Source organism: Salmo salar, chromosome ssa13, assembly GCF_905237065.1.
Source record: "Salmo salar chromosome ssa13, Ssal_v3.1, whole genome shotgun sequence".
Lineage (NCBI taxonomy): Eukaryota > Metazoa > Chordata > Actinopteri > Salmoniformes > Salmonidae > Salmo > Salmo salar.
Window position 1 is genome coordinate 34,177,022 of NC_059454.1, and position 121,412 is coordinate 34,298,433.

At 42.5% G+C, this 121,412-nt stretch overlaps 8 protein-coding genes across 23 annotated transcripts in view; 4 read left to right on the plus strand and 4 right to left on the minus strand.

The window, feature by feature from the left end:
- Positions 1–630, minus strand: part of oard1 (O-acyl-ADP-ribose deacylase 1) — a 2,398-nt gene extending 1,768 nt beyond the window's left edge. Inside the window, exons 1-2 of one of the 3 annotated variants that reach the window (XM_014136490.2) lie at positions 492–630; positions 239–301 (exon numbers count right to left, since the gene is read on the minus strand). In XM_014136490.2, coding sequence (XP_013991965.1) covers positions 239–286 — 48 coding nt within the window. In that variant the 5' untranslated portion in view covers positions 287–301; positions 492–630. Of the gene's footprint in view, positions 1–238; positions 302–491 lie in introns of those variants that run through there. The other 2 variants (XM_045693165.1, XM_045693164.1) reach the window with 2 other exon arrangements.
- A 1,934-nt stretch (positions 631–2,564) lies between these two features.
- Positions 2,565–5,843, minus strand: LOC106567350 (guanylyl cyclase-activating protein 2). Its single transcript, XM_014136489.2, has 4 exons — positions 4,149–5,843; positions 3,835–3,984; positions 3,599–3,713; positions 2,565–3,305 (listed from the first exon to the last, which is right to left on the minus strand). The coding sequence occupies exons 1-4, from the start codon at positions 4,350–4,352 to the stop codon at positions 3,154–3,156; spliced, it is 621 nt and encodes a 206-aa protein (XP_013991964.1). The 5' UTR covers positions 4,353–5,843; the 3' UTR covers positions 2,565–3,153.
- Positions 5,844–12,239: 6,396 nt separating this feature from the next.
- Positions 12,240–21,360, minus strand: LOC106567283 (serine/threonine-protein phosphatase 4 regulatory subunit 2-A). Its single transcript, XM_014136408.2, has 9 exons — positions 21,180–21,360; positions 20,510–20,591; positions 18,522–18,692; positions 18,291–18,384; positions 16,696–16,733; positions 16,473–16,547; positions 14,628–14,765; positions 14,264–14,526; positions 12,240–13,943 (listed from the first exon to the last, which is right to left on the minus strand). Exons 1-9 carry the CDS (start codon positions 21,211–21,213, stop codon positions 13,600–13,602), a joined length of 1,239 nt encoding a protein of 412 aa, XP_013991883.2. The 5' UTR covers positions 21,214–21,360; the 3' UTR covers positions 12,240–13,599.
- Positions 21,361–21,505: 145 nt separating this feature from the next.
- Positions 21,506–33,948, plus strand: LOC106567282 (eukaryotic translation initiation factor 4E type 3). Its single transcript, XM_014136407.2, has 9 exons — positions 21,506–21,705; positions 21,867–21,980; positions 22,062–22,228; positions 30,036–30,108; positions 30,272–30,366; positions 30,483–30,543; positions 30,650–30,716; positions 32,257–32,412; positions 32,587–33,948. The coding sequence occupies exons 3-9, from the start codon at positions 22,065–22,067 to the stop codon at positions 32,631–32,633; spliced, it is 663 nt and encodes a 220-aa protein (XP_013991882.1). The 5' UTR covers positions 21,506–21,705; positions 21,867–21,980; positions 22,062–22,064; the 3' UTR covers positions 32,634–33,948.
- A 70-nt stretch (positions 33,949–34,018) lies between these two features.
- On the plus strand, positions 34,019–57,541 carry LOC106567280 (forkhead box protein P1-B). Of its 11 annotated transcripts, none has more exons than XM_014136399.2 (16): positions 34,019–34,166; positions 50,735–50,895; positions 52,662–52,787; positions 53,008–53,097; positions 53,599–53,722; positions 53,890–54,031; positions 54,121–54,228; positions 54,482–54,569; positions 54,662–54,745; positions 54,911–55,115; positions 55,231–55,307; positions 55,450–55,551; positions 55,916–56,043; positions 56,251–56,308; positions 56,401–56,570; positions 56,667–57,540. In XM_014136399.2, the coding sequence occupies exons 2-16, from the start codon at positions 50,749–50,751 to the stop codon at positions 56,827–56,829; spliced, it is 1,812 nt and encodes a 603-aa protein (XP_013991874.2). In that variant the 5' UTR covers positions 34,019–34,166; positions 50,735–50,748; the 3' UTR covers positions 56,830–57,540. The 11 variants fall into 11 exon arrangements, with proteins under 11 accessions (XP_013991874.2, XP_045549123.1, XP_045549122.1 ...); XM_045693167.1 differs by having other exon boundaries at positions 53,896–54,031; XM_045693166.1 differs by having other exon boundaries at positions 53,596–53,722; positions 56,667–57,539.
- Positions 57,542–59,267: 1,726 nt separating this feature from the next.
- Positions 59,268–62,588, plus strand: LOC123726139 (myoD family inhibitor domain-containing protein 2). The gene is made up of 4 exons (XM_045692733.1): positions 59,268–59,372; positions 59,511–59,589; positions 61,087–61,332; positions 62,021–62,588. Exons 2-4 carry the CDS (start codon positions 59,511–59,513, stop codon positions 62,278–62,280), a joined length of 585 nt encoding a protein of 194 aa, XP_045548689.1. The 5' UTR covers positions 59,268–59,372; the 3' UTR covers positions 62,281–62,588.
- Positions 62,589–62,707: 119 nt separating this feature from the next.
- LOC106567279 (2-epi-5-epi-valiolone synthase) lies at positions 62,708–74,744 on the plus strand. The gene is made up of 5 exons (XM_014136396.2): positions 62,708–62,940; positions 72,439–73,072; positions 73,502–73,744; positions 73,940–74,192; positions 74,344–74,744. Exons 1-5 carry the CDS (start codon positions 62,765–62,767, stop codon positions 74,418–74,420), a joined length of 1,383 nt encoding a protein of 460 aa, XP_013991871.1. The 5' UTR covers positions 62,708–62,764; the 3' UTR covers positions 74,421–74,744.
- A 6,353-nt stretch (positions 74,745–81,097) lies between these two features.
- LOC106567278 (melanocyte inducing transcription factor) lies at positions 81,098–116,471 on the minus strand. 4 transcript variants are annotated; one of them, XM_014136390.2, is made up of 10 exons: positions 116,224–116,471; positions 98,469–98,739; positions 87,943–88,146; positions 86,317–86,412; positions 85,985–86,099; positions 85,682–85,771; positions 85,423–85,473; positions 85,100–85,175; positions 84,710–84,857; positions 81,098–84,182 (listed from the first exon to the last, which is right to left on the minus strand). In XM_014136390.2, exons 1-10 carry the CDS (start codon positions 116,328–116,330, stop codon positions 83,802–83,804), a joined length of 1,539 nt encoding a protein of 512 aa, XP_013991865.1. In that variant the 5' UTR covers positions 116,331–116,471; the 3' UTR covers positions 81,098–83,801. The 4 variants fall into 4 exon arrangements, with proteins under 4 accessions (XP_013991865.1, XP_013991864.1, XP_013991863.1 ...); XM_014136389.2 differs by having other exon boundaries at positions 85,423–85,476; XM_014136388.2 differs by having other exon boundaries at positions 85,423–85,479.
- Positions 116,472–121,412: the final 4,941 nt, after the last annotated feature.

Below are 121,412 nucleotides of genomic sequence, written 5' to 3' on the forward strand. Positions count from 1 at the left end.
CTTCTAAAACACTAGAAGTCGTTAAATTTTCTTGGTGTAACAGATGGGATAATAGGCCAATTCAGAGTACAACGCATTTCTCATTCCTGGATTGAGGTACATTTTCGGAGCCATATCTCGCGCTGGCTCTGTGGTTTCAATCTAAACAAGAAACCGGTCAGACCCAGTGCCGCTGTAAGAAAGCGTAGGCTCGAAGTCTATTCAGTCTAATTTAGGTATTTTTATGTTGGCCACTTACCTTATATTTGTCAATAGAGCTCACTGGCTCTTCAGATACAGTTGACATTATACGACAGGTAAACTGTAATCAACCAGGTAGAGGGAGAGATAGGCAATTGTTGTTTAAATGCAAGGTAAATGAAAGTGCAAGCTATATGAAAGTACATTTGATTATTTGAACCGGCAGTATTAGCTAGCACTACAACAAGCACATGTGGCTGACTATTGCATAAAGCTGGCTTTGATGTATTTTTCTTAATTTAGCAACTTACTGAGCTATCGTCAAAGTCGTTCAGTTTCTCTTTCAATTTAACCAAAATGTGGACATTGACAGCTAGCAATCGACTTCCTCTTTGTGTCACAGATTGGAATTCGTCCCAGCATATCCAAGGCCAGGCGAAACTGCTTAAACCTATCCAATCATTTCATATCAAAGGTAGGAGGCGCTAGAGGTACATTATGCTCGTGCTCCAGTACCTCCACCATCAATGCTGAAAGTGAATACTTACTTAAAAAGTCGGATATTTCTGAGTTTCATAGATTCGACTAGTACGTGAACGCGGCATAAGATTTTAATATTATTAGGTTATTTTATGATATAGTGATGTTGTAGCTTCGAGCTACGCTGATACCGCGTTCAAAAGAACTGGGAACTCGGAAAAAAACGAGCTCCGACTGGAGAAAATCAACTTGGAATTCGGGCCTCTTTCAAGAACTCCGACTTTCCGACCTGAAGATCACTGACGTCATGATTTTTCCGAGTTTCCTGTTGTTTTGAAAGAGGCATTAAATGGATAGTGCATTTAGTCAGGGGCCAGGGCTATATAATAGGCTTACATTCCATACAATAGGTCAACATGGGTGTTTATTTAAGCAGTAAGTCCCGAGGGGTGTGGTATATGGCCAATATACCATGGCTAAGGGCTGTCTGGGGGTATCATCAGACGGGGCCACAGTGTCTCCTGTCTCAGCCTCCAGTATTGATGCTGCAGTAGTTTATGTGTCGGGGGGCTAGGGTCAGTCTGTTATATCTGGAGTATTTCTCCTGTCTTATCCGGTGTCCTGTGTGAATTTAAGCATGCTCTCTCTAATTCTCTCTTTCTTTCTCTCTCAGAGGACCTGAATCCTAGGACCATGCCTCAGGACTACCTGGCATGATAACTCCTTGTTGTCCCTAGTCCACCTGGCCATGCTGCTGCTCCAGTTTCAACTGTGCTGCCTGCGGCTATGGAAGCCTGACCTGTTCACTGTGATTACTATTACATGACCATGCTGGTCATTTATGAACATTTTAACATCTTGGCCATGTTCTGTTATAATCTCCACCCGGCACAGCCATTAGAGGACTGGCCACCCCTCATAGCCTGGTTCCTCTAGGTTTTTTCCTAGGTTTTGGCCTTTCTATGGAGTTTTTCCTAGCCACCGTGCTTCTACACTTGCATTGCTTGCTGTTTGGAGTTTTCTGTACAGCACTTTGATATATCAGCTGATGTAAGAAGGGCTATATAAATACATTTGATTTGATTCTTATGCACAATGCAGTGTGCCTGGATATAGCCCTTAGCTGTGGTATATTTGCCAAACACCGCAAACCCCCGGAGGTTACCTTATTGCTATTATAAACTGGTTACCAATGTAATTAGAGAAGTAAAAATAAATATTTTGTCATAACAATGGTTTACGGTATGATATACCACAGCTGTCAGCCAATCAGCATTCAAAGCTCGAACCACCCAGTTTATAATTAGCCCTTGATCATCAGTCAGTTACATTACATTAGGCCTACACATAAGTTGTTGGATGAAGGCGTCTTCTGTATGGGGAAGTTTTGTTAATAGCTGCAACGCTCGGTCTGAACATTAACACACATCACTTGTGGTATGGTTTTGGAAGCATAAAGACCATATTTTTCATATTAGCGAGAAATAATGAAAAAGTTAAATTGATACACACCTTTAATTATAGGGTTAGGGTTCCCACACAGCCATATTGCCATGTTACAGCGCTTGTTTATGGAAAACTGATAGAAGACAGTGTGGACTACCTGTGCCAATTAGCTGTCTGCATCTCTGAACACCTGTGTGGGAGCCCACAAACGTGTTGTCACTGAAATATTGTTGGCTGTAACTGTTAAAAAAGTTTACAGTAAGTGCATGTGTATTTTGCATTTGTTTAATGTGATATGAAAGTGAGGGTTATGTTTCTAGAACCCTACCGCAATTGAGAATCGATTCACTTTAAGATGGTGTATTTGGCTGTTTTGGTTTCCAGAGCCAATTCGCCCTTTAAACAGAACATGTAAGGTCCTTGGACTAAGGAGTAACGTTAAACTTCTTTTAGTCCAATATTGGGCAAGGTGTTTATTATGCAACTTCATACACATTTACTGTTCAATGAATATGGATTTCAAGTTCAACACACAAAAAGAGAGGTGGTGCCCTAAAGTTCTAAAAATGCAAAAATGGTGCCAGAAATGTAATAAGACTGCTACCGGTGAACTATATTGTCAGCTCTATTGAAACCTCATGAAGTATAAGCCCCCAAATCGGATGGATGCTTTGTTAACCAGCAAAACATAATTGCAAAATAAACTCTACGATCTGCCTCTGCATGATGTCTTTCAATCATAATGAGATGGAGAAAACTGGTCCCTTTCACTGTAGCCTGCACATACAAAATGCAATCCTGAGTAGTGGAACACACACAACCATCTGGGCAAACAGAAACACATTGGTATGTACACATTAGGGATTTCAAAAGAGAATGGTGCGTTTGCTGTTTATGGGGAGAGAGGAAGAGTTATTAGAGCAGTGATTTCCCCCTCTGGACAAGAGTCCACAGTCTACGTGGGCATAGTGGTAGTGTCTGCCGGCATAGGATAGCTGAAGCTGCTGGTAGATGGATTCAACTTTTGATTGAAAGTCGTCCAGAAACTTATTGCAGAGGTCCAGCTTCAGAGCTCACTCCAGAGCTCTTACGTCGCCGTTCACTGATCCAGTCCCCAGGGTTGACGTCCATTTGCAGCATCTTCATCACCCACTTGTCTCTCCTGGCCCCGTCAATGAACTCATCCAGAGACAGCTCCCCTGACAGAGGAGAGATAGTTAGCATTACCCATTAACTAGTGAAACCAAAACACATACACCGAAGGAAAAACATTACTCACCCATGGTCCAATTTTCTAAATACTCTGGAATGTGTTACACCAATTAATGACTAAGTCGCTTTGGATAGAAGAGCCTGCTAAATGGCATATACTGTATATGTCTGTGTGTTACAGTCATAATGGTATGGAAATCACAGTGAGAACCTGCTAAATCATTAAAAGCACAGATCAAGCTGTCAGAGAACAGTAAGGGGGTAAAGAAAACGTCCTCACCATCTCCGTTTTCATCCACCAGTTCGAATATTCTGTCGACCACTTGATCTGGGGTCAGGAGGTTACACTCTGCATCCAGTTCTCCATGACAGGCTTTCTTCAGTCGGTAGATGGACTGAGAGAAGATAACATTTTGGAATTATATCCCATATGTATACTGTACATGTCTATAGAAATACTATATTTTATTTCATCAAACACTAATCTTTCAACGACTGGAAAATGTTGGTTGTTACCTCTACAATCTCCAGCAGCTCTGTCTTGTCAATGCAACCACTTCCATCTTTGTCATACATTTTAAAAGTCCATTTCAGTTTATGTTCCAACTTGCCCCTCAAGACCAGGTTAAGGGCTGCAACATACTCTAGAAAATCAATTGTGTTGTCCTGCAAAGGGGGAAAAAGAATCATAAAAGATTGAAATGATACTCATCAGTAAATACTGAAATGAAGAGAAAAGGTGTTCAACAGTTATCACTTGAAAGACAACATGTGGACACTGTGGCCCTCAAAGGCCCCCATCAGATTACTGTAATCTGTATGCTACTCACTCCGTTCTTGTCGAAGGCACGGAACATATTCTCAATATAATCCGCTGCCTCCTTGTTGTTAGTAACGCCGAAGAAGCTCTTGAACTCGTGCATATAGAGTGTTCCACTTGGGCACTCCACCACAAACTTCTTATACCACTCCTGCAGCTCTGCAACATCAATTTCCTGGTCTGAGTCGCTCTCCTCACTTAGTCGCTGACCCATCACGGAAATAGTACTCAAATACTTTGAAGAGCCTCTTTAGTTGAAGGTGTTGTCTCATTTTTTATTGGACTCCTTAGTTGAAGAGGTTGTCACTCATGATTTAAAGTTGTCTGTCAGTCAGTGGTGTAGCTCTACTCTTTGGACGCTCCACAAAAAAAATATATATATTCCAACTATGTCCCCATTACCATCACAACTGCACCTTTTGAATCCATCCACTGTGTCTGTACTATTACTAAAGAAAAATGCTATATTTCCATACATAAACAAAAATAGTGCAACAGAAACAGTGAGTTAGTATTACCCCTGGTCTGCCAATGCTGCACTGAGGGTAGAGACTGGGCAAGGACTGTTGTGGATCACATGACACAAGGGATTAGGAATACATACCTACTGTCTGGATCAATTAGTTCATAGTGAGATCATCAGAAGATTTGCCTTTGTCCATTTCCAAAATATTGCTCAAGGGTCAGTATGGGAAATCCTGTCAGTCCAAGGCAAGTGAGCTGCTAGAACTACTGCAACAGACAGGTGCTGAACAAAATAATAGGTATAAAGATGTTTCAAACTGAACTGGTAATGTAGACTACTATAAACCTAAAAGGAAGAGCCGTTGACTTGACATCAGGGTAACAGTGTGACATGAGGAAATTGATCAACCGAAAGAAAAGGTAAAGGACCAGTTTCCCAGACCCAGATTAAGTTTTGTCCTGGACTAAAAGGCACTTTCAATGGAAACTATCAATTGAGATTTTTTTCTCCCTCCATGGTGAGGTTTAATCTGGGTCCAGGAAACTGGCCCATTATGTCACCTCTGATTCAGAGGGATTGGGTTAAATGCAGAAGACACATTTCAGTTGAATGCATTCAGTTGTGCAACTGATTACATATCCTCTTTCCCTTCCCTATTCTAGCCATCGTAGCCAAAATAATGTACAACTGGGAAATTTTACACATGCCCATAAGCATGATGAGACGTTAATTACTTAACTCAGGAACCACACCTGTGTGGAAGCACCTGCTTTCATTATACTTTGTATCCCTGATTTACTCAAGTGTTTCCTTTATTTTGGCAGTTACCTGTACATTGAGTCATATACAGGTAAGACCCAGTAAATTCCCTGGTGAAATATGAAGTCCATGAGCATCTTTGAGCAGATCACTTTTGTCAAGTAGGTCAAGGTTTCCCAAAGTCGGTCCTGTGGCCCCCCCGGATGCACGTTTTGTTTTTTTGACCTAGCACTACACACAGTGTTGGGTAGGTTACTTTCTAAATGTAATCTGTTACAATTACCTGTCCAAAATTGTAATCCGTAATGTAACTTTTGGATAAACCAAACTCAGTAACGTAATCTGATTACATGCAGTTACTTTGATTACCTTCCCCTTACGATGCATTAAAAGAAGACAAGCATGTATGTTACCAATTGAACCAGATCTATTGCAGGATAAATCAATGTTAAAGTTTACATAGCTGGCCATATGGATGTTACATTTTACTTTATGGGTTGGTTATGTAGGCTTCTTCTAACTCATCGCTTTCTACTACATATAATAATACAATTAAATTATATCTTTACATTAAAAAACAAAGTCTATCAGAATTCCAGTCATGTTATACCCCTTGATCTTCAAGAATAGGACTTGGAAATATGGAAGTATAGACTAGCCAAATTGTTTTACCTGAGCATAACCCCAAAACAAAGGACTTATTAGCCAGCCCTACACTGTTGTTTATGATTTTGTTGTCATGCAGGACTGATTGGGCTCATTGATTAGAGTTGACAAATAAATGCTGCGCTCATGCTTTGAGCACTACTGAAAAGTACTATTTACATGTGAAAAATGAATGCCACATGCTGCATTTGCTATAGGCCAATTGTTTAACTTTTTGTTGGTGACTCATTGATATCTTGATAATGTGCAGCTGTTTAAAGGGCAAATCCACAGATGAAACAATAGTAAAACGGTCACCCCGCCTCTTTTGGTAAAACGCTGAGGGATGAGCCTGGAGAAATGTAACCACTCTCAGATTAATAGACAGAGCTATGGATGCAAGGACTGACCATCCATGATATCAACATTATTGTTTTAACATGTTATGAGGCTATACAGTGTTTGTTTACATGTATAATGTTTACAAACATTGGCGGAAAACCAGCTTATATTTTGGGTTCTCGTGGAGAATGATAGTTGAACTAAGCTCATGACGCATTTATAAGTTTATAAATGAAGAATCAATGGATATATGTATCCAAAATTGGATGTAGCAACTACAGATTGCCCCTTTAAGTCTATCAAAAGCGTGCGAGTTTGAATATGTCCATTAAGCCTATGAATTCAAAAAAATGTATTAGCATGAATTAAATTGAGCAATAAAAGCCCCACTTCTATTGGATAGGCTGGGATCCGCACTGTGCAGCTGTTACAAGAGCGCATTGTTCACTAGCTGTCCACTGGTTTCAAAAACAATGATTGATAGGCAGCTTAAAATAGTTTAATTCAAACATTATTGGGTTCAAATACACATTTAGATTTGTGAACAGCCATCCACAACCACCACAATCCGTAAGGCGTAAATAGCTAAATGAGAGAGCAGCAGTGTGATTCACATCAATGTGCTATGTAGATAACAATAAGTAATATACGTATCGCCGTAGACTACACCACTGCTGTCATCCTTACCTCCAAGTGTTAATTCAAGTTGGATCATCTTTGGATGCCGACAGCAGTCATACCATTGAAAGACATAGCTTGTACGGTTAGCCTACAAGACTATTCCTGTTTTTTTCTCACGATCCATCAAACCCATTTGGTGTGTCATCATAGTGGTCTCTGACTTCTGGTCAGACTCTCAGTTCGAACAAATTCGCACCTTTTTTCAATGCTTATTTGAATGACATCGAGAAACCAGAGAAGTGTCCCCCCCCCAAAATCCTCCTTTCTGAATTTAAAAGTAATCCTCGAATGAATCATGTCGTTTTTCAAAAGTATTTGTAATCTGCTTACAATATTTTTCCTTGTAACATATTACAGTTACCGTTTTGTTGGAATCCCTTACTCCCCAACCCTGACTACACTGTTGACTAAAATAATAAAAACTTGATGAGTTGGTTATTTGAGTCAGCTGTGTAGTGCTAGAGCACATTAAGGGGACCATTTTTTTTTCGTTTTGCGCCTACATGTCGACTGTATGAATTTTACTGTTTACAGGCTTTGGTTCTTCCATTTATATTTCGAGATTGAACGTTCGCGCGTTGGATGCACCGATTGGTGTCACCTCGTTAGGCAATATAGTTTACACCTAATACTGGCTTGTCATCCAGTGTTGCCAATTTAGCGACTTTGTCACTATATTTAGCGAGTATTCAGACCCCTCTAGTGACACATTTTCAAAAAAATCTAGCGACTTTTTCTGGTGTTACTGGAGACTGACGTGAAATCACGTATCGTTCTTACTCTTCTCAACCAGCAGCGGGTGCTGCCGTGGGCCCCATCCCCGTCCCACCCCCGTCCCAAAGCGCTCACAGGTGGCCCAGTCCTCGCGCTGCATTCCCTCCCAGCTGCAGACAAAGCAAGAGATATTCACCCCTCTGCATCCAGACTGCAAATGAATCGCGCATGCGGGAAGCCGCCGCTGGTTGATCCCGCCCTGACTTACATTCAGGGCGGGATGTAAATGTAAAATGTTCTTTGTCTAAAATAAATCACTGCACAAAAATAAAATCACTGCATTTGACTCACACAGCCTCAGTCACTTACTCACCTTGTCCACTGTGTGTGTGCCTCTCTATGACATAAGCTAAACATCTAGCTGGCTAGCTCATCATGTCTCAGTCTAATCTGTACACTCAAAAATACAGAAAGGAGTGGGAAATCAAACCCTGAATTCAAAGGCTTGTTGAAGCCGTTTATTGATGATACACGGGCATACTGCCTGTATTGTAAGGCTGATTTCTACGCCAAACTTAGTGATGTAAAAAAAACATGAAAACATATCCAAAAGGCAAAGCCTTGTAACAGTTCCACCCAAAACAAGCTGCCATTTATGGTTAAAAAAAATGACGCTGCAAAAAAGGCTGAGGCCACCATGACATTAGCTATCGCTGAACACTGTTCCATGCTGGCATGTGATCACATTGGAGAAGCATGTTGAGCTGCTTTCTCAGACTCCACTGCTGCTACCCACTTCAAAATGCACAGAAATGATTAATGGTGTTCTAGCACCATACGTTCTGAAAAAGTTGGTCGCAGATGTGGGTGACCAGCGTTTCAGCCTCCTCCTCGAGGAGTCCACAGATGTAAGTGTTTCTAAGTGTAACAGTATAGCTTCCGTCCCTCTCCTCGCCCCAACCTGGGCTCGAACCAGGGACCCTCTGCACACATCAACAACAGTTACCCTCAAAGCATTGTTACACATCGCGCCACAAAAGCCACGGCCCTTGCAGAGCAAGGGAAACAACTACTTCAGGGTCTCAGAGCGAGTGACGTCACCGATTGAAAGGCTATTAGCGCGCACCACCGCTAACTAGCTAGCGATTTCACATCGGTTACATAAGTACCCGGGGGTTGTGATAAGGTACTTTAGTGACACCAAGCAGACAATTGTATCAACATTTCTGGGGCTTGTTGAGTTGGAGGGAGGAGATGCCAAATCTATAGCCCGTGCTGTTGTGGCTTTCCTCGAGAAGTGTTGTCTTAAAAAGAGAAACTCCTGGGGATAGGGACTGACAATGCCTCTGTTATGACGAGGATTAACAATGGGGTCCATAAAGTGCTGAAGGAGGAGTATGGCCTCAAATATCTGGTTCTTATTCGCTGTGTGTGCCACTCTGCAGCTTGCTGTAAGTCATGCTTCCAATGACACCATCCCCCGTAGTGTGGAGTACTTGGTATGAGAGACTTATAACTGCTTTTCAGTGTTTCCAAAGCGCAGGGAGGCCTACAAGGCCATATATGAGACCATCAACTGTGGGGAGAAACCTTTACAGATAACCAAGGTGTGTGCCACACGTTGGCTCTCCATTGAAAACACAGTTTCGTGCATTTTGGACCAGTGGGAGGAGCTTAGGCTACATTTCGCAGTCACCAAGTCCAGTGAACACCCCTACATGGCTGAGGTTTTATACTCCATGTACAGTGATCCTCAAAACATTGTATCTGACTTTTTTGAAGTCAGTGCTGGGTGAGGTACAGTTGGCCATCAAGGCTTTTGAGGGAGAGCAAGTAGATCCTCTTAAGCTACTTGACAGCTTGGTTAGCCTGATCAAGTCTGTGAGCATCAGGGTGCTGAATCCACTGGCAAATGTTGATGTACTCAAAGGGCCAATAGATGGATACATCAGTCCCAAACCGTACCTTGGTTACCTTTTTGAGTCAAAGGCAGCTGAGCTCCACCTTGCGCCTGAGGATGAAAACAATATTCGAAAGCGGTGTGTAGCCTTCACCATCTCCCTCACTAATGAGTTGAGGGTGAGACTGCCAGACAACATCGAAGCGTCGCAGTACATGTCAGTTTTCAATGCGGAGGAAACTCTAAAGCACAATAAGAGCCCAGGAGAAATAGAAAAAAATAGCCAAGCTCCTTGGCTACTCCCCTGCAGAGATAGACAAGCTTGTCCAGCAATGGTGTGCCATCCATCTTAGTAAATGGAATGAGACAAAAAACACACTGGGCTTCTGGAGTGAGATTTGGAAGTTCAGGGATGCAGCTGATATCAACCCGTTTCAAGAACTTGCCATTGCTGCTGTGTCTGTGTTGTCCTTGCCATACTCGAATGCTGAAGTCGAGAGAGTATTCAGCCAGACGAGTGTGGTAAAAAGCAAACTTAGAAATCGGATGTCCTTGCATACCCTTAACTCCATCCTGTACATTCAATGTGGACTGAAGCTGTCTGGTGAGGCTTGCTATGAGCACCAGCTGCCTGATAATGTTTTGCAGCTTTTTGGCACATTAGCTGCTTACTCATTTAAGTCAGCTCCTTCAGTTGCTGAACCTGCCATAGAGAGCCTTGACCAAAATGACGATGACCCACTCTTTCTGTGAGCTAGCACAGCCTGTGTGTGTGTGGAGGGGGATCTGGGGCAAAAAAAACAATTAATCTGAATTAGGGCCAGACTAGTTACCATAATTTTCTCACATTGACAGGTTTTTCTATTGTCTCTTTTTGGTCCATTTAGATTGTTAATGTAGACTGTATACAACAACAAAAAATTTTAAAAAAATGTTATGGTTAAAAATGTTCATGTTTTACTGTGACTTGTTGTAGGCTCCTAGGTGGACCATAAGGTTAAAAACCAAACCAAATTAAGAAAACTAAACTAAAAAAATAATAATAATAAACTAGGTAACTCCGCCAGAGTGTCTCTTTTGGGTCACTTTTGCCGGTCCCAAACCCGGATAAAGGAGGAGGGTTGGAATTGTGACGTTTTTTACTCACTTTTTGTCTCTCCCACGACGTTATTCCTCTCTCCTACAGCGTCCATCACAATTACAAGCGCATGGCCAATTATGCAAATTGTGCGATGACGTCATTTAGCGACTTTTAGGACAGTCAATAGCTACTTTCCTTACTGAGGAGTTGGCAACACTATGTCATCTCGTTAGTTAGGTGTTTCACCTGTGCTGGAGATGTGGCTGGCCCAGTGCTCTAGTTGGCTCCCCCAGTTTTTTTATTTAACTATCCTTTATTGGTTCTTACCTGTTTTTTATTTTGTTCCACTTTTTGGTTTGCCTCCTGTCAAATTTTGATGTGCGATTTATTTGGTTTGCCTCTTGGGCAAATTTAGTGGGTGTCTTTTAGGGCCCAGTTGTTGCTAGTCAACTTTCAGTGGACAACACCATGCGTGTCTTTCATAACGCCTTACTAGAACACCACCTGTTTCATTGTGGTTGTTATTAAATCTGTGTTAGTTCCGACCTACATGAATGTGACCAACAAAGTGACTGAAACAGCAACCAACTTTGTTGCCTTTCATGTATAGGCTAGAGTGGACAAATTAATGTGACGTTTGAGACGCTCTCACTAATTGATTGTACTCATTTGATTTCAGTTTGTGTGTGAGGTTGGAGGCATGTTTATTTCGACAAAGAAACTTTTATAAACAATGACAACACTGCCGTGTTGATCTGAGCCTTGCTTTTGGAAAACCACAGTGCCAAACTTTCGGCTGTCACATATGCACCTCTGACTTCACTCACTTTTTTTTTGTGGGTTGCTTCAGCCTTACCACTCAAACGAGCCCTAGGTCTACCTAAAGGTTAGTTACAATGTCCCCTACATGGGATCCTCCTTTTTGTTTGCAAATCCGATTAGTCATAGAGGGCAGGCATTTGGTAATCCCTCTAATTAGGTGATGCTATTTATAGGACCTTCCATGATAACCTGTGTACACATCAGCTCTGCTCGAGCCAAAATTAGCTCACAAGTACATCAATAGAAAAACATATTTTCGCATTCCATGGCTCAGTAGTAGGCCTAACATATTTCACCAGTTGACTGTCTCCAAATACCCTTTGTTACATCTTTGTAAAGATGAGTAATAGGAATATAAGAAACTATCAAAATTATAGATGTCGGAAGGTGAGGTAGAAAACCCCCTGTAGGACTGACTGTCCTTGTTCCCTATAGTAGAACAATGTGATGACAGAACACCTACCCCTGCCAAGCTCTTCCTGGCTCATGTAATGTGCTGACTGTTTCATAGGGACAGGGATAAGCGTCATTAGCCTACTATGCATGAGTGTCAAGGCCATTTGGAGATACTGTCATAAGATGAAATGATTTCTCTGAAAATGTACAAATAAGGATGTGATGTATTCAAAATATGTATCCATAGTTGGCAAAAGGTATAACTTCCTTGATACAAATGAAGCATACCTCACACTTAATGTTAGCATTTATTGCTTCATATGAATACGGTGTTGAAAGACCAATCTACAGAGACTTTCACAAAGGCAGTGAACATGTATTACAATCTACAAAATCTTCTTTACAGAAATGTTAAAATCCTAATATATAAAAAGGACAGTTGCAGAAACAAGATATGGAAGCCAGTAAACGCTCCAAATCAAAACAAGCTTCCTGTTATTCCATGTGACAGCAGTACCGATCATTTTGTGATGAGATTTAAAGTTGAATTTAGTTGATACGGATGTCTGAAGTTGAAGAAAGATGCCATTCAATTAGAAAGATTGTGATAATTAAAATACCATGTTTCCACATCTTTTGATTAAAGATGCCGTCCCGAATCTTAAGCACAACAAATGAGTAACATATTGTACGATTTGGATTAGTAACATATCATACGAATACAAAAATTAAAAGCAGGATGTAGCATATCATACTAAATGGAAGACAGTACACAAAAAGCAGGGATCAAGTTTGGCTCATGAGCACTGCTTCCAAAACAAATTATACAAAAGATCTGGACCTTCACTTTAAATCTGACAGAAAAATTCCATCTCAGCCAAAACGGAAATGGCAAGCGTTTTTGAAGTGTTTCTCTTAATTTCTGCTTTGGCCACAAATACAAGAATAGGACAAGTTAACAGATTAGCTTTTCAAAGTGAAATTTTCACTGGACAGTTTAAAGCATTTGGATCACAGCTATATCTGTATTGTTCAATCATAGTACATGAGGTGGATTGGTTGCAATCCATGGTTTCTGTATGTTTACTTTGCAAAACTTGCAAACTTGCAGGGCTTCCAGTGGTTTTATGCTACAGATGTCATGGCCCGTTTTCTATACTTTACATTTCAAAGTGCGAAAAACTACCACACTAAAAACAAAACATAGCTGTAAACGGTCACTTTACCCAGGGAAAACAAAAGGCATCCCACAGATCCAGAGAACCTAACTGGGCCGGCCAACATGAAACATTCACCACAGATGAAGATCACAAACACTGAATAATGACTGATCCTTCTACATCACAATGTTAACCAAGCAGCTTTGGAATTGGCATGTAAAATAGCAGTTCATATTAAAATAACAGTGATAAAGGCATTTAATGTGTAAATGAATGCCACAGGCTTGAAAAAAACCTAGCTGGAGGGGAACTTAAATTACGTTTTTAAAATCAGACTGGCCGTCAGGAGGTGGGTGGGTCATAAGGCGTGAGGAGACCCAAGGCCTCATAAAAGGCCCCCCTGTCCTGGGAGACTACAGGTCCACATTGGTACAGAGATCTCCTGGGTGTGTTACAGTATCATACAGTGTAAAATAATGTTGGGTGGCCCTCAGGTTAGTCCTGTTCCATGGGCTCATCTGTGGTCTCTGGGCTTTCGAAACTGTTTTCTGCAGCAGCGCCTTCTGCCGACGACTCAACTTTACTTCTGGGAGAGGAAGATGGGACAGGCTCTTCACTGGGTGCTCCCTCCCCATTGCTGCTACTGACTGGGTCACTGCAATCTCCTTCCCCCTGTTCCTCTAAACGTAGATCCTTCCCTGACTGAGCAAGCTGCCCCTCTGACTGGTCCATGGTGCTGTCACTTTTTAGACTGTTGGTAGGGCCAGACTCAGCCTCTCTCTCTGATGTCTCCGCTGTCTCTTCCTCAAAGGGCTCTTCTGTCTGAGTGCTAGAGGGCTCTGGGGGACAGAAGGCAAGAACACCATTACATCCTTCCATAAATCAATTAATCCAGTTTAACAATGTTATTCTTGGACCCATGTCAAATTTTCCCTTTCACAAGCGTAGGCTGTGTTTAGACAGGCAGCCCAATTATGATATTATTTTCCCACTAAATTTGTCTTTTGGCCAAATCAGACCAGCGCTGAAAAATATCTGATGTGAAAATATGTGATTGGCCAAAATACTAATTAGTGGAAAGAAGATCAGAATTGGGCTGCCTGTGTAAATGCAGCCATATAGTGTTATTTGAAAATGCCCCATTGTTCAAAAAAAGTACCATGATCGTCTGTGGTGAGCATATCAGCAGACTTGTCTTTTTCTTCCTCAACAATGTCTGTTGACGATTCTGGCTTGTCTGATGAGCTTTGGGCAGGTTCAGGACAGGACATCTCCTTGTCTTCCTCCTCATCTTCATCCATGTCTTTGTCAAACTTCAGCCTTTTCACTTCATGGCTCTCTGCCTCCGTTGCATCCTCTTCTGGATGCTTGGTCTTCATCAGACTGCTTTTTGTGGTATTACTTTCCGATACAGAGGAATCACTAAAGAAAGCATCAAAACATCATAACTAGTTGCTAAGTCTTAACATTTATTGCGTTATATTTTGGCTGACAGTCACCTGGCTTCACACAATGCTAGTTACCTGATAGCATGCTCCTCTTGTTCTGTGAGTGGCTCCTTATCGTCTGTGCTGTCAGGGAGACCGTTTGTAGCCAGAGTGGTGGATAGCAATAGCTTTGGTCTGTTCAGTGGCCTTGGGGTGCCTGGTCCATTTATATTCCTACCATAAGGAGAAAATAAATAATCTCTATATGCAAAATCCAATACGCTTTCATTCAATCATATTGTTGCAATTGAATCCAATTATACTGAACAAAAATATAAACGTAACATGTAAAGTGTTGGTCTTATGTGCTGAAATAAAAGTAGCCAGTAATTTTCCATACGCACAGAAAGCTTTTCTGAAAAGTGTTGTGCACAAATGTGTTTACATCCCTGTTAGTGAGCATTTCTCCTTTGCCAAGAAAATCCATCCACTTGACAGGTGTGGCATATCAAGAAGCTGATTAAACAGCATGATCATTACACAGGTGCACCTTGTGCTGGGGACAATAAAAGGCCAAATGTGCAGTTGTCACAACACAATGCCACAGCGGTTTCAAGTTGAGGGAGTGTGCAATTGGCATGCTGACTGTATAAATGTCCACCAGAGCTGTTGCCAGAGAATTGAATGTTAATTTGTCTACCACAAGCCACCTCCAATGTCATTTTAGAGACTTTGGAGGCAGACCACGTGTAACGACACAGGCCCAGGGCGTCCACATCAAGCTTCTTAACCTGCAGGATCGAGTGAGACCAGCCACCCAGACAGCTGATGAAACTGTGGGTTTGCACAACCAAAGAATTTCTGCACAAACTGTCAGGAACAGAGTCAGGGAAGCTCATGTGCGTGCTTGTCATCCCACCAGGATCTGACACCTGACTGCAGTTCAGTGTCGTAACTGACTTCAGTGGGAAAATGCTCACCTTCGATGGCCACTGACAGGCTGGAGAAGTGTGCTCTTCACGGATGAATCCCGGTTTCAACTGTACCGGGCAGATGGCGTCGTGTGGGCGAGCGGTTTGCTGATGTTAACTTTGTGAACAGAGTGCCCCATGGTGGCGGTGGGGTTATGGTATGGGCAGGCATAAGCTATGGACAATGAACACAATTGCATTTTACCGATGGCAATTTGAATGCACAGAGATACCGTGAAGAGATCCTGAGGCCCACTGCCGCAATCACCTCATGTTTCAGCATGATAATGCACAGCCCCATGTCACTAGGATCTGTACACAATTCCTGGAAGCTGAAAATGTCCCAGTTCTTCCATGGCCTGCATACTCACCAGACATGTCACCCATTGAGCATGTTTAGGATGCTCTGGATCGACAGCGTGTTCCAGTTCCCGCCAATATCCAGCAACTTCGCACAGCTACTGAAGAGGAGAAAGACAACATTCCACAGGCCACAATGAACAGCCTGATCAACTCTATGCGAAGGAGATGTGTCGCGCTGCATGAGGCAAATGGTGATCACACCAGATACTGACTGGTTTTCTGATCCACGCCCCTACCTTTTTTTTAAGGCATCTGTGACGAACAGATGCATATCTGTATTCCCAGTCATATGAAATCCATAGATTAGGGTCTAATGAATGCATTTCAATTGACTGATTTACTTGTATGAACTGTAACGGAGTCAAATATTTGAAATCGATGCACGTTGCATTTATATTTTTGTTCAGTGTAATAACAAGGAGATTAACTACACTGTCACCCAGCATATTTGGTATGAGTAAATTACTAAACCTTTTCCCCCTATGTTCAGGGATGCCTGGAATGAAAGACTGCTGGGTTTTATTGGGGTTCCCCACCCATTTTATGTTATAAATGTAGATAAATTGCATAACTGAACATCAACCATTGACAAGTAGGTAGCGCTCACCTTTCTGAATAAATAGAGGTATTGCCAGGGAACATCACTCCATTCATTTTGTTTACACTGGTTGCACCATTTTTCCTTTGAAAGAGGCAGAGTGAGTCAGCAAATCCAGATGACTGTAAGCCTACCCAAATTGATTTGATAGACAGCTTTGAAGCTGACCCCAACTTTAAAGTATGTTTTGCTATAAAAAGTGGTAGGTAGAGAAACATGATATAATACTTACTCTGAGGTAGGATATACACAGCTGACCACCATCACATTCTGCAAAATATAAACAATACCATCAAACTCTAAGCATGTATATTGTTTACAAATACAAGGAATTATAAACTTGTTAAAAATAAGCCATGCGAGAATGCATTATTTATTCAAATTAATACAAGGACATATCTGTGACATTCAACTTTTGACTGGTATTGTCACACTCATTCAAGGGTTTTTCTTTATTTTTATTTGTAGAATAATAGTGAAGACATCAAAACTACGAACACATATGGAATAATGTAGTAACAAAAAAACCAAAAAAAAATGTTCAACAAATCAAAATATATTTTATATTTGACATTCTTCAAAGTAGCCACCCTTTGCCTTGACAGCTTTGCACACTCTTGGCATTCTCAACCAGCTTCATGAGGTAGTCACCTGGAATGCATTTCAATTAACAGGTGTGCCTTCTTAAAAGGAAATTTATGGAATTTCTTTCCTTCTTAATGCTTTTGAGCCAATCAATTGTGTTGTGACAAGGTAGGGGTGGTATACAGAAGATGTTCTTTTATCAAATAGGGCTAAGTCCATATTATGGCAATAACAGCTCAAATAAGCAAAGAGAAAATGACAGTCCATCATTACGTTAAGACATGAAAGTTAGTCAATATGGAAAATTACAAGAACTTGAAAGTTTCTTCAAGTGCAGTCGCAAAAACCATCAAGTGCTATGATGAAACTGGCTCTCATGAGGACCGCGACAGGAAAGGAAGACCCAGAGTTACCTCTGCTGCAGAGGATAAGTTCATTAGAGTTACCAGCCTCAGAAATTGCAGCCCAGATAAATGCTTCAGAGTTCAAGTAAGAGACACATCAACATCAACTGTTCAGAGGACACTGCGAAAAATCGGGCCTTATTGGTCAAATTACTGCAAAGAAACCACTACTAAAAGGAGCAATGGACATTAGACCGGTCGAAATATGTCCTTTGGTCTGATGCGTCCAAATTGGAGATTTTTGGTTCCAACCGCCGTGTCTTTGTGAGACGCAGAATAGGTGGAACGGATGATCTCCGCATTTGTGGTTCCCACTGTGAAGCATGGAGGTGGTATGATGGTGCTTTGCTGGTGACACTGATTTATTTTCCAAGACTGTTGGAAAAGCATTCCTAAAAGAAGCTGGTTGAGAGAATGCCAAGAGTGTGTAAAGCTGTCATCAAGGCAAAGGGTGGCTACTTTGAAGAATCTCAAATATTGTTTAACATTTTTTAAGTTACTACATGATTACATATGTTATTTCATAGTTTTGATGTCTTCACAATTATTCTACAATGTAGATAATAGTTAAAATAAAGAAAAACATTTGAATGAATAGGTGTGTCCAAACTTTTGACTGGTACTGTAGGTATCCTTAATAGGGTGAGTACCCTGGGGGCGTATTCATCGCGCCGATTCAGTTGCAAAAAGTTTATTAAAACAGAAGCAAACTGAACGAAAAGTGGGAAGGACGTACCTGAATTTGTCCAATAGAAACTCCCATCTTGGCTAAAGATCACACCTCATATTTAAAAAACCCATTATGATAAACAATCTCAGAAACAGTGATGATACTTACCTTCTCCACTCCCCTGAGGAACTTGTCTGTTCCAGTGTAGTTCCTCTTAGGGTCAGTAAGTAACTCACAGAGACGCTGGATGGTGAACGGAATACTGGAAAAGATAGTCAAAAAGGTATACTTTCCTCACGAGGCTGTACACAAGGCTACACAAAGGCATACTGGTAAAACAGGCATTAAAGGGAGACTTTTTATTAAATGTTTCAGCACTGGACAGTGGAGGACACTCACCCGTTGTACCCATCTACAATTTTGAGAATCCTTTCCTTCATCTCCTCAAAAGGAATGTACTCCACATTAGGATTGGATGGACCTCGCTGGTCTGGCGACGAGGTTCTGAAGTCATCCATTACTTTCTCAAGTTTAAACAGGAAATAACTTTTGAACTGTGACCATGAAATCCTGTAAGAGGAGAGACCAAAAAGTTATCCTCTCTTGGTCCGACACCTGAGGGGTTTCCTACGAAGCAGGTTTGAGGAGTTAGCGAGGTAACTTTGGTCAACAAAGTTCAACTCGGGATAACCGGTCATACGAAAGTGGCTCACCTTTTAGCCAGGCACATTCAAATGGCGCAACGAATCCTTCTCTGGGGCAGGCTAATTCCACTTACTCTGAATGAAATGACTGAGCTGTGAGTTGAGGACCAATGAAATCAGATTCCCTCCCTCTTGCAAAGATTGCATCATCCCCTTCATTTGAGGAAGACGACTGATTTAAGAAAATATTTAAGAAAATGTTTGTATATAAAAAAAAATATATATCACAGTAATGACAGAATGCATTTTAAACTTCACGCAATGTAACACCAAAGACAGCATTAACTATGAGTCATAAAATAAAGATGGCATTTCTAAAAGCCTATTTCACACCACAGCCTGCTGAATTTGCAAGATATCCTAGTTAATTTTCATTTTGGCACACATGAAAATGTAGGACCTGACTCGCCCATGGATTGAGGCTTCATCATTGTCTCAATTAAGAGTTTGGTGTTCGACTAGCCATGTACGACATACACGCGCAGTTACAAGACTGCTAGAGTTAGCAGCAGGCGGACAAGCAATATCCACCGTCATAGTATGGATGAAGCCGAGGACTTGTCATAGACCAGCACCACTACCACTCTTGTCAAGAGGGTGCAACAGTATCTACTTCCTAAGGCGGTTGAAGAAATTCTGCATGCCGCCCGGTTGCATCACAGCCTGGTAAGGGAATTGCTCTGTACATGACTGCAAGGCCCTCCAGTATATCACTGGGACCGTGTCTCCACCCATCCAGGACATCACTCGAAATGGTGCCTGAGGAAGACACACAGCATCAAGGACCTCCCCACCCACAAGCTGTTCTCTCCTTTACTGTCAGGCAGACCGTTTCTATCAGACCTCATGCTCTGATACTGTCTCTGAGCCTGTTGGTATCTACAAGCCATCAGAGTGCTGAACACTTGAACTGACCACCTGCTCTGATTCTGTGCACATCATAACTGCTGCTACCAGACTTACTATACTGCTTAATTTCTACATCCCCAATACACATGTAAATATTGTATTATAAATTGTGCATTCCTGTATTATACTTATGCTAAAAAAAATGTATTCTATTCTACTGCCATTTACTTTGTTTGTATTTACTTGCAAGAACCTGCAAGTAAAAATTTCGATGGGCGATGCAAACCATGCGTATCAAATACATACGACTAATAAAACTTGAAACATGGCAGTAATGTGAAGCTAACTGAAGCTGGTTAGCTTTAGAAAACCCAGAGTAGATCTAGCTTGCTTCGTGGGATTCCTCTCTGGTTGCCTAGCCCATTCATAGAGGCCAAAGAGGCCAAGTACCTTTAGCGCCTATTGATGAAGGTCTCTTCTTCCAAGGGGACCTTTGTTAAGAACCCCGACGCTTGCTCTAAATGTTAACATGTATCGCTTGCGGTACGGTTTTGGAACAAATCTTTCATATTTGCGAGAATTTTATTTTTAAACAAAAATGTAAAAATTACTGCACACCTTCATAGCATAAGGCTGCTTTGGTCCAATATTGGGTTAACTTCAGTCTCCTCCAACAAGACCTTGGTTTTGGTAGCATATCCAGAAATACATTTCAGCAATAAGACTAGCCATGAGTTGTAATTTACCCGCCTGTGTATTTCTATACTGAATTGACACATTGTCCATTCAATAGAAAATCGACTGGCACTTGAGGCTTATTTCTTAGACACTCACATCGTTTCTCCCGTTTTGGCGACATGAGACAGAAGTTGATCCAGGGCAGGACAGGCATCTTTCTTCCCTTTCTTCTCAAAGTCTTAACGTAGATATAACAAAATAGAAAACACTTATTCAAGTATGTACAGCGTTGTAGTCCAGGGCACCGTCAGGAAGAATTAGCTGCACGGCAACCACAGGCTTTAAATAGCTAGCAAGCTACAACCATAGAATTAGGATAGCTACTAATTTCATAGGATCACCATGGCTGCAACTACCACAGTCGCCACTAAATAACGCTAACTAACTACAGTAGTTAACGCTAGTAGCAAATAAACGAGCTAACTAAACTAGAACACTTAACGTTAGCTATCAAACTGTGGTCAACATAAACTATAGCGACCTGCTAACGTTAACTAGACTAGGTACAAAATGTAACTAAGTGGGTGAAATAGCTTCAAGTCAACACACACATCAATATTGAATTATACATGTAGTTACGCTATCAAAATAAAATAGGCCTAGAGAGCTAAGTTAGTCAGCTAACAATTTCGACTGCTAGCCACAACTAGCCAAGTTATCCATCCAATGAGATAGCAAGCTAACTGGAATATATGCGGTTACAGTAAACTTGTCAATTCCAATAACGTTACAGATACGGAAAAACAGCTAAAGTAAGTTGACTTACCCGTGAAAGCCTCCAAAAGTGTGCCAATTTCCATGGTTGTAACGTAAAGTAGCCTATGGCAACTGATATCCCTTACAACAGCAACAGGAAACAGAAGAAAATAGCATTAGCTTCCTTAGCTAGCAACAACACATCCAGGTAACACACTTGCTAGCTACCCACTCAAGTGCACATGTCCGGGGGGGGGTGGTGGTGGTGGTGGTCTTCTACTTCTTCTTCGGCGGTCCGCAAACAATCGTTAGAGGTGTATGCCGCCATCTACAGTACGGGTGGTAGACTACAGAAAAAATATCCACTCTACGCGCGCGGCACCTAATCTGAAAATGTAAGGATCAACAAAAACAATCTAAAGCAATGTATAATGAAGGGCATGCTCCGTATGTACCTTGACCTATCCTTAAACCCCCAAAACAAGGGAGCTATCAAACATTCTGTAGTAAGATATTATTAAGGATACGTTTCTTGATATCCTTCATATGCACTTAAATAGAAAAATAAAGGGTACTGACCAACAATTGAAATTAAGGTATGTATAATGGGTCTCCTTTTGCATTTGAAAATTAAGGGAGACTTAAGAGGTAATTTGTTTAATTTAAGGACGATTTCATTCCTATTAAGGGGTCTTGGTATGTTTTAGGGGAAATTTGAGGTACATGTAATACTAATTTAAGGCAGTCCTGTTCCTAGTGTGAATCTCGCCTGCCGTTTATGACAAGAACGTTTGGCCTGCAGACAGCTAGACGTCATCGTTTTACTGTTGTTGTGGCGCCAGACCGGTGAAGCTACGAATGAGTCAGCGAAGTAGGCACTTTACACCTATTTAATCAAAAGGTGAAACGAGATATTTTAAAAACAATCAAATCGATTATTTTTACTACCCAGGAAATGGCCGTTCCTGCTGTCCCAACCTTGCAACTGAACAACACAGTAAGTCAAAACTCCGCAGAACGTAACATCCATATTGACGAAAGAGAATTGGGGAACATCACGAACAACGATGGAAACGGCACCCTCCCATTACATTCTCCGTGGACTTTTTGGCTTGATAGGTAAGTTCACAATTTTATCATTACATGGACTTGATGGTGATTATTTCTATGATTTGTTTTCATGGGATGAGTTTGTATGAATTCAACTGCATTTGTGATAGCTAGCTAGCAAGCCTTGCCAAAACAAAGGAGTCTTTTTCAAGTTGCAGACAGTGCATGGGTATAACGCCACAATAGTAACGTATATTATTATTACACTATAACCTGTGTTTTCGCAATCATTGTTTCTTATTCCTCGGTGATATGGTACCATGCAATGTACCATTAGTTAGAAAATGTTCTCAAAATCTCAGTCTTAGGCAGGCTATCGGCAATTTTATTAATTGTAAAACTTCAGCTCACTGCTTCACTGACTATTAGCAAATATTCTATTATGGGAAGTGTACACATGACCTGCTGAAATTGAACTTTGTCTATTTTTATCAACACTGTGAGTACTTGTATATGGGGCAAAGTTTGTTTACCTCTGCTATGTAACCGGTGTTAAGACCTTGGGTTGGGGAAAGCCTGAGGCCCTCAATACTGATTTGTTCTAAAAAATAAAATAAAAAACAGTTTTTCCTGAATATAGGCCTAGGGGTGAAAGTATTTATTTTCAATCTCAAGACTAAAAGTTAAATCATAGGCAAGTCTGTTTTTGTTTAGGTTTCCGCCTTACATTGACTCTGTAATGTGGATACCTTTTCTCTGTCTTGGTTTTCATTTAGACTTTGCTTCTTTTTTTTACAGTTTAATAAAACACTATGATGGATGTCACAATAATGGACATAGGTTTTGCTTATACAGATCTTTCTTTTCATTGTGTTCTTATTGAAATTATGTATATCAATGTACACTATACAGTACCAGTCAAAAGTTTGGACACACCTACTCATTCAAGTGTTTTTTTTCTTCTATATTTTTACTATTTTCTACATTGTAGAATAATAGTGAAGACATCAAAACTATGAAATAACACATATGGAATCATGTAGTAACCAAAAAAAAGCTTGAAGCAATATGAGATTCTTCAAAGTAGCCACCCTTTGCCTTGATGACAGCTTTGCACACACTTGGCATTCTTTCCACCAGCTTCACCTAGAATGCTATTCCAACAGTCTTGAAGTAGTTCCCACGTATGCTGAGCACTTGTTGGCTGCTTTTCCTTCACTCTGCGGTCCAACTCATCCCAAACCATCTCAATTGGTTTGAGTTTGGGCGATTGTGGAGGCCAGGTCATCTGATGCAGCACTCCATCACTCTCCTTGTTGGTCAAATAGCCTTTATCAAATTCAAATCAAATGTATTTATATAGCCCTTCTTACATCAGCTGATATCTCAAAGTGCTGCACAGAAACCCAGCCTAAAACCCCAAACAGCAAGCAATGCAGGTGTAGAAGCATGATGGCTAGGAAAAACTCTCTAGAAAGGCCAAAACCTAGGAAGAAACCTAGAGAGGAACCAGGCTATGAGGGGTGGCCAGTCCTCTTCTGGCTGTGCCGGGTGGAGATTATAACAGAACATGGCCAAGATGTTCAAATGTTCATAAATGACCAGCATGGTCAAATAATAATAATCACAGTAGTTGTCGAGGGTGCAACAAGTCAGCACCTCAAGAGTAAATGTCAGTTGGCTTTTCATAGCTGATCATTGAGAGTATCTCTACCGCTCCTGCTGTCTCTAGAGAGTTGCAAACAGCAGGTCTGGGACAGGTAGCACCTCCGGTGAACAGGTCAGGGTTCGGGAGCCACAGGCAGAACAGTTGAAACTGGAGCAGCAGCACGGCCAGGTGGACTGGGGACAGCAAGGAGTCATCATGCCAGGTAGTCCTGAGGCATGGTCCTAGGGCTCAGGTCCTACGAGAGAGAATTAGAGAGAGCATACTTAAATTCACACAGGACACCGGATAAGACAGGAGAAATACTCCAGATATAACAGACTGACTCTAGCCCCCCGACACAAACTACTGCAGCATAAATACTGGAGACTGAGACAGGAGGGGTCAGGAGACACTGTGGCCCCATCTGATGATACCCCCGGACAGGGCCAAACAGGCAGGATATAACCCCACCCACTTTACCAAAGCACAGCCCCCACACCACTAGAGGGATATCTTCAAACACCAACTTACCATCCTGAGACAAGGCCGAGTATAGCCCACAAAGATCTCCGCCACGGCACAACCCAAGGGGGTTTACACAGCCTAGAGGAGTGTTGGATCGTTGTCCTGTTGAAAACAAATGATAGTTCCACTAAGGGCAAACCAGATGGGATGGCGTATCAATGCAGAATGCTGTGGTAGCCATGCTGGTTAAGTGTGCCTTGAATTGTAAATAAATCACAGACAGTGTCACCAGCAAAGCACCATCACACCTCCTCCTCCATGCTTCACGGTGGAAACCACAAATGGGGAGATCATCCGTTCACCTACTCTGCATCTCACAAAGACACTGCAGTTGGAACCAAAATCTCAAATTTGGACTCCTCAGACCAAAGGACAGATTTCCACTGGTCTAATGTCCATTGCTTGTGTTTCTTTCCCCAAGCAAGTCTCTTCTTCTTATTGGTGTTCCTAAGTAGTGGTTTCTTTGCAGCAATTCGACCATGAAGGCCTGCTTCACGCAGTCTCCTCTGAACAGTTGATGTTGAGATGTGTCTGTTACTTGAACTCTGTGAAGCATTTACTTGGGCTGCAATTTCTGAGGCTGGTAACTCTAATGAACTTATCCTCTACAGCAGAGGTAACTCTGGGTCTTCCTTTCCTGTGGCGGTCCTCATGGGAGCCAGTTTCATCATAGCGCTTGATGTTTTTTGTGACTGCACTTGAATAAACTTTTGAAGTGATTGACTGACCTTCATGTCTTAAAGCAGGGGTGGTTAATTCCAGTCCTCGCGTGCCTGATTGGTCTCACAGTTTTGCTCCAGCTAACACACATGACTTCAATAATCACCTAATCATGATCTTCAGTTTAGAATGCAATTTGATTAATCAGCTGTGTTTGCTAGGGATGGAGAAAAAGTGTGAAACCAATCAGGCCCTTGAGGACTGGAGTTGCCCACCCCTGTCTTAAAGTAATGATGGACTGTCATTTATCGTAGCTTATTTGAGCTGTTCTTGCCATAATATGGACTTGGTCTTTTACCAAATAGTGCTATCGTCTGTATACCACCTCTACCTTGTGACAACACAACTGATTGGCTTAAACGTATTAAGAAGGAAATACACTTTTTAAAAGGCACACCTGTTAATTGAAATGCATTCCAAGTGACTACCTCATGAAGCTGGTTGAGAGAATTCCAAGAGTGTGCAAAGCTGTCCTCAAGGCAAAGGGTGGCTACTTTGAAGAATCTAAAATATATTTTGGTTTATTTAACACTTTTTTTGGTTACTACATGATTCCATATGTGTTATTTCATAGTTTTGATGTCTTAACTATTATTCTACAATGTAGACAATAGTAAAAAATACATAAATAGAGAAAACCCTGGAATGAGTAGGTGTGTCCAAACTTTTGACTGGTACTGTGCTGTGCTGTGCAAAAGTATTTGCCCCTTTTCTGATTTTCTCTTTTTTTCATATTTTTCATACTGAAAGTTATCAGATCTTCAACCAAAACCTGATTTAAGATAAAGGGAACCTGAGTTTACAAATACTATGTCTGGCGAAAACCAAAAAACAAACTCTGCATTCCACAGTAAGAACCTCATACCAACAGTCAAGCATGTTGGTGGTAGTGTGATGATTTGGGGATGTTTTGCTACCTCAGAACCTGGTTGACTTGCCTTAGACGGAACCATGAATTCTGCTCTGTATCAGAGATTTCTACAGGAGAATGTCAGGCCATCCGTCTGTGAGCTGAAGCTGAAATGCAACTGGGTCATGCAGCAAGACAATGATCCAAAACACACAATCAAGTCCACATGAAAGTGGCTAGAAAGCAACACATTTTTGGAATGGCCTAGTAAAAGTCCAGACCTAATCCTAATTGAGATGATGTGGCAGGACTTGAAACGAGTAGTTCATGCATGAAAACCCACAAATGTTGCTGAGTTAAAGCAGTTCTGCATGGAAGAGTGGACCAAACTTCCTCCACAGAGACTGATCAACAACTACATGAAGCTTTTGGTTGGCGTCATTGTAGCTAAAGGTGGCAAAACCAGTTATTGAATGTTAGGGAGTAATTACATTGGCATTGGGTGCTACATAACTTTGTTTATGAAATAAATGAAATAACTAGGTAATTGTTGTGTAATTTGTTCACTCAGGTTCCCTTTATCTAATGTTAGGATTTGGTTGAAGATCTGATAACATTCAGTATAAAAAAAAATATGCAAAAGTAGAGATTATTAGAAAGGGGGCAAATAAGTTTTTACAGCATAGTATGTGGACACCCCTTCAAATGAGAAGATTTGGCTATTTCAGCCACACCCGTTGCTGACAGGTGTATAAAATTGAGCACGCTAGCATGCAATCTCCATAGACAAACATTGGAAGTAGAATGGTCTTACTGAAGAGCTCAGTGACTTTCAACGTGGCACCGTCATAGAATGCCACCTTTCCAACAAGTCAGTTTGTCAAATTTCTGCCCTGCTAGAGCTGCCCCGGTCAACTGTAAGTGCTGTTATTGTGGAAACATCTAGGAGCAACAACAGCTCAGCTGCGAAGTGGTAGGCCACACAAGCTCACAGAACGTCACACAATCAACGTTGAAATTCACTGTCCGTGTTGGCGCCCCCTCGGGCTCGTGCGGTGGTGGAGAATTTTGTGGGCTATACTCAGCCTTGTCTCAGTGTAGTAGGTTGGTGGTCTGCGGTTATCCCTTTAGTGGTGTGGGGGCTGTGCTTTGGCAAAGTGGGTGGGGTTATATCCTGCCAGATTGGCCCTGTCCAGGGGTATCGTCGGACGGGGCCACAGTGTCTCCTGACCCCTCCTGTCTCAGCCTCCAGTATCTATGCTGCAATATTTTGTGTCAGGGGTCTAAGGTCAGTCTGTTATATCTAGTGTAATTCTCCTGTCTTATCCGATGTCCTGTGTGAATTTTAAGTATGCTCCCCCCCTCCCCTCCCGGAGGACCTGAGCCCTAGGACCATGCCTCAGGACTACCTGGCCTGATGACTACTTGCTGTGTCCAGTCCACCTGGTCGTGCTGCTGCTCCAGTTTCAACTGTTCTGCCAGTGGCTATGGAACCCTGACCTCTTCACCGGACGTGCTACCTTGTCCCAGACCTACTATTTTCTACTCTCTCTCTCTACTGCACCTGTTATCTCGATCTCTGAATGCTCGGCTATGATAAGCCAACTGACATTTACTCCTGAGGTGCTAACCTGTTGCACCCTCTACAACCACTGTGATTATTATTATTTGACCCTGCTGGTCATCTATGAACGTTTGAACATCTTGACCATGTACAGTTGCAAGAAAAGTATGTGAACCCTTTTTAAATACCTGGATTTCTGCATAAATTGGTCATAAAATTTGATATGATCTTCATCTAGGGAACAACAATAGAATAGACAAACACAGTTTGCTTAAACTAATAACACACAAACAATTATACATTTTCATGTCTTTATTGAACACATCGTGTAAAGATTCGCAGTGCAGGGTGGGAAAAGTATGTGAACCCTTGGATTTAATAACTGGTTGACCTTCCTTCGGCAGCAAAAACCGCAACCAAACGTTTTCTGTAGTTGCGGATCAGACCTGAAGGGTCAGGAGGAATTTTGGACCATTCCTCTTTACAAAGCTGTTTCAGTTCAGCAATATTCTTGATGTCTGGTGTGAACTGCTCTCTTGAGGTCATGCTCCACATCTCAATCGGGTCGAAGTCAGGACTCTGACTGGGCCACTCCAAAAGCCGTATTTTCTTCTGTTGAAGTAATTCTGTTGTTGATTTACTTCTGTGTTTTGGGTTGTTGTCCTGTTGCGTCACCCCAACTTCTGTTGAGCTTCAATTGGCGGACACATAGCCTAACATTCTCCTGCAAAATGTCTTGATAAACTTGGGAATTCATTTTTCCATCGACGATAGCAAGCTGTCCAGGCCCTGAGGCAGCAAAGCAGCCCCAAACCATGATGCTCCCTCCACCATACTTTACAGTTGGGATGAAGTTTTGATGTTGGTGTGCTGTGCCTTTTTTTTCTTCACACATAGTGTTGTGTGTTCCTTCCAAACAACTCAACTGTAGTTTCATCTGTCCACAGAATATTTTGCAAGTAGCGCTGTGGAGCATTCAAGTGCACCTTTGCAAACTTCAGACGTGCAGCAATGTTTTTTTTGGACAGCAGTGGCTTCTTCCGTGGTGTCCTCCCATGAACACCATTCTGTTTAGTGTTTTGCATATCGTAGACTCGTCAACAGAGATGTTAGCATGTTCCACTGATTTCTGTAAGTCTTTAGCTGACTATCTAGGATTCTTCTTAAACTCAATTTTTGTGAGTGTTTTTCATAGCGCAAGACAGCTCTAATCAACGTCTCCAATCTCGTCTCATTGATAGGACTCCAGGTTACCTGACTCCAATTAGCTTTTGGAGAAGTTATTAGCCTAGGGGTTCACATACTTTTTCCAACCTACATTGTGAATGTTTAAATGATGTATTCAATAAAGACAAGAAAAATACAATAATTTGTGCGTTATTAGTTTAAGCACGCTATGTTTGTCTATTGTTGTGACTTAGATGAAGATCAGATCAAATTTGATGACCAATTTATGCAGAAATCCAGGTAATTCTAAAGGGTTCACATACTTTTTCTTGCCACTGTACTGTTATAATCTCCACCCGGCACATCCAGAAGAGGACTGACCACCCCTCAGAACCTGGTTCCTCTCTAGGTTTCTTCCTAGGTTCCTGCCTTTCGAGTTTTTTCCAGCCACTGTGCTCCTACATCTGCATTGCTTGCTGTTTGGGGTTTTAGGCTGGGTTTCTGTATAGCACTTTGTGACATCTGCTGATGTAAAAGGGGCTTTATAAATACATTTCATTGATTGTGAGCGTCGAGTGCTCCTGTCCAACACTTACTACCGAGTTCCAAACTGCCCCTGGAAGCAACGTCAGTGCAAGAACTGTTCGTCGGTAGCTTCATGAAATGGGTTTCTATTTCAGTGGAAAACACTTCACCATCTGGCAGTTTGATGAACGAATCGGGGTTTGGCGGATGCCAGGAGAACGCTACCTGCTCGAATGCATAGTGCCAACTGTACATTTTGAAGGAGGAATAATGGTCTGGGGCTGTTCATGGTTCGGGCTACACCCCATAGTTCCAGTGAAGGGAAATCTTAACACTGCAGCATACAATGACATTCTATACGATTCTGTGCTTCAAACTTTGTGGCAAGAGTTTAGGTAAAGCCCTTTCCTGTTTCAGCATGACAATGGAAGCAAGTCCCTGCAGCTATGTTCCAACATCTGGTGGAAAGGAAAGCCTTCCCAGAAGAGTGGAGGCTGTTGAGGCATCAAAGGGGGGACAAACTCTATATTAATGCCAGTGATTTTTGGAATGAGATGTTTGACGAGCAGGTGTCCACATACTTTTGGTCATGTAGTGTACGTCTCTGGCCAAGAGAGAAGGCAGTCAACTTTAAAGGGGTCAGTCAGTCTTGTTTACTGCTGGGCTAGAGTCCTGTGGAAAGGGAGTTGACACCTGATCTTCTCTGACCTGATCTTCTCCGATATCTAGTAAAGCCTGTTCACAGAGTGGGGGAACCAAGGCTTGCTATAGATACAAAAACAAAACAGGTTATTTTAAGACTGCTAGATCATGCCAGATGCAGAGTTATATATAGATTCAATTAGATATTGATGTTTTGTTTGGATCTTTCCTCCAGATCTTTACCAGGAACAACCGCAGCAGAATGTGAATCCGGTCTGAAAAAAATCTACACTGTGCAAACAGTTCAGGTAAGCTCTCTGTGTTAGTTGAGAGGTTTAAGATAATTGCCACATCATGATAAATGCACATGTTATGTATTTGTGTTTCTCATAATAATGCAGTAATAAAGGCAACACTATGATTTTGATAATCATGGTAAAGATTGCATTTTTTCCTCATATTTTTTCATAGAGCTTTTGGAGCGTGTACAACAATATACCTGGAGTTTCCAGTTTACCACTGAGATGTAGCTATCACTTAATGAGAGGAGAGAGAAGACCACTCTGGTAAGACTAAATAATCAAATGAATGCAAACACATAGGTCTATGCATAATTATATGTGTAAATGGTATTACCTTTCATTTACTCTCTGTCTTGCTATGCATTTTCCATTTCATCCAGGGAAGAAGAGAGTAATGCAAAGGGGGGAGTTTGGAAAATGAAAGTACCCAAAGAAAGCACTGTAAGTACAATATGTTATGTTATGTTTTAATCATTCATACCATATTTATGTTTGTTGTGTAAATGTGTGTACTGGTAACATACTCAATGTGTCTTCATTTCCCCAGCCTGCTGTATGGAAGGAGTTACTGTTAGCCACTATTGGGGAGCAATTCACTGATTACTGTGCTTCAGGTAAGTGTGAAGAGAGAGTGCATCGTGTGCAGTGTCTTTCAGACTCCAACTGTGGGTTTTGGTCTACATGGTCTTTTGTCAGCTTGTACAGTCATGAAGAATTAGTCAGTGATCACCAACGACGATGAGCCAGCCTATAGGGAGGAGGTCCAAGACCTAGCAGTGTGGTGCCAGGACAACAACCTCTCCCTAAATGTCAGCAAGACAAAGGAGCTGATCGTGGACTACAGGAAACAGAAAAGCGAGTACGCCCCCATCCACATCAATAGAGCTGTAGTGGAGCACGTCGAGAGCTTCAAGTTACTCTGTGTCGACATCACTAAGGAATTAACATGGTCCACACAGCTATGAAGAGGATACGACAGCGCCTCTTCCCCCCTCAGGACATAGGGGTGCTGCAGCACCCCCTGAAAAAAAATATATATATATATATATATTTTTTTTTTTCTCACAAAAGTAGTGCACTGGGACTTTACTAGTCCTGTATTAGCAGACCGATATAGCCGTCTGCAGGCTATTTTTTGTTGTTTCTGCCACATAGGACCTCTATACCCCAGGCGGTAGAGAGGTCCTGGCCACGCCACGCCACCTAAGCCATAGACTGTTCTCTCTGCTACCGCATGACAAGTGGTACCAGTGCACCACGAGTCTGGAACCAACAGGACCCTGAACAGCTTCTACCCCCAAGCCATAAGACTGCTAAACCACAGCTAACCAAATGGCTACCAAGACTACTTTCATTGCCCCTTCTTTGCCCCAAATCTTTTGCATTGACTCCATGCACACACACTGGACTCTACCCACACATTCACACATACTTACACTGACACCCCAACACACACACACTACATACACCCACACACCAGTGGAGGCTGCTGAGGGGAGGACGGCTCATAATAATGTCTGGAACGGAGCCAATGGAATGGCATCAAACACATGGAAACCATGTGGCTGATGCATTTGATACCATTCCACTAATTCCTCTCTGGCCATTACCACGAGCCCGTCCTCCCCAATTAAGGTGCCACCAACCTCCTGTGCCATACACACACAACACATACATACTGACGTCATACACACTCACACACACTTTCACACTCACCACATACGCTGCTGCTACTGTCTTATCTATCCTGTTGCCTAGTCACTTTACCACTACCTATATGTACACAGCTACCTCAATTTCCTCGTACCCCTGCACATCGACTCGGTACTAGTACTCCCTGTATATAGCCATGCTATTTTAGTCATTATTGTTATTCAATGTGTATATATTCCTTGTCTCTATTTCCCCCCCCAAATTGGTATCTTTAACTCTGCATTGTTGGAAAAGGACCTGTAAGTAAGCATTTCACTGTTAGTCTACATGTGACAAATACAATTGGATTTGAGTCAACCATACAGAAGAAGTCTGAAATGCCATGAACATCCTGTCATAAAGAAAAACATACAATGTTCTGTCCCTTGTAAAGTTGTACCTCAAAATTGAAGGGTATTGATGTATTTATCTGAAATATTTTATTCTCTGGTTGTATTTCAGAGGATGAGGTGGTTGGTGTTAGTGTCAGCATACGAGACAGAGAAGATGTTGTTCAAATCTGGAATGGAATTGCCTCTTTTGCTAACGAAGCAAACGTCCTTGGACGGATCTATGAACTTCTTCCACAGATAACTTTTAAGGCAGTATTTTATAAGCGTGAGTACTTTCTACCGTGTATGACATTCACATGTCATGATAAAAACAAGTAGACTAGAGTACATGCTCATTCACTCCATCAAAACAACTTTACTCTTTACATACTGTTGTCATGTGTCTGATGAACGAGCCTATTGATAACTCATGAGATGAATATGTTTATTTCTATTTTAGCACATGAGGAGCATCATGCCTTCGAAGGAGGTCGCCCAAGACATTAGCACGCTTTGCACATTTTACACTTTGTTATTTTTGGTCTTCGAAATGGACTGAATTGTCCCCTAATCTGAGCTCTACTGTCTTTTGTAAATGTGTTATACAATTACTTCTGTTTGGGCAGACAGAAAATATAATAGCTGGGGCTTCATTTTAGGATGACTAATAAACATGTTCTTTAGTGTTTGTTTTTTATACTAAGATATTTAGCTAAAACTGAAGAGGACAATAGTTGATCATGTATACATATTTCTTTTTACCACATTTGATCTCAACAGTGCAATTTTACCAGAGCCTTTTATTTGTTATCACGGTTTCCAGATCTCAGAATATATTTTCAGTATGTAAGGGATTTTACATTGTTACCTTATTCTAGAATGAATGAATGAAGAGTATTTTCCTCAAGACAGTAATATTCATATGGTTTTATGCAAAAATGTTGCACATTCTCAATGTTTATTTGTTTGGTATTTTTTGTTGTTTTTTGGGGTTAGGGGAAAGAAAGCTGTTAACTGTTACTTGTTGTTAGATTTGTAAAGTGACACCAACTTTTGTACAAAATCAGAAAATGGTACTGGGAAAAAATAATGCAGTAGTTTACCCAGAGTGTTTTTGTAATAGCGGTGGATCATTGAACAAACGCACTCAATATTGTTTTTTCCGAAATGCACAAGCCTTTTCATTTTTACTATAATAAACAGCATCTCTATTACTGTTTCTTCAGTTCACTGATGCTGATTTCTAAGTTGTGCACGTGTTTATTATAAGCTCCACGAAAGGGATTTAATCAAGAAATATTACATTTCTATCATGAATATTATTCTCATTAAAGTCCTACAAACTTTAAAAGAAACCCTTCTTAAAATAAAAAAACTGTATGCTGTATAAACCGTGCTTTGAGTTGAATGAGTACTTCTCTTTACCAAAGACCTTTCTAACCCTTAGTTGTGTGAGAGTGCATGTTCCCTGCCGAGCTTTTTCGTTTTGTAATCTTGTAATTGTTATCAGATGCCATCTCTGTAGTTGATCAATGTCCTTCACTGTGACTCAGGTCATCCATGTTCAAACACTATGATTGATTAGTCTCCTAGAGAGAAACAAATAATCTTACAGACTGTATGGCTGGGTATTGTTGCTGTTTTTAATGAAAGTATTTGTTTTAGTAAGATGAGATCTCAACTGAGTCTCTGGAATGGTGCCTTGTGTTCCCCTAGTTTTTTTTAAATGTTGTTTATTTTCAACATATTGAACCAGTCAAAATGTAAAATAAATATTTTTGCTGATTTTGAAATATGAAGAAATAAAAATGCAAAACATGTATTTATGGTCTCTTGTGCTGTTTTTGTTGTTTTTTAATCAGGGGACTGTGATGTCATCATGGTCTCGTCATAAACAAACTGCACTGTCCCCTGACAGTGTCCACTCCTGTTGATCAGAGTTGGCTAACGTTAGCTTGTTGCTGAGGGAGTGTCAATCGCTTCTTATCTTGTTCAACGAGTCGTGCCAAATAGTAGCACATGCTACAAATTGATGCCCTGGTAAGTTAAATGTATGCTTGCTACCCTAATTACATTTATTTGGTTTTGGATAGCTTATTACATTTGTTTATCTCGTTAGTTAACGTTAGCCTAGCTAGCCAACATTAGCGGTAAACAACAACAAACCCATTGTTGTTTAGGTACCTACTGTAACTAGCTGGCTAATGACTGTCTAGCTAAATAACAACGATGGGGTTTCTTTTATCAGCTAACTAACCACTATTTCTCAAGTGCAGTGCTCTTGAGTAGTTAACTAATTCCAATGTTGTTCGAGAATAGGCTGGACACATGACATTTTTAACAACGCTTTTTAAAAGCGAGTTCATTGCATCCGCCGTGAAGCCCAGTTTCTTAATATTACCACCTGTTCCAACTGCTTGCCGTAGTTTTGAAGTAATCGCGAAAAACAGGCCTTATTTTAGTTCTATTGAGCACGGTGGCACCAAATCGTCTTCCGAACGTTACATTCCCAGCCCATTCTTCTACGTCACAAGGCCTGCTTCTCTATTGTTAATTATGAGACATGCTCACGTTAAACTCTTAGGCATACCTCAAGTAATGTATTATTAACAAGGTTACGGCTACTTTGTGAGCAAACCCACTGTTCGCCTCGTCACACTTTGTTGTATGACCTACAGTGAGTGCTAAACGATGGCTGGCCCAGAGCCGTTAAACATTTTCTGGTCATGGTTAACCATATTTTCTTTCAGAAAAAGGTGTAAACCTAAACAAAACGCATGCCCCTGGCCTCTTTTTCAAGATGTAGCCGATTTAAACAGCCAGAAGACATTTTTAATTAAGAAATAATATATTTTTTGACGATTTGTTGTTTCTAAATGGCTGCTGGGTAATTTGTTATGCGTCGAAATCTGTTTGTTAATAGGCATCGAATGCTGCTCAGGTTCACGGAGTTGCAAACTAAATGGATAGGTATAGCTATTTGTTTTGTAGAGCTGATGCAGTTGCTACCTCAGATTGAGCCTAGCAAGTGTCACGAAGGAGTTATGTAGTACCACGGAAGGCCACAGGGAGGCGCAAGAGAGCTACAACCCCATACTGTTTTTTGCTTTAAAAACCCTAACCCTAGGTATAACCTATTTTAGCCCTAACAATAGGTTTAACCTATTTTGGCTTTAACCCTAATTCTTGGGTAGGGAAGCCTAGAACACTTTTAAAAACTATTTTTGTAATTATATTATGTTAGTAAATACCATTAAAGTTCTAAATATCATTTTGATTGTTATTTATTATTGCAAGGCAGAACACTTGATAAACAAGCCACATTTTATTTTTCAAATGTGGTTTGAACTGGATGTGACCTAGTAACCTATATGTGAAAGTCCAGCAATTGGCTGGGATAGGTGGGGCAGATTTGAGACTGATATTAGGAATGAATAAGAAAAATACACCTCATTTCTCAGCTGCTTCACCAATGTACTTTATGTGAATTAATACATTTTAATTGCAAAATTATTTCCAATAGATGGCAGCATAAGACCACAAAGCTTCAATTATAGGCTATAGCAGCAATATGATTGACATAAAATAGCATGCAACCAAAGACTATATGTCCCATGATTTTCTAAAATGGTCACTCATTACTTTACAGGTAGCTAATTATCTTGTATTAGGCCTGTGTTGCTTTTGGGAGAGCAAAACAATAGTGACTGTAGCAGGCATTGAACCCCAGCCGAATAATCATTACACAGGTGCGCTAACCTCAACCTTAGTAGACATACATTAACAGAGGTTTTTTTTATAATGTATCATATTATGAGTAAACAGCCTCGGATAGAAAAGATGAGCGCTTCTTCCAGCCCGCCAATTAATTACATCATGCAACGCTCACAGTGAGCAAATTTACCTCAACATGCCCCTCGCTTGCGTGAGAAGACAGAGTGCTCGCTGCCACTGACAGCACAAGCTTTTGGCGGGGCTTGTTGAGTTTGCTACTTTTGCCAGAAGGCAGAGCGGGTCGATGCTGGTTGACGAATTTGACAATGAATGTACTAGGAAAATATGTTTTTGTCGACCAGAGGCGACTGAATTCATGTTCAGGCTTATTGATAATTGTTACAGTAATGAAGTATAATTTCATAACATGAGCATAAAAACACGTAATAATAAACATGAACCATCATATTACTTCACAGTAATCTGTTAAATGCCTTATCAGCCCTTCCTCTTGAGTTTGTAGTGGGGAAAGGGACGGATGGGTGACATTATCTGCGAAAGTAACACCCCCTTAACATATAAACACAGACACTGGACACAGACACTAAAAAGTAGCTTTTTTACATTAACATTTTAGTCATTTAGCAGACGCTCTTATCCAGAGCGACTTACAGTAGTGAATGCATACATTTCATACATTTTTTTTCTTCTCCTTACTGGTCCCCCGTGGGAATCGAACCCACAACCCTGGCGTTGCAACACCATGCTCTACCAACTGAGCCACATGGGACTATGAACCATAAACATAGTCCCGTTTAATTAATGAACATGCACCTGTGGAATGGTCATTAAGACACTAACAGCTTACAGACGGTAGGCAATTAAGGTCACAGTTATGAAAACTTAGGACACTAAAGAGGCCTTTCTACTGACTCTGAAAAACACCAAAAGAAAGATGCCCAGGGTCTCTGCTCATCTGCGTGAATGTGCCTTACACGGAACCCAAACCGGCTGCGCGCGTGCGCTATCATGCATCCATTTATTTTGTCCCCCTACACCAACGCGATCACGACACTCAGGTTAAAATATCAAAACAAACTCTGAACCAATGACATTAATTTGAGGACAGGTCGAAAAGCACTAAACGTGTATGGCAATTTAGCTAGTTAGCTTGCACTTGCTAGCTAATTTGTCCTATTTAGCTAGCTTGCTGTTGCTAGCTAATTTGTCCTGGGATAGAAACATTGAGTTGTTATTTTACCTGAAATGCACAAGGTCCTCTACTCCGACAATTAATCCACACATAAAACGGTCAACCGAATCGTTTCTAGTCATCTCTCCACCTTCCAGGCTTTTTCATCTTTGAACTTACAGTGGGGAGAACAAGTATTTGATACACTGACGATTTTGCAGGTTTTCCTACTTACAAAGCATGTAGAGGTCTGTAATTTTTATCATAGGTACACTTCAACTGTGAGAGACGGAATCTAAAACAAAAATCCAGAAAATCACATTGTATGATTTTTAAGTAAATAATTTGCATTTTATTGCATGACATAAGTATTTGATACATCAGATAAGCAGAACTTAATATTTGGTCCAGAGATCATACGTTTCCTGTAGTTCTTGACCAGGTTTGCACACACTGCAGCAGGGATTTTGGCCCACTCCTCCATACAGACCTTCTCCAAATCCTTCAGGTTTCGGGGCTGTCGCTGGGCAATACGGACTTTCAGCTCCCTCCAAAGATTTTCTATTGGGTTCAGGTCTGGAGACTGGCTAGGCCACTCCAGGACCTTGAGATGCTTCTTACAGAGCCACTCCTTAGTTGCCCTAGCTGTATGTTTTAGGTCGTTGTCATGCTGGAAGACCCAACCACGACCCATCTTCAATGCTCTTACTGAGGGAAGGAGGTTGTTGGCCAAGATCTCGCAATACATGGCCCCATCCATCCTCCCCTCAATATGGTGCAGTCGTCCTGTCCCCTTTGCAGAAAAGTATCCCCAAAGAATGATGTTTCCACCTCCATGCTTCACAGTTGGGATGGTGTTCTTGGGGTTGTACTCATCCTTCTTCCTCCAAACACAGCGAGTGGAGTTTAGACCAAAAAGCTCTATTTTTGTTTCATCAGACCACATGACCTTCTCCCATTCCTCCTCTGGATCATTCAGATGGTCATTGGCAAACTTCAGACAGGCCTGGACATGCACTGGCTTGAGCAGGGGGACCTTGTGTGCGCTGCAGGATTTTAATCCATGACCGCGTAGTGTGCTACTAATGGTTTTCTTTGAGACTGTGGTCCCAGCTCTCTTCAGGTCATTGACCAGGTCCTGCCGTGTAGTTCTGGGCTGATCCCTCACCTTCCTCATGATCATTGATGCCCCACGAGGTGAGATCTTGCATGGAGCCCCAGACCGAGGGTGATTGACCGTCATCTTGAACTTCTTCCATTTTCTAATAATTGCGCCAACAGTTGTTGCCTTCTCACCAAGCTGCTTGCCTATTGTCCTGTAGCCCATCCCAGCCTTGTGCAGGTCTACAATTTTATCCCTGATGTCCTTACGCAGCTCTCTGGTCTTGGCCATTGTGGAGAGGTTGGAGTCTGTTTGATTGAGTGTGTGGACAGGTGTCTTTTATACAGGTAACGAGTTCAAACAGGTGCAGTTAATACAGGTAATGAGTGGAGAACAGGAGGGCTTCTTAAAGAAAAACTAACAGGTCTGTGAGAGCCGGAATTCTTACTGGTTGGTAGGTGATCAAATACTTATGTCATGCAATAAAATGCAAATTAATTACTTAAAAATCATACAATGTGATTTTCGGGATTTTTGTTTTAGATTCCGTATCTCACAGTTGAAGTGTACCTATGATAAAAATTACAGACCTCTACATGCTTTGTAAGTAGGAAACACTGACGATTTTGCAGGTTATCAAATACTTGTTCTCCCCACTGTATATGGTGATTTGTATCTACACTTTCATAGTATTACCACGACAACCGGCAAAACAGTTAGTCTTTCAATCACCCACGTGGGTATAACCAATGAGGAGATGGCACGTGGGTACCTGCTTCTATAAACCAATGAGGAGATGGGAGAGGCAGGACTTGCAGCGCGTCTGCGTCAGAAATAGGAATGACTTCTATTTTAGCCCTTGGCAACACAGACGCTCGTTGGCGCGCGCAATAATTGAATAACATATATTCCTAAATTTTATTTTGCGACGCGAGCGTTGTGGTCAGCCAATTAGGCATGCTGCAAGGAGGCATGAGGACCGCAGATGTGGCCAGGGCAATAAATTGCAATGTCCGTACTGTGAGACGCCTAAGACAGCGCTACAGGGAGACAGGACGGACAACTGATCGTCTTCGCAGTGGCAGACCACGTGTAACAACACCTGCACAGGATCGGTACATCCGAACATCACACCTGCGGGACAGGTACAGGATGGCAACAACAACTGTCCGAGTTACACCAGGAACGCACAATCCCTCCATCAGTGCTCAGACTGTCCACAATAGGCTGAGAGAGGCTGGACTGAGGGCTTGTAGGCCTGTTGTAAGGCAGGTCCTCACCAGACATCACTGACAACAACGTAGCCTATGGGCACAAACCCACCGTCGCTGGACCAGACAGGACTGGCAAAAGTGCTCTTCACTGACGAGTCGCGGTTTTGTCTCACCAGGGGGGATGGTCAGATTCGCGTTTATCGTCAAATGAATGAGCGTTACACCGAGGCCTATACTCTGGAGCGGGATCGATTTGAAGGTGGAGGGTCCGTCTTGGTCTGGGGCGGTGTGTCACAGCATCATCGGACTGAGCTTGTTGTCATTGCAGGCAATCTCAACGCTGTGCGTTACAGAGAAGACATCCTCCTACCTCATGTGGTACCCTTCCTGCAGGCTCATCCTGACATGACCCTCCAGCATGACAATGCCACCAGCCATGCTGCTCATTCTGTGTGTAATTACCTGCAAGACAGGAATGTCAGTGTTCTGCCATGGCCAGCGAAGAGCCCGGATCTCAATCCCATTGAGCATGTCTGGGACCTGTTGTTCAGGGACACATTATTCAATTTCTGTTAGTCACGTCTGTGGAACTTGTTCAGTTTATGTCTCAGTTGTTGAATCTTGTTACGTTCATACAAATATTTACACATGTTAAGTTTGCTTAAAATAAACGCAGTTGACAGTGAGAGGACGTTTCTTTTTTTGCTGAGTTTAAGTTTGGAAGCTCTCAAAAGAGCCTTTGCTTTGCTGAGCAGTTTGTTTTCGTGAGTGTTCATGTAGCAGATGCTGAAAAACAGTACATCGACAGGTTTTTCACCTAGTCCGTTCGGGAATTCGAACGGTTACTGCCCAACGCTCTTAACCACTAGATTACAAACCACAAAATGTTAAACACAAAAAGGCAAATGGTAGTAGATAAACGGTAAACTGGTTAAATAAAAGACTGTTCTTAGAACTTTGACTGCCATTGTTTTGGGGAAGTAGGGGTATGTATGTCTATTTTGCCAAATATCTCTCAATGTGTATATTTTGTTTCTTTCAAGTAGGACACCATTTTATTCAGGATAATCTCTTCTTTCTAATTATGTAAGGCTGGGCAGTGTATCTCGTTGTCATCGATCGCTAGCCCCGAGATACTTTTTGCCCTTGGAACGCTGAGCTCCCCCTATTGTTTTCCTAAGGAGAGGCATGCCGGTATATTTCGCAATGTGTATATTTAGATATTTTCAAGTAGGACACCATTTTATTCAGGATAATCTCTTCTTTCTAATTATGTAAGGCTGGGCAGTGTATCTCATTGTCATCGATCGCTAGACCAAAAATAGTCCTTAGCTGCAATTTGTTTCCTACTTCCTCGTAATGCAGATATAGCGCAGTTGACACCATCGAGGTGCATATGTTTACTTTCTACAAGAGTTGTTTTGTTTTTTTTCAGTTTCGTCCTAATAACAAATTGTAGTGGTAATATGAGAAGGGATACATTTTTTTGTGCCATTTAGGAAAATTTTTATTCTAAGACTAATTCCAGTCAAAATAGGCCCTGCTAATGTTCGGTTAAATTCATTTGCTATGGGCTCGTGCTAGTGTTCCAGCTTAGCCAACATTCTATTGCCGTTTTTCAGCCTTGGGTGAGTTTTGACTCGTTCCATTGTCCCGCCTATCGATAACTTACCTAGCTACGACTGCAACTAGCCGTTCACTACATTAACGTTACTAGCTGGTTAACGTTAGCTTCAGCATTTGGAGTTAGAATAACTTTAATAACTAGTTAGCAAGGTAAATCACCATGGTCCATATGTTGTTGTAGATAGCTATCTAACTAACAAAGCAAAAAGCTACAACTATTTATTTATTGTTCTTTCGCTGTGAAAGGCCCCACTTCAACGACACTAAGAATATGTATGTAGCTTCTTTAGACCAATGGACTGTCCCTGTTCTGTTCCAATGTGTTCGGCAATCTGATTCATGGATATGTGGCCTCGTACAGTGGAATGATGTGGCTCCCACACATACAGTGGGGGAAAAAAGTATTTGATCCCCTGCTGATTTTGTACGTTTGCCCACTGATAAAGAAAGGATCAGTCTATAATTTTAATGGTAGGTTTATTTGAACAGTGAGAGACAGAATAACAATAAAAATATCAAGAAAAACACGTCAACAATTTTATAAACTGATTTGCATTTTAATGAGGGAAATAAGTATTTGACTCCCTCTCAATCAGAAAGATTTCTGGCTCCCAGGTGTCTTTTATACAGGTAACGAGCTGAGATTAGGAGCACACTCTTAAAGGGTGTGCTCCTAACCGCAGCTTGTTACCTGTAAAAAAGACACCTGTCCACAGAAGCAATCAATCAATCAGATTCCAAACTCTCCACCATGGCCAAGACCAAAGAGCTCTCCAAGGATGTCAGGGACAAGATTGTAGACCTACACAAGGCTGGAATGGGCTACAAGACCATCGCCAAGCAGCTTGGTGAGAAGGTGACAACATTTGGTGTGATTATTCACAAATGGAAGAAACACAAAAGAACTGTCAATATCCCTCGGCCTGGGGCTCCATGGAAGGTCTCACCTCGTGGGGTTGCAATGATCATGAGAACGGTGAGGAATCAGCCCAGAACTACACGGGAGGATCTTGTCAATGATCTCAAGGCAGCTGGGACCATAGTCACCAAGAAAACAATTGTTAACACACTACGCCGTGAAGGACTGAAATCCTGCAGCGCCCGCAAGGTCCTGCAGCGCCCGCAAGATCCCCCTGCTCAAGAATACATATACATGCCCGTCTGAAGTTTGCCAGTGAACATCTGAATGACTCAGAGGACAACTGGTGAAAGTGTTGTGGTCAGATGAGACCAAAATGGAGCTCTTTGGCATCAACTCAACTCGCCCTGTTTGGAGGAGGAGGAATGCTGCCTATGACCCCCAAGAACACCATCTCCACCGTCAAACATGGAGGTGGAAACATTATGCTTTGGGGGTGTTTATCTGCTAAGGGGACAGGACAACTTCACCGCATCATTTGACGGGGCCATGTACTGTCAAATCTTGGGTGAGAACCTCCTTCCCTCAGCCAGGGCATTGAAAATGGGTCGTGGATGGGTATTCCAGCATGACAATGACCCAAAACACACGGCCAAGGCAACAAAGGGGTGGCTCAAGAAGAAGCACATTAAGGTCCTGGAGTGGCCTAGCCAGTCTCCAGACCTTAATCCCATAGAAAATCTGTGGAGGGAGCTGAAGGCTCGAGTTGCCAAACGTCAGCCTCAAAACCTTAATGACTTGGAGAAGATCTGCAAAGAGGAGTGGGACAAAATCCCTCCTGAGATGTGTGCAAACCTGGCGGCCAACTACAAGAAACGTCTGACCTCTGTGATTGCCAACAAGGGTTTTGCCACCAAGTACTAAGTCATGTTTTGCAGAGGGGTCAAATACTTATTTCCCTCATTAAAATGCAAATCATTTTATAACATTTTTGACATGCGTTTTTCAAGATTTTTTGTTGTTGTTATTCTGTCTCTCACTGTTCAAATAAACCTACCATTAAAATTATAGACTGATCATTTCTTTGTCAGTGGGCAAACGTACAAAATCAGCAGGGGATCAAATACTTTTTTCCCCCCACTGTACTATGCCCATTGCTTTATATGCCACACCTTGAGTTCATTGCTAACTTCTGCACAGAGTTTCCAGTAGGGCAGGTGTATATCTGGCAGGTGTACACTCAGAAAAACATGAAAGGAATAGTTCACCCAAATTACACATAGGTTTTCTTACCCTGTAAGCAGTCTATGGACAAGGTATTACAGCAAGCCATGCTTTGGTTTAGTTTCCCTGGCACTGTTTCCAGGTACCAGGGAAAGGTTGGTTCACACACAGGTTGCTAACTATTTCTCACTCAACAGCCAATTTACAGCTATCAACGCGGTTTTAGGAAGATACACAGCACATCTATAGGGGGATCAGTATGGGAAAAAATGTATGAAATGTATGCATTCACTACTGTAAGTCGCTCTGGATAAGAGCATCTGCTAAATGACTAAAATGTAAAAATGTAAATGTTGTAGAGGACATAAAGTCTGCTTGTAACAGCCAGGAGGTCACAGCAGCACTCTTCATGGATCCGGAGAATGCTTTTGACACTGTTCACCACCACACACTCCTGAGGAAGCTTGAGAAACTAGGCTTTGACAGCATTGCAATCAAGTGGTTCACATCATACTTACAGGGGCGGAGTCAGTACACCAAACTGCAAAACATGCAGTCAGGCCAGGTACCTGTGGTGAATGGAGTACCACAAAAGAGTGTGCTTGTACCCTGCTGTTCTGTATTTATATAAATAACCTTCCATCAGTGCTGGTTAAATGGTGTATACATATACACTACTGGTCAAAGTTTTAGAACACCTACTCATTCAAGGGTTTTTATTTTATTTTTTACATTGTAGAATTATAGCGAAGACATCAAAACAATGAAATTTACATTTACATTTAAGTCATTTAGCAGACGCTCTTAACCAGAGCGACTTACAAATTGGTGCATTCACCTTATGATATCCGGTGGAACAACCACTTTACAATAGTGCATCTAAATCTTTTAAGGGGGGGGGTTAGAAGGATTACTTTATCCTATCCTAGGTATTCCTTAAAGAGGTGGGGTTTCAGGTGTCTCCGGAAGGTGGTGATTGACTCCGCTGTCCTGGCGTCGTGAGGGAGCATGTTCCACCATTGGGGTGCCAGAGCAGCGAACAGTTTTGACTGGGCTGAGCGGGAACTGTGCTTCCTCAGAGGTAGGGGGGCCAGCAGGCCAGAGGTGGATGAACGCAGTGCCCTTGTTTGGGTGTAGGGCCTGATCAGAGCCTGAAGGTATGGAGGTGCCGTTCCCTTTACAGCTCCGTAGGCAATCACACATTTGGAATCATGTAGTAACCAAAAAAGTGTTAAACAAATCAAAATAGATTTTATATTTCAGGTTCTTCAAATAGACACCCTTTGCCTTGATGACAGCTTTGCACACTCTTGGAATTCTCTCAACCAGCTTCATGAGGTAGTCACCTGGAATGCATTTCAATTAACAGGTGTTCATTCTTAAAAGTACATTTGTGGAATTTCTTTCCTTCTTAATGTGTTTGAGCCAATCAGTTGTGTTGTGACAAGGTAGGGGTGTATACAGAAGTTAGCCCTATTTGGTAAAAGACCAAGTCCATATTATGGCAAGAACAGCTCAAATAAGCAAAAAGAAACGACAGTCCATCATTACTTTAAGTCAGGAAGGTCTGTCTATACAGAACATTTCAAGAACTTTGAAAGTTTCTTCCAAGTGCAGTCGCAAAAACCATCAAGTGCTATGATGAAACTGGCTCTCATGAGGACCGCCACAGAAAAGGAAGACCCAGAGTGACCTCTGCTGCAGAGGATAAGTTCATTAGAGTTACCAGCCTCAGAAATTGCAGCCCACATAAATGCCTCACAGAGTTCAAGTAACAGACACATCTCAACATCAACTATTCAGTGGAGACTGTGTGAATCAGGTCTTCATGGTCGAATTGCTGCAAAGAAACCACTACTAAAGGACACCAATAAGAAGACTTGCTTGGGCCAAGAAACACGAGTAATGGACATTAGACCGGTGGACCTGATTCCAACTGCAGTGTCTTTGTGAGACGCGGTGTGGGTGAACAGATCTCCGTATGTCTATTTCCCAACGTAAAGCATGGAGGAGGAGGTGTTATGGTGTGGGGTACATTTCTGGTGACACTGTCTGTGATTTATTTAGAATTCAAGGCACACTTAACTAGCATGGCTACCACAGCATTCTGCAGCAATATGCCATCCCATCTGGTTTGTGCTTAGTGGGACTATCATTTGTTTTTCAACAGGACAATGACACAACACACCTCGAGGCTGTGTAAGGGCTATTTTACCAAGCTGGAGAGTGATGGAGTGCTGCATCAGATGACCTGGCCTCCACAATCCCCCGACCTCAACCAAATTGAGATGGTTTGGGATAAGTCGGACGGCAGAGTGAAGGAAAAGCAGCCAACAAGTGCTCAGCACATGTGGGAACTCCTTCAAGACTGTTGGAAAAGCATTCCTCATTAAGCTGGTTGAGAGAGTGCCAAGAATGTGCAAAGCTGTCATCAAGGCAAAGGGTGGCTATTTGAAGAATCTCAAATATAAAATATATTTTGATTTGTTTAACACTTTTTTGGGTTACTACATGATTCCATATGTGTTATTTCATAGGTTTGATGTCTTCACTATTATTCTACAATGTAGAAAATTGTACAAACAAAGAAAAACCCTTGAATGAATAGGTGTTCTAAAACGTTTGACCAGTAGTGTATATGCAGATGACACAGTCCTGTATTACTCAGCTAATACCACCAGGGAGTGTGAGGAGTCAGTGCCAAATGACATCAAGAGGGCAGCAGCTTGGTTCGCTTACAACAAGCTCTACCTACACCCTCAGAAGATCAAGGCAATGCTGTTTGGCAACCCACAAAAGTTGAGATACACAGGCAAAAGTACCACAATAACAGATGGACAAAACATGTATGAACAAGTAAACACTATAAAGTACCTGGGGTTGAAATTGGATCCACAGCTACACTGGACTGAACATGTCATCCTGGTCACAGGGAAACTACTGTCTGGGCTTGGCGCTCTAAAAAGGGCAAGGGACTTCGTCTCCAAGGACATCATCCTGACATTTTACCACACCATGATAACAACTCACCTGGACTAATGTGCCACAGTATGTCTTCCCACCTTACATCAGGGCAATAAGACAGGTCTTAACCAGCTACAGCGTATCATCAATGTGACCGGACAGAGGGGACACATAAAGACAGAGTTTCTTCTGCAAAAAGCTGGAATCGAACCACTGACGGTCAGGATCCGTTACAATACCCTAGTGACAATTTTCAAGGCGACACAGTACAAACTGCCTGAATGCATGTCAGACCTATTCAGGTGGGAGTCTCCACCCATCCTCTGGAGCAGCAGTCAAAGCATATGACCAATGGGACCTGCACCTACTGGCACAACCATCAGTTTTAAAACATGGCCTTTCAAGGCAGTCTGCAGGTCTTTGCCCCATTGCTCAGGAACAAGCTGGATTTATCCACACGATAGCTAGCTTCCATGTCCGCCTTCAAAAGAGCAGTACATATAGCTGTAATTCAAGTGAGGTTTTGTATTCTGCTGCATATGATGTATGCTGGGATTTTATATGTATGCCAATGGGTATGCTGTATATGTTTTTATTGATTCTATGGAACCCAGGACTCCCTGGAAAATAGTGGCAATTGTTACTGAGTGGACTATCTTGGCTAAATAAATGCTGTCATACCTTGTCTATAGACTGCTTACAGGGTAAGGGAACCAATATGTGATTTGGGTGAACTATCCCTTTAACATATGTAATGTGCTGAAACTCACCCCAGGCTGTTTTGTATGTTTGTTTTTTGCATGGTTTCCGTAAGGGTGGCAATGTATTTTTTTAGGCTAGATGATGTAGGCCTACAGCATATTATGATAATTTAGGGACCAGTCAACCTGGCTGATAGAACCTATGCTTAATCTTACACTGCTGCTCAAGCTAATCTATAATAGAGTTTAGATGGAGTGTGTTGGCTTTGTGTCAATCATTTTTTAAGGGACCCCTCCTGGTAGAGAATCACTATCCTTGTCTCTTCCACGGAAACAAAGATGATATAGTCTAGCATCATCCACCAGCATGGTTTATGAAAATGGCAATTAACCAAAACTTACTGTGGGTCAGCTATGCAAATGTTAACTGAATACCATCTATTGAATTTCACATTTGCTTGTTTCTATTTGCATTATCCCGTAATTGTTCCCCAGAGTGGTAAACTTGGCATGCAAGTGGATGGTTAATACATTTCTCTTTGTAAAGATAGCCTAATGCAGGGATCATCAACCAGAAACATAATTACAAATAACTTGTAGACCGAAAATTGACCGCAAGATATGTTTGAGTAAAACATAATTTCAAAGCTTGCTTACATTTGTATTCGACCACGTGTCTGGGGAATACTTGGGAACGTGGGAATACTTGAACGGATTTGTTAAATGAATATCACTTGGAGCTGATTTCCTGGTGTTTTTACAGTATTTTTATGTCCAACAATGAAAATTCCACACAGAAAAATGTTATATAAATGTTTTATTGCAAAATAAAACCACCCGCGGGCCGCCAGTTTGGGAACAATGGCCAATGCCTTGGTGCAGTCACACAACGCCTTTTCTTTGTAACTCTGAAAGATAGTTCTCATTAAAAAAGTTGACTCCCAAAGGAAATCCAGGGGGAAAATGTTGATCCCCAAAAAGTAAAAAAGAGCTTAACATTAGACAGTGCAATGTGCATTCAATAAAATTAACAGAATGTAGATATTCCTTGTGTTTATGGTTTGCCCTTGTTCTATTTGCCGAGTGTTTGTTTATGCAAACAGGCATGTTAAAACACAGCACCTGTTCATGTGTGCACAGTCCACACACACATTTTTCGCTACTGCCTTGAACTCATTGAACTCAGCTGAACACCTACAGCGCTGTGCCTTTTCTGCCAAGGTAAGGATAGTGTATTGTAAAGACGTGCAGATTAGTTGTATGGATATTTTGGCTAGAACCCATTCTCGTTTGTGATTGTTATAATTTGACATTTCTATAACTCGTGTTCTGTAATACAGATGAATGAGAGAAATAAAGAACTATGGTAGGCTGCATCTAGGAATCAGAGTTGAAATGCATCGTTTCATTGGTGTATCTAGGCCTGTGTTTTCTGTACTGAAAGTTGAAGTAGGTATTCAGAGGATTCACGTCTACCCTAAAAAACCTAGTTTGTGTTGCTGTCTGCTGTACTGGACCCGACAGATCGGGTATGCTGACGGACACAACAGGATGAAACACGTGCGCAAATACACCCATGGCTGCCGTAGCCTAAAATAATCAGAAATCAGCCTTGCTGTGGAATGAAAAGGCTAATAGGTACAGAAGTCCGACTTAATACACAATACAAGACGTAGGGATAGTCAATGAGGGGCTATCCGTTCCATGGAAAATAATGAACGACGTAGAAGGTGTGTTCCAATCCAGGCACAACGCGCTAGCGGAGTGGATCTGACCTTTCACGGAGTTGCATTATTTTTCAGAGAACGCATAGAGCCCAGTTGATTATCCATTTTATACCATGGCTATAATTTAACACATTTGTCAATAGAAATGTGTTCATTTGCCGGTAAAAATGTGTTCAACATCCACTGAAGTAGCTAGCAAGTTTACTAGATAGCTACAGTAGTTGCCGTGGTAACGAAACAGATTTGCTAGTTTAGCTAACCAAACCATACATCCTAGCTTGCTATTATGAACATCTAATTCAACGATACCAATACTGTTTTAAGTTCGACTTTTGCTTTCAATAGCAGCACAAATAAAACGTAAAAAATGAACTGTAGCCATTTGAATTCTACCATGCAATGGAGTATTAAACAATGCCATGGTGTAATTAAGCATGAAGGCAGGAGGGATGTGGTATATATGGCCTTATGCACGATGGACACAACCGTAGACTTGGGTATACGGTCTGATAGACCACGGCTGTCAGCCAATCAGCATTCAAGGCTCGAACCACCCAGTTTATAATGTATCTTACAGTTGGGTAGCCTATAGTACCCTATATATACAAACGTATGTGGACACCCCTTCAAATTAGTGGAATAGGCTATTTCAGTCACACCCATTGCTGACGGGTGTATAAAATCGAGCACACAGCAATGCAATCCCCATAGACAAACATTGGCAATAGAAGGGCCTTATGAAAAGCTCAGTAACTTTCAATGTGGCACCGTCATAGGATGCCACCCATCCAACAAGTCAGTTCGTCAAATTTCTGCCCTGCTAGAGCCACCCCGGTCAACTGTAAGTCCTGTCGTTGTGAAGTGGAAGTGGAAACCTCTAAGAGCAACAACGGCTCAGCCAACAAGTGGTAGGCCACACAAGCTCACAGAACGGAACCGCATAGAGTGTAAAAATAATCACGTCAAGCCACGTCAGCACAAGAACTGTTTGTTGGAAGCTTCATGAAATGGGTTTCCATGGCTGAGCAGCTGCACACAAACCTAAGATCACCATGCGCAATACCAAGCGTCGGCTGGAGTGGTGTAAAGCTCGCCACCATTGGACTCTGGAGCAGTGGAAACACATTCCCTGAAGTGATAAATTGCTCTTCACCATCTGGCAGTCCGCCAAACCCGATGAGTCCGGGTTTGGCGGATGCCAGGAGAACGCTACCTGCCCCAATGCATAGTGCCAACTGTAAAGTTTGATGGAGGAGGAATAATGAATGGTCTGAGGCTGTTTTTCATAGTTCGGGTATGGCCCCTTAGTTCCAGTGAAGGGAAATCCTAATGCTACAGCATACAGTGAAATTCTAGACAATTCCATGCTTCCAACTTTGTGGTAACAGTTTGGGGAAGGCCCTTTCCTGTTTCAGCATGACAATGCCCCCGTGCACACAGCGAGGTCCAAACAGAAATCGTTTGTTGAGATCGGTGTAGAAGAACTTAACCTCACTAATGCTCTTGTGGCTGAATGGAAGCAAGTCCCCGCAGTAATATTACAACATCTAGTGGAAAGCCTTCCCAGAAGAGTGGAGGCTGTCATAGCAGCAAAGGGGGGGAACCAACTCCAAATGAATGCCCAGGATTTTGGTATGAAATGTTCGACAAGCAGGTGTCCACATACTTTTGGTCATGTAGTGTATGTAGATGAGCCTAAATATATTCAGGAAATGTATTTCAGTTTTTAGCAGTTGTGGACATTTGAATCTTCCCAGTTCAAAGAGCTTGTTTGTCTTCAGATTGTCTGTTGGTGTTCACTGTGTTGCTTTTGAGTCGAACGCTCCCCCAGCTGTATACACATGGCCCTCCCTTTAATGCAGTATTGTACTACCTGCCAGATCTGTTTATCGCACCTCCTGGTTAATGTTAAATTGCTCCAGAAGGACAACGTGTTTGCTCATAAACACCAACCCATGGCCCCTTTATTTACTGTAGCCATGGTAGCAATCAGCTACTTAACAAATATCTCCTACTCCTTCTGGCAGGGTAGATGGTTTATCTTGGCAAGAGGGAAACTGTTGTCTTGTAACCTTGTCTCTCTCTGCTCACCTGCAACCTTAGTGAATGTTAGTTGGATAAGATCAGTAAGAAATTGTACCGTGTGCATATGGAATTGTTCAAAATAAATGTAGCATAAAATCAGTGTTGTGGAGAGACATTGTGAATTTGCATGAAGTAGCCCGTTTTTCATCCTATATCCGGCTTCTGATTTTAGAGCTCTGTTGTTCTTGTTCTTTTCTCAGGTCAGTGAGTCCAGATGCATGAGTCTGGGTCAGAGCAGACAACCTGCACCAGTCCAGCCAATCAGACAGAGAATGGGGACAGTGCTGAAAGGGACGATTGGCTGAGCACTCATACTCCAACTCCAGAGGGTTCCGGGGCTGACAGCCAGCAGCAAAACCAGGTTACCAAACTTATTTTATAAGGTGTGGCACATGCTTACTTTCCACGACTAAAGGATGTGTGTTCTCAAATTAGCACATTTAGCATATTTCTTTGTTTGTATGGTGGGTAGGCTAGCTAAACTGAGTTCTGAGCCAACGGCAGTGCAGATTGACTGCAGAGGCACTTTGTGATTGGTGAAGGAGGAAGGATCTCTGTTATTGGCTAGTTTTGTTTATGCACACAAGCACTCTGTCAGATTGCCAGACAGCCTAACGTTGTGCACGGCTTGCTTCTCTCTGTCTCTTTCCATCCTGCGTCTCTCTGATTGCAAAAGACAACCACTGTAAATGGAGTTGATCAGGTTTGTCAGCTTGATTGTCATTTCAGCAACTAGCCTATTTCTACATTTAGATAGATAATACTTGTTTCTTTGTTTACTGGTAGGTACATTGGTTGAATTTGCTTGATGGAAATGGCTATGTTAAAATGCAACACTCTTTGTCACTTATATATATGTTGCTAACTAAGGACCTAGCTAGTAATTGTGACTGTGTTAGTCAGAATGATTGTGCATGTGTTACTACTCAGTGACCTAACATATTTATAATGTAATTGTGCCATATAATCCGAGGTTATTTGCTTAAATCATATGAACATTTCCTTGGCTCTTTATTGCCTCTTTCAAGCATTTTCCCTACTCTGGTGTTGTAGTTTATATTCCATTTGTGCATTGGTGGTTGGGGTTTGGGTGTGTTGTCTGTTGCCTTTGGTTACTTACGGTTTGTTACATCTCAGCTCAGAGAAAGATTAAGTATAAGGGTCTGTTATATGAAAAGTATGATCATATTTTCCGGGTTTCAGAAAGGCATGTATCTTGTGTTTGGCAACAGTAGTCTTAGAACACAGACCTCAATATGAAGACTAGCCCAGTGTTTATACTGTCCTTCATGGGTATGTGGGTTTCTGTCCTCGACAATAACAATAACAAAAGATGTTTGTCATCGACAATAACAAAAGATGTTTGTCATCGACAATAACAAAAGATGTTTGGACTTGTCTGCCCTGCCGTCATGGAAACAAGGGTTAGGCTAGGCGCAGGGTTTTGTTTTGTTGATGGTGTGCATACAAACGAAGATGGCCCATTCCCATGCCATATATACAGCGACTAACTGGCACTATCTGGCTCTCTAAAGGTTTTTTTCTGTAATGCAGATGTTTAAGTTCAAGTCCAGCTGATGCAATTAGTTTACCTTCTGCTTTCAGTCATGTAAAGCCATAGGTCTAATATATAGTATAGATCTATAAGGACCTTAGTGAACACTGAGCACCTGTGCCAGAGCACGTTTAGTCAGTGTGGGAAAGGGCGTTCTCCACTGTAATCCATCCACTGTTAGTCTAGAGCCTCTGTGACATCCTCCAGCCGTTTGTTTACTGGATCCCAAACAGGCCAGTCTTAGTGGGAACTGTTTGTTTGTGGTTCAGACCTTAATTAAAATGCAATGCAGAGTTCTGTTTTTGCAGAACTTGCCCTGCATCCCTGGCTTTGTATTCATTATTTATATATCGATTCAGCTTTAATTATTCTGTTTATGTTTACTGTAAACATCCCCAGAGCTGTGAGTGTAAGGCGGAGAGGGAGTGGTAATTGCTGGATGCCTAGCGGAGGCTGTTTCTATATTTTTTTGGTCTTCCAAAAACACTTTTTAATGGTGTTGTTGGCATTGTTTTTCTGTTATTTTCAGGCTAGACTAGGTCTAATCTGTGCTCAACTTGTGTTGTTGGCAGGTTCCAGTCTCAGTGTCTATGATGACACCTCCGGTGGAGACTCTTCAGCAGACACTGCAGCAGGTCCTCAATCCACAGCAAATCCAGGCCCTGCTCCAGCAGCAGAAAGCACTCATGTTACACCAGGTAATCACATCATTCTCACCACACTGTCTCAATCTACATTTATATGCTTTAGTGTGTAATTCTTTAATTGTAATATTATCAGCAGCACTTTTAAGTTTGTTTCTCTGTATTGTTACTTATTTATTTTTTTCCCATGAGGATCTTAGTAAGATACTGATGGCATGAAAGTGAGAGCTGCATTTCCTCATGACCTTCCATTAACTCAACATTTCTTCTACAGCAACACATACAGGATCTCTGCAAGAAACAGCAGGACCAGTTCAACGCCCAGCTCCTACAGCAGAAGCATGCTGAGAAGTCAGAGCAAGAGGTAGGCTGGCCTACATATCTTTTGTCAAATGTCTGTATTTTGCCTTCAACCAAATGTTCCAAAGCACTATATCAAATCCATGTATTATTATTATTATTATTAGTATATTATTTGGGGCTGGGAATGGCCAGGGACCTCATGATATGATATTATCACGATACTTGGGTGCCGATACGATATGTATTGCAAATCAATACTGTGATTTGCGATTTAATATGGTGATTAAATTACCATTCCAGGGTCCAAACATATTGCTCACCATGTTTGTGCTGCAGAGGGGGAAGAGAGAGACGTGATAACTAGTGTTGATCAGTCATGTAAATAAAAGGGCTGAAAACAAATTGGCTCCCTATTAAAAAGATGGAAAAATACTGTAGTTTTGATGCAGGTACGGCCAACTAGCGCAAAATAATATTGCGATATTGTCAACGATACAACATATCGTCAAATTATATCTGGATACGTAACTGTATCGATCCCCCCCCTCCCTTATCACAGCAGCTAACAGCTCAGCACATGGTCATCCAGCAGCAGTTCTTGCAAGTCCAACAGCAGCACCTCCTCAGCCTCCAGAGACAGGGTCTCCTGTCTGTCCTGCCCTCCATGAGCCCCTCTACAGCTCAGGGTAAGTGTCTACCACCAAGCCCCAACTTTTTAATCTATTCTTAGCTTGTTGTTGTTCTCCTCCACCATGGCTGCTTGCAGCTATACTTGTTGTTGTTGTTGGGCTAACATATTTAATTTATTCTGCTGAATGAATTAATATGATATGTACTTGTGTATTTCTCCGAGGTTTAGTGAAAGGGTGTGAGTATAGTACTAGCCTGCCCTCTGGTGGTGAGTATCCAGCCACTTTTCAGAAGAACCTGCTCCACAGCCAGCAGTCCACCACGAATGGGAATCATAAATCACAGCCCCTAAAGAAGAAAGACGGGTGATTAGCCATTCTAGAACAGTGTTTATTCATTATCATCTGACCAACCTCTTCCTGAAGGCTAACATTGAAGATGTGTCTCTCTGCAGTGGTCCTGTGGATGATCACACACAAAACACTCACCCTCTCTATGGACACGGCATGTGCAAATGGTCTGGCTGTGAGGCTGTCTTTGGAGACTTTCAGGCTTTTCTCGAGTGAGTTTCTCCTCATCTATTAATTTTCTCAGAGAGACCAATGAAAGTCTGTCTCTTAATGTAATAACAACACTGCGTTGTAGTGGTTTTGATCTAAGGCAGCTTTCCGCACCTTTTTTGATTCAGAGGGGTTGGGTTAAATGTGGAAGACACATTTCAGTTGAATGTATTCTGTTGTACAACTGACTAGGTATCCCCCTTTCCCTTTCTGAATGTTATCTTGACTTATCATGGGAATGTGTTTTTCTCCCAGACATCTGAACAGTGAACATACACTGGATGACAAGAGTACAGCACAGTGTCGAGTGCAGATGCAGGTTGTTCAGCAGCTAGAGCTGCAGGTACAGTTGACGTTTGCTTAAATAAAGCTATTCATTATACAGGATCGCCTTTACATTACATCTTTGTTTTTTTAATCTTCTCCTCAATGCAGTTGAAAAAAGACAGAGAACGTCTGCAAGCCATGATGTCTCACCTCAAATCCTCTGAGCAAATGTCAAAACCAGCAACACCAACGGTAAGTCTGTGGAGTATTAGTGGCCATGTATTTAATTCAAATCAGGTTACCAACAGTCAGACAAGTATTAGCCACAATGGTAGAACAATCACTTTCAATTTTGCATTCCCTACAGCTGTGTTCTCTGTACTGAGTTTAAATTAATCATTACTTTTGATTTTTCAGGTGGATCTTATGCCCAACGTTGCCTTCTCCCAGGTGACATTTCCCAAGGTGCTTCCTCCCATGAGCTTGTCTCAAAGTGCCACTGCTCCTTCCACACCCCTGACACCTCCCCCGACCTCCTCTATCATCACTCCCAACACCCTGCCTACTGTGAGCCCTGGGAGGAGACGGTACTCAGACAAGTTCAGCAAGAACATGAATCAAGGTGAGTTAGCAGTGGGATGCTGAATCTAATGAGGGTGGTGGGCTACTGTTATATCTATTTGTTTGGCTTTAAGCATTGATTTTATTCAAATACGTTTTCTAATTCCTTTTAACAGATATTGTTCAGAATAAAGAGTTCTACGTCAGTACGGAAGTTAGACCTCCATTTACATATGCAGCCCTAATAAGACAGGTAAGGAATACATGAATTTTATTTCACCCTGGTTTACCCTCTGACTAAATGTTAGCTATACCAGTTGTTTTGTTCCTCAAATACCGTAAGTAGTGATGTTTATCATTTGCTAATTGTATTTCTTTGTGTTTGCATTATTCAGGCAGTATTTGAATCACCCTATAAGCAGCTGACACTAAATGAAATCTACAATTGGTTCACACAAACGTTTGCATATTTCAGACGCAATGCAGCAACATGGAAGGTATTTGGCTATGCCAATTTATGGGGTTATTTACATGTGTATGAATATCCTTGTGCTATGTTTAGTTGCTATGCCATCAATGGAGGCTGCTGAAGGGAGGACGACTCATAAGAATGGCTGGAATGGAGTCAATGAAATGGTATCAAACGCATCAAAGATGTGGTTTCCATGTGGTTGATACCACTCCATTGACTCCATGACAGCCATTATTATGAGCTGTCCTCCCCTCAGCTGTATGCCATATTCATGAGTCTTTAGAAATGTTCAATGGTATTAGAACAACTCTTATGGAAGAATGTTCTTGTCCTTACCTTGAAGCTGTGTGTGGTGTTAATACTGTATGTTCTTCTTCGTGACTCTGCAGAACGCAGTGAGACACAACCTCAGCCTCCACAAGTGTTTTGTGCGAGTGGAGAATGTAAAAGGAGCTGTGTGGACAGTTGATGAGATGGAGTTCCAGAGGAGAAGGCCCCAGAAGCCTGCTGGTGAAGGGTACATTTAACATGCTCGGTCTCTTCAGTATAGCTCCCTGTATGTCTCTGTTTCTTAACATGTTAAACCTGCATTCCTGTTGGTGCTATACTTGTAGAAACCATGTAATTAATATAACAATGTCTTGTGAGGATATTATGTTTTTCCTCTATTTCCCAGTCAGTGTTTTTGTTAAATTAAATAAAGTGTGTTTATGTGTAACTGCAGATCATTCAGAAGAGAGAACACTGGCCATGGTCACAGCTCAGCTTCCCTTACTCCTAAGGTAAGTACACGCATTACTCTTCAGATTACTTTGAGTGCTAAACCTTTTATTTTTGTCATTATGCTATAAACCTATGGCGTGTGTCTTTTCAGGCTGAATGGCTAGATAGTAGTATACCTCCATTCAACCCAGCTTCCATAGGCGCTCCCTCTCTGAGCTCTCTGCCCTATATGTTCCAGCAGGAGGAGATGAATGCAACTCTCTGGTATGGGAATGGGTCCTACAGTGACAGCAGTGAAGAGCAGTACCCTATGCACCCCCTGTAAGTGTTTCATCACCATTTAAAAACTAGATCTGGTTCTCAGTTTCACAAGTCACCATAAGTGTCTTTTTTCCTCATCATGACTTTTCTTCTCAGCGTAAAAGAAGAGCTAATGGACGAGGAGGCATATGAGAATGTGCCCCATGACTGTTCTGAGACTGAGAGCTCTGATGAACACAGCTCAGATGTGGACCAAGACGAAGATGGCGGTAGCCCAGAAAGACCCAACCTGCAGCTGGCTCATGTGCCTTCGCAATGAAAGAGAGAATGCATTCCAAAATGTCAATCTTCACTGCACTCCCACATTGGAAAACTATGAAATATACCAAATGACTTGGTAGAACTATTTCATATCAAGTGACTATTTATTGAGGATATTTTATGCTCTGTTGTACTGACATTGTTTGTACTGGGTATTATCCACCCAAGCTCACACTGAAGACAACAGAACCTATTATTGTAACACCGCTTGTCCTCAAATAATGTATTCGTATTGGCTTATTGTGAGGCAGTACAACCAATGATGAAGCCCAATGGGGAGCTGGTTCAGTGATGCAGAATTATGTTCTTTCTTCAATGTCTTTTGTTTCACTCTTTCATGAATGTGTATATTTAATAACCAGAGCATTGGCAATATTTATGGACAGCACTTCATGAAGATGAATGTTTGTTTTCTCCCACAAACGCGTTTATTTTTTACCTATGTGAGTACCAGACAACCACCAGATAGTAATCCTCTGTTCCGTTTGTGACATGACATCATTGATAATTGGTTACTTTTACACTGCCAAAAATATGATTTACACTACTGTTCAAAAGTTTTGGGTCACTTAGAAATGTCCTTGTTTTTGAAAGAAAATAAGAAAAATTGTCCATTTGAAATAACATCAAATTGATCAGAAATACAGTGTAGACCTTGTTAATGTTGTAAATGACTGTTGGGCTGGCAACGGCAGATTTTTTATGGAATATCTACATGGGTGTACAGAGGCCCATTTATCAGCAACCATCACTCCTGTGTTCCAATGGCACGTTGTGTTAGCTAATCCAAGTTTTTCATTTCAAGGCTAATTGATCACTAGAAAACCCTTTTGCAATTATGTTAGCACAGCTGAAAACTTTTAGACTAGTTGAGTATCTGGAGCATCAGCATTTGTGTGTTCGATTACAGGCCCAAAATGGCTAGAAACAAAGAACTTTCTTCTGAAACTCGTCAGTCTATTCTTGTTCTGAGAAATGAAGGCTAGTCCATGCGAGAAATTGCCAAGAAACTGAAGATCTTGTACAACGCTGTGTACTACTCCCTTCACAGAACAGTGCAAACTGGCTCTATCCAGAATAGAAAGAGGAGTGGGAGTCCCCAGTGCACAACTGAGCAAGAGGACAAGTACATTAGAGTCTAGTTTGAGAAACATACGCCTCACAAGTCCTCAACTGGCAGCTTCATTAAATAGTACCGGCAAAACACCAGTCTCAACGTCAACAGTGAAGTGGCGACACCGGGATGTTGGCCTTCTAGGCAGAGTTGCAAAGAAAAAGCCATACCGCAGACTGGCCAATAAAAAGGAAAGCATCCCGGAGTCGCCTCTTCACTGTTGACGTTGAGACTGGTGTTTTGCGGGTACTATTTAATGAAGCTGCCAGTTGAGGACTTGTGAGGCGTCTGTTTCTCAAACTAGACACTAATGTACTTGTCCTCTTGAGAAATGATAAACTTGAATTAGTTAACACAACGTGCCATTGGAACACAGGAGTGATGGTTGCTGATAATGGGCATCTGTACGCCTATGTAGATATTCCATTACAAATCAGCCATTTCTAGCTATAATAGTCATTTACAACATTGACAATGTCTACACTGTATTTATGATCAATTTGATGTTATTTTAATAGACAAAAACAAGGACATTTCTAAGTGGCCCCAAACTTTTAAACGGTAGTGTATGTATAACCTCTGTTGGGATATAATTATTTGTGTAGCCTACTAATCTTGTTTTTTCCCCACTGGCCCAAACATTGCTTTTTGGTCTTATTTACCATTGTATTGTACATTGCCAGATTTGTGCACTAAAAGCTGTCTGCAATAAATGCTGTATATAAAGTGTGTGTGGTGAATATACAGTTTGTAGTTTTCACCATCGTGTTTATGTGCAGGTTTGAGATATGACCTGAGTTTGTTTTAACAGTGTGGTAATGGCCATACTTCAGTGGTCAATATGTGTATATCTAATGGATGACAGGCAATTTGAAGAAGAAGCCAACTCTGTCAGGAGAAGCATCTACTGTATAAATGAATACATTTTATTTTTCGTGTCAAATTGTCAGTTGGCAACCCATCCCTTACTGGATTAATTGACACAAACGTTACAATAATTCACAATGATAATTCTTTCAGCGTTCTGTACAGTCTGCACCGCATACAGACATAAATACATAATAGTAATAAGGTTATCCAAGCAATAATAACCCTAGAGAAGTAAAAAATACAGATACAACCAGAGAAATTAATCTGAAGGGCGTTTGAGCCCGGTCTGGCACAAAGAGAAGATTCAAGTGTGAGACTATATTAGATTATACTTGACCAAAGATCATCCTGTCAAATGTTTTTGCGCTGCCTGATTGGCTATGGCCCGGATCAATATGGGGTGTGTCTTGTCCTGCAAGTTTACAGAGCCCTGAAATGCAAGCTGCGCTTCATCCACACAGGAGGGTCCAGAGGCTTTACAAGTATTGGATGGTTCTTTCTATTTATGAACAAAGGGAAATACATTTTTTTGTCAGCCTTCCAGAAGTTTGTTTCAGGTAAAGTTTATAATTTAGAATAAGTATTATCTTAAGGAATGGAATATGGAATGGAATATGATTAGCAAATATTATTTAGGCGTATGGGTTATATCATTAGGTTGCATAGGCATGTGGTAATTTTATTCAACTCTTCAGATGACCACACAACCAAGGACCTCTAAAAATGAACCAGATCATGTCAAGACGGGGAGGGACCAGAGTCCTTTTCTGGAGGGTAAGTTGTTTCAACAGTTGTGTTTGTTTATGGGCTGACTAATCTATTTGTGAAAGCTTGTGTATAGAAAAAGAGCAGAGGTTTTAAAGATCTATTTGTCTGGTGAGGATCATCTTTGTATTTGCTGGGTAATGGTAGTGCCGGGTATCATAGAGTGGAATACACTGAGTGTACAAAACATTAGGAACACCTGCTCTTTACATGACATAGATTGACCAGGTGAATCCAGGTGAAAGCTATGATCCCTATTAAATCCACTTCAGTCAGTGTAGATGAAGGGGAGGAGAGGTTGAAGAAGGATTTTTAAACCTTGAGACAATTGAGACATGAATTATGTATGTGTGCCATTTAGAGAGTGAATGGGCAAGAAAAAAGATTTAAGTGCCTTTGAACTGGGTATGTTAGTAGGTGCCAAGTGCACCGGTTTGAGTGTGTCAAGAACTGCACCGCTGCTGGGTTTTTCACGCTCTACAGTTTCCTGTGTTTTTATATATATATTTTTTTTTTTTTCTTCGAACCCTTATTTTACCAGGTAAGTTGACTGAGAACACATTCTCATTTATACCAACGACATGGGGAATAATCACAGGGAAGAGGAGGGGGATGAATGAGCCAATTGTAAACTGAGGATGATTAGGTGGCCATGATGGTATGAGGGCCAGATTGGGAATTTAGCCAGGACACCGGGGTTAACACCCCTACTCTAACGATAAGGGACCTGTGATCTTTAGTGACCACAGAGAGTCAGGACACCCGTTTACCGTCCCATCCGAAAGACGGTCCCATCCGAAAGACTGTGTATCAAGAATGGTCGACCACCCAAAGGACATCCAGCCAACTTGACACAACTGTGGGAAGCATTGGGGTCAACATGGGCCAGCATCCATGTGGAACACTTTCGACACCTTGTAGAGCCCATGCCCCTGACAAATTGAGGCTGTTCTGAGGACAAAAGGGGGTGCAACTCAATATTAGGAAGGTGTTCCTAATGTTTTATACACTCAGTGTATATCCCAATTGCAAGAGTGCTAAAGCTAAGAAAACGTGGTCCCATTCTACCTTGACTGCTGCAGACTTGTATTATTTAAAGGTCTATCTGTACATTTCGTTATGGTCATGGAGGAAAGTGGATCCCAATAAAAGCTAAAAATCAATAGTTTCCCCTCATTAAACTGGGACTTTCTGCCTGTATACACGCCCTGCTTTGTGAGTCTCGCCTCTCAGAGACATGTTGAATAATTAACAAACAGAAATGTTTTGATAATGTTACCAAGTATCTCTACTGATGAGCACACATGCCAGGGTGTTACAGCTACATATCCACATCTACAATATTGGCCTACAGTAGCCAAATACATTCACCTAACATGTTTACTCACCTGGTTGCTCAGGTTTATGAGTCCCCTAATTTCAGAGTGACCTAAGGTTTTTGGAGCTATATTTGTAGGGAATCATGAAGGTGAGGTATTGACTTTATGTACTATGCTGTATTTAAAGGAGACGTGTCTCGGCCCACAAATTCTGGGGTGATGAGCAGCAACAAGGTCGTGGTGAGTGGAGTGCGGAGGCTGAGCACCATCTCAGAGCACGACCCAGACAAGGTAGATACTGACCTCAGCTCTCAGGATCCCATGGGAGGCCGGGAGTGGGGTGGATCCAGTTTCTCACTGTGTTCCAACAAGCACATCAACAACAGCAGCGATCGCTTCTCCTCCTTCGAATCCCATCAGCCTGACGCCGGGGGTATTGTTGCTCCTCCTTTCTGAAAATTAACGCTTCAGTGGTGAATTTTGTCTAGAGCGTAATTCCATTATCGTAACGATTTCATGTCTGACAAGTTGAAAAGCCAGAAATATAACAACCATTGTTGATAATGCAGTATCATCTGTATAGTCAGAAAAGCATTTGGGCTCTACTAGTACTTACATCTGCAGCCTTCCTCTAGTGTGATGTAACATCAAATCAAATTGTATTTGTCACATGCGCCGAATACAACAGGACTTTACTGTGAAATGCTTACATACAAGCACTCAACCCACAATGCAGTTCAAGAAATAGTATTTAGAAAATGTTTACTAAATAAACTAAAGTAAGAAATAAAAATGAACACAAAATAACAATAACGAGGCTATATACAGGGGGTACCGGTACCGAGTCAATGTGCAGGAGTACAGGTTAGTCACAGTAAAGTAGGTAGAGGTAAAGTGACTATGCATAGGTAATAAACAGCGAGTAGATGCAGTGTAAAAACAAATTGGGGCGGGTCAATGTAAATAGTCCGGGTGGCCATTTGATTAATTGTTCAGCAGTCTTATGGCTTGGAGGTAGAAGCTGCCAAGGAGCCTTTTGGACCTAGACTTAACTATCCGGTACCGCCTGCCGTGTGGTAGCAACCTTTTCACTGATTTAATATTTCTCTCCCTGTCCCCAGATGATTGTGCTGCCATTCTGCTGGCCTGCCTCTACTGCCGGTTCTATGACATTGTAGTCATGGTGCCAGACACATGTGAGAGAGCTGTAAGCCGCTGTTTCCCCTCGTTCAAATACCTCAACGCATCCAGGGAGCAGGAGCGGGGCAGTGGCTGGTGCAACTGCAATGTAGAACTGGACTGCAGCTGCTGCAACTCCTGTCAAGAGGGAGCCGAGTTACTGGAACTCGCCATGGAGATCTCTGAAGTCTGCTACCGATGAAAAGATCCCCTCTTTCAAATTACTCCATTTGATATGAAGGCCTAAAAGGACAAAAAATGCACCTTGTCAATGTTTGTTCTATCAAAATATCAATAACTAGAGTTGTCCCATTTCTTAGTTTCAGGGGGAACATGAATATGTTTACAAAGATGGACAGTATGGCTAAAGAGAGTGTTAACTGAGGTATAGAGTGCTTAATAATGATCCCTCCATTGAGCCCCATTAAATATTAACCACCAAAACGCTCCATTCCGCAAACGCTTCAGTTCTGTAACCATGAACAGAAATAAACAGATTGTACCTAAAAACACCTGCTTCTTTCATGATTGATTTTTCAGCCTTAAACCTGTCACATAAACAGCCAACAATATTGATGACTATATTTGGTTACATTCCCACCCCCCTAGTTACAAGGGGAGGAGTGACCGAGTGCACACTACAGGAGAAAGGTAGAGAATTGGGACGCACTGCATATCCTTCCAAAATGACAGAACCAACTGTATCCCACTCAGTAAATACTCAGGTCATGCAATCACATGAAAACTCTGATAGTGACAAGAGCCAACAAACAGAGTACAGCCTGCTGCAAGTGAACGGGGCATGGAACAGACAGATTGGTGGACAGACTCAGAAGGAGGGACGGTTATCAGCTGCTAAAATGTGAGTAGTAGGTTATATTTTGTATTTACATTTTGAATATTTTTTTGTGGAAAGATTTAACACATCTCTTAAGCATGAGAGATCATCTTGCTGAATGGCAGTGTAAAAAAAAAGGGGAGTATACTTCTGGTTCCAAATCTTAGGAATCAAATGAGTTAATACTTTGATTAATGTTGATTTTAACAATATATGTTAGTTTAGAAGAGGGAATATTTTAATCTCATAAGATTTTTTATATTTGTTGCCTCAATGTGGGTCAGCGGTCGTTTTCATAAATGACTAGGTTAACTGGAACACATGGGATATCTTTCTATTTTGGGCACAGCTGACATTTCAGCTTGTTTAACCGTCGGTGTACAGTAGATTAGTAGACCACCAGTAGAAAAGCTGTTCAACAGTTTGTAATTTTGTCTGTACACCTTTACTTTGCATCCCAACTAACCTACTGGGAGTCTATGTTCTTGTTGACAGTGTAAGTGTCATAATATTGTGTGCATTAAAGACTTTAGATGTTAAGTGTGTATTTATAGAAAAGTTTGTGGTCATACGCACATCCTTAACTTAGGTGCTGGGGTAAGGAAGGCCCGCACACTGTTTATGCCCCCAATTCACTACTTTATTAACAACAATCTTCGACCAAGGTAAAGACAGTTTCAGGTTGGATATTCAACAGATATTCGCGCTTTCAAACCTCAATAGCTTTCAAAACACTTGAGCCACAGACTCCAAATAAGTGTCATGATGTTGGAGAAATTGCACGTCTCATTTTCACGATTGGGATATTAATTTGCTTTACAAAGCTAATAAACATGTGGAAATGAGAGCAGCCTTTTGTATTCCTAGTTGAAATAGTTAGGGAGCATAAACAAAGTACAAACTTGTTTTACATTTGAATTTCAATCGCTCCTTGATCATGGGATCTACTGACTTCAAACAAGGTTCAGAATGTACACTCATTGGGCCTATACATTAAACACCCTTTTGTTTGTCCATTTTCATCTCACATGTTTTTACATGAATTTTTCCAACTTTTAACAGCTCCTTGGTCATGTGACCTACTGACTTCAAACAAGGTTCAGAATGTCCACTGACTACCCTTCTATATTGCACAGCCTTTAGTTTGTCCATTTTCATCTCACAAGTTTTTACATTAATTTTTCCAAATTTCAAATTTCAATAGCTCCTTGGTCATGTGACCTACTGGACTCAAACAAGGTTCAGAATGTACAATCAGTGGGTCTACACACTGCACACCCTATAGTTTGTCAATTTCCATCTCTCACGATTTTACATGACTTCTTCAAACTTTACATTTCAATAGCTCCTTGGTCATGTGACCTACTGACTTCAAACAAAGTTCAGAACATTCACTGACTACCCTTCTATATTGCACAGCCTTTTGTTTGTCCATTTTCATCTCACATGTTTTTACATTAATTTTTCAAACTTTCAAATTTCAATAGCTCCTTGGTCATATGACCTACTGACTTCAAACAAGGTTCAGAATATACACTCAGTGGGCCTACACATTGCACACCCTTTTGTTTGTCCATTTTCATCACAAAAAGCTTGGATCGAGGGCTGACTTTCAATAGATCGCAGCGAGTGAGCTGCTTGACTCTGACCCAGAATCAGGTCGTCTATGAGTGATTCCGTCAAGCCCGTTCCCTTGGCTGTGGTTTCGCTAGATAGTAGGTTGGGACAGTGGGAATCTCATTCATCCATTCATGCGCTACACTCATTAGATAACGAGGAATTTGGATACCGCAAGAGACTTAATTATGTCCCGCCGTTTACCCCCGCTTCATCGACTTTCCTCACTTTGACATGATGGGGTCACAGCCACCCTAAAGGTGGTTTGAGTGCGAAGGGTAGCATGCTACGGTCAGATATCATCAAATTGACATCCATTAGAGTCACGCGCTGTGGTATCATCAGAGGCTTTTTTGTCCTACAAACGGGACATCAGTTGTCGCTACTAACCTTCAGCGGACTTTAACTGGGTTTTTACACCCAATCAACATCAAGTGCCAGCGCAATATTTATAGGCTTGAGAACCAAATACCCATTGCAGTTTCTAGCGGCACCATCGACCGGGTGTCGAAAGAAGGAACAGAAAATGATCTTCCCCTTTCAATCATTTGCTTGCCCAGTCAGCCCTCCGGGACAGAGGCATAGGAACCATGCTTTACCAGCGCTTCATCAATATTCCTCACTTTGACATGAAGGGGTCACAGTCACCCCACAGGTGATTTGAGTGCGACCGCGACAGGTGGGTACGCTCCTTTGAATTTCATCAAGTTGGCATTCAGTGATCCATGCCCAGTGGGAACCTAGGCTTCTTCCATCCATTTTATGGTTCCGCAGCAAATCAATGGGCGTAGATGGTACTACCCACATCAGATGTAGGACTCCCTCCCCAGACAAGCTGAAGATACCTCTCCCCACTTCGTAAGGCATGAGCCAGATCTATGCAATACCCTATCACTGCGGGGCCAATGGGTTTAGTCTCCGCCTCAAGTCTAGTGAGCGTAGAGGAGACCTCCCCACCTACAATGCGAACGCCATAGCTGGGGAGATCCGCGAGAAGGGCCGGCGCGTGTCCAGAGTTGCCGCCGCCAACCGCCGGACCCAACCCCCCACCGGTCCGCCTTTGGCCCACCGACGGACACCACCTCGACGAATCCCTGCACGCAGCCCCTTGCGAGACCACACATGAGAGACCGCGAGATGGGCCGCACAACAAACTTCCAATGGTGGCGAGAGGAGGGCTACGGAGCGACTGCTCCCCCAGCCGTGGCTCGAGCCCAGCCCCGCTTCGCACCCCAGCCAGACCGACCCAGCCCTTAGAGCCAATCCTTATCCCGAAGTTACGGATCTTTTTTGCCAACTTCCCTTACCTTCATTGTTAGAACATGCCAGATACTGTTCACCTTGGAGACCTGCCGCGGATATGGGTACAGCCCGGCATGAGATTTACACCCTCTCCCCCAGGTTTTCAAAGGTCACGGAGAGCTCACCGGATGCCGCCGAAACCGCAATGCTTTCCAGGGCTTGGGCCCCTCTCTTGGGGAGAACCCATTCCAGGGCGCCCTGCCTTTCACAAAGAAAAGAGAACTCTCCCCAGGGCTCCCGCCAGCTTCTCCGGGATCGGCTGCGTTACCGCACTGGATGCCATACTGCGCCCGTCTCCGCCAGTCCGTGGACATTCTGAAAGTAGTTTGATTGTCACATTACCAAGGAGCAATTGAAATTAGAAAGTTTGAAAAATTCATGTAAAAATGTGTGAGATGAAAATGGACAAACTAAAGGGTGTGCAATATAGAAGGGTAGTCAGGGGACATTCTGAACCATCTTTGAGGTCAGTAGGTCACAGGAGCTATTGAAATTTGAACGTTTGAAAAAGTAATGTAAAATGTGTGAGATGAAAATTGACAAACTAAAGGGTGTGCAATGTGTAGGCCCACTGAGTGTACATTCTGAACCTTGTTTGTGTCCAGTAGGTCACATGACCAAGGAGCTATTGAAATTTGAAAATGTTAATAAATATTTTCAAATAGTGCGAGATTAAATCGACAAAAAAAAAAGCTGTGCAATGTGTGTTTATGCCATCGGGTAAGCTAGAACCAGTTTTTAAAGTTTTAGGAGTAATGGTTAAAGAGTTATTGAAATTTGAAAAACTTGATTTGTCACTATGTTGACAGTCCTTAACTGCTGTTGGTGGACGTAAGGAAAACTATCCGTCGAATATCCAACCTGAATCCGTCAATCTTCGTCAGGTCAAACATACTGAGTGCTCACATCCCAAAATATACACATTTCACCTCACATGACCATGGTGGATGTGGAAACAATAAAATGTACTTTTGAGCATAGTCAATCATAATCACAGAGGTACATATAGACATTAATGATTACATACATACAAATTGGTAGTTCAAACCTAGGCAACAGTAAAAAAAAAAAAAAAAAGTAAGATATATATTATGTTGGAAACTGTTGGATAATTCTCCCATGCAGGACGCACAGTGGCCGTAGATATAATTACAGTGACCTATTTCAAAAACAATTTATGTTTTTATTTTTCTTTATTTTTCTTTAGCCTTTATTTAACCAGGTAGGCCAGTTGAGAACAAGTTCTCATTTACAACTGCGACCTGGTCAAGATAAAACAAAGCAGTGCAACAAAAACAACAACACAGAGTTACACATGGGATAAACAAGCGTACAATCAATAACACAATAGAAAAATCTATGTACAGTGTGTGCAAATGTAGTAAGGTTAGGGAGGTAAGGCAATAAATAGGCCATAGTGGTGAAATAATTACAATTTAGCATTAACACTGGAGTGATGGATGTTTCAGATGATGATGTGCAAGTAGAGATACTGGGGTGCAAAAGAGCAACAACAAAAAATAACAATATGGGGATGAGGTAGTTGGGTGTGCTATTTACAGATGGGCTGTGTACAGGTACAGTGATCGGTAAGCTGCATGTACCTCTAATAATTTGATATCCATGAGATGGGTACATATACTGTAGTAGCTACAGAAAATATAATATATACATATGTACAAAATGACCAAGTGGAGCCCTGGATGGCAGGACAAATCCAGTGTTGTAGAGGTGCCTGGAGAAATGGGTATACTCTAATTTTGCCAAAATGTTTCCAAATGGCCCACCCACGAAGGAAAGGCGCCCTATCTGAAAAATTCTATGAGAAACAGTGACATACACTCCCCTTACAGAAAAAGTTTGCAGTTTTGAAATTGCAGTAAAAGTGCAGTAACTGCAGTCTACTGTGGTATTTTGGATGCAGTAATTGCAGAATAATTGCAGTATAACTGCAGCTATACTGCAAAATTACTGCAGTAAAAAAACACTGTTATTTTGGATGCAGTATTTGCAGCATACTGCAGATATACTGCAATCCAACTACAGTTATACTACAGTGTACTGCAGTAATCCTGCACTCTGACTGCAATATTTTTTCGTAAGGGTCAGAATGATCTAAAATGATAAATCCCATATTGATCTTTCATTCAGGCCAATCCATGCTGTGCTGTGTAGTAGGCTAACAGTAGGCCTACTATTAAAACAGATACACTGTGTCAAAAATTCACAGGTTTCAGGTTTTCAAAGGTTTTCTATTATCTTCAGAAAAACAACAACATTGTATGTTCTAAGTCCATAACAATGCTTAAACCACATCATGAGACCACTTTTGAGGTCTGGGGAAGACATTTAATTCAGGCACCTAGCACCATTGTTTGATTGGCAGTGTTTCTGTAGCACATGAGATGGAGTTTGCAAAATAAATGGCCACTGGATTGATGGAAATAATCATCATATCATTCTGATAGGTAGGCATAGGCTACTTTGTAGCTAGTTAACATTTGAGGTTTTAGTAAAGCCTTTCCATCTACCGGAAGACGCTTAGGCCTATCACTAGCATCACTATGTGTCCTGTTACTTAATTGTTTGAAACCTGGACGTTTGAATTCATAATATGAGGCAAGCTTACCTTGCTTCAAAGTAGCCTATAGCTAAAATCCAACCATAGAAACGGGGAGGCAATTATTTTATAGACTTCCTCATATGCATTCTCCTGTTCTATTGGTTTTATTTAAACTTTCTTTCATTGTCTAGCAGCCAAAGGCATTATCCTAATTATATTAGCAACCCATGATAGTTGTTGTATCTTTCAGTCCCCGCTCTTTCTTACTGGTATTTCCATTTCTGTCAATGAAACCGCTTGCATGTGCGGTGCGCATTTTACAACGGTGTTTTGATTCAGATCTTTAGGAGACATTCCGGACAAACTGTGAATCAAATACAGTTCTCGTCTCAGTAATAGATTATCGGTATCTCCCCCCCATCCTTTGTGTCTTAACATGATTGATTCCAATGTATCTCAGAGAGCTGATGTGACGAGCCTCCATGAAATGTGCAGCCACAGGGTTTATCTGGTCAAGAATCCTGATATTACTCATGTGTTCTGCTTTCCTTGTTTTGAGAGCTCGTTTCGTTTTTCCTACATAGCATAAACCACCAATACGCTTGATCAGGTATACCACATATTTTGTGGAAGACGTAATGATGCCCTTAATCTTAATGCCCTTGCCAGGGTGATTGAACATTGTGCATTTGTTCGTAAAGTTACACTGGGTAGGCCTACATCTACCACATATGTAATTACCGTCTAGCACATTGTCTCGGAAGGTGCTAAGTGGCACCGGTGGAAGATCAGACCTCACCACCAGTTGGCTGATGTTTGGGGCGCGTTTGAAGACTACTCGTGAGGGTTCTTTAAACGTCTTCTCCAGTTGTGGATCAGTGCTCAAGATGTGCCAGTGTTTTTTAATGATGTGGTCGAACTGTTTGCGAAGTGGGGAGTATTGAAGAAGGCATTGAACTCGTTGGTCAGCGGCAGGGGCGCCGCCAGGGAATTTGGGCCCCATGAAAAGACACCCCACCACCACAGACCACATCAACCCTGCGCAATTGCTGTAACCACACACCAACAGAACCCAATTGACCCATTCAAAGATTTAAATAACTACCTTTGCAGGCTTGCAACTCTCTTGTAGTCCAATATTTACTGTACGATATTTACTGACAGTGAGCTGTGAATATATAACACTGTGCAGACATGCATGCAACATTCTGCATACAGTGGAATTCACTATTTGATGCAAGACTGATACCCTCTATAAGAAATGTGCTAAAGGCCATCTTTTACAGTCTAAATGTAATTTAAATGGTAAAAATCTTGAATGGAAAATTCTCTTAACATTAATGAATAACTTAAAATAAATATAACTTAAATATACATTAACCTCTTCAATTAAAATACATTAACGTTATCATCTATAGAATGATATAACAAACAAAATAATAAAATCAGCAGCAGATTGTTGAACTAAGTATACATACCAACTAGAAAATAAGCAGCTGTAAAAGTGGAAATGGAAAACAAAATGGAAATGAAAAGGCCTGATGGTGGCGCTAGAGGAAAGGTCAAGTGGTCACCAAATCAATAGGTTTCTTCCACTTGGGGTCTTGATTGTGCACAACAAATGTTATGTCAATCCAGCCATTACTTTGAGATACATCGTGTTCGCAGTCTTGTTCTCAGCCTGTGGGCATCATGTGTGTGGTGATCCAATATCCATAGACATGCCATTTAACAGTTATCACTGGCCCTTGCTCAGCCTTACTCACCAAGAGCCCAGCGCCGAGCCTTCTTACTAGCAAAGTCACTGATCAAGTCTTTAAAGTCCAGCTTTCTAGGTAACTGACTTTCAATAGACAGCATGGCAAGACTGCAAAGCCTGTCCTGGGACATAGTGGACCTCAAATCATTTTTTGGAATCAGTTTTAGCTTAATGAAAGCTCTCTTGCCACCAGCAACAGTCCCAGGCAGTGTGCAAAATATATGTAAAGCAAAGCACACTTCTCCAAAAATGCTTTGCAGCTGCACCTTACAAATTGCATTCAGGAGACTAAAAGGGGACAAGTTGGGGGGGAAAGTGTCAGCGTATACTGTACAGTGTTCAGGTGTCTAACTTCATTTTGAAACTCAGGTGTAAGATCTCTGGAATATTTCATGATCAGTGGTTGGCACACAGAAGGGACTTTATCCTCACTTATCTGCCCAACTTTCAGAACAGCAGAAAATGATTCTACATTTTTTTCAGTGGTGTAGAACCTAGTGTCCAAGTCACTTATGATGTTGTCCATAGCAGTAAAAAAACACTGTGTTCCGAAACACCATTGCTGCACTGTACCTCTCATGGAATCTCTTCCTTTTCCTCTGGCGGCTGTGTTCCTTGCTAAATGGAGGCGCAACATCTATTTGCGTAGCAATCAGTGTTGCCTCAGACAGGAGAGACTTCCATCCATCTCTAAGAGCCTGCATCTCTTCCTTTAAGGCTCTGATATTGGCTGCCTCTGTGTCAGGTGAGATTTGTCCTGACTGGAGAATCACATTCCTGTCCTCAATGCATTGCAGTACATGTAATTATGCCAACCGACATGTCATTCAACACAATGCTGCTCACCTCCTTCTTCAGTTGCGAGTAGGGCTGGTTCAGGGGTATGGGGATGGGGAGACAGGGCTGCTTCAGGGGTATGGGGATGGGGAGACAGAGCTGCTTCAGGGGTATGGGGATGGGGAGACAGGGCTGCTTCAGGGGTATGGGGATGGGGAGACAGGGCTGGGTCAAGGGTATGGGGATGGGGAGACAGGGCTGGTTCAGGGGTATGGGGATGGGGAGACAGGGCTGGTTCAGGGGTATGGGGAGACAGGGCTGGTTCAGGGTTATGGGGATGGGGAGACAGGGCTGGTTCAGGGTTATGGGGATGGGGAGACAGGGCTGGTTCAGGGGTATGGGGATGGGCAGACAGGGCTGCTGAGCCTGAAGCTGTATCTGTTGGGCCTGGCTCCAGGCAGGGGCAGGGACAACTGATTTAGTAAAAATAGCTTACTAAAAGTTTGCCTCCATTGATTAAATGTCGGCTGAAAGAGGAGCGAAATGTAAACAATTTTCTGTGAAGATATTAAGTAACTAATGTTAGAGGAGCAAAAGAAGCCTATGTCACTATGGACTAAGCTAACAGGTCAATTTCCACCACTCACGGACTACACCCACTTTCCTTTGTGAAAAATGTGGTATTTTTGTAACGGTCCCTTGCATCATGCAGCCATTCCTCTGGGTAACACCGTTGTCTGAAACGCTCATCCAGACAGGCGGCTCGTTTGTCATAGTCACTCTGTGTACTACAGATCCTGCGTATGCGACTGTATTAGCTGATAAGGAGGCTCTTTATCGGGGGTGTAGGGTGCAAGCTATCTCCGCGTAACAGTGAATTCCTGTCCGTCGGCTTTCTGTAAAGGTCCGTGCTAAAGCCACCACACTCCCTCTTTATCAAAATGTCAAGAAAACCTGTTGAATGCACATCAAAGGTGAAGGTGAATTGCAGATGTTCACTGCTTGTATTGATGGAGTGGAATTGATGAAGTTCCTCTGCTGTACCCTGGAATAGAAGGAATAATGTCATCAATGAAGCGTTTCCAGAGCTTGATATGGCGCAATAATGGATTGTTAGGGCTGAAAATCACATTATTCTCAAACAACCCCTGCATACAGATTAGCATAATTCAGTGTCATTTTACTGCCCATAGCAGTTCCCTTCTGTTGAATGAACATGTCATTTTCAAACATGAAATAGTTCTTAGAACAATCTCAGCCAGTTCAACAATACATTTAGTGCTGGGAGTGTACCAGTTGGTTGTTGACTAAGATAGTGTGCCCATAGCTTCTAGGCCTCCCTGGTGGGGGACGTTTGTTTACAGGGACTCAACATCAAAGCAGGGTTAGTATGTACAGTATTTATAGTCAAGCCAGATGAAAACAGTAAAGCTTTATAAATCCATTCAAACCTGCCATTATGACAGTTGTGATCACTTACCATTTCTGCTGGCTCCTCATGCAGTTTCCAGAGCACATCAGAACATGGCCTCTCCTGGACAGTGGTCAGCCCTATTGTGTTCACCTACAGAGTGATCCAATGCCACAACCTGCTGGATGTTGGGAATGACACACTGCTATGTGGTCATATAGAGGACCAGGATGAGCTCAAGGCCTTCAGAAGCAACACCAAGCCCATCAAACGCTTCATTATCATTGATGAGACAGTCAATCAGCTCTATGGCTCCCAGGTCACCAGGTATTTTGAGGCCAGAAATGTTCTCTATAGGATCCTCCCACTGCCCACTACAGAGGAGAACAAGTCCATGGAGCTTGTGACCAGGATTCTGGAGGAGGTCCACAAGTTTGGCATAGACAGGCGCTCTGAGCCCATCATTGCTATTGGAGGAGGGGTGTGTCTGGATGTGGTGGGCCTAGCTGCTTCTCTCTACCGCAGACGAACCCCCTATATCCGTGTCCCGACCACCCTGCTTTCCTACATTGATGCCAGTGTGGGGGCTAAAACTGGAGTCAACTTTGCCAATGGTAAGAACAAGCTGGGGAGTTACATACCCCCGGTGGCAACATTTTTAGACCGGACCTTCATCCGAACTGTTCCTCGCAGGCAGGTTTCTAACGGAATGGCAGAAATGTTAAAGGTACTCATCATTGCAGCATGGGTACAGTATGCATGTGGGTTGAATACGTGAAAGCACCCTAACACATGACAAACTGAGCATGTCATCTTTCTAAAAGGACTGAGACGGTTGCTGTGCATTTCGAGGCATATCTGGACAACAGTTGTTTTGGACAAACATCTCTTAACAGCAAGGTGTGGTTGTATTTGTTTGCTGTCTTAACAGCAAGGTGTGGTTGTATTTCTTTGCTGTCTTAACAGCAAGATGTGGTTGTATTTGTTTGCTGTCTATTACATGTCTAATACACTATACTAATCACTATTACTAATTAACACATATGAAGGAAGAAAGTTAAGCACTTTTTACAAGCCTAAATCACCCCATTGATAGTGGCTTACTTCCAAACTCTGTATGGAGCTAATAAATCAGCCATCATTCATTGTGTTCTAGATGGCTCTAATGAAACACAGGGGTCTGTTTGAGCTCCTGGAGACTAAAGGCAGGTACCTGTTGGACTCCAGTTTCCAATCCCATGACAAGATCAGTGGCTGCTGTGACCTGGAAGATGCTGCCTCTTCGTCCACACGGATTGCCATAGAAACCATGCTAGAGGAGTTGGCTCCCAATCTGTGGGAGGATGACCTGGACAGACTGGTGGACTTTGGCCATCTAGTCAGCCCTGAGCTAGAAATGGTAAAGATTTGATCACTGAGTTGATACTAGTGAACGATAAAAAAGGTGTATGGAGGGGATATGAAAGGATGGGGAGAAAGATATCAGGGAAGGTGTGAATGATCAGATATATTTTTGACAAGTGAAGACAATTCGACAAATGTGCATACAGTATAACTTTACCTATGGAATTAACCTCTTTATGCTCCTTTGCAGAAAGTGCTGCCTGCGCTGCTCCACGGGGAGGCAGTGAACATTGACATGTCCTTCATGGTGTACGTGGCCCACCAGAAAGGGCTCCTGACAGGAGAGGAGAAGGCCCGGATCAGCCACTGCATGGTGGGGCTGGAGCTGCCTGTGTGGCACCAGGATTGCACTCTGGCCCTGGTGCAGAAGTCTCTGAGCGAACGACTGAAGCACTCTGCAGGGTCCCTGAGGATGCCTCTTCCCACAGGACTGGGCTGTGCAGGTCTGGACATCTTTCCTTTAGGAACACCATCAGGCTGCCTTTTTATATCAGACTCAAAATATTCCTAGATATTCCATACAGTATGTGTTTTGTAATAACCTAAACAAGCAAGCTCATTGACTATACTGTAGATTCTGTCTCATCTCTACAGAAATCTTCCATGACATCAGTGATGAAATCCTGTGCCAGGCTTTCAAGATCTGGTGTGATGAACTTGGTTCTTCTTGACATCTGGAGATAACAATATCCACACTGAATACACTGACGCCATGATGAGCTGGTGAAGATGAAATACTGTGTTTCATATTCAATATGTTTCAGTCAACACACATTTACTCGAAGTCTAAATATGAATATAAATAATATACAGTGTCTACAGAAAGTGTTCACATCCGTTGACTTCTTCCTAATTTTGTTGTTTTACTGGCCGAATTTAAAATAGATTCAATTGAGATTTATTTGGTCATTGGCTTACACACAATACCCCATAATGTCAAAATGGAATTATGTTTTTCGAAATGTTTACAAATGAATAAAAAATGAAAAGCTGAAATGTCTTGAGTCAATAAGCATTCAACCTTTTTGTTATGGCAAGCCAAAATAAGTTCAGGAGTAAAAATGTGCGTAACAAGTCACATAAGTTGCATGGACTCACTGTGTGCAATAAGTGTTTAACATGATTTTTGAATGACTACCTCATCTCTGTACCCCACAGATACAAATATCTAAAGGTCCGTCAGTCAAAAAGCAAACTTCAAACACAGATTCAACCACAAAGACCAGGGAGGGAGGTTTTCCAATGCCTCACAAAGAAGGGCACCTATTGGTAAAAAAGCAGACATTGAATATCCTCTTGAGCATGGTGAAGTTATTAATTGCACTTTGGACGGTGTATCAATACACCTAGTCACTACAAAGATGCAGGCGTCCTTCATAACTCAGTTGCCGGAAAGGAAGGAAACCGCTCAGGGATTCACCATGAGGCCAATGGTGACTTTAAAACAGAGTTTAATGGCTGTGATAGGAGAAAACTGAGGACGGATCAACATTGTACTTACTCCACAATACTAACCTAATTGACAGAGTGAAATAAAGGAAGCCTGTACAGAATAAAAAATATTCCAAAACATGTCCTGAATACAAAGTGTTATGTTTGAGGCAAAACACATTACTGAGTACTACTTTCCATATTTTCAAGTATAGTGGTGGCTGCATCATGTTATGGATATGCTTGTAATCAGGGCGGGGCTTTTCAGGATAAAAAAAGAAATGCAATGGTGCTAAGCACAGGCAAAATCCTAGAGGAAAACCTGGTTCAGTCTGCTTTCTACCAGACACTGGGAGATAAATTCACCTTTCAGCAGGACAATAACCTAAAACACAAAGCCAAATCTACAGTGGAGATGCTTACCAAGAAGACAGTGAATGTTCCTGAGTGGCCGAGTTACAGTTTTGACTTAAATATTCTTGAAAATCTATGGCAAGACCTGAAAATGGTTGTCTAGCAATGATCAACAGCCAATTTGATAGAGCTTGAATATTTATTTAAAGAATAATGCCAAATGTTGCACAATCCATGTGTGGAAAGCTCTTAAAGACTCAAAGAAGGATTTTTAAGCCTTGAGTCAATTGAGACATGGATTGTATATGTGTGCCATTCAGAGGGTGAATGGGCAAGACAAAATATTTAAGTGCCTTTGAACGGGGTTTGGTGCACCGGTTTAAGTGTGTTAAGAACTGCAATGCTGCAGGATTTTTCATGTTCAACAGTTTCCTGTGTGTATCAAGAATGGTCCACCACCCAAAGGACATCCAACCAACTTGACACAACTGTGGGAAGCATTGAAGTCAACATGGGCCAGCATCCCTGTGGAACACTTTTGACACCTTATAGAGTCCATTTCCCAACAAATTGAGGCTGTTCTGAAGGCAAAAGGGGGTGCAACGCAATATTAGGAAGGTGTCCATAATGTTTTTTATGCTCAGTGTATATTAGTGTTTTATTCCCATTAATGTTTTTTACAAATGTAAAAAAAAAACATCCACTTTGACAGAGTATTTTGTGTACATCGTTGACCAAAACTTACAATTCAAATACATTTTAATCCCACTTTGTAACACAACAAAATGTGGAAAAAGTCAAGGGGTGTCACAACTTCCCCCGAAGTCGGCGGAAGCGTTCGGCAGTCGACGTCAACGGTCTTCTAGCCATCGCCGATCCACCTTTCATTTTCCATTTGTTTTGTCTTGTTTTCCCACACACCTGGTTTACATTCCCTCATTACTTGACGTGTATATAACCCTCTGTTCCCCCCGTGTGTGTGTGGAATTGTTTGGTGTAAAGTGTATGTGCACTTCAGACTGGTTTGCGATGGGTTATTTCAACCCATATTTTGTTGTTCTGGGTGCCGTTGGTTTTGCCTCATTAAACTGCTCCGGTTATTACCCAGTTCTGCTCTCCTGCGCCTGACTTCCCTGCAGCCAGTTACGCACCTCTTACAGAATTCCACACCCTGAATATGGAGTCAGCAGGAGCAGATGCCCATGGTATAGGGGTCGGGAGCACGCGGCGATGCTCCACCATCTCGGCGCCGCCATGGGCCGCGTCGTCCAAACCATGGACCGCTGGGAGAGACAGGGAGTTCCTCCAGCGCCTCCACCAGCACAACCGGGGTCTCCGCTACTCGCCCCCCCCCCCTGCACCCGGTCCCAGTGGGATTTGTCTTGCCCTTCCCCAGGAGTACGATGGGATGGCTGCACGCTGCCAGGGTTTCCTGTTGCAGCTGGATCTATACCTGGCAACCGTCCACCCGGCTCCTTCGGGCCGTGAGAGGGTGTCCGCCCTCGTCTCGTGCCTCTCGGGGAAAGCCCTGGAGTGGGCCAACGCCGTGTGGGGAGAAGGAGATGCGGCGCTGGACCATTTCGCGGATTTCACCCGCTGCTTCCAGGCAGTCTTTGACCACCCGCCCGAGGGTAGAGCGGCGGGTGAACGTCTCTTCCATCTGAGGCAGGGGACGAGGAGCGCCCAGGAGTTCGCGATGGACTTTCGGACCCTGGCCACCGGCGCGGGATGGAACGACAGGGCCCTGATCGACCACTATCGCTGCAGTTTGCGCGAGGACGTCCGTCGGTAGTTGGCCTGCAGGGACACCACCCTCACCTTCGACCAGCTGGTGGAACCGTCCATTCGGCTGGATAACCTGCTAGCTACCCGCGGACGTCCTGTGCGGGGTCTGTCGGTTCCATCCCCCAGCACCACTGCTCCAATGCCCATGGAGCTGGGAGGTGCTGCGCTCAGGGAGACCGGAGGAGGTTCCTTCACGTGCACCATCTGTGCCTGCAGAGGTCACACTGCCGGTCGGTGCCGGGTTGGTTCCTCTGGGGGTCGAGGCAGCAGGCAGGGCACTCTGGCGTCACCCCAAGTGAGCCGGCACCATTCTCACCCAGAGCCCTCTGTTGCACACATGTTTTTGTATGTTACTTTTCCTGAGTTTTCCCCGCAATCCCAGCATAAGACACTCGTCGATTCAGGCGCGGCCGGGAATTTCATAGACAGATCATTCGCCCATAGTTTAGTTTAGGGATGGGCACAGCCCATCCAGTGGCTATGCCCTTCCAAGTTCACGCCTTAGACTGTCGACCATTAGGGTCAGGGTTGATTAGGGAGGCCACCGCTCCCCTGGGCATGGTGACGCAGGGGGGTCACAAGGAGAGAATCAGTCTCTTCCTCATTGACTCTCCTGCGTTTCCCGTGGTGCTACACCTACCCTGGTTAGCCTGTCATGACCCCACTTTCATGGCAACGGAGGGCTCTCATGGTGTGGTCGCGAGAGTGCTCAGGGAGATGTTTAGGGGTCTCTGTTGGTGCTACTATGGCAGAAAGTCCAGACCAGCGAATGATTGAGTCAATGCACGGGGCGCGCTTCTTCACCAAACTAGATCTCAGGAGCGCTTACAACCTGGTGCGTATCCGGGAGGGAGACGAGTGGAAGACAGCGTTCAGTACCACCTCAGGGCATTATGAGTACCTAGTCATGTCATACGGGTTGATGAATGCTCCGTCAGTCTTCCAAGCCTTTGTGGACAAGACTTTCAGGGACCTGCATGGGAAGGGTGTAGTGGTGTATATCGATGACATTATGATATACTCCACTGCACGCGCCGAGCATGTGTCCTTGGTGCGCAGGGTGCTTGGTCGACTGTTGGAGCATGACCTGTATGTCAAGGCTGAGAAATGCCTGTTCTTCCAGCAGTCCGTCTCCTTCCTAGGGTATCGCATTTCCACCTCAGGGGTGGAGATGGAGAGTGACCGCATTTCAGCCATGCGTAATTGGCCGACTCCCACCACGGTAAAGGAGGTGCAGCGTTTTCTAGGGTTTGCCAATTACTACCGGAGGTTTATCCGGGTGTTTGGTCAGGTAGCGGCTCCCATTACCTCACTGCTGAAGGGGGATCCGGTTCGATTGCAGTGGTCGGCTTAGGCGGACAGGGCTTTTGTTCACCTAAGGGCCCCGTGTACCTCGGCTCCCTTGCTGGCCCATCCGGATCCCTCTTTGGTGTTCACAGTGGAGGTGGACGCGTCCGAGGCTGGGATAGGAGCCGTGCTCTCTTAGCGCTCGGGTACGCCACCGAAGCTCCGCCCCTGTGCCTTCTTCTCGAGGAAGCTCAGCCCGGCGGAGCGAAACTATGATGTGGGGGACCGGGAGCTGTTGGCTGTCGTCAAGGCTTTGAAGGCGTGGAGACATTGGCTTGAGGGGGATAAACATCCTTTTCTTATCTGGACTGACCAACGCAATCTGAAGTACATCCGGGCAGCGAGGAGACTGAATCCTCGCCAGGCAAGGTGGGCCATGTTTTTTACCCGTTTTGTTTTCACCCTTTTGTACAGACCAGGTTCCCAGAATGTCAAGGCAGACGTACTGTCCCGGCTGTATGACACAGAGGAGAGGCCCATGGATCGCACCCCCATACTCCCGGCCTCCTGCCTGGTGGCGCCGGTAGTATGGGAGCTGGACCCGGACAATGAGCAGGCGTTACGTGCAGAGCCCGCTCCCCTCCGGTGTCCAGCTGGACGTCTGTACGTTTCGTCTTCTGACCGTGACCGGCTGCTCTATTGGGCTCTCACGTCACCCTCCTCTGGTCATCCAGGTATCGGTCGGACAGTGCGCTGTTTGAGTGGGAAGTACTGGTGGCCCACCTTGGCCAAGGACGTGAGGGTTTATGTTTCCTCCTGCTCGGTGTGCACCCAGTGTAACGCTCCTAGGCACCTGCCCAGAGGTAAGTTACACCCCTTACCCATTCCACAACGGCCATAGTCTCACCTGTCAATAGATTTTCTCACAGATCTCACCCCTCACAGGGTAACACCACGATCCTGGTCGTTGTGGACCGTTTCTCCTAATCCTGCCGTCTCCTCCCTCTTCCCGGTCTTCCAACGGCCCTACAGACTGCGGAGGCCTTGTTCACTCACGTCTTCCAGCACTACGGGGTGCCTGAGGATATAGTGTCTGACCGAGGTAACTAGTTCACGTCGAGGGTCTGGAGAGTGTTCATGGAGTGTCTGGGGGTCTCGATCAGCCTTACCTCAGGTTTTCACCCCGAGAGTAACGGGCAGGTGGAGAGAGTTAACCAAGATGTGGGTAGGTTTCTGCTGTCTTATTGCCAGGACCGGCCGGGGGAGTGGGCGGCGTTCGTGCCCTGGGCAGAGATGGCCCAGAACTTGCTTCGCCACTCCTCCACTAACCTCTCCCCCTTCCAGTGCGTACTGGGGTATCAGCCTTGGCATCAGAGTCAGACTGAGGCTCCTGCGGTGGACGACTGGTTCCGGCGCGCGGAGGAGACATGGGACGCCGCCCATATTCACCTTCAGCACGCCGTGATGCGCCAGAAAGCCAGCACAGACCGTCACCGCAGTGAGGCCCCGGTGTTCGCACTGGGGGACCGGGTCTGGCTCTCGACCCAAAACCTGCCCCTCCGCCTGCCCTGGCGGAAGCTGTGTCCGCGGTTTGTGGGGTCATTTAAAGTCCTGAGGAGACTGAACGAGGTGCGTTACAGGTTACAGCTCCCCCCCGATTACCGTATTAACCTCTCGTTCCATGTGTCTCTCCTCAGGCCGGTGGTGGCTGGTCCGCTCCAGGAGTCTGAGGTGCGGGAGGTTCCTCCGCCCCCTCTGGACATCGAGGGGGTCCCGGCGTATGCCGTTCGCTCCATACTGGATTCGAGGCATCGGGCGAGGGGCCTTCAGTACCTCGTGGAGTGGGAGGGGTACGGTCCGGGGAAGAGATGCTGGGTTTCGGTGGAAGACGTGTTGGACCCTTCAATGCTGCGGGAGTTCCACCGTCTCCGTCCGGATCGCCCTGCACCTCGCCCTCCGGGTCGTCCCTGGGGGGGAGACGACGACGACGACGACGACTGTCGGTTCCTATCCTTGTTCGGGCGGCGTTCAACGGTCTTCTAGCCATCGCCGATCCACCTTTCATTTTCCATTTGTTTTGTCTTGTTTTCCCACACACCTGGTTTACATTCCCTCATTACTTGACGTGTATATAACCCTCTGTTCCCCCCGTGTGTGTGTGTGGAATTGTTTGTTGTAAAGTGTATGTGCACTTCAGACTGGTTTGCGACGGGTTATTTCAACCCATATTTTGTTGTTCTGGGTGCCGTTGGTTTTGCCTCATTAAACTGCTCCGGTTACTACCCAGTTCTGCTCTCCTGCAGCCAGTTACGCACCTCTTACAAGGGGTGCGAATATTTTCTGAAAGCACTGTATAAATTAATTATATTGGAGTGTCTTTGATTATTCTATACTGTATTCTCATTAACCTCATTGTATACAGTATAATTTCCCCATCATTCGTGTTCAGAGACAATTAGGGAAATACTTAAATAGAAAGAAAACATAGAAAGACAAGTACAATATTTTATTGACTTTCATATTTGTCACTAGTTTTCACACTCAGTTCCAATGAATGAGCTTGATCTTGACATCACTGATCCATCCCTAACCAGTTTATGACCATCACTACCCCCATCTCCCCTGGCAACAGAGTCATTATCAGATTACAGTAGCAATCTCAGCAGAGGCGTCTATCTGAACTATATAAATAGAATGAGTAGAGCTGACAGTTTGTTCAATGTGTGAACAAACATGGCTCTTTGAAATGTTAGTGGTACACCCAAACTGTGCCATGGTAGTGGGCCCGATCAAAATGAAAATGTGTATTTACAAATAATAAGCTTAAAATCAACTGTCACCATTGCTTTTAATGGACATGGTAGTTCTATGCATTCAGTAACATGCTGACCTGGGTTCAGTCAAAGGGCAGTGAGTGAATGACAGGCCTGTGTCTAGATATCAGCAGACAGACCTGGGTTCAGTTTGACCATGAGGGCCATTCTGCAATGGATTGTTACTGCAGAGAATGCCCCATTAAGTGCATGGCCTACTTTGTGCTTAGCTTAACCTTCTGCCTGATTGCCATTCTTCTTAAGTTATCGCTCTATAAATAAGGAAGAAACATCCATACATAAAGCTACATCAGCTAAGCTGTCAAAAAACAAAATATTAATTCTTTCTTTACATATTTTAGACTTTGAATTTGGAAACACATTTTGGCAGTCAACACTGAGGTACATTACATTCAGACAAATTATTGGTCTAAAAAAGAAGCTGATAATTCTGTAAAACTACATTTTGATTATTGCCCTCTGAGTGGAATTCTGACATTAAAAAAAATATAAATAAATCTAGCATCAAAAGCATCCCAAAAAAAACAGATGGCCTGGAGAGACATTCTTACAGTCCAGTGTTAGAGACCATGTGGTCATGGGAGGCCCATAACATGGTCTTCTACTGTCTGACAAAATGCCCTTTACTACTGCTTCCCTTAGGGACCTTGCAGCTCAACACTTCATACATGAAGCACCAAACACCAGAAACAACAACAACATACCAGTGTATAGTAGTCCTCATAGGTCTGTGGAAAATAAAACAACAACTGTAAGGCACTTCACTTCAATGTAAATCATTCTGCTGGCCGCTTCTTATTAATCATTACAACATAATAGATGACCAGCCTAATGTGTCTAATGTCGTCTGGGAAAAACAGGCACAATACTGAGCTACAACTGTGATCATTGCATAGTTCCACAGACTTGAGAATGCACTGTAACCATGCTCTCAATACAGTGGTGTAATGTACAGTAGATAGTTATTATCAAAGGCATATTTGAGTACTTAGCTAAGTTGTTAAATAGTAGAAATATACATTAACAGTACAGTTTATAGTTATAACTACAATCAATCATACAATAAATTGTATGCATTTAAAAACCCTAAATATAATATTGTTAGTACATAACCAACCATTGTTAGTACATAACCAACCAAACCATTTTTCAATTTATGGATGTCATTCCAGTGTTTTCAGTGAGTCATACTTTCTTCTTTTTTTTTTATCCCACAGCAGTGTCCTTATATTCCTTGGCAATATAAACATTTACAAAACTTAAAAATTGATATTGGACAGGCAAATCCTAACAAGGGTACAACAAAACAATAATAATTTAGGAAATGGACAATTTAAAAACAAAATATATTTTTCATCCTAGGAGATACACTTCTTAGGGCTCAATTCAATCTGTATCCCGGAAGGTCCGTGTTATTGCTTGATTGTTATAGCAAGTCAATCCATTTTGCGAAAGATCCGAGTTATAACTTGATTGAAATTTAAAAGCAATGTTCCCGCATTCGCAGAGACTATATTCATGTTAAACGCTGCATATGTCAGCTCAATTGGAAATTACTTTTACATTTTAACATCCGTGATACGTCCACGATACGTACTGAATCCAGCCCTTAGTGCGTATTTCTTGCAATACATTTCCATCATATTATCAGAAATATCTTCATAAAGCTAAATATGCTTGTATTGAAATCACTGTTGCATTTCTGACAACATTGGTAGACTGACTACATTCTGTACTATATGTGAAATGTTTACAAATCCTCTGACTAAGGCATTGTCACATTCAAGTTCAATCTAAGATGATGTTAAAGCACAAAAGTAATTAAAATAATGTATTATCGCTTCTGTCAAATTGCTCTGAACAGACTTGCTAAAAAGCAAGTAGTGTGTGTGTGTATCACACCAAAAATATATTTAACCACAATTTTTAGCTTTCATTCCGAGGGAATTACATTGTTTAATATTTAAAAGCAATAAGCTCATCAATCAGGGTTTTATAACTATTAAAAGCCTGTCCTATACAGTACCATGATAACTATACACAGGTACGTGTCAGATATTGCTCCCTGACTCATTGTCATCAAAGTATTATAAAAATCAGACCATGATCGATTAAAATGAACTATAAAACATTTATTTAAAATCAATACATAAGAGAAACTGAACTAAATTCAGTTTGAACGCTTTCAGAACCCAATGATACCATAAAATAAACAAAACAAAAAATATAGGGCTGAAAAATTAAATATGTGTCAACACCTGAAAACAATCAACCAACAAACAAACCAACCAGCAGCTGGCTGAAGTAGGACAGGGTGGAGGGATGGAGATAAAGATGCAGGTGGGTGGGCAGCAGTGAGTGCTAACAGCCATGGTCGTTCTCTTCCATGCTTATGCTGCCTGAGCAGCTGCTGTCCTTAGAGGCCCCGGGCGAGACAGAAGAGAGCAGAGGGTCTCCCCCTCCCACCGGGGACAAGGTGTCATCCATCCGGAGCTCGCCTGAGAATCCCCCGTGGCCCTCGGTATAGGGAGAGGTTTCATCATTGAGCTCCAAGGTGGTGGATTGAACCTGGTCTGGAGTGCAGGCTGGGTGGTGTTGGTGCTGGGGGTCGACAGGGTACAGATCCTGGTGGAAATCTCCCAGGGCTGGCTCCTGCTTGATGCCTCGGGCTGAGAGCTCCGCTGAGCAGAGGTCAGATGAGTCTGTGGTCAGACCATGGGCACGAGCCTGCATCTCCAACTCCTGAACCCAATCAAGAAAGAAAGAAAGACAGAAACAAAAGGAAAGCGAGAGTGTTATCAACATGGTCTGTCTGTCAGCTACATAACTAAAACCATCCAGAGGATAGAAAAGCCCATCTCGATTCAATTCAATTCAAGGGGCTTTATTGGCATGGGAAACATATATTAACATTTCCAAAGCAAGTGAAGTAGATGATATACAAAAGTGAAATAAACAATAAAAATGAACAGTAAACATTACTCTCACAGAAGTTCCAAAAGAATAAAGACATTACAAATGTCATATTATGTATATATAGTGTTGTAACGATGTGCAAATGGTTAAAGTACAAAAGGGAAAATAAATAAGCATAAATATGGGTTGTATTTACAATGGTGTTCGTTCTTCACTGGTTGACCTTTTCTTGTGGCAACAGGTCACAAATCTTGCTATCCTACTTTGATTGGCTAATACAATATGTGACCTTTTGAAGGCATAGCTAGTAGTTTCCCATCTCTCCCAGTCTGCCACGGCCTACAGTGCTGTACCTGTATCCGCATCATCAGGTGTCTATTGATGTGCTCCAGCTTCTTCTGCCTGTTCTCCAGCTCTTTGGCCCCCTGTTGCTCCCGCTGCAGCTTCCTGATGTACTCCACCGACGCCTTGAGAATGGTGCCTTTGTTCCAACGCATATCCCTGAGGACCAGAGAGAGGCCCGGCAGGCCAGCAAGATTTTATCAGACTGAACTGTTTGCATTCTAGAGTCAACTGACAACGTTCTAACTCACAAAATTCTCAGGGGTATGGATGTACTGGGAATAGACTGAGGCACTGATCTATAATTATCATCCTGTCTAGCCTAGGGTCAATGAACTGTCTGAGCCATGATATATATCTGATAGAAAGACTTCATCGACGTCAACATTTAGGCAACTTACGGATCACTTGATTTTGGAATCATGGTTCCCAATTCTTTGATCCGGTCATTGATGTTAAACCTCCGTCTTCTCTCAACTACAGGAAATAGGGGCAAGAAGAGAACAATTAGAAACAATGAATCATGATACATTTTATAATGAACAGCTAATGTTACAGCATTAAACTTAAGTTATGGAATGTGATATATCTAAATAACCCACATTTATTTCTTTATATATATATATATATATATATATATATATATATATATTTTTTTTACCTTTATTTAACTAGGCAAGTCATATTACTAGATAGCTGAGAATTATAGTTCAACAAAACTCACTCAAATTATGGTTATCCTTCTTCTGTCTTTCCTTTGCCATTGCCCTGACCTCTGCTTCTGAAACAAAGCAGTTTGCGTTAATTATTCATCAAAGCATCGATGTTGACACACAACAAAACAGTTATGGCAGAAATATTTTACTTAGTAGCGGAAGAAAATAAATTCAACTGTGCTGAGCACGCTATAGGCTTAGCAAAGTGCACCAGTGTAACCTAACTCAAATGACTTAGCTAAGGTAAATATGAATACGCAGACGTACCTACAGGATACCCTTCAGGTCTCTGATAGTTCTCAAACTTGCCACATGATTCTGACTTGTCCATGTGCATAATGGCCGGAGATTGGGAAACTATTTGGCACATAAAATGTTCAATGCATTTCTCCTTATTTTGAATGACAAAATACCCAAGTTTACAATAATCCAAAACAATAGTAATGCAAAGCACATGCATAAAAATGTTTCTGACCCTTTTAGCTTTTTCTCAATCACAAAGGTCTGGAGAATAATTTGTAACACCATGTTTGAATCTGGATGTTTTTCATGCCATGGGGTTTTGCTCACCTGAGTATTCCCTTTTGATGTTGGGCAAGTTGGCAGGGCAGGAGTTGATGGCCAGTCCTGGAGGGGGCATGCCCTGGTTACCATACAGTTCCAAGAGGTTAGTGTTGACAGTGATCTGATGAGACAAGATAACCATAGAAATGATTAACATTAGCATGTCAAATAAACCAGTCGCAGGTGGTGCTTAAACAGGAGTAGGTAACCCTTAAAAAAAATGTTTACACCATGATCTGTAAGCAAACACTGCGGTCTTTGTAGACCCATCTACTGTGAAAAGGCTATCTGGGTTTTCTATGAGCAGGTACGCAGACAGTAAATGAAGACAATCCTACCGTATTGGCCATCTGAAGCCGTGGGTCCATTAATCCAAGGATATCATCGTTATAACTAGATTCCAGACTAATTATGTCATCAATGACATCATCCATCTAGAATAAAAAACTAAGTTAAATTCAAGATTAAACATTTTCTAACAGAGACAGTCATTTAATTAGCGGTTATCACCTTACACTTGTAGGAATTAGACTATATGGATAGGGCTAAATTGAAATGTTTCTTTCATAAGACATATGGAAAGCATATGCATAAACATGATAGCAATTAAAAGGGTACAGCGTGGAGGTTATAGGAAACTAAAAGGTGAGGACACAACAGTTCACCACAAGACTGAATCCCAAACATTACACTGTTGGTTTAATGTGCATTTTACATTTACTGGAATTTTCGCCGCATTTGTTGATTACAAAATCTGAAAATTCTCTGGATGAATTCAGTCACATTATATGAATATTCTCGGACAATTTGGGGTAGGTGCAACATAAGACAAAAGAAATTACAAGGGTTTGAGCGAGAGGTCTAACTGGTGTTTCCAAGTGGCCAAACACCTCTCCAAAGTGTGCACTGTTTCAAAGTAAATTCAATGCATTTCAATGACTCAAAGAAGAGTCTTCAACTATAAGGTGCTTTTTAGAGCTCTCCTAGCTGTGCCGTTGAGGAACTAGAGCAAGCACACTTGTAGTGGTTTTGTTGGAACACAGCCCTGCATTCCCACTTTTACACAATTACTGTTGTTGTTTACGCAATCCAAAAACGGTCCATTATAAATCGCAATCTGGGTCAGGTGGGCATCATTTAAAAGCGTATTCTATTGTCAACATGTGTTAGGCTTTAACAAGGAAATGAAGAGATGCAAATGGTCATTTTGGTGTGAATAGAATGGAGTCATGAGTGCATTCAGATGAGTGGTCCGCGGTAAATCTTCTTCACAATACAACAGGCTCATTCTGTTCATGCCATGTCATCTTGTGATTGTACATCAAACATAGTGATCATAAACTCTGACACGGTATATTATATGGTTTTATAATATGGAAATGTGAATTTCCCATTTAGACACACAGGTCTTTGGCTTGATGGTATGACATCACAGCGGTATTTATTATAATCCTCAACGTCTCATCTTTCATAATATGCAGTCCTCGTAATTTACAGCATTTCCCTCACTCAGACAAAAAAATCATTAAAAAAGTTTCCCAATTAGCGGGAGGGATGGGGTCAACTTCTTGTCATGTGCTGTGCTCAAGTTCAGAACGTCTGTCAGTCAAAACCCATACAGAGCTGTGAAGCGCAGAGCCTGAGCTCTGAAACCATTTATAGCATGTTACCGTACAGCCACAGCATTCCAATTTAGGTGCTTATCAGTGTCCAAATATATATAGGTACGAGTGTAAAGGGCTACTCAACAGACAATCACATTTACTTCTCAATGAATATGCTTGGTGTTACTACCATTCATGGTGTTACTACCATTCATTAGTTGAATACACATTGCTATGAAGCAGAATTAATGGAAAATTGGCAGAGATCATGGAGTGAAAAGCTCACAGAATTTACACACACTGGATTGTAGCTTGGTGTCTATGGCCATGTTGCAGCCAGGTCTGTGAGAGAAGCTTTACCTCTTTCTCGCAGTTGATGTTGAGGGTGAGTAAGGCCATGGGGCTGTTGGGGGCACTGTTGCCCGGCCCCGGAGGCATGCCCCCGTGGTCAGCGGGCTGGTTAGGGCAGGGCAGGGAGCCAATCTTGCCCAGGTAGCGCTTCACCTGCTGCTGCTGGGCCTGCTGGATGTGGTACTTGGTGGGGTTCTCCAGGTGAGTTTGCACCTGGAAGAGGGAGAGAGTAAAGAGAGGAGAGATGTCAGAATCCTTCAACTCTGATACGATGGGTTGATGATTGTGGGTCATGTTTCAGTTGTGCTGTGCATTCAATAAAGGAGCCTTCAAAATATATCTCACTGATTAATAATAAACAGTCTTGAACACATTTTCCCATGCAGAGATAATAACGATCATAAAGAAATTGCATAGTAAAGGAATGAAGAAGCAGAGCAATTAGTTCAAATAAAAGGAGTCGAGTGACAGTATCTTCTCCCTTGACAAAGGCAGTGGACCTGGGTTACTGAATAAAATATGAAAATAAAATGTTAGCTCAACTAGTGATACTGTAGTTGACTTGACCAGGGGAAGTCAACTATGGGTTGAAATGTTATAAAGTATCACTATGAAGATCCCTTTATTGATCAACAAAATAGTGATCAGATTTGTACTTTTATTCATATTTTTGCTGTACAATTTGGATCTGCGTCATTGCATCCTCTCTATTGCTTAACAAAAGATCCCTTGTTATAAACACATGAATAACATTTCACACTACTCTATCCTTTTAAACCCTAGAACTTAAAGCCACAAAAATACACAGAAGGGACTTCTCAAGTGCTTATAATACAACCTGTCCCAAAAGAAAATCGATTTCAATAAGCATATTATTGCACCTACCTGATAATTATGGTATTCAAGCATCTCCAACATATTGCACAATTGATATTCCAACTCCAAATTAGATTCTTAAAACTTCTATATTTATATTCCCTTTGACTATGCAGCAGGACCAGAGAGACTGTGCCTGTGATGCTCCACTTTCGATACTGATAGTATGGGGAGGAACACTTTCAGCTCAGCTTATAAAAAGATGGAGAAAAAGTCATTAGCTACACATGTTAACACTTCTGAGTAAGATACAATGAACCTTTTTAAGTTTCTGTTGTTTTATGTAAAATATTAATGCATGCCTTTATGTTGCTTGGTTGACGTCAGAATGGGAGTTTTACAAAGAGGATCTTTGTACAGCAAGGCCACCTTGTCTACTGACACTTGCCCTGGGCCAGATAACCCATCTCTTTTTTTAAACACCATGCATGGCTACTGCTGCAAATTGATTGGCCTGTTCCTCTGTCATCTCTTTGGATGATCAAATGATCGATCATTGAGCTAAAACGTTTCATGGAAACTACAGGCTACATAATATATTCATTTTTTTTGTCTAAATTAATTAAAACAGAATAAAATAAAATAAAAATATTTTGATTAAAATAAAGCTAAAAGAAAGGTCTACTTCATTCATCCGTTACTCACAGGAGCCTGGCGTACTACTAACTGTACTAACATGATAAGATGTCAGTTTCTTAACATGAGCCTACAGCGATCTGTAACAATTTCTCTAACATCAAGTTGCTACCAACGGATATCCTTCGACAGTTCACTCAATACATTCAAGGGTTCCAACAAAGGCAAAGATGACCAACCGATAAATAAACAATAATAAACCAGCAATGAAAACAAAGCTATCTTCTTAAGACAAACCTAATTCAGAGTTTACAATCAGTTGTGTTGCTAAACATGTGTTTATCCACATTCATTGACTGTAGTAAGTCTGGCCTCTAGTCTAGACAAAGACAGTATGTCTGTCTTACCACCAAATGTCCAAGTCTGTAATTATACTGAACAAAAACATAAACGCAACATGTAAAGTCTTGGTGCCATGTTTCATGAGATTAAATAAAAGATCCCAGAAATGTTCCATACACAGAAAAAGCTTATTTCTCTTAGATTTGTGCAAAAATGTGTTTACATCCTTGTTAGTGAGCATTTCTCCTTTGCCAGGATAATCCAACCACCTGACAGGTGTGGCATATCAAGAAGATGATTAAACAGCATGGTCATTACACAGGTGCACCTTGTGCTGGTGACAATAAAAGGCCACTCTAAAATGTGCAGTTTTGACACACAATACAATGACACAAATGTCTCAAGTTTTGAGGGAGCATGCAATTGGCATGCTGACTGCAGGAATGTCCATCAGAGCTGTTGCCAGATAATTTTATGTTAATTTCTTGACCATAAGCAGCCTCCAATGTCATTTTCGCTAATTTGGCAGTACATCCAACCGGCCTCACAACCACAGACCACGTGTAACAAAGCCAGTCCAGGACTTCCACATCCGGCTTCTTCACTTGCGGGATCGTCTGAGACCAGACTGATGAAACTGTGGGTTTGTACAACTGAAGAATGTTTGCACAAACTGTCAGAAACTGTCTCAGGGAAGCTCATCTGTGTGCTTGTGTCATCCTCACCAGGGTCTTGACCTGACTGCAGGTCAGCGTTGTAACCGACTTCAGTGGGCAAATGCTCACCTTCAATGGCTACTGGTACAATGGAGAAGTGTGCTCTTCATAGATTAATTCTGGGTTCAACTATACCGCGCAGAAGGCAGACAGCATGTATGGCGAGTGGTTTGCGGATTTCAATGTTGTGAACAGAGCGCCCCATGGTGGCGGTGGGGTTATGGTATGGGCAGGCATAAGCTACCGACAACAAACACAACAGCGTTTTATCATGGAAATTTGAATGCACAGAGAATCAGAGACTTGATCCTGAGGCTCATTGGTACGCCATTCTTCCACCGCCATCACCTAATGTTTCAGCATGATAATGCTCTGCCCCATGTCGCAAGGATCTGTACACAATTCCTAGAAGCTGAAAATGTCCCAATTCTTCCTTGGCCTGCATATTCAATAGACGTCACCCATTGAGCCTGTTTGGGATGCTCTGGATCGACGTGTATGACAGCATGTTCCAGTTCCCGCCAATATCCAGCAACTTTTTAAATTGTTTTTATTTACAATGACGGCCTACCAAAAGGGACGGGGGGGCTGGGATTAAAAAAATATTAAAATAAATACAGGACAAAACACATATCACAACATAAAGAGAGACCTAATACAACAACATAACATGACAACACAGCATGGTAGCAACACAACATGGTAGCAGCACAAAAACGTGGTACAAACATTATTGGGCAAAGTCAACAGCACAAAGGTCAAGAAGGTAGAGACAACAATACATCATACAAAGCAGCCACAACTGTCAGTAAGAGTGTCCATGATTGAGTCTTTGAATGAAGAGATTGAGATAAAACTGTTCAGTTTGAGTGTTTGCTGCAGCTCGTTCCAGTCGCTAGCTGCAGCAAACTGAAAAGACGAGCGACCCAGGGATGTGTGTGCTTTGGGGACCTTTAACAGAATGTGACTGGCAGAGCGGGTGTTGAATGTGGAGGATGAGGGCTGCAGTAGATATCTCAGATAGGGGGGAGTGAGGCCTAAGAAGGTTTTATAAATAAGCATCAACCTGTGGTTGTTGATGGTTAATAAGCATAAACTTTTCACAGCCATTGAAGAAGAGTGGGACAACATTCCACAGGACACATTCAACAGCCTGATCAACTCTATGCGAAGGAGATGTGTCACGCTACAAGAGGCAAAAGGTGGTCACACCAGAGACTGACTGGTTTTCTGATCCATGCCCCTAACTTTTTTTTAAAGGTATCTCTGACCAACAGATGCATATTTGTATTCCCAGTCATGTTACATCTATAGATTCGGGACAAATTAATTAATTTCAATTGACTGATTTCCTTATATGAACTGTAACTGTAAAAATCTTTTTTAAATTGTTGCACGTTGTGTTTCTATTTTTGTTCAGTGTATGTTATCTTTCAAAACATGCTTTAGGTTTATTTTTCAAGCTATTTAGAAGAACACACATCCTTGGTTAGGGTCAAACATGAAACCATAACAAAACAGGGTGAAATGTAATACATTTATACTGAACAAAAATATAAATGAACATGCAAGTATTTTCAGAATTTTTTTCGTATTAGCGTATAAACATTTTTAATGGTTATTTTAAGCATTATCATTACATAGTCAAAAAAGTGAATTGTGAATACTTTCCTTATATTTTAAGAAATTAATGCCAAACTTAACATGGTTCATCATGGTAATGTCTTTGATAACCCTGAAAAGTTTATATTTGAATTCGAAAACAATTAACAGGTGTGCTTTGTTAAAAGTTAATCTGAGGAATTTCTAGCATTCTTAATGCATTTGAGCCAATCAGTTGTGTTGTGACAAGGTAGGGGTGGTATACAGACGATAGCCTTATTTGGTAAAAGACCAAGTCCATATTATGTCAAGAACAGCTCAAATAAGCAAAGAGAAACAATAGTACATCATTACTTTAAGACATGAAGGTCAGTCAATCACTTTGAAAGTTTCTTTAAGAGCAGTCGCCAAAAACCATCAAGCGCTATGATGAAACTGGCACTACAATGTAGAAAATAGTACAAATAAAGAAAAACCCTTGAATGAGTAGGCGTGTCCAAACTTTTGACTGGCACTGTATGTACAAGTGTGTATTATACACATGTGTGAATTGGAAATGTGTTTTTTTGCATATCCCAACTCTCCCTGAGACACCCTCGGAGACTGGGGTCACGGCCAGTGTCTGACAATATCAACGGCGACCCTGGAACAATTAGGGTAAAGTGCCTTGCTCAAGGGCACATCGACCAATTGTTCACCTTGTCGGAGATTTGAACTAGCGACCGTTCAGTTATTGGGCCAACGCTCTAACCGTTAGGCTACTTGCCAAGTGTGTATATGTGTTTGTGCACTTGTGTGTTTTAATGATTTAATGAATTTATGCAGTTCATTAGCATTGAGAATCTCTTAGAAAGTGCCACTCACACATCATCTTGGATCATAACAACATGCTGAACAATCTGATGACAAGGTCATTTAGAGTCTCTTTACTTCATCACATGCAGTTCAACACTCCTATTACTGTACTGATATGACTACTACATGCATGTACTACCTCTCATGGTAATATCATTCTGCAAGGTTGTGAGTGACCAGGCAAACGTTATTGCAAATCTGACATGAAGTTACACTATGGATACAGTACATTTTCTACATTTCAGAGTTTCTTCATCATACGGCAATCTTTCTGACATCGCTCCCACTGCAGTCCTACATCTGTTCCCACCAGGGAATACCAATTCATACTCCAAGCCAATCTCCCTCAGTATTTTCTTGACCTAGTCAAATTCCTTCTGCTAATGTTGAATATCTCCACAGTGGAGGGGAGGGGGTGTAAATACCGCTTTTGTCATGATGAATTGCATTGAGTTGATATAGCAACATCTATTTACCAGGGTGTAATTGAGACAATGGAACAAGGCCAGCAATGAATATAAATAATTTTCACACACACACACACAGAGAAATAATAATGTAGATTATAACACTGAATATCCCAAAATAGTAAACCAAGAAGCAGGTAACAAAAATCTGCACTATTTGTACATTACCTGAAACATGTATTAGTATTGGCCGGAATGGCAGAATGCAGGCGTGATAAAAATGGATTCCACTCTTGATACAGATTGAACGTTAAGCCTCCGGTAACTGAACTTGAAATCACACCATGAGCTATTTGAAATCAGACTTCGTGTTCTTTGCCTTATGGTTCTTATTTGATGTCATATAATATAAACTTCCACGAAATAAACACTACTAACTTTGTCTTAGATCAAACTTGATTAACAGGACATTACTAGAATAAAAGACACATGAAATAAACTATCCACCAAAACAAGACATGGCTCTGTTCTGCAGCCCATGTGCTGCAGCCATCAATAGAGTCCTCAGGCCACAAGCAGATCCTCCCCAGTAAAAGTCAATGACATCTTGAAAAGAACAGCACTCACACACATTATACTGGCATCTCAGTTTGGGGAGGGGTAGATGGGGAGGCGGAGGAAGGAGCGACAAACAAAGATTTGTATTTTTTTTTACAATTTTGGTCCAGGATGCTTTCTTTCCTACAGATGAGTACAGTGACACAGCATTATCCATGCATGCAGTTGTAACTCTATATGAAACCATAAAACCATCACCTAGAGCAGTGGTTTCCAACCTTTTTCAGTTACTGTACCACCAATCAGGAGCGGTGCATGATTAAAAATCACAGGGGACCCCCCTCCCCAATTTTTTTTAAAAGGATTTTTCTTTATTTTACCATTTACTATTAATATTTTCTACATTGTAGAATAATAGTGAAGACATCAAAACGATGAAATAACACATATGGAATCATGTAGTATCCAAAAAAGTGCTAAACCCTGGAATGAGTAGGTGTGTCCAAACCGAGACAATAAGAAGACACAGTGGCAGAATAAATTCAACCACACCTGTTTCATCACAAAACCGAATAGCATCCTCTGTCCAGTGAAGTCCACAAAGCATATTGCATGTACAGTAACAGACAGTTACATGCCATATAGCATGGTCAAGCAAGTTCATGTTTCCGACATTTTTGGACTACTAAACAACTATTGATTTAGAACCACAGAGTTACAGGAGCTGCCTCCACTATTCCACCATTTCAACTTCAACATTATCAAATCCCCTATGCTTAGTCAATCAATAAAGTGACAACTAAAAGATACTAAAAACTATTTAGTCCAATCAACGTAAGCTAAATATGATGTGGCTGTCCATGGTTCTCATTTCTGTGAGCATGTGTGTGTGTGTTGTGTGTGCTTTCATGCAAGTAGAAAAACATGTTGACTCACACTACTTGTAGAGAAACGCCAATGCCATCCTCCTCTCTTCCATGTTGACAAAACATCTATCACTCTGTCATACAGTACACACTTTTATATTTTGTTGTCCTAGGCTACCTGGCTATAATGCTTGCTCGCTAGCCTAACGTTAGCTAGTTAACATTAGCCTTCTACATCTAGCTAAATATTGAACTTCCATTCTCTCAGGACAGGGGCACAACAATTTATGAATTAATGGTTGGATCAGAATCACCATTATAATCATTGGCCAGTATGGAAAATTAAGTAAAACCACAAGTCCAAATCCCTATCTCTATCCATAGCTAATTTAGGAAAGGGACAATTTTAGCTACTCCAGCTAGCCACTGGAGGACAACAACACAACGAGATGCGACAATTCAAGTTCTTCTGTCAATGACGTATGCACTCAATGGGATTTGATAGGAGTGATGCCAAAATCCAAGCTGGCATCCCTTGACAATTTTTTTGGGTGCGCCAGGACCATTCACAGTTGAGCTCGCTCAGTTTTTATCAAGGGAGGCCAAATGCTCAATGGCTTCCCTTCAATGCTAGGGGCGGCAACAATGTCACACTCGTTTGGACCAGACAGCATCATATAGATGGCCTACACGTAGAGAGACAGAGGGGCGCTGTTTCGCTCACTCGGATGCTTTCTAATGTGAGATACAGTACATTCAGCCTCTTGCGAATTGAAGGAAAATTCTGAAACACAGGAGAGATGAAAGATAAATTGACCAATAAAAATAATTTTTGGGGGAAGCCTGGCTTCCCTTGGCATCCAAAAATACACGCCACTGCCAACAACTGAATTCTGCTCTGCCCGCAATACTCCTGAAGTACCCCCTCATGTGCATTTTACCAGTAGGCCTATGGTCTCATGAGCCTTCTCACGTACACACTCCGTAAAGGCCTTGTACCCCCAGCGGTCATAGTACCCCTGGTTGGGAACCACTGACCTCAAGTGTGTATTCGTTCAAGGAAAAACAAGGAACGTGTCTTTCCTCATCCAATAGTGTATCAGATAGTACAACACACAATGGTTCCCTATGAAGCTGATGGTCTGTGCAAGTCCTTGTTGTAAGAGATAGAGAAGGTGACCTTATGAAAATCTTATCAATGACAGCAAACCTAAATTAAATAATTTCCTGAGCTTCATAATTCTTAACATTTCCTTTTTAAAATTATATTTATTATAAAATTTGTCTCAAAAGGTTTAATAATATTGCATTCAATGAATTAACTGTTGCTTTAAAATGGACCAAAGTGACCGGCTGTAAACTAGTAAATACGAGAACTACAGTATGTAACATCCATGGATAAATACATAATGCTTCACTAAATCCATAACTTTGATCTAAAAGAACACATCCTGTCATTTTCAGAGCTGAACACTATGCACAGTACTTTTTTCTTTTCTTAATATGCTAATTCATTTTCAATAAATCTGGAAATCATGTTGAACCCTTTTAGGAAATGATCCTACATACATTTCAAAGCTAGTGTTTTTTTTTTCACCTTAAATATGCCATGGAATGAAAGCAGTGGGGCTAATTATGAGCATTCTTAGCTGAATTAGCATTGGGGTGTTTGGTAAGACTGTGCTTGCCTTTGTCCTGATCCCCAAACTGATCCCATACTTATTCCTCCAAAGGTCAGGGGTCACTTGGTTAATTAAGGGCCCAAATCGGTCTTTAGACAAACCTATCTGAGCTTAATGCTTTCCCTTTTAAGGTCCAGTTGCTCCACCTGGTACCCCTAAGCTAATTTTGTGTAGCTTTGTGTAGACTGTGCTAATCTAGTCACAGACATGCAAGCAGGTTAACCCTGCTCTGCAGTGCTCAGTGCTGGGCAGGAACAGGCCTTTCATTTGTGGAATTTCAGTCAATGAAGAATGCCGTAAACTCAGACCCCGAATCACAGAATCATCTTCCAGCTTGTCATATCAAACACTTTAATGGGGGACATCCTAAACCTCTCAAAGAGCTAAATATTATAAAGAGTGTAGGCTAAGCAACGTTTATGTTGTATGTGGAGGGCAATGCTTTCAATGGTTGTATTATCTTGGAAGTGTGGACCCCTGCCACACGTTCAGTATGAGGACAAGAGGGGGACACTACTTCTATACCCACTGCTCTTTGTAATATTTGAACTAATCCACTCATTTAAACTGTATTAAATGTTATTTTACATAATGGGATTAAGGCTTTAACACATTAGGAAGGTAACACATTTTTCTTTCAAAGAATCAATCCTCTATGAATAATCTATATAATCTATGTCAGATTTACACAAACAGCTGTCACAATCAAAACAATATTATTGACGTAATCAAATATTACAGTGATATGAAACACTTGCACAGATACAACTAACTTTCACAAACAGAAATGGTTGACTTCCCAGATGGCAAAATCCTACATGCGTAAACTTCAATCACAACAATCACACGCATTCCAGTAAAACGTGGACTACGACTTTTCTACTGCTAAATTATTACAATGCTTCCAGTAAATCTGCAGTAAATCTTCATGTTCAGAGCGTTTACAGATAATCCAGAGCCAAATCAGTCACCATGAATCAGTCTCACCTGATCTCCTTAGATTGAGGTTCTGCCTCATTAAAGTGTGAACACGTTTGTAAAACAATTGGAAAAGAATTCCCTCACTGTTTTGTTAATGGGTGGCAGTATGCTCTTTAGAAAAGCATGTCAGGCAGTTCATGCTATAATGCTACCATGTACTGTATCATTGTGTTCATTTCTTTATCCTTTATGATTCTTATTCTCAAATAAATTTCATTTTAGAAATGAAAATTGTAGATATTGTACAGTGATAACAATCAATCAATCAAGACGATTGTAGTGACAATGTTGGAAACAACAGGAAAATTTTAATATTTTAAGGAAAAGACAAAGGAGAAATATCTATCCAGTCATGCAAACTGTTTGAGATATGAAGTTTCGGATAGTTCTTCAATATAGAACACTTTCCATTTACATCTGGAATATTTTTTTGAGTTTTTTTTTTAAAGATATGCACGTTTTGATATTAGTAATAGTATGTCTAAAGAAAGACAAATAAATGTAATGCAATCTAAAACACTTACCAAATGATCTTTATTTTGCTGGGTGTACTCTCATTAAGTATTGCATAGCAGTGTGTTGTGGTAGTTGTCACACTGTCTCCATTAGTTCAGAAAATGTACAACAGTCTCAAGTCCCCAAGAGCAGACGAACAATGAATCAAACCTATGAAAATATGTGAATTTAGCTCAGCAAATAGGATTAAAGATGGCTAAGTCCAAATGGCTGGAAGCACAGCATGCATTACAGAGGAATTCTTTCAGGAAAGATAATCCCCATGTGCGTTTTAACACACTTCACTCATCCCCACGTTTTTACACCCTATCATAGTAAACCATGTTTGATCGACTATCCAGAAGACTTATGATCAAGTTGCCAATATAGAGTCATCAAACCCACAGTACCTTCTACAAACAAAACATCTGATGATGTATGCCTGCATCTATAGGCGACAGTGAGGGCTCTGGAAGTGTGAGTGAGGAGTGGCATTGTTGTCATATCACAGAGAAGCAGCCAGGCAGGAAGTGGGTGTCATCCGTATCATTAGGTGTGAGGATGATACTAATTGCTTACCTTCAGCACCTCCATGGGCAGCTGGGATGCGGGGGGCAGGCTGGGAGGAGCGCTGACGTTGATGGCCGGTGTCTGGCCGTGCGTGTGATTGTGGGCGGCGGTGATCTGGGGGTACTGCGAGGTGGAGGAGGCCTGGCATCTCTGCTGCTCCCGCCGCTCCTGCTCCTGGAGCTGCTCTCGCATCAACTGCTGCCGCAGCAGGATCCGTGATGTCGTGGTAGAGGAGCCCAATGGGGGCTTGGAAGATGAGCATGGCTGGTCTGAAGGATTACTGCAGGATGGCGAGACAGACACCAGGCAGGGCATCAGGAGAGAAGAGGGTGAGGAGGGGGGTAAGACAATGAGGGGTAAGGAGTGGAAGAAAGGTCAGAGAAAAGAGAGGGGCATTGAACCGTTATGATCTACAGTACTGGGATCAGGAAGAAGCCACATCACAGTGAGAAAAGATACAAATGTCTTCTAAATGTGTCCTAGATGTTACACGGAACTGCTGGTCTGCAAGCTAGAGTGTCCTTTCTGCAGCAGAATACTGCACACCCTCCCTCCTCACTGAGGAGGAATTTTAGCCCCAATCACTCAGTCATATACAGTTGAAGTCGGAAGTTTACATACCCCTTAGCCAAATATTTATACTCAATTTAAAAAAAAATCTTGACATTTAATCCAAGTAAAAAATCCCTGTCAGTTAGGATCACCACTTTATTTTAAAAATGTGAAATGTCAGAGTAATAGTAGAGAGAACGATTTATTTCAGCTTTTATTTCTTTCATCACATTCTCAGTGGGTCAGACGTTTACATACACTCAATTAGTATTTGGTATCATTGCCTTTAAAATTGTTTAACTTGGGTCAAACGTTTTGGGAAGCTTCCCACAATAAGTTGGGTGAATTTTGGCCCATTCCTCCTGACAGAGCTGGTGTAACTGAGTCAGGTTTGTAGGCCTCCTTGCTCACACACAATTTTTCAGTTCTGCCCACAATTGTTCTATTGGATTGAGGTCAGGGCTTTGTGATGGCCACTCCAATACCTTGACTTTGATGTCCTTAAGCCATTTGCCACAAATTTGGAAGTAATGCTTGGGGTCATTGTCCATTTGGAAGACCCATTTGCAACCAAGCTTTAACTTCCTGACTGATGTCTTGAGATGTTGCTTCAATATATCCACATAATTTTCCTGCCTCATGATGCCATCTATTTTGTGAAGTGCACCAGTCCCTCCTGCAGCAAAGCACCCCCACAACATGATGCTGCCACACCTGTGCTTCACGGTTGGGATGGTGTTCTTCGGCTTGCAAGCCTCCCCCTTTTTCCTCCAAACATAGCGATGGTCATTATGGCCAAACACTTCTATTTTTGTTTCATCAGACCAGAGGACATTTCTCCAAAAAGTACGATCTTGGTCCCCATGTGCAGTTGCAAACTGTAGTCTGGCTTTTTTATGGCGGTTTTGGAGCAGTGGCTTCTTCCTTGCTGAGCGGCCTTTCAGGTTATGTCGATATAGGACTCGTTTTACTGTGGATATAGATACTTTTGTACCCGTTTCCTCAAGCATCTTCACAAGGTCCTTTGCTGTTGTTCTGGGATTGATTTGCACTTTTCACACCAAAGTAAGTTAATCTCTAGGAGACAGAACGCGTCTCCTTCCTCAGCGGTATGACGGCTGCGTGGTCCCATGGTGTTTATACTTGCGTACTATTGTTTGTACAGATGAACGTGGTACCTTCAGGCCTTTGTAAATTGCTCCCAAGGATGAACCAGGTCTTTCTGAGGTCTTGGCTGATTTCTTTTGATTTTCCCATGATGTCAAGCAAAGAGGCACTGAGTTTGAAGGTAGGCCTTGAAATACCTCCACAGGTACACCTCCAGTTGACTCAAATGATGCCAATTAGCCTATCAGAAGCTTCTAAAGCCATGACATAATTTTCCGGAATTTCCCAAGCTGTTTAAAGGCACAGTCAACTTAGTGTATGTAAAGTTCTGACCCACTGGAATTGTGATACAGTGAATTATAAGTGAAATAATCTGTCTGTAAACAATTGTTGGAAAAATTACTTGTGACATGCACAAAGTAGATGTCCTAACCGACTTGCCAAAACTATAGTTTGTTAACAAGAAATGTATGGAATGGTTGAAAAACGAGTTTTAATGACTCCAAGTGTATGTGAACTTCTGACTTCAACTGTATATATATATATAATTCCTGAACCCCCACCCTCTGCCTCCTCTCCCACGCCGTGTCCAACCTCGGGTCAGCCACGGCCAGCCCTATAAGGGACTGTGTTGTGGGGGCCAGCCCTATAAGGGACTGTGTTGTGGGGGCCAGCCCTATAAGGGACTGTGTTGTGGGGGCCAGCCCTATAAGGGACTGTGTTGTGGGGGTATAAAGTTGTTTCATGCCAATATCTCGCCATGCTCAGAATCACAATGGCTTGATCCTGCCTCCATTTATCACAGCAGCGCAGACAGGGCCTGCCATGATATTAGACAAATATTATTAAAAACTTTGAACCCCTCGCCCATAAATTAGGAGCTAAACTGCCTCGATGCCGTTATGTGGGGAGAATGTATGGGCTTCCGTCACCTTCAAAGTAATTACACACTAAACGGGAAGCGTGCCTGGGCATTCTGCAATGAGGGAAGTAGCAGAGAAGCGGAGGAGTGGGGGTGAGAACGGAGGGAATAGGGGAGGTGAAAGAGGAAGAGTGAAATATTTGCAATCGGTGATATGTGCTTGTTAGTTTAATTTTTTTGGGCGCAGCACATTATTCATTCATCAGGTCAGGCAAACCTGAGTATGGACCCATTAGCATGCCTAGAGAGACCTAACATCTGTTGTTAAGTTCAAGCAGGCAATACAGTGCCATGTTTGCAATCTTGTCCTCTTCAGATGTTTGTCCTACAGTTATACACTTCAAACACTTGGCCAGCGCTGCTTTTTTCACTCTCTCTGTCTCGTTCTCTCTCTCAGCTGAACTGCACCGATACCCTCTTCACATTGACTTCATTCTTTTCTCTGGCATGTGCTGCTTGTCTCATCTCTCTCCCTCTCTCCCCCTCTCTCAGTTTCTCGTATGTATTAGTATCCATCGACGTGCGTGCTAACCAATTATGATATTTGACTTCCTTTCAATGGATCATGCTCATCCTAGACCTACTGAATCGCATGTCACGCAGACAGGTAGATCCCTTAGCAGGATAGCATCTCACCATCTCACAGGCTGAAAGGACACCATGTTAACTCTCTCTCACTCTCTCTCACACACACACACCGACCTGGACACTGTAGAAGGCATCTCATGTCATAAACAGATATGGACTAGTAGTGTATTATGTGTTGTGTTGTAGGGCCCATGTCAGTATTTTGATACAGGATAGGTGGGAGATAAGAAGCAGGTGTATTTTGGTGGCTGATGCCTCCTTCAGGCAACGTGTATCAGTTACACCCACTCACCTGATGGGCAAGGCCCATATGGGTACTGGGTATGGGGCTGAGACTGGGTATGGGGCTGGGACTGGGTATGGGGCTGGGACTGGGTATGGGGCTGGGACTGGGTATGGGGCTGGGACTGGGTATGGGGCTGGGGCTGGGTATGGGGCTGGGGTGTTGGTGGGGCTGGGGTGTTGGTGGGGCTGGGGTGTTGGTGGTGGTGGGGCTGGGGTGGTGGGGGATAGGAGCAAGGTCATGATAATCAATCGAACATCTGCTGAGCTGCAGGTGTCTTTTCCTCCTCTTCTTGTCAATGTTTTAACTGATGATCTCACCCTTCTACATCACTGATCATAGCCCTCCTTCATTCACAGCCACCTTCCCTCCCCACTAAACAAGTGCGTGTGACACACATGTCCCTGGAGCATAACAAATGACACATACTGTACGTGTAGGCTGAAGACTAAATCCTAGTCTGAATAGTGTCTAAATGTAGCCAAAATCCTATACTTGGATTTAAAAAATGACTATCACAGAAAGGGGAACTTTTCTTCACACACAGTTTCAGTTCTCAATGTGTTTTCAAATTTAGACACTTGCTGTTTTCCAGACAGAATCCTGCTGCAGGCCTAAAATAGAGAGGGTGTGCTGGAGCAGAAGCTGCCGGGATGGAGCCTTCCCAGAGTGAGTGATCCTTTTGATGAAAACCTCAGCAAAAGGTCTTGCCAATCCAGCTGTGCAGTAATCGGACTAATTAGCCAGTCCAGTCAAACGCAGCCTTGGTCAAAGCCATCCCTCCACACTGAGCTTTAGACATACCATCATTCCTCTTTATTTTGTATCAGCTAACATGTCAACCCCTCGTAAACTGGAAGATACATTCATAGGTGTTTTTATATCTGACCAATTTTCTGACAACTGAAGTGTATTACAAATACACATTTTATTTTAAGTTTGAATTGGATCACACACACACCAAAAAATGCAATAATATTAGGCCCAAAAAGGTTTATAGGCCTGAAGAAGCCTGCTACAAAATGCCATTTTCTACACAGTAACTACACTGAGAGAGGTTAATACAATACTTACATCTGAGGTCTCGGACATGGAGGAAATGCAGTCTGTCTTTTCCCCATTTTTACAAACTGATTATGGCATGTCTGGGGCAAGCGAATCATCTCCTTGAAAAACTGTGACCGGGAGACCTCATGACTGACTTAAACAAGACCAAAATGTTTCCAGTGGTGGATCCTTTTCATCCGCACATTATATTTTGGGCTATGATAACGATCTGTGGCGCTGCTATGCCCCTTTATCAAGTGAATGTTGGAAATCCCCTAACAATCATTAAGAAGACACAAAGATCAGTAAAACTTGATTCTCAACTCTTGTACTTACAAAATGCATCCCAAAAAGTTTTATAACCGGGAATCTTATCATCTTACATAGTTGTATTGAGGCAGGCTCAAGATTACAACCAGTGACCACTGTGTGTGTAGGTTCTGCCCTCACTAACACATTAACCGACTGCCAGATGGCTTTTTGCCCAGTTGTTTCTAAGCAGAATACTGAAACCCATAAAAAGACCCTTTGTCTGGTTTAACTTTCCACTATTGTGTGCACACACCTCCTCTCTGTGCATGTGTATCAGGAAACACAATGGCTGCACAGTCTTGCATGGCCACACCCCCTGGCTGAGAGGTTTTTGAGAGAGAGGTTTTTGAGAGAGAGGTTTTTGAGAGAGAGGTTTTTGAGAGAGAGGTTTTTGAGAGAGAGGTTTTTGAGAGAGAGAGAGAGAGAGAGAGCTCCTGGACTAGAGGTGGTTCAATGGCTAGGAGAGGAGGCTGCAGCCCACCCTCACACACCTTAATGACTTGCTGGATATAGAATGGCTTGGTCGAGTCAGTGGGAGAGCAGTCAATCAAACCTCACAATGGACAATGGCGCAATAACAGCTCGATAACAATACTAATACCTGTTCCAAAACCAAGAGTGATAATGATGACACAATAAACAACACATGTTAGCATATCGATGTACTTTCTATTCTGTCTGCAAACATAAGTATACAAAAGTATTTCTCTGGTCAACTTCTAATTGTTCTTCAATCGTGGCTGAATGAATATCTTTCAAACGTTGTATTTGCATATCTGTATAATAACATATGAGTTCCAAACAAAGGACAATACACCAAAACATTTAGTGCATTCTGGCAACAGTAGCATACACTGTGTAAAATGGCCTGTTTCCAACTGTGTACATGTACTTTAAGTCAGAATATCTTTAAAGATAAGAAGTAGAAGCTCAGCACTGAGAAGTCAGAATAAAAACAGAGCTTGACTAGTCTTGATTAGTCGGCTCTGGAAGGTCATGCCAGCGTGCTTATGGGGAGAAAATGCTCCTTCAGAACAAAAACCAGAGCAACTGTCCACCTCCACTGCAGACCTACCCAGAACATCTGAATGTGCAATAGACCACAGACAATCACCTGCAAAGTTCCTTGTATCGAAATCACTAAGGAATTAACATGGTCCACACACACCCACACAGTTGTGAAGAGGGCACGACAACACCCCTTCCACCTCAGGAGGCTGAAAAGATTTGGCATGGGCCCTCAGATCTTCAAAGTTCTTTTAATATGTATTTTACCAGATAAGTTGACTGAGAACACATTCTCATTTACACCAAGGACCTGGGGAATAGTTACAGGGGAGAGGAGGGGGATGAATGAGCCAATTGTAAACTGCGGATGATTAGGTGGCCATGATGGTATGAGGGCCAGATTGGGAATTTAGCCAGGACACCGGGGTTAACACCCCTACTCTAACGATAAGGGACCTGTGATCTTTAGTGACCATAGAGTGTCAGGACACCCGTTTAACGTCCCATCTGAAAGACAGCACCATACACAGGGCAATGTCCCCAATCACTGCCCTGGCACATTGGAATATTTTTTAGACCAGAGGAAAGAGTGCCTCCTACTGGCCCTCCAACACCACTTTCAGCAGCATCTGGTCTCCCATCACAGGACGGATCAGGACCCAACACTGCTTAGCTTTAGAGGCAAGCCAGCAGTGGGATGCAGGCCTACAGCGGCACAATTGAGAGCATTTTGACTGGCTGCATCACTGCTTGGTACGGCAACTGCAAAGCACCCGACCACAAGGCGCTACAGACGGTGGTGAGTACATCACTGGGGCCGAGCTCCCTGCCATCCAGGACCTCTATATCAGGCAGTGTCAGAGGAAAGCCCAAAAAGTTGTCAGACTCCTGCCACCCAAGCCATAGACTGTTCTCTCTGCTACCGCACGACAAGCGGTACCAGTGCACCAAGTCTAGAACCAACAGGACCCTGAACAGCCATAAGATTACTGAATAAGACTGCTAAATAGCTTATCAAATGGCTACCCAGACTACATGAATTGACCCTTTTTTGCACTAACTCTTACACTGACGCCCCAACACACACACACACACACACACACACACACCATATACGCTGCTGCAGCTGTCTATTATCTATCTTGTTGCCAAGTTACTTTACCCATACACTACATGGCCAAAAGTATGTGGACACCCCTTCAAATTAGTGGATTTCAGCCACACCAGTTGCTGACTGGTGTATAAAATCGAGTACACCGCCATGCAACCTCCATAGACAAACATTGGCAGTAGAATGGCCTTACTGAAGAGCTCAGTGACTTTCAACGTATCACTGTCAAAGAATGCCACCTTTCCAACAGGTCAGTTCATCAAATTGTTGCCCTGTTAGAGCTTCCCCAGTCAACTGTAAGTGCTGTTCTTGTGAAATGGAAACGTCTAGGAGAAACAACGGCTCAGCGGCAAAGTGGTAGGCCACCGAAGTTCACAGAACGGAACCGCCAAGTGCTGAAGCACGTAAAAAATGTCTGTCCTCGGTTGCAACACTCACTACCGAGTTCCAAACTGCCTTTGGAAGCAACGTCAGCACAATAACTGTTCGTCGGGAGCTTAATGAAATGGGTTTCCATGGCCGAGCAGCCACACACAAGCCTAAGATCACCATGCGCAATGCCAAGCGTTGGCCGGAGGGGTGTAAAGCTCGCCACCATTGGACTCTGGAGCCCTATAAAGGTGTTCTCTGGAGTGATGAATCACACTTCACCATTTGGCAGTCCGACGGACGAATCTGGGTTTGGTAGATTCCAGGACAACGCTACCTGCCCAAACGCATAGTGCCAACTGAAACATTTTGTGCAGGAGGAATAATGGTCTGGGGCTGTTTTTCATGGTTCGGGCTAGGCCCCTTAGTTCCAGTGAAGGGAAATCTTAACGCTACAGCACACAATGACATTCTAAACAATTTTATGCTTCCAACTATGTGGCCACATTTTGGGGAAGGCCCTTTCCTGTTTCAGCATGACAATGGCTCAGTGCACAAAGCGAGGTCCATACAGAAATGATTTGTTGAGATCGGTGTGGAAGAACTTGACTGGTCTGCACAGAGCCCTGACCTCAACCCCATCGAACATCTTTGGGATGAATTGTAACGCCGACTGAGAGTCAGGCCTAATCACCCAACCTCAGTGCCTGACCTCACTAATGCTCGTGGCTGAATGGAAGCAAGTCCCCGCAGCAATGTTCCAACATCTAGTGGAAATCCTTCCCAGAAGAGTGGAGGCTATTATAGCAGCAATGGGGGGACCAACTCCATATTAATGCCTATGATTTTGGAAATGAGATGTTCGACTAGCAGGTGTCCACATACCTTTGGCCATGTAGTGTATATGTACATAGCTACCTCAATTACCTCATACCCCTGCACATCGACTCGGTATTGGTACTCCCTGTATATAGGCATGTTATTTTTACTCATTATTGTTATTCACTGTGTATTTACTCCTTGTGTCACAATTAAAACAAATTGTTTTATCTTTAACTCTGCATTGTTGGGAAGGACCTGTAAGAAAGCATTTCACTGTTAGTCTACACCTGTTGTTTACGAAGCATGTGACCAATAACATTGTATTTTAACTCTCTCAAAACTTTTTGCACCGACTCCCACTCACCCACTGTTAAATACAGACACACACAAAGAACATTACCCTCTTACTTTTACTACCCTTTATAACTTATTCATTTTTATTAAAGTCTTCACATTGTTTTGTTTTTATCAATGTGTATTGCGCTGTTAGAGCGTGCAATTCTTCGGTTTGTTTTTTCATTACTTTTTTTACTGGGGGTTTGGCAGTCAGGATCTCCAGTCTCCACTGAGTGTCGTTAGCACCCCATGGTTCCCCTTATCCAACTGTCGGCAGAGATAAAACAGCAAGTTCTTCCATCTGGCATGGAAGTGGCTAGAGTCTTCAGAGGTGTAAGGATGATTAGGAGTCTGAAAATAGGGTATTTGGTGCAGTGCTACTTTTTCCTAAATTGCACATACATTTCTTGAATTCCAATGCAAAAGCTTCCAACCTATCTGTCCAAAATCAAATCCATCCAAAGAACACCCAGAGCAACAAACAACCCACCATTTCACTCTATACACGCATACACCTTCTCACTCTTCCTAACACACACACACACACACACACACACACACACACACACACACACACACACACACACACACACACACACACACACACACACACACACACACGGAGGTGCAGCTACTCACCGGTGGTTAGTGTAGGGGTAAAAGTGACTAGGTGTGTGGAATCATCTTCTGAGACACACAGAGCCCAGAGCCCTGTGCCTGCAGTATGCAGGTGCCTTGGTTCCTGGTTGGGATCAGGTGTTCTACAGTCTTCCTGCTGGAGGTGAAGGTAGAGCAGCACTAATGACATGCTTGGCTGCACTACTGCACACTGTTCTGCTCAAAACCTCCACCTACCCAACCCCCACTGCCAGGGTTGGGTAGGTTACCTTCTAAATGTAATCCGTTACAATTACCAGTTACCTGTCGAAAACTGTAATCAGTAACATCACTTTTGGATGACCCAAACTCAGTAATGTGATGACTTTCAGTTACGTTTAGATGACTTTCCCCTTAAGAGGCATTAGAAGAAGACAACATTTAATATTACCAATTGAATGACATCTACTGCAAGATAAATCGATGTTAGAGTTTACGTTGCTGGCCATAAATGGAATATATCAGGCAGTGTCGGAGGAAGACCCAAAAAAGTTGTCAGACTCCAGCCACCCAAGCCATAGACTGTTCTCTCTGCTACCGCACGGCAAGCGGTACCAATGCACCAAGTCTAATCAACAGGGCCCTGAACCAACAGGACCCTCAACAGACGCCTCACAAGTCCTCAACTGGCAGCTTCATTAAATAGTACCCCCCAAAACACCAGTCTCAACGTCAACAGTGAAGAGGCGACTTCAGGATCCTGGCCTTCTAGGCAGAGTTGCAAAGAAAAAGCCATATCTCAGACTGGCCAATAAAAATAAAAGATTCAGATGGGCAAAAGAGTCGCCTCTTCACTGTTGACGTTGAGACTGGTGTTTTGGGGGGTACTATTTAATGAAGCTGCCAGTTGAGGACTTGTGAGGTGTCTGTTTCTCAAACTAGACACTAATGTACTTGTCCTTTTGCTCAGTTGTGCACCGGGGCCTCCCCCTCCTCTTTCTATTTTGGTTAGTGCCAGTTTGCGCTGTTCTGTGAAGGGAGTAGTACACAGCGTTGTACGAGATCTTCAGTTTCTTGGCAATTTCTCGCATGGAATAGCCTTCATTTCTCAGAACAAGAATAGACTGATGAGTTTCTGCCATTTTGAGCCTGTAATCTAACCCACAAATACTGATGCTCCAGATACTCAACTAGTCTAAGGAAGGCCAGTTTTATTGCTTCTTTAATCAGAACAGTTTTCAGCTGTGCTAACATAATTGCAAAAGGGTTTTCTAATGATTAATTAGCCCTTTAAAATTATAAACTTGGATTAGCTAACAACGTGCCATTGAAACACAGGAGTGATGGTTGCTGATAATGGGACTCTGTACGCCTATGTAGATATTCCATAAAAAATCTGCCGTTTCAAGCTACAATAGTCATTTACAACATTAACAATGTCTACAATTTGATGTTATTTTAACTGACAAAAAAAATAGCTTTTCTTTCAAAAACAAGGACATTTCTAAGTGACCCCAAACTTTTGAATGGAGTGTATTTATGTTTCTAAATACATGGCTCAGGCATACTTTGTTGTTTATGTTTTTGTCATGAAAGACTGACTGAGCTCATTGCTTCAAAACATGGTTAAAAAAAATCTGGTCTCATGGAATGGCATCACTTTGAGCACTACATGCCGAAAAGTGCTATTTGCCTGATGTGAAAAATGAATGCCACATGATGCATTTGCTATAGGCCTTTTGTTTCAATTTTTGTTGGTGACACCATAGAATTGGAAATTAGAATACTTAATTAATTGAATAGGATCTCTATGGGTGACACTTTTATATCTCAATCACTTGCAGCTGTTGAAGTCTAAAGTGTGCGAGTTTAAGTGTGTCCATTACACATTAGGATTTTTTTTTTTTTTATCAGAACGAATTACAATTAGGTAGGTCTTCTTAAATTAAACTTGTTTTTGAAAGTATTCAGAACCCTTGACTTTTTCCACATTTTGTTACGTCTTATTCTAAAATGGATTAAATAAATAAAAAATCCTTAGCAATCTACACACAATACCCCATAATGACAAAGCGAAAACAGTTTTTGCAAATGTATACAAAATAAAAAATAGAAATACCTTATTTACATAAGTATTCAGACCCTTTTCTTTGAGACTCGAAATTGTCTATATAAGGTCCCACAGTTGTCAGAGCAAATACAAAGCCATGAGGTCGAAGGAATTGTCCGAAGAGCTCTGAGACAGGATTGTGTCGAGGCACAGATCTGGGGAAGGGTACCCAAAAATGTCTGCAGCATTGAAAGTCCAAGAACACAGTGGCCTCCATCGTTCTTAAGTGGAAGAAGTTTGGAACCACCAAGACTCTTCCTAGAGCTTCCCGCCCGACCAAACTGAGCAATCAGGGGAGAAGGCCTTGGTCAGGGAGGTGACCAAGAACCCGATGATTACTCTGACAGAGCTTGAGAATTCCACTGTGGAGATGGGAGAACCTTCCAGAAGGACAACCATCTCTGCAGCATTTCACCAATCAGGCCTTTATGGTAGAGTGGCCAGACAGAAGCCACTCCTCAGTAAAAGTCACATGACAGCCCGCTTTGAGTTTGCCAAAAGGCACCTAAAGACTCTCAGACCATGATAAACAAGATTCTCTGCTGATGAAACCAAGATTGAACTCTTTGGCCTGAATGCCAAGAGTCATGTCTGGAGGAAACCTGGCACCATCCCTACGGTGAAGCACAGTGGTGGCAGCATCATGCTGTGGGGATGTTTCTCAGCGGCAGGGACTGGGAGACTAGTCAGGATCAAGGCAAAAACCGGACATGAACCCGATCCAACCTCTCTGGAGACCTGAAAATAGCTGACAGAGCATGACAGGATCTGAAGAGAAGAATGGGCGAAACTCCCCAAATACAGGTGTGCCAAGCTTGTAGCGTCATACCTAAGAAGACTATGTTGAAATCACTGCTAAAGGTGCTTCAACAAAGTACTGAGTAAAGGGTCTGAAAACTTATGTAAATGTGATATTTCCGTTTTTGTTTTTTTTATACATGAGTGTGAAGTACATTACCATGGAAGAGTTTACAAGGGAGGTGCCACCTCAAACTTGTATTATCTAGGCTGTGATCCACACTATGCAGCTGTTGCAGGACCACATTTTTCTCTCGCTGTCCACGGGTCGCAAAAACAATGATTGACAGGCAGCTTAGCCTACACTTCCTCAATTCAACCATTATTGGGTTAAAATACACCTATAAATTGGTGAACAGCCATCCACAAACAACCACAATCCGTAAGGTGTGAATAATTGAGAGAGCAGCAGCATGATTCACATAATTGCTATGCAGATATCAATAATGGACCTAAACTATATCAGTATCGCTAGTAGGCTACACCACAGCTGTCGTCCTTACCTCTAAGCGTTTATTCAGGTTGGTTGTATAATCTTTGATGCCGACAACAGTCCCACCATTGGAAGACATACCATTGCTTTGACTGAAGTTTACAAAAACATATTCCTGCTCTTTTACCGCAATCCATAAAACGCATTTGGTGAGTCATCATAATGGTCTCTGACTTGTGGTCAGACTCGCTCAGGCGGAAACAAACTTACATTTGCGCCTTTTTTCAATTTTGATTTGAATGTCATTGAGAAAACACAAAAGGTGTCAAAGTATTTTTTAGCTGGTAACAGATTACAGTTTTTTTGTAAACAGTTAATCCGTTACTCCCCAAGCCTGCCCACTGTTCAGAACACTGATGTAGCTCTATCCTTGAGCTGTTCTTGTCTTTTAATGTTCTGTATTATGTAATGCTTCATGTTTTGTGTGGACCCCTGGAAGAGTAGCTGCTGCTTTCGAAACAGCTAATGGGGATCCTAATAAAATACCAAATACTGCCACCTGCTGCCTCTAGCCAGTACATATTTCTCTGTTTGTGGAGTCCATACCACTACTATACAAATCTCTGACAATATAAATTACAAGGTCTGCAGTTCCAATGTACAGACTAGCTAAAGGGTACTGTACACAAAAACACTGACTACAGTAAGGAAAGATTCAAAACTGATAAAACTGACCTTGACATAACTATGAAGAACACTCACAGCAAAGGAACGTCTATGCACTTGTATACAGTGCTTTGGTTAAGTAAGAAAAGTTAAAAGAGTACGACAGTTACAGATAAATACAGTTGATGTATAAATTGTCAGGAAAACAAAGCAGCGAATTGACAAATATTACAACTGATAATGGGGTTCTTTGTTGTCGTAGTTCCGGGACAGGAAGGGCCGGTTGGGATCATTTGAACTTGCCGGGTCCTATTTCTGTAATTAAGTTTCATGCCTTTCATGAGTCTTGTCACTTGTTTACAGTAGAATGGCCTACTATCCTACTCCAGTCCTGCTCGCCTTCCCCTCTCTGGGTGCTATGACTAGGACGGCACTCTCAAGGACAACAGAAAACAACAACTACATTCAGATGATCATTGTATTACTTGAATATTACTGCTGCTGTGTACAGAATGGTGGGTGGCTATAAATAAGCAATAAGGCCCGAGGAAGTGTGGTATATGGCCAATATACCACAGCTAAGTGCTGTTCTTAAGCGCGACAACATGGAGTGCCTGGATACAGACCTTAGCCGTGGTATATTGGCCATATACCACACACCCCCAAGGTGCCTTATTACTATTATAAACTGGTTACCAATGTAATTAGAGCAGTAAAACTAAATGTGTTGTCATAGCCGTGGTATACGGTCTGATATACCATGGCTTTCAGCCAATCAGAACTCAGGGCTCAAACCACCCAGTTTATAATGTGCGATAAGTCAAACCTTATTACAGACACTCTTCAAATGATCCTGACAGCATCAAAGTGTTCTCTATTCGAAAATATGTTGGCTACCATCCTGTACAGTATGTCTTCATTTAGAAATGGGAGAATGGTGAAAAATGACTCGCAGTTAGTGTACACAGATAGCTGCCTGAAAATATGACTCCATCCTTACCCCCCCACTCTTGAGGAAAAATAACTGACCACATCCGCCTGAGCCTGATGGTCACAAATATAGATGATGCAGACTGGAACATTGTGGTTTTACTCCTTCAATTATCTATTGTCAGGAAAGGATACAGAAGGGCATGGGTTTTTACCTGTGTCCTGGAAGAGGAGTCAGGCTGATAAAGAAAATGATTTGTCAGTCTTACATCTGTTTACTCTGACTGTCAGATCCAACTGGAATGATAGAGAAATTAAATGAACATGGTCGTTTTCCAGTGAATTTGTTTAGAGCCAAAGTGAGAGTAAGGATACGGTCAGAGTGATTACATAACTACTGGGTTGGGTAGTATCTCACTCCACTCCAGCACCTGTCTGTCACTCAGACGCAATCAGATCCCCATCCTGGATCAGGAGAGGAACACCCTGGTCCTAGCCTGCCCTCTTTGGCATGATATGGAACAAAACAGAGCGCTCCCTGAGACCTTGACTGTCCCTTAATCCCCATGTTTCAGAGGCTGCATTGACACCCGCACTGGATGCCGATGCTCATGTAAAAACATAGAACCTAAAAGCAATGCAATACAGTATGTAGTTTGTGTGAGCATCTGGCATCTCTGGTTCGGACTCCACAGAACAGAAAGCTTCCTGAGACTCTGAGCCACAATCCCCTTCTTATAGAGGCCACATTGAAACCAGCAATGGATACTGGATGCTCATTAAAAAACATACATCATAATGGAATACAGTATGTACTTTCTGTACATTTCTCTGCTTTTGCCATTTGATGCCCTTGAGTGAACTTTTACACTATATGTATTTTCTGTTTATGTAATTTCTAGGCCAAGATGTGGCCTAGAAGACAATTGCATGGAAGGTTCATTGAAGGACAACTCTTTTTAAGGCAACCTCTGGTCAAATGAGGCTTGGAGGGAGCCTTTGAGTTTGGGTGCATGGAGTGCATGACCATTGGAGGACAACTCTTAGGGACATCTCTGCTCCTTGAAAGCGTAATATAGTCATGTACGTAGTGTTTGAGTGCATGAATGGTGCATCCTTAACCGCTCAATTACTGTAGTCATCATATCACACAAACGGGAAGATCCAGAATGGAAAAACATTGACAATGTGACTTACAGACATATCCCATGCTTTGACAGAGGTTTAATGCTGCAAAGACACCTCACCTCTTATCCACATCTGCGACAGATGAAGGATAGTGTGACAGGTATAGTAGGTGACGATTGGACACCAGTGACGTTACATACTATTTCATACATAATGTCATGATATGAAATATCTCTCCAAAATGTATCTCAATTTTCATTTTCATATGTCCGTTTTCTTTATTTAGTGCTGTGGTCCAACAAATGGTGTAGCACATATTTTGACCAGTCCTGACTTTGGGCCTACCAGAAGCTATGCTGCAAATTAAAACGGACACATTAACAAATCCTTTCAAGAAACTTGCAGAATAATGACAGTCTAATTATAATCTCTAACATGTGCAGCTGGCTCCATGGGTTGCCCTGCTAAATATCTCAGCAACAAACAACACCAGGCCCGCTTTGCATTGAAGGTGTCATATACATTGCTAAATTTACATCGCTAATTTACACTGCATAGAAGACAAGTTTCACAGTCTGTCTCAAGTCTATATCAAGCACACACAGTCTGGCTTTGAGTCTGCAGGGGTTCATTCGGCTGCTTGTGCCAAAAGCTTTCTGAGACAGCAAGAAAACAAACTAACTGTCAATAAAAGCAAGATAATTCATGATGTTATCGCCGTATGATTTCAAATTTAGAAACACTGCACTTTAGGCCTATCATGCCAGTAAATCTCTGCCTAAGCTTTGTCCTTGCTTTACTGTAGTTGTCAGGGTATACCGCATCAGTCAAACGAATTAACCACCTTAGGCTGTTAGTGTCATAACCACAAGTGTATGTGAGGATAAGCATAGTCAAAATTACCATACTCAATGTTTGGCTTTCTGTCATTGTTGCAAAACCATGCACTGCTTTTAGTAGGGCATTCTCACAGGAAAAGCAGAAAATGTAATTAATTCATGCATGTCAGATCATTTTGGAGACACACAAAAGTCACAAAAACTGACATTAAATCACAACTCAAAACTAGACCTTTTAAGTTATACTAAGAATGCAACTGCTGCGATGAGGGCACAAAAATACCATTCAGCTTATAACAATGTAATGAAATTTACTAATGAAGAAACGAGTTTAAAATTATGAATTAGGTTAGTCTCTCTCTCTCTCGACAGAGGTTTTGGAAAAATAAAAAACTCCACAACAATGAAACTGGAAAAATATCCAACAAATTTCTGACAAAATGCCAAGATCCAGAATGCAAAAAATAGATTGGGTCCACCACAAGAATGCTATAAGACCTCTAGACACAGAAGAGCACTGTCATGTTCAGACAGTGTTTCAGACACACACCACCCTTCTATCTGGGGAACCTCTGTTTAGCAGAAAGGTCACATGTCTCCACCACTAAGGACAATAAGGAAATGATACAGAATTACCAGACGCAAAGAGACAATATTGCTTTAAACCACTTCCTGGCAATAGGCATGCATTGACAGGCGTTTTAGACCACTGCTGAATGTAAGGCATTCTCATACACTATGCCATTACACAGAAGGCAAGATTATGGTATAAAGACTTATTAAGTTAAATGTATAAGTCTTGAGAATAGAAAGGGTCCAGTGATTTGTTCAGTCTGATCTTACAAAGAGAGACATAACCAAAGTGACAACAATTCAGTTGAGGCCTGGACCCCAGGCAGCAGAGGGGTATAAGGTCATGTCCAGAGAACAGACCTGACTCAGCTCCCTGCTCTTTGTTCAGCGCTGGGGACAGAGGACACAATATGGATACAAATAGCGCTCTAATAAGTTATTTGTCAACTGCTTAGGAAAGTATCTATCCCTTTTCCTTTATGTAGTTAAATAAGCTTTATTGGGAAGCAACATGGCTACAATATTTTAGGATCTTTTAGAATCTATAAGAAGTTTTCTTACTAGGTCTCTATTGATATTTATCATGTTCATAATTCTCTCCTAATAGGCCTACAGCTGATGCACAAACTTATGAGTGATGCACCAGTGAAATGTGACACCTATTTTAACATGTGCGAAAGACTGTACAACACCATTTAAGATGCCATTCTACTTTGACATTGTAACTACATTTACAATGCATTAAATATATTTCTTCCAAAAGAAAATGCATTTAGACTATACATATAGTAGCTTAATATTGATGTTGTAAATAACGATGGGAATGGTATCACCAAGGTCAACACCAGAATGAAGAAGACATCATAGACTAATCCCTAGTCGGACTGTTCAAAATCCATGAACAAACTTTATAGGCTATTCTCCACAGGCTAATATTTGAAGTTGCATGTTGACAAGACAACACCCAAGTGTTGCGTAACTAACTGTGCAATAAAAGAGCCATAAGGAATGGGAGGCAAACAAATCCCTCCTAGAATGCACTCAACAGGATAGGACCGACTGCATATAGGATGTCATCCTTGAAAGCGCGTCAATTGGAAATAATGGAATTATTATAACAACCCCCAAAACATATTTCAATGATAGCCTATTAAAAACTTTTGAAAACAACGCTGGGAAAACAAATTCCTCTTTACCGTAGCAAATAACTGTGCACACAGCCAAAGCACTGACCTGTTTTTTTTCAAGGGCTGACTCTTCAATTCGTAATACGTTTTTGGTTCCTCTTGAAACTCTTCTCCAACCTCGAAGTCAGGAACTATACCCGATTCCGCTTGCATACTTGCGGCTGTCAACTCTTGAAAATAACAAATTATAAAGAAACGAACGATGGTATGGCCACCTCTCTAAATCACTCGCAGTACAAGCAACTGAAATCGCAAACCCGTCTTGCTCCACGAGCTAGCGCGCAAACAGCGCAAAAAAACATGTAGTTCTTTAGAGAAGGGAATAGTGGCCATAGAAATAGGAGTGTATGGGATAGAGAACTACAAGCACCATGATACCATAGCCCGCAAGTTTGTGTTTTGATCTGTCAATGTCAGCAGATTTTCATTGGTCCAACATCTAATGGGCTTTTACCACATTTTACCCTCAATTCTGCTGAATAGGTCAAATGCCGGAGCAGGCCATATAGCTTTCTATATGCATTGTTTACGTTTACAAATATCAATATCCGTTCTTAAAATAATATCCTAAACAACATTTCCATAATTGTCACACAAAGCCTACTTTTCTCACTACAATAGGCAGCTAGGCTACAGTGTTAGAACACAATATAAAGCCTATTGTGCAGCATTGTATATCTACACTGTAATTACACAACTGCCATGTACAAATTACATTGAAAGCCATCAGATGAGTGGACTATTCCTAAATATAAGATACTACATAGCCATGTTAATAGCACGTATCCAATATTGATAATGTTTGAATTTAATTTAATGTTTTATCTCCTGTTTTTTGATGGTCGTAGGAGAATAACATTGAGAAAATCTGTTCTGTCTACAAATGTAGGTAGGATATTTATTCGGTAGATATTTTTTTCTTATCCTCTGAGCTATCACCCTACCGCACACTAGCAATAGCTGTGAACATATTCTTTAATTTACAACCAGTTCGGATTTACGATATCCCAGTGTTACATTACATACCGTACCGTGGTAAGGTTGAAAGTAATAGCCATGATCATCACAGGGGTCTCTCCGATTAGTGACTTGCAATCTGCCCCTGTCCCTTTTAAAGTCATTTGTTCTCCACTGGGCGGCAGTGTAAAGCAAGGAAAATCAACATCCTCATTGAGCCTGCAGGCGACACCATTCGTGACAGCGCATGCAAGAATTGCAAGTTCAATATTTGCATTTGTGTCATCCTGCTCACCTGGCGAAAAGACCTACATTTCACCATGCAAATAAAGATAAAAAAACAAATGTTTCTAGGAAAGGAAGCAAAGCACACCTCTCAACATTGAACCTTCAGTTAAAGGATGTGTCATGCTCCAATAATTTCAGTGTAACCACCCTAAATTGATGCGAGCTCTATTGATGCAATGGTCTAAGTCAGTAAAGTACTTTGTTGATTTTTCCTAAAGTTTCCTATAGTCTTGCCTAGATTCTTATTGAAAAAGGGAATATCTGGATAAACCATTACACAAAGGTACTGGATTATTACACAAAATTGGTCCCTTTTGCATCCTTTTGACATTGTAACTAGAAAATGTGCACTAATATTGAATTTTAAAATCCTGTTATATTAAATGAAGTACCATTTAATATAGATCACATGGACAATTCAGTAAATCAGATTTCTTACATAGATAAAGACTTGCTAAAGTGCCAAAATGCTGCATTTTGACATGTCCCGTTTTCACCATAATTTTAAAGCCCTAGTTATTTTGTTGCTTTGACAAAGTAATTTCTGAAGATTAATATTTATTTTATGTGATTAGTGATTCATTTTAAGGTAATAAAAATCTGTCCCTCAATCCTGTTATGTGAGCTGAACTCTCATTTTAATTTGGTGAAATAAATCATTTTTAAATAATGTTTTCAAAATAAACACTGAACAAGGTCTAATGTTTTGTGGTGGAAAACTGCGTGGTTTGAGCATAACACGTCAACACTGTTACCCATAGATAGACAGGTTAGAAATGTTTTAACAATAAAAAAAAATTGTGAAGCTTGCATTCAATTTTAATCCACCCTGTTGCACACAACAAGCTTCCATTCCACCTGAGATACGGGGATTCATGGCTGATTGTAATGTGGTGCGTACTGGTGGCAGAGAAGTCAGGCGCAGGAGAGCAAAAACTGATTTACAACGGTGTCGTTTTAATAAACATAAACCACCGTCAACAGAACAATACATGAAATGGGTCAAACAAAACCTGATAAATACCAGCATACCGTGCACAAGCACTACAAGAAACAATTACGGACAAGGACATGGGGTGGAACAGAGGGTTAAATACACAACATGTAATTGATGGAATTGGAACCAGGTGTGATGGAAGACAAGACAAAACCAATGGAAAATGAAAAGTGGATCGGCGATGGCTAGAAGGTCGGTGACGTCGACCGCTGAACGCCACCCACACAAGGAGAGGGACCAACTTCGGCTGAAGTCGTGACAGTACCCCCCACTTGACGCGCAGCTCCAGCAGCGCGTCGACACCGGCCTCGGGGACAACCCAGAGGGCGAGGCGCAGGGCTATCCAGACGAAGACGGTGGAGCTCCCGCAGCATTGAAGGGTCCAACACGTCCTCGAACGGAACCCAGCACCTCTCCTCCGGACCATACCCCTCCCACTCCACGAGATACTGAAGGCCTCTCGCCCGAAGCCTCGAATTCAGTATGGAGCGAACGGAGTACGCCGGGGCCCCCCGATGTCCAGAGGGGGCGGAGGAACCTCCCGCACCTCAGACTCCTGGAGCGGGCCAGCCACCACCGGCCTGAGGAGAGACACATGGAACGAGGGGTTAATATGGTAATCGGGTGGAAGCTGTAACCTATAACAAACCTTGTCCACTTTCCTCAGGACTTTAAATGGCCCCAAAACTGCGGACCCAGCTTCTGGCAGGGCAGGCAGAGGGGCAGGTTTCGGGTCGAGAGCCAGACCCGGTCCCCCGGTGCGAACACTGGGGTCTCACTGTGGTAGCGATCTGCATTCTCCTTTTGGCGCATCACGGCCTGCTGAAGGTGAACACGGACAGCTTCCCATGTCTCCTCCGCGCGCCTGAACCAGTCGTCCACCGCAGGAGCCTCGGTCTGACTCTGATGCCAAGGCGCCAGAACCGGCTGGTACCCCAGTACGCACTGGAAGGGAGAGAGGTTAGTGGAGGAGTGGTGGAGCGAGTTCTGTGCCATCTCGGCCCAGGGCACAAACGGCGCCCACTCCCCTGCAGAAACCTACCCACATCCTGGTTCACTCTCTCCACTTGCCCATTACTCTCGGGGTGAAACCCTGAAGTAAGGCTGATCGAGACCCCCAGACGTTCCATGAACGCCTTCCAAACCCTAGACGTGAACTGGGGACCCCTATCAGACGCTAAATCCTCAGGCACCCCGTAGTGCCGGAAGATGTGTGTAAACAAGGCCTCCGCAGTCTGTAGGGCCGTAGGGAGACCGGGCAGAGGGAGAAATGATCCACAATGACCAGGATCGTGGTGTTACCCTGTGAGGGTGGAAGATCAGTCAGAAAATCCACCAACAGGTGCAACCAAGGCCGCTGTGGAACGGGTAAGGGGTGTAGCTTACCTCTGGGCAGGTGCCTAGGAGCCTTCCACTGGGTGCACATCGAGCAGGAGGAAACATAAACCCTCACATCCTTAGCCAAGGTAGGCCACCAGTACCTTCCGCTCAAACAGCGCACTGTCCGACCGATCCCAGGATGACCAGAGGAGGGTGACGTGTGGGCACAATAGATCAACAGGTCACGAACAGCAGACGGGACGTACAGACGCCCAGCAGGACACTGGACGGGAGCGGGCTCTGCACGTAACGCCTGCTCTATGTCCGTGTCCAGCTCCCACACTACCGGGGCCACCAGGCAGGAGGGAGTGGACGGGAGCGGGCTCTGCACGTAACGCCTGCTCTATGTCCGTGTCCAGCTCCCACACTACCGGGGCCACCAGGCAGTATGGGAGTGGGATCCATGGGCCGCTCCTCTGTGTCATACAGCCGGGACAATGCGTCTGCCTTCACGTTCTGGGAGCCTGGTCTGTAGGAAAGGGTAAACAGAAAACGGGTGAAAAACATGGCCTACCTTGCATGGTGAGGGTTCAGTCTCCTCGCTGCCCAGATGTACTCCAGATTGCGGTGGTCAGTCCAAATGAGAAAAGGGTGTCTAGCCCCCTCAAGCCAATGTCTCCACGCCTTCAAGGCCTTGACGACAGCCAACAGCTCCCGGTCCCCCACGTCATAGTTTCGCTCCGCCGGGCTGAGCTTCTTCGAGAAGAAGGCACAGAGGTGGAGCTTCGGTAGCGTACCCGAGCGCTGAGAGAGCACAGCTCCTATCCCAGCCTCGGACGCGTCCACCTCCACTATGAACACCAAAGAGGAATCCGGATGGGCCAGCACGGGAGCCGAGGTAAACAGAGCCCTCAGGTGACTAAAAGCCCTGTCTGCCTCAGCCGACCACTGCAAACGCACCGGGCCCCTCTTCAGCAGTGAGGTAATGGGAGCCGCTACCTGACCAAAACCTCGGATAAACCTCCGGTAGTAGTTGGCAAACCCTAAGAACCGCTGCACCTCCTTTACCGTGGTGGGAGTCGGCCAATTACGCATGGCTGAAATGCGGTCACTCTCCATCTCCACCCCTGAGGTGGAAATGCGATACCCTAGGAAGGAGACGGACTGCTGGAAAAACAAGCATTTCTCAGCCTTGACGTACAGGTCATGTACCAACAGGTGACCAAGCACCCTGTGCACCAGGGACACATGCTCGGCGCGTGTAGCGGAGTATATCAGAATGTCATCAATATACACCACTACACCCTGCCCGTGCAGGTCCCTGAAAATCTCGTCTACAAAGGCTTGGAAGACTGATGGCGCATTCACCAACCCGTACGGCATGACGAGGTACTCATAGTGCCCTGAGGTGGTACTGAAAGCCGTCTTCCACTCGTCTCCCTCTCGGATACGCACCAGGTTGTAAGCGCTCCTGAGATCTAGTTTGGTGAAGAAGTGCGCCCGTGCATTGACTCAATCGCTGTGGCTATGAGTGGTAGCGGGTAACTATACCTCACAGTGATCTGGTTCAGACCCCGATAGTCATTACACGGGCGCAGACCTCCCTTCTTCTTCTTCACAAAAAAGAAACTTGAGGAGACGGGTGAAGTGGAGGACCGAATGTACCCCGACGC

What these genes read in the sequence shown, in the direction of transcription:
- LOC123726139 (XM_045692733.1), top strand. Translation starts at nt 59,511, where the DNA reads ATGACCACACAACCAAGGACCTCTAAAAATGAACCAGATCATGTCAAG. An exon ending in CCAGAGTCCTTTTCTGGAGG is followed by an intron (nt 59,590 to 61,086) that starts GTAAGTTGTTTC and finishes CTGTATTTAAAG; the next exon opens with GAGACGTGTCTCGGCCCACA. An exon ending in CCATCAGCCTGACGCCGGGG is followed by an intron (nt 61,333 to 62,020) that starts GTATTGTTGCTC and finishes CCCTGTCCCCAG; the next exon opens with ATGATTGTGCTGCCATTCTG.
- LOC106567279 (XM_014136396.2), top strand. Translation starts at nt 62,765, where the DNA reads ATGACAGAACCAACTGTATCCCACTCAGTAAATACTCAGGTCATGCAA. An exon ending in CGGTTATCAGCTGCTAAAAT is followed by an intron (nt 62,941 to 72,438) that starts GTGAGTAGTAGG and finishes CTCCTCATGCAG; the next exon opens with TTTCCAGAGCACATCAGAAC. An exon ending in CACAGGACTGGGCTGTGCAG is followed by an intron (nt 74,193 to 74,343) that starts GTCTGGACATCT and finishes TCATCTCTACAG; the next exon opens with AAATCTTCCATGACATCAGT.
- LOC106567283 (XM_014136408.2), bottom strand. Translation starts at nt 21,213, where the DNA reads ATGGAAATTGGCACACTTTTGGAGGCTTTCACGG. An exon ending in ACTTTTGGAGGCTTTCACGG is followed by an intron (nt 20,592 to 21,179) that starts GTAAGTCAACTT and finishes ATCTACGTTAAG; the next exon opens with ACTTTGAGAAGAAAGGGAAG. An exon ending in GCTCACCACAGACGATCATG is followed by an intron (nt 13,944 to 14,263) that starts GTACTTTTTTTG and finishes TCTGTCCCCCAG; the next exon opens with AGCCCTCTAGCACTCAGACA.
- LOC106567278 (XM_014136388.2), bottom strand. Translation starts at nt 116,330, where the DNA reads ATGCAAGCGGAATCGGGTATAGTTCCTGACTTCGAGGTTGGAGAAGAG. An exon ending in TGCCCATGGAGGTGCTGAAG is followed by an intron (nt 88,147 to 98,468) that starts GTAAGCAATTAG and finishes TCCCTCTTCCAG; the next exon opens with GTGCAAACTCACCTGGAGAA. An exon ending in CATCAAAAGGGAATACTCAG is followed by an intron (nt 85,772 to 85,984) that starts GTGAGCAAAACC and finishes TGTGCCAAATAG; the next exon opens with TTTCCCAATCTCCGGCCATT.
- LOC106567350 (XM_014136489.2), bottom strand. Translation starts at nt 4,352, where the DNA reads ATGGGTCAGCGACTAAGTGAGGAGAGCGACTCAGACCAGGAAATTGAT. An exon ending in AGCTGCTGGAGATTGTAGAG is followed by an intron (nt 3,714 to 3,834) that starts GTAACAACCAAC and finishes ATCTTCTCTCAG; the next exon opens with TCCATCTACCGACTGAAGAA. An exon ending in GGTGGATGAAAACGGAGATG is followed by an intron (nt 3,306 to 3,598) that starts GTGAGGACGTTT and finishes CTCCTCTGTCAG; the next exon opens with GGGAGCTGTCTCTGGATGAG.
- LOC106567282 (XM_014136407.2), top strand. Translation starts at nt 22,065, where the DNA reads ATGGCCGTTCCTGCTGTCCCAACCTTGCAACTGAACAACACAGTAAGT. An exon ending in CACTGATTACTGTGCTTCAG is followed by an intron (nt 30,717 to 32,256) that starts GTAAGTGTGAAG and finishes GTTGTATTTCAG; the next exon opens with AGGATGAGGTGGTTGGTGTT. An exon ending in TAAGGCAGTATTTTATAAGC is followed by an intron (nt 32,413 to 32,586) that starts GTGAGTACTTTC and finishes TTTCTATTTTAG; the next exon opens with CACATGAGGAGCATCATGCC.
- LOC106567280 (XM_045693166.1), top strand. Translation starts at nt 50,749, where the DNA reads ATGCATGAGTCTGGGTCAGAGCAGACAACCTGCACCAGTCCAGCCAAT. An exon ending in GACTTTCAGGCTTTTCTCGA is followed by an intron (nt 54,229 to 54,481) that starts GTGAGTTTCTCC and finishes TTTTTCTCCCAG; the next exon opens with ACATCTGAACAGTGAACATA. An exon ending in ATGCAGCCCTAATAAGACAG is followed by an intron (nt 55,308 to 55,449) that starts GTAAGGAATACA and finishes TGCATTATTCAG; the next exon opens with GCAGTATTTGAATCACCCTA.